The 114957-nt window shown below is 40.6% G+C and overlaps 7 protein-coding genes, 1 non-coding gene and 1 pseudogene across 15 annotated transcripts; 3 read left to right on the top strand and 6 right to left on the bottom strand.

The window, feature by feature from the left end:
* Positions 1-2121: 2121 nt before the first annotated feature.
* On the bottom strand, positions 2122-17701 carry sanbr (SANT and BTB domain regulator of CSR). Of its 6 annotated transcripts, XM_049601319.1 has the most exons (22): positions 17001-17701; positions 16790-16898; positions 15551-15702; positions 15195-15366; positions 14724-14823; positions 14231-14469; positions 13949-14007; positions 13312-13472; positions 13081-13167; positions 12617-12727; positions 12347-12470; positions 12083-12235; positions 10576-10718; positions 10351-10450; positions 10205-10237; positions 9896-9995; positions 6991-7076; positions 6134-6162; positions 5301-5374; positions 5052-5140; positions 4730-4805; positions 2122-4367 (listed from the first exon to the last, which is right to left on the bottom strand). In XM_049601319.1, the coding sequence occupies exons 3-22, from the start codon at positions 15698-15700 to the stop codon at positions 4279-4281; spliced, it is 2175 nt and encodes a 724-aa protein (XP_049457276.1). In that variant the 5' UTR covers positions 15701-15702; positions 16790-16898; positions 17001-17701; the 3' UTR covers positions 2122-4278. The 6 variants fall into 6 exon arrangements, with proteins under 6 accessions (XP_049457276.1, XP_049457274.1, XP_049457278.1 ...); XM_049601321.1 differs by lacking the exon at positions 16790-16898 and having other exon boundaries at positions 2123-4367; positions 4730-4812; positions 16943-17701; XM_049601316.1 differs by lacking the exon at positions 16790-16898 and having other exon boundaries at positions 2123-4367; positions 16943-17701.
* A 299-nt stretch (positions 17702-18000) lies between these two features.
* Positions 18001-22720, bottom strand: pex13 (peroxisomal biogenesis factor 13). The gene is made up of 4 exons (XM_049601324.1): positions 22407-22720; positions 20566-21272; positions 20314-20436; positions 18001-19020 (listed from the first exon to the last, which is right to left on the bottom strand). Exons 1-4 carry the CDS (start codon positions 22478-22480, stop codon positions 18659-18661), a joined length of 1266 nt encoding a protein of 421 aa, XP_049457281.1. The 5' UTR covers positions 22481-22720; the 3' UTR covers positions 18001-18658.
* A 6464-nt stretch (positions 22721-29184) lies between these two features.
* LOC125903894 (uncharacterized) lies at positions 29185-32825 on the bottom strand (annotated as a pseudogene).
* Positions 32826-40141: 7316 nt separating this feature from the next.
* Positions 40142-57311, bottom strand: rel (v-rel avian reticuloendotheliosis viral oncogene homolog). Its single transcript, XM_049601323.1, has 12 exons — positions 57277-57311; positions 57092-57158; positions 56631-56669; positions 54298-54437; positions 54008-54156; positions 53127-53218; positions 44994-45134; positions 44148-44252; positions 43693-43911; positions 42903-42968; positions 42703-42774; positions 40142-42576 (listed from the first exon to the last, which is right to left on the bottom strand). Exons 1-12 carry the CDS (start codon positions 57286-57288, stop codon positions 41687-41689), a joined length of 1992 nt encoding a protein of 663 aa, XP_049457280.1. The 5' UTR covers positions 57289-57311; the 3' UTR covers positions 40142-41686.
* A 2296-nt stretch (positions 57312-59607) lies between these two features.
* papolg (poly(A) polymerase gamma) lies at positions 59608-82721 on the bottom strand. Of its 2 annotated transcripts, none has more exons than XM_049599936.1 (24): positions 82490-82721; positions 81537-81695; positions 81065-81131; positions 80810-80891; positions 78409-78518; positions 77415-77468; positions 75515-75626; positions 75198-75287; positions 74788-74926; positions 74580-74652; positions 72936-73056; positions 71491-71575; positions 70611-70664; positions 70356-70475; positions 69742-69851; positions 67307-67428; positions 67036-67193; positions 66765-66844; positions 64093-64295; positions 63904-63987; positions 63751-63810; positions 63511-63614; positions 63306-63406; positions 59608-61954 (listed from the first exon to the last, which is right to left on the bottom strand). In XM_049599936.1, the coding sequence occupies exons 1-24, from the start codon at positions 82504-82506 to the stop codon at positions 61779-61781; spliced, it is 2481 nt and encodes an 826-aa protein (XP_049455893.1). In that variant the 5' UTR covers positions 82507-82721; the 3' UTR covers positions 59608-61778. The 2 variants fall into 2 exon arrangements, with proteins under 2 accessions (XP_049455893.1, XP_049455892.1); XM_049599935.1 differs by having other exon boundaries at positions 66738-66844; positions 82490-82714.
* A 138-nt stretch (positions 82722-82859) lies between these two features.
* On the top strand, positions 82860-91510 carry haao (3-hydroxyanthranilate 3,4-dioxygenase). 2 transcript variants are annotated; one of them, XM_049599938.1, is made up of 11 exons: positions 82860-82981; positions 85732-85866; positions 86787-86865; positions 87290-87373; positions 87611-87717; positions 89442-89531; positions 89641-89684; positions 89769-89914; positions 90506-90574; positions 90761-90843; positions 91067-91510. In XM_049599938.1, the coding sequence occupies exons 3-11, from the start codon at positions 86809-86811 to the stop codon at positions 91137-91139; spliced, it is 753 nt and encodes a 250-aa protein (XP_049455895.1). In that variant the 5' UTR covers positions 82860-82981; positions 85732-85866; positions 86787-86808; the 3' UTR covers positions 91140-91510. The 2 variants fall into 2 exon arrangements, with proteins under 2 accessions (XP_049455895.1, XP_049455894.1); XM_049599937.1 differs by lacking the exons at positions 82860-82981; positions 85732-85866 and adding an exon at positions 85992-86180.
* A 1845-nt stretch (positions 91511-93355) lies between these two features.
* LOC125903747 (transmembrane protein 229B-like) lies at positions 93356-96729 on the bottom strand. The gene is made up of 2 exons (XM_049600870.1): positions 96678-96729; positions 93356-93840 (listed from the first exon to the last, which is right to left on the bottom strand). The coding sequence occupies exons 1-2, from the start codon at positions 96727-96729 to the stop codon at positions 93356-93358; spliced, it is 537 nt and encodes a 178-aa protein (XP_049456827.1).
* Positions 96730-99834: 3105 nt separating this feature from the next.
* hcar1-3 (hydroxycarboxylic acid receptor 1-3) lies at positions 99835-103273 on the top strand. Its single transcript, XM_049600531.1, has 2 exons — positions 99835-99963; positions 101812-103273. Exon 2 carries the CDS (start codon positions 101872-101874, stop codon positions 102865-102867), a length of 996 nt encoding a protein of 331 aa, XP_049456488.1. The 5' UTR covers positions 99835-99963; positions 101812-101871; the 3' UTR covers positions 102868-103273.
* A 1609-nt stretch (positions 103274-104882) lies between these two features.
* trnai-uau (transfer RNA isoleucine (anticodon UAU)) lies at positions 104883-104976 on the top strand. Its single transcript has 2 exons — positions 104883-104920; positions 104941-104976. It is a non-coding gene; the product is annotated as a tRNA-Ile (tRNA).
* The last annotated feature ends 9981 nt before the right edge of the window (positions 104977-114957 follow it).

The raw sequence follows: 114957 nt of genomic DNA, 5'->3' as shown, positions 1-114957 counted from the left end.
GAAAATACGGCATTATTGACCTGAGGTATGAAAAAAATAACATTACACTTAATATTTTAGAGTTTTACCCACATCAACAGAGCAAACCTGTTGGAAGCTGTAGCTTACTGTACATTTGTATAGTTTGATACGCAGCATCCTCTAACAGACATCAGTAAAATTACTTGTTAGGAGCTGATGAAAGCATTACTACAGGCAGGCATGTCCAAAGTCTGGCACGGGAGCCAATTGTGGCCTATGGACACATTTCAAATGGCCCACGACTTGTCTTTCAAAATATACTACATGTGGCTTGCCACACAGTGTCATTTAACCAAGGAAGATCACTTAAGATTTTTAGTTTTCATAAACAGATTGTAAACAAGTAAACTAACAAAGAAAGGAGTGTTAAGTCTTATAGGGAGGGAAAGTTGAATATGTTTTCACTGAAAAGATCAAACAGTTGCATTTGTCTCATTTGTATGTGATTTTTTAAAATGACTCATGATGCAGGCAGCAGCTGGCAACAGTTTTTCACAATCTGGCTCCATTCAAAAAAGTTTGGACAGCCTCTAAAAATAATTGATGTTAAGATGTCTAAAAAATGCTAAAACATGTAAAGTAGGAGTCTATGAATTTATTTTCTCTATGACGTTGCATTAATCTTATGCAGATCAGGATAGCAGAACCAACGATACTCATATTGTCCATTGATCCACTGTCTGTCAGCTGGCTGCCACTGTGCCCTTGGTGACATTTGGAAGTGTTAATTCAATGGAAATAGGCTAACCAAGATTTCACAGCATGCACGTGAGGCTTGGTGTATTTCATGCAAAACGTTTTTAAACTCCACTGTGTTGTGTCAATGTAGTGGAATCCCACATGCAAAGTGAGAAGCACAAATGCCAACAAACAACAGATACTTCCCCGTTCTGTTCTGTTCTACCCTTGTCTCTGCAACAAGACAAATAAGTCGTGTTTCATGCTACAATTAATATCTGGCAAAATTGTCCCCAACCATAAGTATTTTATTTTGGGTCATGTGTTTTTTTTCCCTCTTAAATCTCATTCTATTTGGCATTAAAGAGTCTGAAATCTAATTTGCCTTAAGCTGTAAGAACCCTGAACCATGTGCAGAACAGTCCTGCTCCCAGTCCAGTGACAACTCTCAAACCAGGCTCACATCTGAGCTGTTCTGACCTGGGCTCAAACCCACTCCTCGTAAACACACCCATAAATCCTAAAAGGAAAGGTAGCTGATGATGATGATGACGATGGTGATGGATGTCATCTGTCATACACACAGTATTCCCGTGGCATCAGTGTTTCCGCGCAGACATCTTTGGCCAAGGTTGGTGCTGTGTAAACTGACCCCAGCACTAATCCCTGTGAACACACTGGTATTACATTAAAGGTTGTGATGACGCCCTGACACTGAAAGTTGAAACACTCGTCTGATGCAACCTGTCAGCTCTGATGCAACCAGAGAGGAAGTTGCTGGGCTCTCAATATGAGACTTAGAATTCTACACTGAATGTATAATATATAAAGTGCTCACTCTGGCTAATCTGTTGCAGGTGCGTATGTCGGCTGTGGGTTTTACAGTGTTTTATGTCAATAACTGGACGGAGGCCACTTGCTCTGGCTGCAGCCCCCTGCAGAGGAAGGCTTTTGCTCCTTTTAGTGGTACAGTTTCATGTTTGCACGCTTTTGTGGAGTCAGCAGCCCCTTGTTCTGGTAATTACTACTTCATATGTTTGCTTTGATGCTTTCATATTTGACCATCTCTCTGGGACCATAATTCAGTCCGGCTGTAACTGGACTCCCCCCCCCCACCCCCTCCCTTCCTGACCCAGATCCAGAGATCTTCAGCCATTCTCGGCATCTGCTGTCGAGGAGAAGAGGGAACAGCTGGGGTAGCCCCCGCCCACCCACCACCTACCCAAAAAGATAAAAAAAAAAAAAAAAAAGTAAGCCCAGCTCTACGCCTCCTCATGCCCAGCTCTGTGTCCACGCTGTAGGCAGGCAGGGTTATTAATACCCCTGTGAGTAAGCTGGACAGGAAGAGCCAGGTTAGTACACCCGCTGGTCGTTGCCTCTCAAACAGAGAGGGTGGCTGACCCTCTACCCAGTGGCACATACCAGCCCTCTGCCCAGGACTCTCACGCTGTTCCAACCAAGCCCTTTAGGCACGAGAAAAAGGTTGATTAAGGACTGAATTTAAATGAAACACTGACTGTACTTCGTCAACAGTTTTATTAAGTTTTACCCTCATTGAATTATTTGATGTCATCTGGCCGTAAATTGGAGCAGGAGTGACAGGTTGTGGTCAAACTGGGGCAAAGTTGATCGGTGAGAGCCCAGTAACTCCCCTGAGGTGATATACTGCCACCCAGTGGACAGTCACCAGAATACAGGGTTCCTACAGTTCAGGCAAGTTAGATTTTAAGGTCCAGTGTGTAAGATTTAGGGGGATTTAGTGGAATCCAATGGTGAGAAATGCAGATTGCAACCAGCTGAAACTTCTCCTGGTTAGAATTCCCTCAGGTGTTTTTTTTTTGTTTTGTTTTTTTTTTTTACCAGGAGCTGAATCACACACAAAGGACTCATCCTCTCCAAAACCAACAGACTCAGTGATTTAAACCAGTAAAAATGCCAAGTAAAGCAGTTTCATATAAAAAAAATCTGCGCTTTTCCAATGCTCTCATCATGGGGGAACTGCTTACTACAGTGGCCAATGCAAAAACCTGAATGACTCTATCTAGAGCCAGTGTTTGGTTTGTCCGCTCTGGGCTACTGTAGAAACATGGTGCAACACGGCGATCACTGTAGACAAGGACCTGCTCCCTACGTAGATATCAACAGCTCTTTCAAGTCAACAAAAACATAATGATTCTTATTTTCAGGTGATTATACACTAAAGAAAACATGCTTTTTATATTATTTTCTATTTCTGACAGTATATCCTCCTGAATCCTGCAGACTGGACCTTTAAGTTTTTAAAAACTTTTTTCATACTTCTCAGAATGAAATTTAAGACCACTTTTACTATAACCAAAACTGAAGGGGAAAAAGTGAACCAACATCAGTTACTTGGGAAATACCCAATGATTGTTGGCATTTTGTGTTTCTCCCTCTGCATGTGGGATTCCACTGTTATGCGTTTTATCATGACGAGTTAAGAAACTTTTTGCATAAAATACACAGAGCCTAGATCGCCTTGTACCAGTTTCAGCCATGCTGTGAAATCCTGGTCAAATGGCCAATTTGTGTTAAATTTGCACTTCCCTATGCATCGAGGGTACAGTGACAGCCAGCTAGCAGGCAGTTGATCTTCTACTCTGACCAGCCCTGCCACAAAGAAAATATAAGTTAAAAAACATGTTATCAATTATTAGAGATTTTACAATGCAACATCAGAAAAGATAAAAATATCTAGAGAAAATAAAGGCCTTATTTTCATATTAATGGATGTAATACCCTTTCAGACTATTCTAGGATCGGCAGAAACCATGAAGGTAATCCAAATAAGGCTCTGGCTGAAGTTCAGTCTCATTTATGTTTTATTGGTCCCAGTGTTGTACAGTTTAGTCACATTCCAATACAGATAGGAATGAATAGACCTATATATCTCTACCAGGACTGGGGAGGGAGACACTTGAAAGTAACTGTAGTGTCAGTCTCAGCCAGATGGCTGGGCTTCACCGCAGAAGACAGTGAATGCTAATACAGAGTTTATTTCATGTACTGATGTACTGTGATCAGCAGTTTAACCGAAACAAGATGAGCTGTTTTGAAGCAGTACCGTCTTGCCTTTGGCTTCATTTACCTCTCTCTGAAACTCTTCAGTACCATACATGTGGAGTTTACTGGATCTAAATAATTCAGATCCTCAGTGCGGATGACTGTTAATAAAGAATAAACTAGCATTTCATCCCCAACTTGTCTACCTCCAAAGATAAACCCTAAAGACACACTGAGATCAGTTCAAGTGAATTTCCTACGCTGAGCTGGATCCGGAGAACTTGTTTTTCAAGGACCGGCCGCAGCTGCACAAATAAGTAGCTAGCTGAGTGACAGAGGGTGCAGTTGATGGTGATGCATACGTAGTCACCTGAGTTAAGCACAGAGGGAGGGAACAGGACTGACAAGGGGTGAGGGTGAGGAGAGAGTCCACAGCTGGGTTATAGGTGTAGGCCGTGCTTGAGGAGCTGCCAGTAGAAACTTATTTTGTTGTACTGAGCTTTCGCAGAAGGACCTCTCCTCTTCCTCTTTGTTCTTATGACTCTTCATCAGTTTTCATACTCGTCTCTTTGATAGCTCAGCGGCCTTTTCCCCATCAGCTCCTTTATGTTGTCCGGATTTGAGCGTAGCGTATTTTAGATCTACTGTGAAAGAGGAAAAAAGTCGATTACTGAAGGGGACATGATAAGATTGTGTGTGTGTGTGTGTGTGTGTGTGTGTCTGTGTGTGTGTACTTGTACTTGCTACATAGTGAGGACTAAAACAATTTTATACCAGCAGTGAGGACATTTACGCTGATCCTCATTTCTTTAAAGGCCTGATTGAGAGTTTAGACTTGGTTTTAAGGTTCATGTTACAATTAGGTTAAGGTTAGGGTAAGGGGCTAGGGAATGCATTATGTCAATGAGGATTCAAACAAAGATAGAAGTGGCAGAATGTGTGTGTGTGTGTGTGTGTGTGTGTGTGTGTGTGAGTGTGTGTGTGTGCGCGCGCGTAGGAAGAGTACCTGGGTGTCTTTTCCGAACTCTGTCTGGTTTGAGAGGCACTCTTAAACTGCGCTTCCAGCCTGGCGTAGATTCCTCCTGTAGGCTGCAGCAACAGCAACCATACACACACACACACACGTGCACGCGCGCACGCACAAATTGTCCAGAACAAAAACAATCTGACATCAGGCAGCTGCAAAAACTAGGACAGCAGGGCTGATAACTCAACACCAATTGTGAGCACATGATGTGATATGAGACAATAAATCCTGGTAAAAGTCACATCTCCTGCATCCTGTTACTATATACATTGTTTGTGCATGAATATGAACAGTTACTTGCCTCCTTAGTGTCCTTATATTTGCTCTGTTCCTGGTCTCCAAACCTCATCTTAGTCAGGTAGCCGATGATCTCCACCATACGACGCTGGTCTGGTTCATAAACAAAACAGAACTTGATGTAACTTAGTGAAAATATGAAAATAAAAGAGTAAAGAGCATTTATAAGACTCAGTATGATTTGAATGGGTGGAACATGCTTGATGATATACCTAAAAATATATACATATTAATAAATTGAGTCCTCTGTTACCTTCTTCCCTCTGAGCATCCTGGTTGTATCGCATGGAGCGAGAACTGTCCCACTTACTTTTCTGGACACTCACTCTACAAAACACACACCACGGGCGTCAGCATTAACCAAAGCTCAGTCAAACTGAGAGGAAACACACACCTGTTCTACTGAGGTACTAGACACACTACCTTCGTCAGGATCCTGAAAATAGCCGTTTTCCCAACATTCATCTTTATTAGCTGAACTAAATGCATCAGCATTATGAGTGTGTGGCTATCCTACTTTTTTTTTTACTGCATCAGAGACATTTGTGTGTCAGGCTATATTTAAATTCATGATATTTAGAACAAAAGAAGCTCAAATCAAAGCACAAACACACTTTCATCCTCATTTGTTACTGCAGATTAGAGCTGCAACGATTAGTCAATCGATTAGTTAAGTCTATTGAAAGAAAATTAATCACAGACTATTCTGATAATTGATTAATTGTTTCAGTCATTTTTCAGGCAAGAATTACAAACATTTGATGGTTTCAGCTTCACCAAATGTGAGAATTTGCTGCTATTCTTTGACATTTATGATCGTAAATGAAGTTTCTGGGTTTGGAACTGTTGGTTGGTCTAAAGAAGCAAACTGTAGATGTCACATCAGGTTCTATGACATTGTGATGAGCATTTTTTTTGTTTTTAGAATTTTTTTTGACAATTTATAGGCAAAACAAGTAATTGATTAATGCTGAAGATAATCTGTTGACCAGTAGATAATGAAAATAGTTGTTAGTTGTAGCCTTACTGCAGAAACAGAAATACGTAAACATAAGTATGGTGATATTCTAAATGAGATAAACTCACATGAAAGGTGTGTTGTCCCTGGACTGTGACTGTGGAAAACAAAACAAGATAGAGAGAACATAAGAAAGCAGGTTTTAAAGTTACAGTTGCTACTTAAAGGTTCCCTATGCAGGATTTTCCAAATAACAATGACTCATAAGGAAGCAATCCCTCTCAACCATCACTTATGACCCACTAGTGGCATGTGGCAGTATATTTATCTGCAGAGACTCTGCCCTCTTTATGTGTTTTCTTATTATCGTGTTATTTTGCTGTGCTGGGACGTCCCTGGGCACAGCACACAGGTGGAGAGGGGACTTAAAAGGGTGGTGACCAGGTCCAGACTGTAAGCAGCATTCATCCAAGAGGAATGTAGCGACAGATAATGCCAAGTGGATGGTTTTCACTTTCCCTGGCGATATTGTTTACAAAAAGTAGCGGACAGTTCCTGCATAGCATACCTTTAGGTGTAAGTATGTACTGTACTGTGTTATTTGAGTAGGAATACAGTTAATAACAAATACACTGTTAACACAATATCTTCATAGTTAATGTAACTGTATGAAAAAAGTAAGTGCACAGCACAAAAACGAACAGACGATAGTGTTTCTGTGAAAATGTGATACAAGTTCATGGAAGCTGATTTCTGGGATAAACAATATATAAACGACTTCTAGTGTGTATAACTAAGTTTAGATGCATCACAAATAAAATACAGTCACCATACTGTGAAATAATACACCCTGCTACAGTACAACAGTTACTATGCTGCAGCTTTACACTGTATTGTACCACAGAACAAGTCTTTCAGATGCTGAAGTTGCATTCTGCAGCATTTTAGGAATTCTTATTGAATATTAATGAATTCAGTGACTCACTTTCTCTGCTTTGTCTTTGCGCTGGAAGTTTGGAGAAGACATTTGTTTTTTCAGGGGTCTGTGGGCCTTCTTGGCCTTCTTAGCAGCTGGAAACAGAAAAACAAAACAAACAACAACAAAAAAAAAAATCATGATAAATATGCTGGTGGTGTCTGACGCCATCTGCTGGCTGAAGAGAGCAACTGATTTATTTCCCATGCTTGAAAAAGGACTGAAAGAGGAAAAATGAAACTTAAAAATAAACATGATGAAAATGTAGAGTGAGGGAGGAACAGTGGTGATGTGCTATAAATAGAGAAATGTTTCATTATGCGTCCTCATTTGATTTTTATCCTTTAAACTACAACAGTGACTCAGCGTTAAAGGAAGCTGTTACCAGCAGCACGAGGGTTTAAAGGAAGTCAAATTCATATGAAAATAAACATGACATTTTTTATTAGGTCAGAGGTGATTAGTCACAGTAGATGATGACATGAAGGCCTCGTATGTTAGGTGATTTAAATCACTCTGACTGATGTAAAATGTTGTGATGTCACTTCTCATGCCACTCCAACTTTTCAGGTGACAAATAATCATTTACCACAACAGAAAATAAGCAAGAAATGTATATTCACTGTCTGATTATGAAAAAAAACCTCATCAGTGTATCTGTATGCCACTGTTATGTTTAGGAATTCGACATAAATATCTATTAGAACTGGAATCCATTAAACCCAACAGCATCAATGTGCAGTAATAACTGTTAGGACTTTTTATCGCTGTCCACTGCTCGAAACATTTTTGTGATAATACACAATTAATCACATAAACTGCAATTAAACTGTCATTACAAGATTGTTATAATAGTGAGGGCGAGAGCAGTTAGAGCCTGTAATTAAACCTCGCAACAGCATTTTAATGACATGAATATATCCATGACTTATTATTATTTCTTTCAGATAAGCAGTGCACTAAATCTGTTTTAAAAGCTTGAGTAGAAAATGCAAAGAGTTACAAACCTATCCTCATAGTTTAACCTGTTTCCTACATTTTCTCTTATTAACTGTCAAACTACCGATGAAGACAGCTGAGAGTCAAAGATGTGCTGTTTGTTATGAGCACTGAAACAACTAGTTGTCAGTTGTTTAGCAGCCAACCAGTTCTTGTTTTTTCCACTTAAGAAATACTAGTAAACTGAGATCTGTAGTTTCAGCTAATGAACTAGAGATGCTTATACATGCCTTTATCTCATCTCGCACTGACAACTGTAACACACTTTCCTCCTCATTTAACATGTCTGCTCCTGATCGTCTGTAGGCAATCCAGAATGCTGCCGCAAAGCTACTCATGAGGACTCATATTAACCCTATACTAAAATCTCTTCACTGGCTCCCTATTGAGTGTAAGATCCAGTTTAAAATTCTCATTTTATGTACAGAGCATCACACGGTCAGGCTATGTGGCTGAACTACTTCACCCCTACTTATCAGTTCGCTCTCTTAGGTCAAATATGCTAAACTTGCTGTCTGTCCCACGCACCTGCATAAAGAGCGGTGGTAATTAAGCTTTTGAGGCTGTAGCGCTTAGATTATGGCTCTGCTTGCATCCTTACAGTCCTCTGACTTTTAAAAGGCAGCTAAAGACATGCACCAGGTTTGTTTTTCTTCTATGTACTTTATATTCCTGTTATGTTCTGTGTTCTTTTTCAGTATGTGTTGTGTTTTTAGTTGGTAACTTTTAGGGATGCAGGATATTGGATTTTGATATGTAACAACTCATTTGACTGCTAACTGATACTGATATCAATATATCCACTTTTTTCCCTACTTATTTAGTAATTTAGTTTCTTCTGTAGTTGAATTATCATATTATGCATGCATAATCTTATCGTGATGGCCGACCAGCAGCTAGAGACATGATATACAATACTTTTCAATGTCACTTCATCTTTTATGGTTTCTTCTTGTGCACTGCATAATGCCCTTGTACTGCACTTTGTGACTTATGTCTGTAATAAGCGCTATACAAATACATTTTACTTACTTTTTTAGTTAATGGTCAATTAACAGAAAGTTAAATATATTTAGTGTTAGACATGATTTTGATAAAAAATCATTTTAGTTGTTTTTATTAAGTAAAATTACCAAACATTTGCAGATTAAAGCTACAAATACTCTAAGATTAGCCTGCTTGGCTGTAGTTTGTCTATCATGACATTAATGCTGTAGGGTACATTTGATTGCTAACAAGATTAATAAGAAATCTTCAAGCCACAGTTAAACATTCTGAGAAGTATGGTTAATTCTTATCTCTCCAAGAACAGATTTATATCAATCTGATGTTAGTCTCACAAAGCCACCAGACCTAACTCCACACTTTGTTTTAGCTCAGTGCCAGTGCAAGAAAAGAATCTGTATAAATCCATCATAATTCTGCACGAAGGAAACAAATGCTCTGGGTTGTTTGTATTTCATGATAGCAATCACAATTGTCTTGGTGCGGCACTAAACCCAGGATGCAGTGATGGTGCCCTTGCAAAATGATGACATGCAGATATTGGAAGGGGAGGAGAACTCTGTCTCAAATAGGCAGCTGATGGCAGGCTTACACACACAGCATACGTCATGTCAGTCAGACTTATCTCATGTAAGTGCATTATGTATTTAAGGCATTGGTATTGACATTTTTAGGTGGAACATTTTTGAAGTGACTAAAATGTGTTTTGCTGCTGACTCCCATCCAGAGCAGTGCATTGCTTAATAAAAACATCATTAGACTAGGCTGCAGGTACCAAATCTAAGGGGAAGTACTACAAACACACTAGTGTCACTTGTGAATGCCACATAGCACCAGGCATAAAAAATGAGGAACTACCAACATGAATCAGCAGTTATCTATCTCCCAAAATGCTACGAAGCCTCTTCACCTTGTTTTTTAGACAGCTCCTCTTCATCCCCCACCTCATCTTCGGTGACCTCTGACCCTGTGGTGTACTCCTCATCCTCTGACAGGAGCGACTGCTGCCTCTGTACAGTAAAGGTGACATATTGTAGACATTACTTCTCAGCTGCTTGATGACACTGACTTCAGTCAATCTTCACACTTGACTAATCTAACAAAAGATCTCAGTAAAAGCACCTGGATGTGTCTGTAAATCTGAAAACAGCTGGCTAACAAAATGATCATTACTACAATATAAGCAGATCTAATCAAAGAAATGAGGTATAGGTCCTACCAGTTGCAGACTCCAGTTTTTCAAGAGGGAAAACTGGATGAAAAAAGAAAGTAGCTGAGGTCAGAACCAGAAAATGAACACGCTGCTAGAAGACAAGCATCAGACGGAAGAGAAACACTGAGAGAGAGAGAGAGAGAAAGACTTACAGTGCTGCCGTCTGCTCTCAGAGGTCCGAGCAGTGTCGGCTCCAGGAGAACGTCACAGTCCTGCTGAACCTTCTCTGCACTGGACGGACTCTCCTCAGTACTAACACACGTACAAACACAAAATAATCCAGTTTTATTGGAACCTGTCAAAACAAGTGCCACTGTAAAAAAAAACTGTTACTCCTGTTGTCAAACAGACACGCTGCCACAAGCAGTCATGCTCACCCCTCTGCAGGCGGCGTGTGAAACAAACACACTGCGTCTCTGTGCAGCAGCAGGTCATTAAGGACTCTGGTCTGGGCTGCGGTCGCCTCGTCGCAGTTCTCTTCATCAGGTACGTTCACTATGTGGTCTCGCATCTTACAGCCCTAAACACACACACACATTTCTCCTTAAAACCTTTGAGAAGCTTCATCAAGCTTCCAAAACTAACCATTAGTTACATTCTGTAGTAAATAACACCAATGCTGCATCACAGAGAAATCACTATAAAACAGCACAGGTTAGGCCATCCATCGTATATCAGTCTCTTTGCGCAGCAGTTTAACTCTTGTTAACATCTGTGTTATCTGTGAGCTGCATTCTCTATAGCTACGGAGCAGAACAGGGGTCAGTCCCAGCATGCAGTGGAGTGATACTCTGAGCAGATTAACAGGTAGAGGATTTTAAAAAGTACAAATAATGATTAAATTAGAAAATGGCAGCCATTAGTTAATCCCCCTGCTTTTCAAGTGATTTCATAGATGCGGAAAAATTTTCAATGTCTTAATAAAGTCATGAATTTTAGCACAGTTGGTGTGCGCTCCTGTGATCTTGATTGTTTAATCTTATGTGGTCATAAAGCTTGAGCTGCCTTAAGTCAATCTTTTTCTCTTCTTGACTTTCTTATGATTTAAACATTTAAAGATTTTAGTCTTGGCTCAATGACATGAACATTGTTAACAAGCAGTAGATGTGCTCTCTCTAGCGGCAAACAAGAAGCAGCAAACTAGGTAGATAGTAAACACGGACGGGACTTTGGGGAGGTGCAAGACTATGAACAAGCCTCTGTTCTGGTGGACTGTGCAAGGAGGAGAAACTGGCTGAGTTGTGGAATGTACAACAGTCAGTGTTTAATTTGGCGTGCCAGCATTTATTTTAGTGAGAAATCTTAATTTTGTGAAATAGTTCGGCTCTCGTTCCCACAGTCTTCACCCACTAACCAACAGAGGCTGGTAGCGAGTTGAGGCAACAAAATCCAAAATGTAAAGTTTGTACGCAAATACCATTTATCTTTACAGATTATACTGATGCAGAATTGACAAGAATACTTTTGACATATGACACTTTTTTTCTTGTCTTTCTAGAGTGAAGTGTTTTTGCGCACAAGTAAGAAATTGTTAATATGTCATATTTCTTTAAGGGAGTTTGGTGTAATATTTTACACCAGGAGCAGGATAGTAAATAATCTCAAAAGGAATTTAGTTGTTGTCTTGCAAATAGTGACCCTACAAGATCCCCATTCTTTGCAAAATCTTATTGTCTGTGACTAAAATCTCACATTGTCTTAAGATGTGAGAGAGCGTCAGACTTCAGTCTTTTAAAAGTCTTTTCAAAGCCTCCTAGTGTAAGGAGGGCATTAATATTGTTAAGTTAACGTTGATCCAGCCAGATTTGTTTTTTGGTTTAGAGCAGTTGCAAAGGTTTTAGTAGAACATTAGCACATGTATAGTGTGAGTGTGAGTGTCCATACCTTGGGCATACCAGTGGGGTCAAAGCGGAGAATCCTCTGGTTGCAGCAGGGGTAGATTCCTGCACCATGCCAGCCTTTCTCAGTACCCATGCCAGGGTACAGCACACTGTCTGGGTGGTACTTGCAATGGGTCAGCTCTGCACACACAAACACCTATAAACACATACGTAGAAACTCTTTAGGTGGGGTTGAATATATTTAGTCATAGAGGTCAGGTTTATAGTATGAACGTGTATAACCTTACATGCTTACACAAACACAAACCTGTTGGCACCGGGAGCAAGTGAGGTAGTTGATTGTACCCCAGATTCTCCAATAGACCAGGACCCAGGACTTGAGCTCCTCATACAGACTGGTGATGTATTCATGTACATCCCAGCTCTTCTGTCTGCAAACACACACATGAACACACACAGACGATGATCAAGATTTTTTTAACGAGGTATTTCTCCACATATTGTTGCTGGCAGCTAAACAAATCCAGGAAATAAGAGTTCACAAATTTTACCAATGCACGGGACATTTATGTCATACTTAGTGTGTGTATAGATGATCTCTCCATGACCATCAATGTTGATTTTCCCAGGAACACAAGAAATTTTCCTCTCTGTGTCTTTGGTCAGCAGCTTAAGGCACAGACCACACCTGGAAATAAACAAATTTATGACTAATAGTGAGACTGATTCTAATAATAAGAGAACAAAAATTAAGGCAAGAGAAAAAACTGAAACATGCAAGTTAAAGTCCTTATGGAATTAAATTACATTTTCCCAGTTTTAATGCTGTGTCTGATCATTTAGCTCTTGTTATATGTCAAATAAATGTCAAAAAATCAGTTACAGAGTATTTTCCCATCAAAATCCCTGTCTTTTGTCTTTCTGTTAAACGGTTTCAAATGTTTGATGTCTTGATGAACTTCCATTTCACAGGACTTGAAGGCTGTTGCAAAGCAGTGAGGTAGGTAACTGCCTGGAGGAACTCAGAGGCTAACTGCTCACCTGTAGAGAGACGAGGCGTTTCCAGGTGAATCTCTGTTCTGGTAGTTGGCATCAAAGAGACGCTCTATTTTCTTCTGAAACAATTTGCTTTGAGGGGGGAATGAAATTTAAGTCACAAACAGAACCATCTGTTTTTTAACGTAGACTTCACTCTATCTTTATAACAGTTTACACAAGATTTATCACATCACATTCATCAGAGATACTTAACAAAAGTGTAAATCTTTTTACCTTTTGAACTTGTCTTTTTTGTCCCTGATGTCGTCAGCCTCATTGTGGTTGAAGAGTTCAGCAATGCGTGTTGCCAAGTTGCTGTTGATGCAGTTCATGTTGCAGGGTGTCGCCACGATGGCGCTCATGTGTTTGTGGCAGTATTGGATGCACTCCTCCACCTGAACATGGACAAACATATACAGCTCTTGTAAGTCCTTTCACAGCAATAGTAAACGTAATTTCAATGACACTACATAAATCAAACACTACTTAATTATTGGTATAATTTTAGGTCTTCTTACAGAGCCTTAGTAAGTACAGCAGTGGTGAGGAAATTTACTGCAAGCTGTTTAAATAACCCCTGAGGGCAAAAGAACATCTACACTTTTAACAACCATGCAACATCAACTTTACAAAGCTCTATGTATGGGCCTCTGGTTTTTCCTGGACTAGGACAGTTTACTCATTATCCACTCTGACACATTTGCAAGCTGCTGGGACTGTTTGGGCAACTCTGAGGATTCAGTGTCTTTGCTATCAGACATTCTTATGGATATGGTGTGACCAGGCCACATGTCAATTATTTTTTCACATGTGAAAAACAAAAGGCCCGAAGCACATCACCACAACTAGCGTCACATGTCACAACACTTACTAACGTATCCATCTTCAAGAACTCGGAGGAGATCAGGATTGAGATCACATTGCTGGGCTCTGTAACCGACAAACACCACATGACCAACCAAGCAAACCCCACAACCGACAAACAACACAGAACACACAGCCAGTGACCCACCAAACACACACCACGTTTAGTGACTGAGAAATCGAGCACCATCCACGGAATTACACAAACAGGTAAGTGAAAGCTTGGGCATTCCCCGTGTTTAAGAATGTGATATTGATTATTGGTTTTTACATTTTTTCAGAGATTTACCAAGACGGGGTTTGTCCTTGTTTCCCTCTCCTGCAGAATTCCTCCTGACGTAGTTCATAAGCCAATCGAAGATCTGCACGTCACAGTGAACGGAGATGTCCACCTCCTCCCACCTCTGGGGGTCCACAGACAGGTACTCAGCAAAGTAACGCATCTCTTTGACTAGAAGATCTCTGGGACACGTGAAGTCCTGCTTCAGGTTCTTGGTCTCATCACACACATGGATCACCATGTTGGGACTGTAGGAAAAAAAAGTTCAAATCCATTACTCCCCACAAAAATACACCTGGCAGTAAAATTCACTGCTAGAGATGAAAATACAGAACAGTTTATAGCTGCCTGTAAAGTCCAAATGAAGTGAGTTATTCATATTAAAAAGATTTTGATATAAAGTGGAGTATGTGTTAGGAATAAATGTGCATTTTTGGTAACTTGGCATTGCCGCTATGAGAAACAGCATTTTGTAGACTGAGAATGAGTTCTCAGCACTTACTCTCTTGGCTTCTGAGGTTTGTCATCCTCCTCGGCTGAGACTCTTCTCTCTTTCTTCTCCACAACACCAACTCTTCCTGAGGGCGTCGATTTGGAGCCTGCTGACACCAGCAGAAGTAAATATACTTTAAACCCATTTATCAAGCAGTAGCCATCAATACCACAGCTACACATTTTTTATTGTACTGGTTCCAAATACAAGCTTGTTCTGCTAGTCCATGTTTTCTACTAGCCTGAGAATATTTCTAATAACAAAATAAGCTGTGCCTGAACTGATTATATCTTGTAAAGCAAAAGGCGTCATCAAAACGTTCAAATTAACTCTTCATTTCATTTGAGAAATTTCTTATTAAAGAAAACTAAATGCATTTTAGACTGGATAAAACTAAAATGATTCCTGTGGGTGAAAAAGTGTAACAGCAGCAACAGAATTTAAAACTTGATCTGCACTACTCAGGATGACATCACTGACCTGTAACTTTGCTGCTGCTCTGGCTGCTTCCTGTCTCCATCACCTCCCCAGTGTCCAGTAGTGCGGTCAGGCCATCTGAAGGGGAGGTGCTTCCTTCTGTCAGGGCATTACATTGGTTGTCCACATGGGGAAAACCCCCAGTGCTCTTCAGCTCCTCAAATCGACGGGCACACTGAAGATTATATAAGTGCCACAGCATTACTGTTTGTCAACAAGCCAGGCTTTATGTCACTAATCCATGGAATGATTGATGAATGGGACAGGACAGGTGGAGGGGTGGATGGATGGATGGATGGATGGATGGATGGATGGATGGATGGATGGAAGCACTCATAGTTACCCAGCATTCCAGTTACCTCCTTGGGAGTGAATCCTGGAACTAGCTTGGCTACATTGTCCCAGTTTATGGGCTGGGGCACCCCCCACAGAGAGCCCAGCACCATGTCCAAAACCAGGACGTTGTTGTCATAGGGAAAATTGTTGTTGTCCGAGCAGAACCGGCTCATTTCTACAGAGGCACAGAGATGAGAAACTAAAGGTAGTAAGTCAACAGTGAATGCCTAAAATTATTAGTAGATCAACAGAAAACTAGTAGGGAACTGTTTTTATAACAGCTTAAAGGTCCAGTGTGTAGGATTTAGGGGGATTACTGGAATAAAGGGAATGTAATATTCATATCTCTGTGTTCATTAGTGTAAAATCACCTAAAAATAAGAATTGATGTGTTTTTGTAACTTTACAATGAGCCGTTTATATTGACATACAAAGCCGGTCCTCTTTCACAGGGTCCACCATGTTGTTTCTACAATAGCCCAGAACAGACAAACCAACACTGGCTCTAGATAGGGCCATTCACATTTTTGCATCGGCCACTGTAGTTCTCCTATACACTTGGGACACTGGAGAAGTTTCAATTGGATGCAGTCTGCAACCTCACCACTAGATGCCACTAAATCCCACACACTGGACCTTTAAGGCTTATTCGCATGATAGTGAACTGAATATTTTTAGGGTCTGGACTGTGGATCAGGCAAACGAAAGGGCAACTCTTTTTTCCAACCATAACCCCCGCAATAAACTGTTAAATCAAGAAAAGAATCACTACAAATGATTTTGTTATCTTAAGTGAAATAGCTGCCATACACAACGTATTAGTATTAGTACATTACCATATCTGAGGTATTACTTCAGTAGCCTACTGAATAATGAATACAGTCCAGCTTTAGTCCAAAGTGAGAATGTAGCTATTACAGGATGATCACTCTTTGACTCAGTTTAGCCAGTTTTATATAACATTAACGTTCAACTGGTAAAATTCATGTCATTTCACATTCAAATAATGCAGTCTCAATTTTAATGTGTGTATTTTTAAAGGATTTCGTTGAGTGACCTGATGGTTGCGTAACGGGATGCGTCAGTCACTAGAAATCAAGTTACTATTATTTTTCTACCACTAAATACATCAAAGGTCATAACATCCTCTGCAGAGCTTAACTCTGAGATACTATTAGCAGTCAAAGATGAGATCGAGACATTGTCCATTTTACATACGTTTACAGGCCCATAACATACAAATATATATCATGGAATACAACAGAGAAACTTGGTGGAGTAACGTTAGTGATGCGAGCGCAGGCCGAGTCCCTCTGTCCTCCTCCTGCATCGGCGTCAGATGCTTTCAGGTCAAATTTAATCAGCTGGTCTCTACACATAATTCAAACAAGAAGGATAAGATATTGTTGACATACTTATCTGGTGTCAGAAATATTCCTCCCCGTCGTCTCGTACAGTGAACAAAGCTGGTACCTGTTTTATGTCATTGTGTATGGATGATGCTGATGCTGCGGTCCTCTCCTACCGGCTAACTGCAGCTATTGCTAATGCTAGCTAACTTTGTGGGATGGATCTGCTGCCTTCAGGTACTCCTCCTTAAACTCCTAATCACAAGCCACACATGCAGCGTCACGACCACAGACTATACAGGGTCAAGACCACCAGTCAGCTGCATAGTGTTGCTCAGTTAGTGGTGGCTACTGTCGTTTGCTTTAAATAAGTCGAGTTACACCATGTTGCATTGTCAGGATAAATTGCAAAGTTATGCACCCACAGAAACAATTTGCTCAGTTTCTTCGACATGGGCAAGTTTTGTCAAGTTTGTTGAGTTAAATAGCTATACGGTCAATTCTGTGCAAGATAGAGGAAGTGGAACACGTGTATTGCATCTTATGTCAAAGTACTATTTCCTTTAAGCGCCCTAACAGCGAAGCATGTCCGATAGTCCTTGAAAGCAGCATTAGCTTCAATCAGCTAGCATATGAGCTAACCCAGCTGAACCTTTTGTAAATGTTTAAGCCCAGTAGCACGGTAAAAAAAAAAATGTCGACAGGCTGCACTCTCAAAATGCAAACTCAGCGGTCAAGTCCCAAAGTAACTTGGATAAATAAAAGCAGTTTTGTTTGATTCTGTCGATGTCTGCTGACTCGTCACTGCTGTCGCACTGCAGCAGGTTTTAGGCGTCCTGTTGCTAAGAGACAGCAGCCGTAAATCTAGTGTTTCTGGCAGAAGTCCCCCTTGGAGTTTCCGAAAAATAAATGAAGTTACGTGAACACAACACAAAACAAAACCACACACAAACAAACAAAAAACAACCATATTAATACAATAAAAAAATAAAACTAAACTAAATGAGCTGTATTGGCTATTTGGCTGGCTTTTAGTTACCTCTCTTTGCTCTTAGTTAACCTTTGTAAGAGCCACCTTTCCCCTCTTATTAACTTAATAAAGGTATATAACAATGGACACAACATGGTTTTTAAAAATATTTATTTTCAAAATAATTATATTAAATATTTACAAAATTCCTTTCTGTGACAAACAAACAGCTGAAGATGTGCAAAATGGGCCCCTACTCATTCTGAATGAATCCCATCACATTTGCTTCACAAGGAACACAAAGCAGAGAACCAAGCAGCCTACAATGAGGGCAAAAAACATATGACATTATGTTATTAAACAAAACCCACTGGCTTTGTCCTTACACTGTCAGTATACAGATGTATCAGTGAACCTCATCAACTTCAACACCTAACTGTAAATAATCTCAAGATATTACATCTTAAATCAGACATGATTAAGAACAGCTGTGTACCATACTTAGAGAATACAAAATATCCTCCTAATTTGACACACAATAAACAGAACAACCTGTGAATGAAAACCATTTTTGTCCGATAACCTTATCATAGGGTCCAGACTATGTCCGACAATCTGAATCATTATAGATGAGCCGAGGAACTACTTTGAGCAATTCTTAAGAGGTCTATGGTGCTTTCCCAAACATCTACCGTCAGCTGATTATTAGTCAGGTCTCAGCGTTTAACACTGCAATCAAGTACTGACTGAACCAACCAATGTTATGAACACACACAGACTTGCATACAGAGAGATGCATACATGCACAAACATCACAGGTCAGTCTTCTCAGGGATGTTTAGCACTGTGCTGGAGGGCATACTGGTGTGGGATGTTCCCAGACTGAAGGAAACTGGTGTTTCGCTGTAAACTGACTCTAACAGCTCCTCTGATGAAGCTGAGGTGGAAACAACGCCTGGGGTGAAGGCTTGGGCAGGATTTGTCTGTGGGTGTGCAGCAAGGGCTGTCTGGGAGGCCTGTGTGTTCTCTTGCTGGACCTGAGCGAGCCTCTCCATCTCTGCGTGCTTAAAGCCTCTCCTCTTGCCCAAGACTTTGACGTAGTTGGCTGGGACAAGTCCTGTGGTCTGACCATCCAAGCTGGCCAGCAGCCAGCCACGCACTCTGGGCTGTTGCTCTAAACACAGGTGGAGAATAAAAGGTCACTATTTGAGCTCATCAACATAGTGGAAGCAATTACAATCTCAAATGTAAAAAAAAAACAACAACAACAACAACAACAAAAATACCCACTGTTGTATTTCTTCGAAAGCAGGACATTCTCTTTCATTATTGACATTTTGTTTGAGGAGCTTCACTCAAAAGATAAACTTTTACAGTACCACATAGACAGGAAAACAAGAGCTGTAATTTCACTCGTAATGTTCATGTGGAACCCACTTCTTCCTGATATGGATTAAATCCACTATTATTGCATACGCATGTATGTAATTCTATGTTTTGACATACATATATATCGTGAAATAATACATTGTCTGGAAAATCAACTGAAAAACTAACTGTGGGTGATTTAACCAAATGAGAAACCAAATCAAGGAACTTCATGCATTGATGCAAAAATTAGTTTGCCTTTTGAAACCAGGCAATTCAATTTTGTCTCTGTGGAGGCCTTTATTTCAAGCATCGTGCATGCAGTCTAGTTGAGTACTAATGTATTGTGAAAAGCACATCCTGAGCTTTCTAGTGATGTAACACACGGGGGTGAAACAAACAGAACGCAACTTCTTTCCTTTTTGGAAATAAGCTGGGGAAACACCATAGAGCAAACACATTTTTGGGCAGTAAGGGAGATAAGTGATGATGTTTTTTTATTAATGAGTTCCTGAACTACATTAAATTAAGATTTTAAAGATGTATGTTAATTATAAGCTTTTCAAAATACACCTTTTAGCCCATGTAGTTCGTTGGGGACAGTGGGATTTGCTTGTTCTCATTTTCAACCATTTTCAATGCTTAAGATTTTCTTTTCTTTCTTTTTTTTTTTAAAGACATTTTTTAGGGCATTTTGCCTTTAATGGACAGGACAGGTAAGTTTGAAGGGGGGAGAGAGAGAGAGGGGGGATGACATGCAGCAAAGGGCCACAGGCCAGACTTGAACCCAGGCCGCTGTGGCAACAGCCTTGTACATGGGGCGCCTGCTTTACCCACTAAGCCACTGACGCCCCACTACTTCAGATTTTCTTGAAAATTATTGAAGGAGTCAGACATAGATTATTTGTCTTGTACACACAAGCAAATGCACACACACTATGTATAACCAGTTAAAAAGGGTTGCTTATGACGTCATAAAATATGACACCAAACATTCAAAGCTTCATTTGAAAACCTAAACAGAAACTTAAAATATAAACAAAAAGAGATGAATGTAAAGACAGAGTATAATGTCCAGCAGGCATCAAAGAGCTCTCACCTTTAGGAGCAAGGTTGAGCATGTCTCCAGCCCGCATAGAAATCTCCTCCTCAGACGCAGCTGAAAAGTCATACTCTGCTCTGGCCACTACATGGTCATCCTCCCCGCTGGCCCAGTTAGTAGCTGAGTAAAAAAACATAAAACAGCTTTAATTGTTAAAATTAAAAGACAGGCTACATACACCAATACAGGAACTTAAGAAGTGATGTGTATTAAAATGTGGAAGTTTAAAATCTAGAATGTAAGTCTCACCATTTTCTTCAGAGCCAGAGCTGGAGCTCAGCAGTTTCCAGATAAGATAAGGTCCCCCCAGCACTACAGCGAAAAACAGAAAGATTGGCCAGGACTTCACAGATGGACCCTCCATCCCTACGCCATCCCCTCTAGATGCACTTGTAGCCAGGGCATCACTCGCACTGTCTGCCCACAAGTCGTCGACCTCAGCATCTGACCTTCTCCCCAGCAGCCTCTGTAATCGTCGGTAGAGGTAGCGCAGGGTGCGCACCAGAGCAAAGGCTGACAAAACTCTGGTGAGGTGCGAACGCAGCCGTGTAAGGTGGTTGGCTACATCCAGCACAGCACGAAAACTGTTATACACAGCTGAGAAGGTGGCATCCAGCATCATACTGACTGAGGCAAAAGCCTGGACGATGCTCTCGATGGACTGGAAAGCACCACGACTGCTCTCCTCCGCCTGTTGCACAAACCGGCTAGGGGCAATCTCTTCTGTGTGGGAGAGGCGGCTGTACCCTCCCAAGCCGTAGCCACCACCATAGCTGTAGGGGCTGTAGCCGCCATACATGGAGCTCCCATAGGGGCTGTAAGAGGAGCTGAAAGAGCTGTAGGATGGACGGTAGGCCTGCTGGACGGGACGAGGAGGCACTGGGGGAACCATCCTGGTAAGAACAGGAGGACCTGCAGGAGTAGAGGGGCCTGTAATGGGTCCAAAGTTTGCAGATCTGTTTAAAGAGAAGATCAAGACAAGACACGGTTTAGAACGGCTTTAATGTTTTTTAAGGGCACTTTTTTCATGATACAAGGGAGTAAGATTTTAATTATCCAAGGGCCTGATGTTTATTTAAAACTACAGAAGGCATTAGTTAATGATTCTGTGTAATTACTACAACGTTTCAAGCCATGCATAGGCGTGAGATTGTCATGGTATAATAACAATCTCAGAAAATATGGTTTCACTGTATCACGATATTACAGATTTATTATCATCACTTACAAAGAATCATCAGAAATGAAAACAAAAGAGGGTTTTTTGGCTGAAGCATAATTTCATTACTATTATTGAAACTTGAAACATTTTTAAAAGAGGAAGTATATGCAAAAAAATCTTCCTCTTGCATTTTTGTCAATACTGTAAATAAGTAACTGTACACGGTATGATAACCGTCCATTTTTACATGATAGTATACCGCTGCAACACAAAGACAACCCTTTGAATTTGCTTGAACAACTTTTAACATCGATGATTTCATTTCTCGAAGGTGGTCACATAGTTATTGGTATGAGATTGCTAACTGCAAACAATCATGTGTCCTCGACTGAATAACGTTGGTGCTCAATTTCTGTTGTTGTCAACAGCAAAGTCGGCGAGAAAGAGACAGTTTTAACATAACGTCTCCCTAGTATCGTAAACTACTCAATGTAGAGAGGGGCAATTCAAAAATACTGCAGGATTTTAGTTAATGCTTTGAGTTGTTTTTACATTCACGATTAAGCTACAGCTACCTGTTGTATAGAGAGCCCAACGAGTGACACTGTAAATTACACCTGAAGGCGACACATGACAGGGCCTCATTTCGCCTAGCTAAGATAGCTGGTTAGCCTTTAGCCCAGCTTTTACTTTCTCTAAATGGCTGTAGTCGGTAAAACATCATGACAAGTGTGCGTTAGTTAATAGGTCGATGATTTATACCAACATGTCAAAGTCTCCACTGTTTGGGTCGATATCACCCCGCTTGTGCAACAATCTTAGCGTAAGCTAACGCTAGCTACCAACAACAGTGGCCCGCTGCTATCAAAAAACACAAAACAGGTCTTGCGATAACAGCTAGCTAACGCGGCTAACGTAGCTCGTTTACCTGTAATTTACAGGGGCACTCAATGCCCCTGGAATCCGCCTTTCCCATGGTTTTGGTGGAGGCTGTGGATCCATCGCAAAATGAATGTCCACAAAAAGTATAAAAAAAAATAATGCGAACTCTGCTCCGGACCCTGTCCCCCCTGACTCCTGATACCTTCACGTTCTACTCGTTATTTCCTATTTCTGTTATCGTGACTTGTGTGTAATCGACTATATTTGATGTTAAACAATATTGGATGTGTAAAGCGTATAAAACTGTCTCCTGTCCTGAGATACGATTTCCATCAATCTCCAAGCAGACATAAATGAATTTCGAGTATCCAAAGGAGTAATTGAAATATTCCCGACAACTCCTAAAGGCACCAACTGTGCTGTTATATATTTTGTGATCAGACTAAAATAACTGATAGAAGATAGATTTAGTTAATACAACGAAATATATCCAAATCTGTCTAAAGACCTGAATATTTTAGCAGTTACTATGATTTATTTCTTTATTTCTTCTTATTCGTCGCTGCTTAAATTAGCTCTAAAATCCATTAACAATCCAGGATGTTTCCCACACTCGATTAGTATATCCTGAATTTTTAAAGAATTAGATGCACTTTTCCTTTCTGTCCAGCAGGCGGTGCTGTGACTCATCAGAAAAGAAGACCTTGTTAGACGCCTATAACCCACAATGTTGCAGAGAAAAGGGGATATCCCTCCTCTGTTATAAACTCTGGTTAAACAGAAAACATTAGGTAGTATTTTACTAACATTTACAACAGTCATTTAAAATTCCTACTAAATTTGGTTCAAGACAAACATTAACACTTCTCTGTGGTTTGGAATTCATTGTGTATACCCACTCACCCTGCACTAGGAAGTTCAGATATGAAATGTGAGCAGAGTGAACATGATACAAAAGCCTGCTGTCCTCAGACGAATGCCCCTTCATGAGAAGAAAGTGCTGGTTCTTTTAACACTCGACTGTAAGTTGCTAAGAACAGTTGCTTTTTATTTTCTGAAAATCCATGTCTATAAAAGAAATATGTTATTCACGCCTATCTTACATAGATCTATTATTTCATCCCGTCAGACCTTGACATTTGATGGAGACTTGACTGCAAAGTAGAATTTTTTATAAATCTAGCAAACTGTGGTGGCATTAGTTTGTCACATTTAGCACTATCACTATTTCCTGCATCAGTATCCTCTTACTGCTGACATAGCAGCTCAGAGATTAGACTTATATGGCATGCTTGAATTTTGTTTGACGATGGATTCCCCTTTGAGCTTTCACTGGCTCTCAGCATCACACCAAGTGTTGTGCAGTTAACCCTGTAGTAAGTTTTGGGAGGAGGCGGCTTGTGACTACACTGCTGAAAGTGTGAGGAAAGCTGCTGTAGAGTGCAAGCTGTCGGTGCAGAGGTGTTTGCTGTGGTTTCTGGAGGGAGCCCTGTGATGTCAAGTGTTGTGTGGGGGGGGAGCATGTGCAGAACTGTCACAGTAGATTCACCAGGGGTAGGACGACAGTAGACGCCTGTGTCGCCACAATGTAGGTGTGTGTGTGAGGCTGCCATTTGTGACACGACCGTGATAGGATCCCGGGCGAAAGGTGGGAATCCAAAGTGTCGGCCTGTGATGTCGATGTGCGTGGGAAGATGCTTGAGCTGATGATGGTCCTGGTATTTGGGTTTTCGTGCAAAGCGCATGTGACCTTTTGTACTGTGGTGATATAGGAAGGTCAAACACAAAAACGGATTGTTACATTTAAGTCTATCTATAGGATGAGCTTTACAAACACATAACATGGTCTATGAGGACACTAAAACATAACACCCATATGCAATTGCTGGATGTAAATATGTTGCACTCTCCCCTCATCTGGTTTAAGACTTTTCCAACAGATTTTGGAACCTGGCTGCAGGAGTTTTGCTCCCATTCATGAACTATTGAAATGAAATCTGAGAAGAGTATATCACACTTCAGTTTAACTGCTCATTGCTAATAGATGCTTTGGATTGTTGGCGAGAGTTTTAAAAAGGAGACTGATCGAACTCAAACATCCCAAGCAACTAACTCCAGGGCTAAAAAATGAAGCCAACGCAGAAGAGCTAAAACTGCAGTTACTCTAACATCCACTTGAGTCTGGTTCCGGAAATGAGTCAATCCCTGTAGACCCCCATGTTAAAGTGCCCAACGTTACAGCAGTAATAAACATGTTTACTGACTGTTATGAAAAATGGCTTTGGTCTCTATAGCTAATTTCGACGTTCATGACAACTGTACAGGGCTGAATTTTTATATTACTCACCCGTTTCCATTTTAGTAAGGTTTAAAGTTATAAATATTTAAGGGTGGGGCTACTTGAGTGACAGACTGTCTGTGATACGTAGCTTTAGCCAAAATGCCAAACTCAGGCTTCAAAATAAGCCTCCAGGAACAGCGCTGAACTCTGAGACCAATTTTACAAAGTGGCCAAAAGTGGAATTAAACCATCTAAGTCCGTCAGGCGATGCCATTGGGCCCCGGAAATGCTTTTTCTCATAAGCCCCTTTTATGCACCATTAGTCCACTCCAATGTGTAATTTTAGATTGCATACCTGCATCATGGAATAAAAAGAGGCCTGACAGGCATCACGTGTAACACAACAGCGTCAGCCTCTGGTGTGACATATAACATATGCATCAGCAGTTCTTAATAAACAATAACAATGGCAAAACATTGCAATAACAATCAATTAACCGTGCCTGTTATATGGTGGCTGATATTATCCTTTGCTCCAAGGGAAAGGAGTTCCTAGACTGCATTGTTTTCCTTATTTGCGGATATTTTCAACTGTAGTTCTTTGTTGAGTTAGCTGCTAACTGATATCAGTTCATTTTCAAAATTTCCACAGTGGGTTGCAAGCATAACACATTGTCAAAAGCTCACATCTGTGTTGCCAGTGATCCCGTCCTGCCAGCTGTCCTGTTTACACAGACATCATTTCGGCTCTGTAACTGCCTCCAATGCTGGCTGTAATTGTACCTTTTATACACAATAGCAGTGAAATCCTTGCCTTTAAAAGGCAGTGCAAAAGGGGCTATAGATTTACATTGGGAAAGAGAGGTCTGTAAATCAGTGGGTACATTTTTCTCTCTATGGGCCCCATGAGTGGAAGATAAGGGTAATCTCATACCACCGAAACTGAGTGTTTTTGGCTTCGTGCCCCATTAAGCAACTTTCATGGGAATGAATGGGGCCCCCACCTCCAATGCTTCAGGTGTCTTTAAACATCCATGTTCAGAACAGGTGTAAACAAACCAATGGGTGATGTCAACTCAGCTATGTTCATTATTTTAAACAATCTAAGGCCTGTCCATTACAGCCAGGAGAGAATTAGCTTAGCTTAGCATAAAGACTGTGGATGGGGGAGAACAGCTGTGTCCACATATGCTTAACAGCCCTAATGCTCACGAATTAGCATATTATGTCTAATTTGTTTAGTCCACACACAAACTGAAGTGGAGCCAATCTTGAATCTAATTTACAAAAGGAAAGCAAATGAGCATAATTCCCAAAACGCTGAACTATTCCTGTTCCTTTAACTATTCCTTGAAACACTTGATGTGCTCCTGAAATCACAGAATCACTAAAATACTGATGCAACAAAAGAAACATAGCCTCTTTCCAGAAATACTGGAGGTCATTGTCCCAGCACTGTCTCTAAGGTATTGAAAAATATTTGCTGGGGCAGCCACAAACTTGCCCTGTATATTCCTGCTTTTATACAAGCACAATAGGCGGTAATCATAAAAGCTTGTTTGACACCATAAAACAGTTCAAAGAATCCCTTAGCTGTCCCTGATACTCTCCACCTTCTAAGTTTCTGTTCCTCAATACAGATTTAGCCGACTGGTCCAACCAGACCTATGACTTCACCCAAGCGCAGCATTCCTTTACTCGCTCTGAAATTCCAGTCTTCCTAACTGGTTATATGGTGTATTTTTGACGGGCTGCACGCTGGACTGGCCTGAAAGTGATGTGGGTACTTTTCACAAACACTGGTTCCTCCTTGCTCAGTGTGTGTGCGTGCTCTCTTTGTGCTGCATACGTGTGTATATCACAGAGTAGCTTATGCATGGCAGACGAGAAGATGGAGGCTTACACAAAAGTGGAAGTGTCGATAGAAAATTCTGGTGGAACAAACCTCAGTCGAAGCATGTGTGTGTTTCACACCTGTGTGCACTACAGTGTGTTGACATGATTGTGTGACTGTTTATGAAAAAAAGGAAATACTGTAACTGACAAGGCAAAACTGTAGTATCTGTCATTAAGAACTTAAAGGCAGTGTTATGAAGTTCTGCATTCTGTGGTGTAAAAAGGCAGACAGACATGGGTGTCAAGAATGATGCCTGGTCTTTTACTGCAAACCAAATCTGCTTATGGGTACAAATAAAGTAATCTCAATTTACCTTACCACAGAGCATATGCAGAGTTCCATAGTTCTGCCTTGTTTCTGATTGGTGCAATGTGAGATGTTACGAATGTCCTTATAAAATGTATGATGTATTAAAAAGCTCAAACCAGGTTTTGAATCTGGGTGTCTTGGCTAATACTATCAACCAAAAATAATGAAAAAGTACATTGTTTTTCAGCCAATATGGCAATATGAAGACAGGAAGTTAAATTGAAGAGCTACATTGAAGATTTTAAAAGCTTTAGAAACTGGCTCTTGGAGAGAACTGGACTGGGGTCCCCAGACTGAGAGGCAAAAGACACTGGCCTGCTGACTGACCTACTGGTCTATGCCACAAAATATATAGTAAGTAAAGTATGGGCTACATAAACATTTAAACTGAACATAAAACACAGGGTCAATTGTAACACAGCGTAATTACTGACCCCAACCAAACCACCCGTGACACAAGCTACACTGCTGGCTAGAAACAAGGTAGGTAATATTTGACAAATATATCAAATGTTCGACAAAAGAATAGTCATAAAAAATATCATATAAAATCAATTTTAAATGTGTCTTGTACACATTTAAAATTGATTCACATTAAAGGTCAAGACAGTATGAGAAAAATGCTGTAGATGAAAAAACAACTTTCATACCTCAAAAATCAGTTTGTCCTTTGGCAGGCAGAGAGGGATCATCACAGACCATGTGCATAATGACTTTCATGCGTCTCATTTCTGATTGGTGTAATTTAAGATGTTACCACTGCTCCCAGTCTCCCCTACTTTTTTCCTTATTTTGATTACATTTAGCAAATGTTACTGCTTTATATATGAGGTATAACAAACTCAATTACTGACACTGGAGCATCAAGATTTATTTTTCAATTATAGGAAACATGTTGGGGAAAAAAACGTAATGTTATGACTATAACTACTGTTCCCTGAAGGAGAGGAACGAGGTACAACACACAGTTGTACATGGGATATCTTGCTTTCATCCCCCTTGGCTGAATACACCTTTAATGACGCCTTTAGGCAGATGGTGCGTGACGACGCATGCTCTTTGCATGGCCCCGCCTGCGCATAAGAGGCCAGTCGTCAGCTCCATCCCCAGTTCGACAGCTGCATTTCACCGAGCCCGGCTGCGCCGCGGGGCAAACGTGGTGTTGTACCTCGTTCCTCTCCTTCAGGGAACAGTAGTTATAGTCATAACATTACATTCCCTTTCAGTCGATTCACTTGGTACAACACACAGTTGTATATGGGACCTATAATTGCGCCCCGCAAGCAGCTATCAGAAGCATAAAACCTCCCCCAGCGCACTAGGGCGCACAGCCGGCTGAGAGGACAGAATGAACCACTGAAGGGGCTGTCACATCCAGATGATAGAACCGAGCAAAAGTGTGTGGCGATGCCCAACTGGCAGCAGCACAAATATCACTTACAGGCACCTCCCTGAATAGGGCCCAAGACGTAGCCATACCCCTAGTGGAATGAGCTCTCACACCCTGGGGCAGCTCATGGCCTCTGCTGCTGTATGCAGGAGAAATCGCTTCCACAGTCCAATGGGAGAGACACTGTCTAGACAGAGCCTTACCCCTAACCGGATTGGCTAAACATACAAATAGCTGGTCACACTAGCGCACATCCCTGGTACGTTCCATGTACGACCGCAACGCACGCACAGGGCACAAACAATGAAACTTCCTCTGCTCCTCAGTGACAAACGGAGGAGGACAGAAAGCCATCAAGTCAAAAGCCATGGAGCAATAGTCTGCGGGGATAACCTTAGGTAAATACGCAGCGTTAGGTCGTAATGTTACCTTGGAACCATCTGGGGTGAACTGGGTGCACGAAGGGTGCACAGACAGAGCATGGAGGTCACCCACCCGCTTAGCTGAGGCTAACGCGAGGAGAAGAGCAGTCTTATATAAAAGGATCTTCATATCTATCGACTCAATAGGCTCAAACGGAGGCTCACAGAGAGCTTCCAAAACCAAAATCAGATCCCATGAAGGAACACCAGGCTTAACCACAGGCTTAAGCCGGCGCAAACCCTTCAGAAAACGCATGGCAAGGCGATGAGCCCCTGCATCAAAACCAATATGACAAGCTGAAATAGCGGCCAAATAAACGTTAATAGTGGAGAAGAACAGCCCTTTATCTGACAGTTCCTGTAGAAATGTCAATACATCCACCACAGAGCACTGGAAGGCGACCATGTTATGTTCCTGGCACCGTACCTCAAATGCACGCCACTTATAGGTGTACAAACCTCTGGTTGATGGTGCCCGGGCACTCTGGATTGTCTCCACCACACCAGGGGGCAGACCCAGAGCCATCAGGTTGGACCTTTCAACAGGTAAGCATGCAGCCGCCACAGCTCTGGGCGCGGGTGTAACACCTCTCCTCCCCCCTGGGAAAGGAGGTCCCTGCACAAGGGGAGCTGCCAGGGTCTCTCCGCCAGCAGACTGATAATCTCCACATACCACGACTTCGAGTCAAGAGTTAGGCTCTGGTGCCGTGCTCTCTCCAACACTGGCAGTATCATTTCCGCGGGGGGAAATGCATACAGAAGGGTGTTGGGCCATGGGTGAGCCAGCGCATCCACTCCCAGAGGCTCTCAGACAGAAAAACAGAGGGCAGTGAGCATTCTCTTTGGATGCAAACAGGTCCACCTCCGCTCTCCCAAAATACTCCCAAATCTGACCCACCACTTGTGGATGCAATCTCCACTCGTTCGCCAGCGGACCCCCTCTGGAGAGGAGGTCCGGTCCCAAGTTCAGGTGGCCCGGTATGTGCGTGGCCCTGAGGGACAACAAGTGAATACTGCACCATGTTAACAGAGAGTGAGCAAACTTCAGCAGGAGAAGGGACCGAGTCCCCCCCTGCCTGTTTATGTAGGAGACCACTGTTGTGTTGTCCGTCCTGATCAGAATGTGTTGGACTGTCAGGGCTGAACGAAAGTGCTTCACCGCCAAAAAGATGGCCAGCAGCTCCAGATAATTGATGTGGAGCCTGCTTTGCTCCTGTGTCCAGACCCCTCTCACTGCTGCACTGTCGCACAGAGTCCCCCACCCCCTTAGGGAGGCATCTGTGGAGACGACCTTGCAGGAAGTCACCCTCCCGATAGGCGAGCCCATGTGCAGCAGACCGGGTTCCCTCCATGGGAGGAGCGCGGTCATGCAGGCGGGAGTTACCGACACTTTCCTTTGAAGGTGATGCTCAGGGTGCAGACAAAGAGCACGAGACCAGCGCTGAAAACCCCTCATTTTCAGCAGTCCCAGTGGTACCACTGCTATCATGGAGACCATCATGCCCGCTAGTTGTAGGACTGTGTGGTAGCGCAGTTTGCGTTCCAACTGAAATTGAGCCAGACAGTGCTGAAACGCGGCCACTCTGCGTTCTGAGAGGCGCGCTCTGCCGGAGTGCATTGCATATTTCCAGCCCGAGGAAAGAGAACTGCTGGCTGGGAGTCAGCGAGCTCTTCTGAAGGTTTACTGAGAAACCCAGTGCAAGGATGTGGGAAAGAGTCATTGTTAACTGCCTCCCTAAACACTCTCTGGAGCTTGCGATCAGAGCCCAGTCGTCCAGATATGTCAATATGCGGACGCCCTTCACTCGCAGCGGAGCTAGAGCCGCCTCGACACATTTCGTGAATGTCCGAGGGGCCAGGAAAAGACCAAACGGCAGTACGAGGTATTCGTAGGCCGTCCCCTCGAAAGCATACCTCAGAAATTGTCTGTGGTCTGGATGTATAGCTACGTGATAATAAGCGTCGGTCAAGTCTATTGACGCACAAAAGTCCCCCGGATTGATAGCAGGAAGCAACTGCTTTAGTGTTAACATCTTGAACCTGTATCTCCGCAGGTACGTGTTTAACACCCTCAAATCCAAAATTGGACGACCTTTGTTTACCTCTGAAGGGGGAACCTCTCGTATTGCTTTCTTGTCCAAAAGGGATTTCACTTCCTCTCTCAGGACCGTAGCCACATCGCCATTCACCACCGTGTTTACGATCGTGCGGAACCGCGGTGGTCTGACCCGAAACTGTAGCCGGGAACCATTGGCAACGGTTTGTTGTACCCACAGGGAGGCTGCGCATGCGCGCCACTGAGGGAGATGCCCTGCCAGTCAGCCCTGGAAGCCCGTTGCGCCCTCTAGCGGGCTGGGGTGGGGTGACACTACCAGACTCGTCTGGTTTATTATATTTTGATTTATTGTTTGTGGTGTGTGTTTTATTGTTGATTCTGTGCAATGAACATTTACAACACTTGTACCATGAACAATGTGCACCTTTAATAGGGCATTGAGAACATGAACATTTGGGGAACACACAGTGTTTAACTGAACATTTTGAGCACACATAGTGGTCATACATGGGGGGGTTAAGTGCTTGGGAGACTGAGTGGCAACAGTACAGCGTCTTTTGAGGCTGGGAGACTGAGCACAAAACAACTGCGGCAAAAACCGCCTCTCCCTGCGGCATGTAGCCCTCCATCCCCCTCCCTGAGGCTATAATGGGGGATTAATCTTCCTCCGGGGTGCTGAGCCCTTCTGGCCCGGTGGTGGACCCTTACTCCAGGCTGAGGGACGAGGGGTCTGGTCTGATGTCTGTTTAGCCAGGCAGGGGCTGAAAGAGGCCGAGGAGTCTCTCCTCTTGGGGGGAGGAGGGGGGCCCATGGGCTTGCGAGCCGCAGCTGGCTGCCTGGGCCTGGCATCATGTCTGGGGATAAGATTCCCGCCGGTGATACTGGCTCGTCCAGATATGCGACCCTATCCCTGTCCGGAATATCGGAGAGAGTGAGCCACAAATGACAGTGCGCCACCACCGTGGAGGCCATGCCCCTGCCGAGGTAGAGAGCCGCAAAGCGAGCTGAGCGAAGGATGTAATCCGTCGTAATTCTTAGCTCCCTTATGGCGGGTGTCAGCGGGCTGTCGGGAGGCAGCCGGTTGTCAAGCTCCATAAGCTGGATAGCCTGCTAAGTTAGGAGCATGGACAGGGGACTGAGGACACGCGCGGCGCCCGCTTGTGCCCGGTAAATCTTGTCCAGCTGACTGGCGGAGAATCTGTAATGTTTAGACGGCAGGGTTGGGCCGGTTGAGCCGAGGTTGCGTGACGGGGCTAAATAAGCCGCTAGCGAGGGCTCCATAAGCGGGGAGTTTACCAAGCCGGCCGCCTCCGCTCCGTCCAACTCTGTGAATTTACCAGAGCCGGGTACGGTGACGTGGGTGGACAATGGACGGGACCAGCAGGAGGTTAGCTCGGCCATAAGATCCGCATGCTGGGGCAGACAATTTTTAACCGTCGTGAAATTCCGTGGGAGATAAAAATCTGGCAAATGAGGACGGCTTCTGGCTTGGAGGGGGGGAAGGCCACTCCACCTCCAGCTTAGCTGCAGCACGGCAGCACAGCGTGAAAAAAGATGTATCCTTAGGGCCAGTTGACGCGGCCGAAGCGACGCTTTGGGCTGAGGAGAAGGCGTCTTGTTTGTCGTCGGAAAATGCCTGGGCATTGAGACCGAGGTCCAGTACATCGTCCTCCGAATAAGAAGCGGACATGTTGAGCTGAAGCTCGCCAGCAGCACAGGATGAATACGCCAGTTCGCCTTCCATGGGCCCGCCGGAGAAAGCCAGGCTGTTCCACTTACTTGAGGGGGGTTCACCTGGGAGCTCCTCGGGCTCAGAGGCAGACGAAACCGCATCAGCCGTCTCAGAGAGCAGAGGGTCCTGCTTGCTAGCAGCCGCAGAGCCGAGGACCTCAAGCACGAAAGCCTCCCGCTTCCCAAGTGTTGTTCGCGGGAGAAGGCGACAGCTATCGCACTTCTCCGGCTCGACCAACGCGGTTCGCGCGTGGACAACACCTAGACAGACAGGGCAGGCATCGTGTAAGTCCTTACGGTGTAAGACATAGCCGCATCCTTGGGGGCAAGGCTGATGAGCCGACTTCTTCTTAGCCTTCTTAGGAACAGTACTTATCATGCGATATTTGATGCGATATTTCTATCTAGCATTAACTCGCTAGTGAAAGCTCAAAAATGTAGTTTTCACCTCTCTCTTGTATTCTTTGCAGATATTACATGCTTTTTTTCTGCCATAAAATTATACTCTTTTTATGGCATTAATGTATAATTTTATACAACAAAACAGAAATCAAAAATCAACTCAGTTGCAGCGAAATATGGAGCCAGTGTGTTTTGGCTTGGCGGGGCACTGTATATCAGTGCTGAATAAATGACAGCAGCAGTTTATTAGCATGCATAAACACTGAGTATGATTACTCACTTGCCTCATCTTTAAAATCTCTAAAAACAATGACAGAAATCTGTTGAACACTCTGGAACACACAGGTAGGCCTATACGCTTCTCTGGTCAAACATACGCAGTCAAAGCTTCGTGGGATTTTCCCTGCTCTGAAACATGAGTTAGGTCTTGCATGTGGAGCCTTTCTAGCTACGCATAAGGTACAATACCTATAATTAAAATGTGCTGGAGGAAGTTTGCAAATTGTAGGATCAGGGAAATTGCTCTCAGAGAATGGAAGTAATAACTGCTCTGCATTTTTCATAGAGAGGTTTTGACTCAGTGATCTTATAGGTGGAAAATATGACTATATGTGTTTATGACATTATTTGGGCATCAGTCCATGAGTTGATTCAGGAGACGACCTCTGGGAATCTGTTTTGTTCCTAAAAAGATTGAATACTGTATGCAGATTGAAATGTGATAAAGGTAAGACATCTTTTGCTGCCAAATTTAAAAACAATAATAATTTAGTAACTTCCATGTAGCAGATACAGTGTTATCCTCATTCTGGTGTATGTACAGAAACATCATAAAAAGCTTGCGGTCCCGAATCCCTCATCTGAGCACGAAGTCTGCATACAATAAGACAAAAACATGCTCGTCCTCATGTTTACATTGATAATCATATTAATATGTAGTCATATAAAATCTCAGATTGTTAGATTTGTTTTCAACTTGTTTGAATTGAATATGAAAATATCCATAAAATGGACACTAAACTTTATATAAATATGTAATGACATCAGCTAAAACACGAGTAATGTTATTATCCAAAAAAACAACAACAAGATGATGTAAATAAATACAAACAGGAAGTGGAAAATACCATTAAAATCTAACTTTATGTTATCAGCACAGGATGCACACACCTCTGTGAGTGCACCGGGTGAATACATCAATGACAAGTCTGCCCTATGGTAACGTGAGATAAAGGCGCGTTCCTTCAGGTGAAGTGTGACCGGATACCAGTGTTGTCAGCAACCATTTGCAGTGAGAGAGGGTTTGTGAGCTTCACAGGAAGGGGAGAGAGGGGGAGGAGACAGAGCAGCAGAGGAGGGGCATTACTGGAAATAGGTGGCTAAACAGGTCTAGGTTGCCTTTTCCAGGACATGGTTAGGAAATACTGAGAGAGACACACTGCACTGAGCGTCTAGTACAAACTCTCTCTCTATGTGTGCACATAAAGACAAACATGGCTCAATACATGCACGTGCATCTACACACTCAAGCAGTGTTTGCACTGTATTGTACCTAATTCTAATGCAGCTCCTTGCAGAAGTGAAATATCCTGACTGTGGAAGAATTACTTCATTTTTGTCTATTTGAGAACATTTGGTTCTTATTATTTACCAGTAAACTGGATCTGATGTTGCAATATTTTGTTTCATTACAAACCCTGTGCTAGCTGTGCACTTAATAACTCTGGATGAGAAAATGCTGGGTAAAAGGATTACCACCCAAATATTGGAGCTCAGGGTGAACATCTCCTGGATGATGTTTTAGAGATAAGCCAGATCATTGTGATTCGTTAGTTCTGGGCTAAACGTGGGGCATGCTAAATGCATGTTACAAATCTGAAAAGGGAAGCCCTGAGCCAGTAAGTGTAGTCTGAAAAGCCCTTTAATGCAAAGTGGCTGCCAAGGTCACGAGAGGCCAATGTGTCTGTTTTCATTTTCTAAATCAACACATCAGAAGCATGAAGACTTGTTGCCCCCCTTTATGTGAAAAATTAAAATGTTAACATGTTAATTTGCCCTCACTTGATTTTGAACTTGTCTGTGTTGTCTTCATTGTCACCAAACAAGCTTTATATCGTCATTGATGGTCTTCAGGTGTTATATGAAGAAGAGGAATTGTCGTTGAATAAAAGTGTAGTGACCATACATAAGTAAGTATACTTTAGACTGCTGCTCTTACAGAGAGGAAAGACTACGTGCGCTACATGTAGTTTTCCTCTGGACTCAACAACCCTTTCAGTGACATCTCAAGTGAACTCTGTCAAACGTCAAGACATTACGCCAGTCTACCTCAGATGTCAAAATATCAATGTTCTGTCAAAAGGCCAATGTAGTAACTCACGTTACAGGAACAAACATTATATGCATTACCATCATGTCAGCTACAGATTAACAAAGCAAATCATTTTATTGACCAACTGATGTTACTGGTATGTCCTCCAATTCACCCATTGTTTTCACCATGTTACGAGTCAGTTACATTACTTTGACAAGAACAAAACCTGTTTCTCCAAAAACAAGGGGAAACAATTAAAGTTGCACTACTCAGTGTTTTAAAATGAACAATAAACCCATAGAGAATTCTCACAACCAATTTTCAGTTCATTGGGTTTTACAACCTTCTACTTCACTGTTTTGATTTTGTCTCACCACTCTCATCAAGCCTGTTTCCAACCACAGTGAGCAAGCTCTATAAACTAAGCCCACAGGAAGTGTGCTGGGCTTTGAAGCCAATTTTATATAGTGGGCAAACGTGGAATTACAACTTCCGGGTGTAATTCATGATGCCATGGGGCCCAGAAGGACTTTTCCCCATAGACTTACATTGTGAAAGAAACATCTGAAAATCAGCGGATACATTTTCACCTTTCAAAAATCTAGAATAGCCAAACAATCCCATTATTTTTATTCCCTTTTAAGTGGAATTCATGCTCCACTGAGCAACTTTCATAGTAAGTAACGTTGGAAGCAGGCTATAAACCCACTGTGCTCTACCTGCCCACTTTAATTGATGTCTGACAGACAAAGTGGGTGACAAACCTGTGAACACTGTGGAGCTTTTAGCAGCTAGCAGCTAGCATCTAGCAGACCAAAAGAGAACCAGGCAGAGTGACTAGGTCTTGTGTTTGCCAGTTGTCCAAAGACACAACTTTAAATGACCACTAGGTTGCTCCATATGTGGTAAGTGATTGCTATACTTAAAAGTCATTGACTTTATTAGATATGTCAAACCTGCCATTTTTAGCTATGGAGTTATAATTAATATAACTGAAAAATACTCTAAACTTCTCCAGGTAATGAGTTTTTGCAGTACTTTAGTAATTTATTATAACCACCAACTGGGGCTAAGGTCAGTGAACTTTCAGTTCAGACTGCCTGAATCAAAATGACAAATACTGTAATACAGAGTACTTTCAAGTGAGTTCAGCAATAAACTTGCTTTCTGCGAATGAGTTGGGACCAGTGAATCAAAACAGAAAGCCTGTGAGCAGATTGTTGACAGTATCCTGTGCACTGAGGTTAAATCAAGGTTCACTGTGGTTCCTTACAATGAGACAGGAAGGAAGCTACATACAGCATTTTACCTCAGTCTCCCAATACGAGAATACAAGAGAAAACAAACATCTCCAATGCAACACATCCTGGATTCCTTGGTAATGACGCAGCAGGACCTACTGCTTGTAAAGTACCTTGTTGATATCAAATGCAGAATTTTACAAGAATTAAGATTAGAATCAACATTCATCCATCGTGATGAAAATGTGAACACTGATGTAAATATGAAACTGCACAACAATTCACAAAGTCAGTATTACATATATGAGTCAAAGACTAGTGCAATGTGATCATTGATTTTCTAACCTTTTGACATGAAGGGCCATGGGGTGAAAATAGAAAAATGGAGCCTAAATGTTGCTAGTGTGGCAATGTTGCTCTGTTGGTTCTCAACTTTGGTACAGACAGAAATATCCCAATAGTCCTGTTTACATGTGATATTAACATGCGTCTTGGGTGATGAGATCACAAGTGGACAGCTCCAAGTACAGGTGTGAATGCTAGATAAGCCAACTTTCTGTTGCTGCTGTTACACAGGTTAGACTCAGTGCTAAAGGACCGTCTACGGAGCTGCTGTCCTCCTGGCAAATGGTCATCTAATAGTCTCTTACCAGAAGTAGGTCTACTTATAGCAAACAAAATATGTAGTTTAAAAAAGTCTGTCCTTCAGTCTGTGGATGTGAGTGTTTGCCCATGTCAGCATGCGTCTGCCCTGTTGAGGTGCAACTGAGCAAGACACTCCAGCAGCTGAAGATCTTTGAAATATATTCAACAGATATTTCTCTCATTCATGCCACCACATTATTAAAACCAACGTAATGATTGGTTTCACATGTGTCAGAACAACAGGAGATGATGTAATGACTTTCCCAGCCTAGATAAAAAAGGCATGTGATAGATTATCATCTGTATTTGGTTGCAAACATGAGGAAATTTGATACAAATAATTGGGTTAATAGCTCTCAAATCACACACTTTTCATTATACTGCTACATTTAATAAGAGGGATTTGAAAGGGTAATGTGTCGAGAGCTGTTCGACCAATATCTGCAAAAGATCATATGGAGAAATACTCATCTTGAGAACTACATATGGGAGAGTATAAGAAACAGTTCTTTAGAAGTTTGCAAATAACTGTGCTGTACCTAAGTGTCTGCTCTTATTAAATACAAACACATTATATCTACAAAGAAAACAAGTATTTTCACTTGAATTTGGTTTAACAAAATATATGATTCATATGTTCTTGTTTTGTGCAGATTTTTGAATTCAGAGGGGTGAAAAGAGAACAGCACAAATTATGTTTAAAAGTGTTTGGGCCAAACACTGTATTCACTTTGTCAACTGACATTGCTCAACAGTTGTTACTGTAATTATAGTCACTGCATTTCCTTTATTGTGCAACTGGTGACTTCTAAATTTGACCATATTCTGGTCAGAAACCTGATCATTTAGAGTATTGAATACAAGTTTCTGTTTCATATGGTGTGTTTTTCAAACGCAAGCATTATCCAAGTATGCAGTTTGCTGTATGTTCAAGCTGTCACAAACACACTGAACTACGTTCCTGTGACTGCCTTTGACAAAGAGTGGGAGTATAATGAGTGTTTAGGATTTACTGAGCAAATCTGATTATGCCAAACAAATAGTTTAACGTTTTGGGGAATGTCACTTTTTTTTTTTTTTTTTTTTTTGAGAGTTAAATTAGAAGATTGATACCACTGACTTGTCTGTACAATAACTATATAGCCATAAGATGGTTAGCTTAGCTTAGCATAAAAACTGGAAGCAGGGGGAAACAGATAGCATGGCTCTGTCAGGAGGTCACAAAATCCGCCTACCTTACTTGAGCTTACTATTTAACATATAACTTACTTGTTTAATCTGTCCAAAAAAAAATGTTGAATGTGAATTTCTCAAATGTTGAACTTGTTTCTTGTTACTATAAACGACACGTTGCAGTTTGACATGGATATGCCACACTATTTCTTGGCTGGGAGCAGTTTATCTTTTTCCTGTTTTCAGTCTAAGCTAGGCTAACCTGACTGCTGGCTTTAGACTTAACAGTATATGTACTTTAGGGATATAAAACTGGTATTAATCCTGTTTAAAAGAAAGCAAACAAACATATTTCCAAAAATGTCAAACTATAGCCTCCTGATGTTAAATTTATTTTGTATTGTGCTGTGTATCAGGTGGGTGGGTACAGAATCTGAAATGTAATTCTGAAGGCAGCAGTGTTTTAAAGTCCTAAAAAACATGAAAGCAAAAGGTTTCGATTGGGCCATAAAAGCCAGGTTTCATTGCTCAGGCTTTCATTTCAGCCTTGGTCAACTTTAGGTTGGATTTTTCACATTGTTTTGTCCAACTGAGAAGAAAAGGAAGAAAATGGTTTGGCCATAATTTAAGTCATGCTGAAAAGTAAGGTCAGGACAGGCTCAGTGTAGCTCAAACTGAAAGTGCAAAGTCATGTGGTTCAATCTACTCATCACTTTGTTGTTGAGATGTGCTTTAGTCAGAGTCAGGAGGACATGCATAATAACTTCTTGGTCTATTGACTGATAATGTCATTCAGGTCACTTGACACAGCTACACTTCAAAACATACCATAGGAAATTTGGGGATTTTGGTGCACTATTGGAGGCTTTAACAAAGTTCAGCAGCATACTTTAAAAAGTCTAGTTATCTATACCATGACCATGGAAAATTCTTGTTTCTGACTGGCTGGCAGATGTCAGTTAAACCACTCTTTTTAAATCATTACTGCTTCATATGAACTTGATTGAAGTTAGCAATAAGGACAAAATGGATATTGCCATAATTATCAGAGCATTGTTTGATTACTGATGTGTTAGGATGTATATTTAGAAATCACACAGTCAAACTTGTGGTGTCTTTCTGTTACAAAATCCGATTATTTTGTCATCTAAATAAGTATAATACAAATACAGTAGCTCAAAAATATTGTGTGAATTAGCAGCTGGTTAACTCATCTTAGTTTTAAGACTAGAAACAGCTAGTGTGTTGCTTTCCAAGGGTAACCTGCTGTCCAGCACCTTCAAAGTGCCCAGATTAACACATAACACATATTTTATTTAATCTGTACAAAACCCGGTGTGGCAAATTTTGGATTTGCAGGGGTTATATGCTGGACTCTTGGCTGGAAGCAGTAACTTCTAGGACAAAACCAGGCCAGCTATTTCCCCCCTGTTCTTTATCACTTGCACAAGGGGCTGTTCACATTGTAAATTGTTGTTCATAGTTGTTAATATAGACACAAAGAAGACATGCTCAAAAGTGTGAGAACAAAGCCATCATGGAACACAAGCATTCCCAAGCATCTATTTTTTAGTTCGACTTTTGAGATATAGCAACTCGCACTGCATATCATGTAATTTGGGACAACCAATCACAGCTGACAGATATCCATCCTTTATTCTGAAGCTTCTAGTGGAATAGCAGCTCCGAACTTGGGATTTCTGTTAAGTAGGCTATGGGCTGGTTATGGTCGCATAGTAATGTCACGCCCAAACCCTTGAAAGTTAGTAGGCACAAGATGAGCACCCAACACCTGACCTTGCATTTTCCAGGCAGTTAAAGATGCACCATGTGTTCCAGCCCTATCTATTGTGTATACTTGTATATGAAGATAATGTATACAGTGTAAGAGATATAATATAAAGATGATAACAAAAGATGTGGAATAAGAGACTTGTTTATTAAGAACTGATTGTGTAGAAAAATCCAAAAATAGTAAATCTTACAAAGTAGTCATCAAAATAATTACTTTCATTTCAAACCAAAAAGCTTCTGGAATGCATACAAGTAAAACATGACATGCTAGTATGAGCTAGGCTAAAGGAGGCCCTGCAGGCTGCTGCTAGCTCACAAATTTGAAACTGACACAAGAGCCAGTGTTTGTTCATTATCAGCCATGTGTCCAGTCACAATGTCCTCAAGCAAGGCGCTCTTTGACGCTATCAGTAAAAGCCTCAGCTGAATGAATGAAACAACAATTGACATCTATAAAAACATCTATAAAAATGCTCTGAGAACTCTGGCTAACACATGTGATCACTGTTATGACATAGTCATTACAAAGGAAAGACAACACTCAATGTGCTTCCTACCACTTCCTCAATGGAAATTTTAGTACCTTGCCAGTTCTTGAGGGTTTAAGCACAGTTATTGCTTTCACTCTCAACTATGGCTAACATGTATGTACAGAGCGCATTTAACAGCAAATACTTTGCTTAAAAAAATCAGTGAAACAGTACAATATGTAAGAATTCTTTACAAAGCATTAAAAAGTAAACCCATTGTAATAAGATAATTCTTTTCCGTTGTATTTCTAATCCTAACATCCATTTACCCCTGTTTCTTTTCCAAGATCAAACACTCTAACAAAACATTGAACTATACAGTATGTTCACAGTGAATCCAACTTCACCTGAGAAAGACAAAGAAAGAAAGCAGTACATTCACTTCTGCTGAAATCTAATTTTGGCTTGGAAACCAGCAGTATGTCGTTAGTCATCTTTACAACCTAAGGCATGGTTCATCCACATACAGGTCTTAGCCTTGCAGAAGCCAGCTGAACTCATGTGAGCTCAGCTTCAGTTGACTGAGGTCCATAGGACCAGCAGCTGGAAGCCAAGTCAATCAGCGAATAAGGCCAAGTAATTTGAACGACAATGCAACTTGGCCCCTAGTGAAACATCCCAATAGTTCAGAGATTAAACGCTGGGGAAGGAACCTCAACAGAATCTCACTGTACACCAGTTGCAAACTAGGGCTTTGGACAAGGCGCCCTTGATAGAAATGTGGAAAAGTGATCTATTTCTTGTCTCAAATTTACCAAGAAGTCAAATTTGATTAACAATTTTTAGGAGAATGGTATCTTCCAGAGTAATAATGGGAAGCAAAGACCAGTAACAATTTATCAGGCGCTATAGTTGGCCACTCAGGTGTAGGAAGCATTCTTTGTGATGTCTTTGCGAAAGTAGGAACTAATCTGTAAACAGCTGTACTAACTAGAAACAATGCCTTTGTCTGGTTATAGATCCAAATGGCTGACAATAACTTTGCTCGTTTGCACACTGATGTAATAACCCAAGCAAATGTCTACTGAGCCTTCCTACGCCAGAATGGGTAAAGGAAAATTTCTGGCTTTGCATGGCTAACCAAGACCAATGTATCCTTGGAGCTGCTTCTGTTTATTTATTGATACCAAAAACACTCTTTTTAGTCGGTTTGCCGAGTTGATTTGACCCAGTCAGCCAAATTTGAAAAGTGGCCATCAGAGGCCATGCCGTTGCTTTGGTAAGAGTAATGCAGATTTTTAAGAGGCTGGGTGTTGCCACTAACGTCTTGCCTCATTGGATCCATGTTGATGCAATTGCTCACAGGACGAGGAAGCAAGTTGGTGTAAGTATTTTCTTGGCTTTCCCGTGGGGACTGCATGAAAGAAGCATGGCTTTCTTGTGCCACTGTGATCTGGGGCTCCTGCTTCAGCTGGAAGCCAGTCTGAGACCCTCCTCCCACCAGGTCCTTCAGAAAATCTTCCCCTTCCATTCCCCCTAGGAAGGAGAAAGAGCCCAGCCCCTGTGACCCCCCTCCACCTCCAGTAAAGGTGTTCTGAGCTGTACTGGTGGTACTGAAATTGGGCCACACAGTCTGCAGACCCTGGTTCTGGTTGCCTAGATGGTTCTGGGCCCGGGTCTCAGACGCAAGCTCCTCCCTTGGGTGCTGCATGTGGAAGGGTGACTGGGAATCCATCTGGCTCATTGCAGGGGCCTGGGGGGCTGTATCCAAGCACTGTAAGTCTCTCATGGAGAGCTGAGGGAGGGTGTTGTGCTCCACTTTGTTGGAGTAACCAGGTCCACGGTTTGGCTGCTGTTGGTTGCTTCTATTAGGGCGTGGCAGATTGTTCATAGCACCAGACTGGTTTATGGTGACTGTATCCATTGAGAGTGCTGGGTTGGGATTTGTCCATGATTGGCTGACTGATACATTCGTAGCTGGTGATGTCATCATTACATTGTGAGAGCCAGGTTGATAGGGCTGACTGAATACAGCAGGTTGTTGCTGCATTGAAGGTGTGGGCTGTTGCCTCAGGTACATGTTGCTGAGGTCTAGAAAACAAATAGTGACTTTTAGTGTGATAGCAGGAAGTATCGTCTTAATGTGAATGGAAGTGTAGTATTTGGCTTGACATCTGATTATTTGCTATTTTAGGGGAAACAAGTTAAACCAGTTACCTTTCCGCATGTGACTCAAGGTACTTTGTGGCACTGCCTTTGGCCTGTTCATCAGACCAACAAAAGGACCACCTAAAGAAAGGCCAGAGACCTTTGTTACAATGCATTCATGTATACTGCCATTCATAGGACATGCTCATTTATGCACATGTGGTCTAATCAGATGGATTGTACTGTATATACAATACTATATCTCTTACCTGACAATCCTGATATCTTCATCAAGTGCTCTCTTCTGCGCTTTTTCTCATTGTAGCCATATGGATCTAAACCAAACACAAAAAGTTAACATCTACCACTTGAATCCAACTGAGAACTGAATCAGTTCCTGGACACTACCATCGGACACAGAGGAATGACAAGTTTGAGTTTACCAATAAAGCCTTGTTCCCACCAAGCAGTCCGGATCAGTTCAGTTTGTTAAACATTAGAAGGGTTAGTTTTGTGTTTCCATCGTCAAAAGTTGTGGATGCTACCTATAGAACCATTTCATTCCATCCTGTTTTTTGTCACCCCTCTGTTGAGGTACCTTGCACACTAATCTGATACTGAAAGGTAGAGCCTGAAACACTGCAGTCTGTTGATTGAGTTAGAGACCCATCACTCTTGCTTGACAAGGACTCAGTGCACAAACCTATTATTTTTGAATACCCCATCAACTGCAAAACAGAGTGTAAGCACTGTTCTTTTTTTTGTTCTGAAAATGTCGGTGTATAACCCCATTCTGTGAACAATCAGCAAGATGCGCATGTTCCTCTGCATTGGTCGCGAACAGGAAGTACAGCAAGAGCTGGATGGAGCAGTGACATGGCTATTACCATCTGGTAACAACCCCGCGTACATTTAAAAGTACTGTCTGTGGTGGAAACGCTAAACAGGTCTAGGGTTTAGGTAAATGTCTGTAGGGGTTGCAAACATGTTCTAAGTGTACTATAATTAAAGTGTTTGTTGGCAATGTGGCTTAACAGAAAGAAGGTGATCCCTGCTCACCTTTGTCATCGGGCAGGTATCTGAAATCCATTGGTTCGCTGACTTCCTGATCGGAAGGTCGGCGCAACTGCATGTGCACAGTGACCGACTCTGTTATGGAGGTGTTATAGTAGGGCGGAGTCTTGAAGACGATGGCAACTTGGCGATGAACATCGGCCTGGGAGAAGGAACCTTTGGCTTCCCAGCCATCAGAGGAGAAGAATCGCACCTCGATGTCATCTGGGGGATAGGGAGATGATGGGAAGACAGGAATGGAAAACTGAATGAACATGCAAAGAGATGGACACTGTGGCTGTGAGAAGCAAAATGGATTCATAGATAAATGGATTGAATGAAGATGAATGGAGAGAAAATAGATGCAAGCTATGTGAAAACCATACAGTACTGTAAAATGTACAACAGTAAAATGCTGAATAACTGATTGCAAAGGCCTACAGAACATCTATAGTATGTACCTTTCTGTACTTTATCGCACAGTAGGAAGATCTCATCGCCTCCCTTGACACTGCCACTGTTCTTGTTGACCCGGCAGATCCTCAGCTCTGCTGTGTTTGGGGCCCCTGATGATACAGACACAAGGTGTAAACATGCATCCCAACAGATACAACAAATCTAACAAGTCAGACTTCATTCTACACGTGAGATTTATATGTCCAAGCGTGATAATGCCAGAATCTGCCTTTACTTGATCTAGTTGAATCTGTTGCAAAAAACAGCTTTAATGGCTCAGTGTAACTTGTTCTGTGTTTGCCTCAGTTTAGAAAAAGACCACATTCAGTTTACAGTTGAGGCCTGAGCAGGTTGAGTCACATGTCACATGCCTGCGATCAGAAGAGGAAGTGCTCTATGGTAACAGTGTTGTTTGAGGGTTAGCGTGTATATAGAACTTCCCCTTTCTCGATGTGTGTGAGGAACACTGAACTAGTTTGCTAAGCGCAACAGACAAAACAGTGTTGAGAGAATATCTACTGGACACATGTACACAGGTCTTGCAACAAACACTTGCGTGCTACAGGTACACTATATGTACAACAACAGCTACTTGTGTAACTCCTCAAGTCTTGTATAACTATATTACTTTATTTCAATTAGTAGTTAGTTCAATACATTTAGGAAGTTACATCATAGTCAGCTCTTGAAATCCACTATCAATTGAGCCCTAAGGTGGACACACCTAACCTCAGGCAGCCTGTATTCCCGTACAATTATATGGCAATGCTATTATGTTCTCGTCACATGTAATTGCCTAACATGACGTCAATATGAACACACTTTGATGCAGACAGAGCTCAGCCACTCACTGTTGTCGTAGATGGGGTTGGTGACGATGGGGTTGAGTGGTCTGGTGAAGTGGCCATTCTCGTCCTGCAGGAAAACCTGGATGCACAGGCGAACCACGTTCAAGTCGTACTCCTCTGTCTGCAGCAGCTGCTCACGTGGCACTGATATTATACACACACACACACACACACACACACATATACATAAACACGTGTCAGTATCACGACCAGGTGAGAGTAAAAGATGCTCGCTAGTTATTTTTACTGATAAGAGACAAACAAAGGATCACTTAAATCACCAAGCTCACACTGATAAAAAAGTAGGCTATGCATGTGTTATCAATAAAATGTACAAATGTAAAAAATAAGTATAATTAAGTAAATAGAAAGCAAATATGTTGACTTTTCATACTATTAAAGACTATATTATTTAATTATTATCAATGTATTAATATGTAAGTAGCATTTTACAGCTTAACTTGTTGAGATGGAGCTAATTTTAAAAGTGCTCTACACAAAATTCAGATTGTATGAGTTGTCTGCACATAGTTTTCAACATGGAGGTGGCTGAGCTGGTTGCTAGCAGCTAACGGTGCTAACTCAATAGAAAGCACTAAAGAATGCCAACAGTGTAGACAGAGCTAATGGGGTTAACCAGGGGGCACAGGAGAGTGGACGCTACGCTTTCACAACAATGCCCTCAAGATGTCAATGCTAACCGCCACATGGATACACAGATGCACTTACATGCATGTGCAGCCAGACCAGCTTACCACAACATACCACAAAGAAGCTCAGATAACAACTCGCACACACTGAAGTAGCATGACTTCCTTCTGTGCTAAGAATGCCATTACTCAACTATATCTTTGCATAGTAAATAGTGGCTTGCTGCTATATTAATGCTCCAAAGAAACTTTATTTATCTTATACACACTTGGGTTCTTTAATCTATGACAACGCATCATATTTCATTAACTAATATGTGTTATAAGAAGAACTCTTAATTTGTTAAGTAACTACAGCTATCAAATAAATGTTGTAGAAAAAAAGTTAAATACTGTATTTCCTTTTGAATTGTAGTGGTGTAGATTACGATTTGTACTTAGGCACGGTAACTGATTAAATGTACTTAGTTACATTCCACCTGTTGCCTATGAGATTTTCACAGCCACATCAATTAAGTGGCAGTTGATGGAATTTCGTTTGTGGTGCTAAAAGCACTGGAAAATGATATAAAAAAAATCACCAACTTCAGGAACTAGTTTCTCCCAAAACAAATTTCTAATTTTCCTCCATTGTCCACAGATCTAGGTGAAAGGTTTTAAAGATGGATATACATATCATAACTGTATGGTCACAAACCACTAACATTAAGTGGGATCATATCTCTTTTTGTAATATGAGTACAATTGCATCATAATTAATTTAAACACAAAATAATATAATAAGCTAAATGTCCAGAAAATTAATGTGTTCAACAATTAATGGCGTCAAAGCACAGACAAATTATTCTCCCTCGTTACATCCGTAGGCTGTCCCCAAAACCTCAAATTTGGATCAACATAAACACGTCACAGATAAGCATTTTCAAGCGTCCACAGCCTACACTCTCATCTGCACACACACACACACACACACACACACACAAGCACACATGCACATACATGCAAGCGTCACACATACCGCCCTCAGAGGCATCACGCAAACACACACACCTTGCAGGGAGAGCTTATACTGAGAGACACCCACACACCAACACACACACCAGGCTTTCACATCTGCCTACTTTCTCTTCCTCCATCTCTCAATTTCTATCTTTCGCGCTCATGCTGAGGCCATCCCCGCCTACAATGTGTCGACACGGTGACGCCTGGGGGACGTCACCACAGGGTGGAAAAAAGTGTGTGTGTGGCTGTTTGTGTGAGTGTCTGCACAACACAGAAGCAAGAGATGAGACTCCCTGCATGAGTGACCATGAGGTCCTGACGTGTGTGAAAGTGGTGGGACAAAAGTCAGGTCTTAAGTCTTGAACTTGTGTTTTTGTCTCCTTAATAATGTGTTTCTCATCCGTTTCAATGCTATTTCAAAATGTAAACACCAACAGCGTAACTCCAGATTTAGATTTTACTGTTCCAAACAAACTGCACTGTAATAATATGTGGATATTCCTGGAGGAAACACAACAAAAAACTGCAGTGCAGTTACACAAGAGATGTAGGGAAACTCCTCATCCTTACTGAATGTGTCACTGGACATGTTCAGTGCAAACAGCTAAGTATTTCCCCAGCTCTGTCTCTGCATGCTTGGCACCAGCAATTATTCTTCTCAGGGCTCAAATCCAAGTGAAGTCACAGGTCATCAGTGCAGTTACAAGTCTGTTTGGATTTTGCTTTGTCAGAAGTCAGCAATTTTGTGACTTGAGTCTGACTCGAGTCCACAGCTGTGCAAATAACAAGCGCAGAAAAAGGTAAAAACAACTCCATCTCCATGTGTTATAGCTTTTTCCCTCCTTGAGCATTTTTAGTGAGAAATGATACAATAAACATGTCGGCACCAGAATGACTTCAGTCTGGTGTCGACATGAAGCTTCAAGCTTTGTTAAAAAAAATCTGATATTTGATATCAGATTGAGCCAAAACATGTCAGCCTGACTCTGACTTTTATAAAAATGTTGGATGTGAAATGGTATACAGCATTCAGACGGTTGGACCTGCTTTATATCAACTGCACTTTTGTTTAGATACAGCCTGAAATATTCTGTCTGAGTTAGATGACAAGATCAATGCCACTCTCATAAATGTTTGTTAAATTCAAAGCTACAGGCAGGAGGTGGTTAGCTTAGCTTAGCATAAAGACTGGAGTGTACAGCAAGACAGAAATTGTTACTTTTGGACAGAGCTGTTGTACTGTATGTATACTTAAATCTTAATTCAACCATCCTGAATATAGAGAGTTCAATTTTATGTGTGTTTTACTGGTAAGTGTAATTTCATTACAATAAATTAATATTCTTACAAGTATCAAATCATCCACTGTCATGTTATTAATGCAGGGTGTCCACATGTATCAGACACTTACATGTTATGCTTTTTAAGGCCTTTACAAAGTGGTGCTCAGATTCTTAGGAAACATCTTTAAAAAATAATACAGAGCAGGCCTAATTTTGAATCAGTTTAGTCAGCACTGCCTCACACTAAGGAATATACTAAATGCCATGTGGTAGGTATGTATGCTCATTGAGCAAAAGAGTTTTATCATCTTGACCAACAACACCAACAACAACAGTGAGATTGTAAAAATCTACTTCTGGGGGCTGCATGGTCTCTCTGTGAGAGTAAAGTCGTGCAGCTCTGCTCTACTTCAGCTTTCTGTTTGGTCATCAGATTTGTCTGTTGTAGGTGGCAGAAAAGACACAGTGGAGAAACTGAGGGAGGGAGAAATCAACACATGCTCGTGTATGAAAGCGGAACTGTTGTATCAAATATTGATGGAACACACAATGTTGGTCTGTGTGTGTGAGTGTCTGAAGGAGGCAGATGCTGGACAGGTGCAGTAAAGTGGGTTGGAGGTAAAAGTAGCAGTGAGTGAATATGTGTGGTGGAAAAAACACCCAACTGGGCCCACAGTCACTGGGCACCCTGGATGCACAAAGCTGCAGCTGCAGGGGGACGCGGTCATTGGCTGCGGCGGTGACTGGGGACAGTGATGGTGGGGGGGGTGGGGGTGGGGGGGTGGGGGGTGGGGGGCGGTCGGTAGTTGGTGGGAGGTGGGGTGCGGGGTAAAGTGGTTAGTGTGAATATGGGAGCAGAATGTGAGAGTGAGAAAGAAGGGGAGGCAGGTGCCAAGCCTCACCACAAAAAGTGTCTCCACTGCATGACTCACAATTTCATCAAGCTTCATGACATACTTCACTCAGTTTGTGTGTCTTCCTGAGGCCAAGATAAGGACTCCACAACCATATATCACAATTACATCATACATTTATACCTTCACTGCTCTATAAAACTGCTGTGTTTACCATGTTCTACTCACGCAGGTCACTTTTCCTCTGAAATCTATGTTACTTCGTTACAGCAGCACAAATAAGGTCTGAATACAAACAATGACGAATACAGAAAAGTAAAAGGCCCGTGGAAAAAACACTTCCAACATGTTAATCCTCTTCAGTGAAGCAAAAACAACAGAGGAAGGACAAGTGGTGATATCTTCTTTGCGACAGAAAGCATTCAGGTTTATGAAATTTGGAAATTACCAAACCTCTGCCAATACTGCGCTACATTACTCTCCTTCATGATCTCATTTGTCTATACTGATCATACTGAGATAAAACAATTCATCTCTTGTTACATCTAAAGTAACAATATTATAAAAAACCTTTTTCAGTTGTGAAATTATGTTGACAGATCATTTCTGTGCTGTGTGCCTATGAAAATCTCAAGACTGAAGAGCAACAAAACTTCCTTTGTTTAAGGCATTGAAATTATTTTGGATTTGACATCATTAGATCTTACTGACCCTTATTTCAGTCTATTACTGAGTGATATGAAACAAACTAATGTATTGCCACACCTGTGACTTTAAATCACTGAATTCAACAACAAGACAGTGCCACCTGTGTGACCTGAGTAAACAATTACCAGGTGTACCACCAACATCACACGAAATGGTGAGTAATACAGAAACATATTACTACGTCACACACAGTATTCAGTTCTCTGTCATCACTAGTACAGGTGGGGTGAGCTTTCTGCTAACAGATAGTAACGGTCTCCATTCAACCACACCATTGTAGCCTGAACAATGTTTCACATGCATGACAAGAGGTGCGGTGATCGGGGGGAGTGTGTGTTGGGGTGGGGGGAGTGCAAGGGGGCTTATCTCCCCCTGACACAGGAAGCAGCTGAGTTTCACAGCAGAAGTGAGCTCAAGAGAGCGGAAGGTTTGAGCCATGAGAAAAAGACATCCAGCTGCCCATTGTACAGTCTGTAGCAATAAAGGGTGAAATAAGATTTCATATGTGTGAGGTAGTACCATCTGACCAGTTACACCAAAGATCATACAGCTCCTTTATTGATACCTGGCATTTTACCAGATATAATGAGCTGAAACTGCGCTGTTAAAGGGATACTTCAGCCACAAAATGATCATTTGTGTATCAGTTACTCACACAGTTTTACACTTAATTCCTGAAGCAATCTTTTTCTCACATGCCTCCATGGTGAACAAAGAATACGGAAATTAAGAAAATTCTTGATGAATTGAAGTAAATGGGGGCCACGTTGAACAACAGCTAAACTACATTAAAACATCTGTTTACAAACTGTCACACAACTCAAGCAGTATAATCCAAGCCTCATTTATCCAGTCATTTGCTCAGTACTTCCCAAATGCATGCATTTGCGCTGAGACATTACAATTTTAAACACTTGAATGAGTAGTGCGTTTACATTCTGTTTGTGCACTCCACTGAGCAGACTTCAAACACATGTGTTTTCCCAGGCGTGCCACTCTTTCTTGTGTAAGACAGTTTTGTAAGAGTTTGTAAACAGATGTCTTGATTTAGTTTTGCTCATATTAGATACGGACCCCTATGGCTTTAATTCATCAAGAATTTTCTCCATTTTTGGATTCTTCGTTCACTATGGAGGCATGCGAGGAAGTTATCTTCACAAATTCAACGTAACACAGAGCGAGTAATTCATATACAAATGATCATTTTGTGGGTGAAGCATTCCTTTAAACGTGCTCATTTTGGTGTTAATATTCCAACAGCAAATTGTCCATGGTTACAAATATTCACTGTGTCCTCCTAAACCACAGGAACCAAACCATAAAATACCTTGAATGGCAGCAATTAGAATATCTCCGTATGGTCTGACATCATTGCAAAAGAGACTTCTGTTTCATGTCTTCACCCTCTAAGACCTAAATTAGTTCCTCAACTGTAATACTCGCAAGCAGGTAAGAGAACAAAGATGTGGTCATATATGGTGAAGCTCAGTAGACACTTAGCATGTCACTAAAATTGTCAGCTAGGGTTAAGGGTTCATATCACATAGAAGCCATCTGTATCACAGTTTCATATTTTAGTTAAGTCACTTCAGTCTATGTGACTCAGTACGCACAGCTTGGGCTTTGCAGAATTTGAAGTGAAAGTATCAGGTATGAACTCTGTTGCAAATGCAGAAAGTAGTAAATAAAAGCATTGCAGGCAATTATAAATACGTCAGATATGTGCAGTAAGCAGATATCTGGTTTATTTAAGCTGTTTTGGTCAACACTTATTGCCACTTGCCAACATGCAAACACTAAACACAAAAACCTCAAAGCATGTATGTCTAAATCAAACCTGCTCATAAACCCTCTATGCTTTTACAGACCTGTAAAGCACCATACCCTACTTTTATCATCTTCTCTGAGTGCTGGGGAACCCCCTCGGTCCACCCTCCCCCTTTTAATGAATCCTGCATTCCCAGCTCTCACGTGGCATCCTGTACTGTGCTGAATTGAGCAACTGTGACTAAGAATGGGGAAGTAGCTCAACGCCTGTTTGTACACGAGAAGCGCTGTCTGTCTGTGCCGGAGGACCGCAGAATGAAAGCGTGTTGAGGAAATGGCATGACTGTAGACGGTGCGGTAGCAAGTGAGCGGATTTTTGACTTGATGTTAGGAAAATCATCTCCACTGCCTGAGAACTGGGTCAACCAGCATTTGAAAACAATTCTTTTGAATTGTTTTGAACCTGTGTAACAGTAATAACAGCAGGAAAAGCACCAGCAGCAGCATCAGTAACCAGCCACAGTGACAAACAGAAATGATAACAGTGACTGCACCAACAGCAGCAGAATTCAAAGTATTTCACCAAGATACAGTAACTCTCTGTCCTCTGATCCTCTGACTTTTTACCCCAAGCCCATTGGTTCCCACTGAAAATGTAGATCTTTAACATCGGATCACAGATATATAGTTATAGTTTCAAAAGTCCAGCAGGGACTGCATCTTTGAGCAAATAAAACATAGTGTAGTTAATAAATAGTGCATTTGTTGGGGGCTAATTTCTGTGGCAGATTAACACACATTTGGTGCTCCAGTGCAGTGGTGCCCCCAGCAATATTCTATAGGGGCAGCCAGATGGAAAATCTTAGGGTGGCACCGAAACCAAAAGCCGTAACTGAATATTAGGAATTCAGTTGTGCTGTTTACGTATATATTCTCATTGGAACTATGTCAATATGGAGAGGGTATTTTTTTGGTTAGTATTACTAATTATCTGATGTGCATCGATGAATGCCTGCACATTTATGTTCAATAACAATTCTGTTTTAACATGTTATGGTCTATACCTGTTAAGCAATTCATTGTTCTTCAAACAGTTTGATTGTCCTTATGATTAAAAATACAAATATAAAGGTTTGATTTGAAGGAGTTCATTGATTGTAAGAAATAAAACATTTACTGGGAACAAGTCCTCTCAAGTTTTGCAGAGACTTGTGATCAACCATAGAACACATTTTCATTCAGATATGTTGAGGTTAGAGTTAATGGGACCCCACTGAAAACAGCCATGCCAGTTGTTCCCTCACCAAAATTTAGCCTAACTTTGGAGCCTTATTTAAACCCCATCCAAACAAGCTAGCATGAAACTGATGGTACAAATGGATGCCTTGCGTTTTCAAGGCTAGATACCACCACCACAAGTTAGCGGTCAGTTATTTTTGCCAGAGGAGGCAGCGATTGTATTGAGGGCCATGACCCTCCCTGGCCACCCCCTGGGGGCAGCCCTGCTCCAGTGAGTATTTCTGGCAGCAGCAGAGTGCATGCGTGATTAGCTCAAAATAAACTACAGTGGCCATGTTGACAGTAATGAGGGAACATGTCACTTAGAGCAACGTGTGACTCACTGATGTGTTTTTAATAGTTTTTTGGAGTGGAGCTCTGTGGCACAGAGACGGAAGATATACATGCAGTACTTGTTGGTAGGACACATTCATTTGATCTTTTTTTGTGTTTTAAATTGTTTTCCCTGAAGGTGTTTGTGCCAACAACAAACACAAAGCCAATATATGATCAAGTGGGTTGACACCACCGCTGTCAGTCAGTGTGATGTAGGAGATGAAAACAGAAATTGACATTCAGAGCAGGAGGACTCACCATTGAAGGGGTTGATCCCTCTGGTCATCCTCTGTACGATCGCATCTTTCACTTCCCTCCTCCTCACACACTGGATCCCCAGATTCTGGAAACTGTGTGAACATAAATAACAGGCCACGAGGAAGTGACAGTGACTTACAGAGCTACAACAAGCTGATTAGAATAAACAAAACACACAGGGCCACACCTAAGTGAAGTATGATCTCGAATAAAGAATGTTGTTGCATATGTGAAAGGTCAAAGCAATCACGCCATCACTCTAACGTGTCTGATTTTGCTTTTAAAACAGACTGCCACAAACTACCTTTATGATCATGTTTGACCCAAATCTGTAGTAAAGTTATTTCTCTACATAGAAGTAAAGCAAAAATCCATCTGAATTTAATACACAAGTCTATGAAGGATTTACAAATTATACACACCAAAAGATACTGACTCATTTGCACTCTCACACACATTCTTGAGTACACAAACACACACATATACACACAAGCTCTGTTTTTTTTCTGACACGCAGCAAATATGGGTGATGTCACTTGGGGAATTCCCATATTGCCATCCTCATCACAGACATGGTTTGACAAATATGCTTTGTGTGTGTGTGTGTGTGTTTTGCTGTATGAGTCTGTATTCGCAAGGTCACTGATTTACACTCATTGCCTTCCGAAACCGCCATGTGAATCATGAAATAGTGTTAATAGAGAGCAAATTGATTACGTTGTGGTCTACGACAGCAAGAGTGTGTTTGTTTATTTCAATGAAGGCATGCTGATTAAGACTGAGACTGGGGCGATAATTACTCTGGTGACAACAGTGACAGTGAAGTCATTAAACGCTACTACAGAGAGCTTCTGGACGGAGGCGACTGTGGGAGAACTCACGCGATCACTCTGCGGTCTGGGCCAAACTCGGCCTCGTAGAATCCGTCTTTGCAGTCCTTCCCCACCAGGTCGTGTGGATGCGGTCGGTACGGCTCGTTCTTCGTCACCAAATATACACGTACTTTCCCTTTACCGCAGTAATTGAGGATCTATGGGGGAAAGAGGAGGCTGCTTTAACATTTAAAGGCAATGCAATGTACAGAGAGACACGTGCAGAGGTGTAAAGAAAGTGCTCCACGGGTGCTTTGAGGCACAAATAAACAAGTAAATCTTCAGTTGTGTTGACTGACCTGCAGACTGGGGTACGTCCTGTTGTTGTCAGAGCTCTTCTCGCCGGGGATGCTCCCAGCTGAGCGACCCTCACACTTGTACCTGAAACGCATTCCCCTCTGCTTGGGCTGCTCGAAGATCTGGATCGCCGGCTCAGCCACTAGAGAGCACAGATGATGGGAACAGTAAATAAAGGGGTGTGGAGAGGAAAAGATGAAGATGGATTCAGACCACCAAACCATGAATACCACCCCTAAGATATTTTAAAGATGGCAGCTAACAGATTTTGCTCAGTTCTGCTTGATTTTTGCTGGAAAATAGTTACAGGATCAAATAGTTGAGCTAAGGTAAATACGGTTATTAACCGTATTTTTGACATGTAATAAGATCAGGAGGTATTGAATTTGCAGGTCAAAAGATGTCTAGATGTTCTGGTCAAAACAAGGCAAAACGATGCCAAAATTTTGGTTCTACAAAATGTCAGAAAATGGCACTTTTTTTTTTTTTTTTTTTTTAAATTTCCTAAAGCCTGCGTTTTAGTGTTTCTTGTCTCTCTTTGTATTTTGGAGATGTGCCTAAATGCTTGTGTAAAAGTGATTTAAAATGATCACTGTCTGGTTTAATAATGGGTAAGCATGGATTTAGTGATTTACAGTTACTCCACACATCATTGCTAAAGTTAGATAAAACTTGATTGAAAAGTTGAAGCTTTTCGAGGTTTTCAGACAAGTTGCTAAACACTGCTCCATGCAACCAGGCTAAGAAAAACTACAGTAAAACTAAACTACTAGCTACTTCACAATAAAGCAGTTAAACTACATTTTAACTACTCTCAAAAAAAAAAAAATTACATCCAAACTAAATCACAGGAAGTTATCACAGTGTGAGTCTGGATCTTGGACAAGAGCTACAGTCACATCTCTGTTCAATCAAAGTAGAAATGTGCGAAGGGAGTTTACCCAGTATGGCTTTATAAATGAACAAATACCAGTGACTGAGCCCACAAAAGGTCAAAGATGGCCGCCCTGCCCTGGAATAAAGCGTACAGTAATGACTGAGGGCTTTACCATTTGTAACAAATCTCAGAGCACCAGGATATGCAGTATCTAACATGTTCAAGCAATGTTGCACTTATATAGTTACATGGAGATACAACTGAATTGACACTGAGTAAAGTGTAGGTATGTTTGATTTAAAGACTAGGGCAGGCCAGTCCTCACCTCGATGTGTTTTAAAGAGAGGATATGGGCCAATTGTTGGGGTGGAAACAGAAAGATGCTTAACTTTCTTAGTATTGGATCACAGATATCTTGGTTGCAAACCAGAGGTGATTTTAGTCAAATAGTAGGCACCTGTCATTAAATGACAAATGTTTCCAATGAGCTGTGGCATTGTGCCACTGAATGGCAAAAAAGGTCATGTGGTTTGTAATTAACTACACAAACTGCATGACCCAACACCTTAAAAGGCTACTGAGATTTTAATGTAGTTTTACTGCCACCTAACTACTGTTAATTGTAAAATTGTACTTAAACTAATTGAACTGCACATAGTTAACCACTCCCCGACACTGCATGAAACCTAGATGTCTAAAATCCCTGCAGCATCAAATTTAGCCCAATTACATGTATCAGTGTCTTTCAAACTGCAAATCATCAAATCAGCGCTTACTAAAAAGGCCAATCTCAGCCATGCTGCACTCAAAACAAAGTATGAAATGAGACTGTCAGTTCGTCTTCGACCATTGTGCAAGAAACAAAACCTGCAACACATGATGCCTGTGTGAGAGAGGAACTAAAACTGATCCGGGAAGTGTCTCTGTTTTTGGTTTATAATGTTTCCGAACAATTTAACTGCACAAAAATGGTCGTGTGGACATGACAGCCGAGCAGCAAGCACTTCAACTGAAGTGCTGCGCTCACACGCAGTTGTTACGTAGGGTCAGTATGAAACAAGTCCTGTTACATTTCTGACTTGATAAAGAAATGTACGGTTGCCAAACAAGTAGCTGGGCCGGGTCCTGCCTTCCTCATTTTGCAGCTAGTTTAGCAAAGGACGCTCCAAACACAGAAGTGAGAGATGATGTTTCTCACACGTATAGACATTTATAACACAATATATAAACTCATACCTCGCAAACTATACTCATGAGGACAACCAAAACCTCTGGTTCTCTCTCTCACACACATACACACCACAGGTCTGAGAAAAAGGCAATGCTTACCAATAAAACAAAATGAGGAAGTGAAAGACACTGCAATGCATTCACACACTGCTTGGCAGTTTAAAAGTTTTGACTTGTGGAGACAGGCAGCTAATTTTGACACAAGAAGAGGCATTAAGATATACTTACTTAGGTGTGGATCGTCCCCTAGCATGGAGGGCATAAGAACTGAGGAGGAAAATGTGACATATAGGAAGAAATTAGGAAAGTGTGTGTGCAAATTAGATATGAAACCCACCCTGACTAGTTGTGATAACATGACAAAATGATATTTGTTGTGTTTTGTAAGCTCATTCAGTCCTGCTAAAGCCATCCTGTAAATACTCACACTTACTCCAATAACACCGTCAATCATTGCAACAAGGAGGAAGTTTCAGTGTTGCTGAACACACTTTGAATAAATAGTGCCACATACTATTAACAAGCTATCGTACATTTGGGCTGAAGATGTTCTAAACTCACACTTGAGTCAGTACTACATGTTCTTTAACATTACACACATGATAATTAGACTACATTCTGCCTAATCCTCTCATTAAGGCAGTTAGCATTGTTATTAATACACAGTAAATGAAGGTATTGCTACTCACCATCCATGGCGCACACACTCACACTCTTGGTCGTATCACAGGTTATTGTCTCTTGGAGAACCTCGAGCTGAATGAGTGACAGTGGACAGGAAAAGTAATATTTGTTAGAAGAGAGCAGCGGGGGAATTCCCCTTCGACTCCACCCCTTTAGTCTGAACTGACCAATGAGAGGCTGCATGACTCACAGCACAGAGCATAAGACAGAGCTGAGAGGATCCACTCCTCCTGCACACTGCACACTACCTGTCTGCCCCTCCAAAGTGCTGCTCACAGAGGAGAGGGAGGTCCAACAATCCAAGATAGGAGACCGGCTGTAGGGAAAATATGGAGGAGAGGCACATGGCAGCAGCCGTGAGTTTGGAAAAAGCCATGAGAAAGGGTAAGAGCAAATAATAAAAGAGGTTAAACAGTCAGATGGATCAATATAGTATATTGTAAGCAGTACTAGAGATCTGCTGCATGTCACCACATGCACTGTGAGGCATCATGTATAGCCAGATGCCTGATGCTCAGTATGGAAGCCCTTTACTGCCAGTGTGATGAACAAAAAGGACCCAGAGTATTAGTAGTATTAGTAACAGTATTTAAAAGTAGTAGTATTGAAGTAATAGTTAAATAGTATTTCAAATGAATGAGATATATCATAAAATAATGACTTACTGATTTAAAAAATTAGGGACTTAGTATCACAAAATATGACTTAATAATCTTAAAATGATGACATAGTATCTCAAAATAATGGGCAACTTACTGAAAACGAGTCTCAAAATATCTCAAAATCTTTAAATAATGATTCACTTATTTAAATACATAGAGACTTAGTATTACAAAATAATAAGAAACTTTATGAAAATGAGTTAGTATCTCAAAATAACTGTCAAAATATCTTATCTCAAAAGAATCACTTTCTTACCTTAGAACAATGACTTAACATTTCAAAATAATGACAAGCTTTCTCAAATGAATGACTTGGTATCATGTCATTGTTTTTGAGATATTAAGTTAGGCCTATTATTTTGAGAAAGTCTGTCATTTTTTTTTTTTTTTTAGATACAAATTGATATATCAATAAGAATATTATTTTGAAATCGGTGCTTAGGATGAAATGAATTTGTCGGTTTTACTTTGAACCTTTTGCAAGAAAGAAAACCTGCCTCACGATGCCTGTGTGAGAGAGGAACCAAAATTGATCTGGAAAGTGTCTCTGTTTTTGGTTGAGAATGTTTCAGAATAATTTGACCACACAAAAATGGTCATGTGGACATGACAGCTGAGCACCCAGAACTTCAAAGTGCAGCGCTCACACGCAGTTGTTTCACAGGGCCACTATGAAACAAATAATGACTCTGTGTCTGAAAAATAATGACCTTATAATAATGATTTAGTATGTCCAAACAAAAAAAGACAAACCTTTTCAAAATAATAATGACAAATAATATGGAGTCATTATTTTGAGACACGATGCCATTATTTTAAGTTTATTTATTTACTTACAGGATGTTGAATTTTTCATCACACTGGTGGAACTTGGCATCCATGCTCATGATGGACACTGACAGTTATGATCATTTTGTGTATGTGAACCAGCTAGCTGGGCCTCTCATGTTTAACACTGGAGCAGCAGAGCTAACCATCTGTTATACAATACACAGTGCATATCACTACATATCAGTATACGTGATCTTTGGAAAACCTGTCATTTAAAGGAATAGTTTGACATTTTGGGACATACACCAAGGCACTGTTGCCCGCAGGCCAATGGCAGCCCTCAAAAACATTTGTGCAGCCCCTAAACATGACATGAAATACATGCATTATATTTGCATCATTTGTGGTCCATTTCAATGTTTTCACTTTCAATAACCGCTAATACACTACTACGCTGCATCAAACTACGCACCCCCAAACAAGTGTCTATCAGGTTAGGGATGGCAACTTGTCAATGTTCTGCCATCAGTGCCAGTGCTGTTAGCTAAACTGAGCAATTTTAGTGGACAACTCGTGGCTGTACTTTTCCTGTGTGGCCCTTGTCAGTCATCAAATCTTTGAACACCCCTGCACTAAGGCTTTCATGTTGAAAGATGAAAAGATGATTACATTTATACATTAAATTACAATAAAATTATTTTGTACATTTTATATCTCATTGTTAAACACAATTAGGAACAATTCTGGGGATGTGTACAAAGTGTGAAAACACCTATGAAAACATACGTGTGTATGTGGGATGAAAGTGTACGTGTAATGAGGAGTAGTAAAAGACGCAGTCTACTCAGTAGAAATGGTCTGTGGTGAGATCTGTGGAATATCCAGAGTTAGTAGCCATTGAAATCTTTAAAGGTCATTTTTCAATTCTGACTAGTGAGATATACATTGCTATTTAAGTGTACTGTAACGTTAAATGTTTTCCAGGAAATGAAAAAAGCACGTAGGTAATAAAAACTCCCATTACTGCCAGCACAGCTTCAAACAACAATGTAAATGTATAAATGTGACAAAGAACACAGACACAGACATAGTTTTTAGGGGTTTAATGGGTGTACGGACTCATTTAAAGGAAGTGATAAACACATACAAAAATACCCTTTCAATACATTTTAGAAACAAACATCTAAATGACCTGTTTTATTAAATGTTTCCGAACAGCATAACATGAGTTGTCTGAAACAGAGTGGTGCAGATTCATTCAAAAGAGACCTACCTGCTATGAATGCTATTTAAAAAAAGATCACATGGTACAAATATGCAAATATAAATAAAGTGATAAGAAAACCCCCAATAATGAAGAATATGCCTTTTGAAAAAAACTGTTCTCTGTACATTTAGCTGGGGAAACCGATGCTGGAAAAAGAACCTGCGTCCCTGCGTCTCTCTACCTGCTCTGAAGAAGAAGGCGCCTCGTCAGCATCACTTTATACTTTGTTGTATACATATATTTTCTGTGCTGAAATCAAACAGTCACCCAGTTTCAGACCGTGAAGATGGAAGGTGGGGCCTACAGCAGGAAAAGAGTTGTCTCCTGACCCCCTGCCCCCCCCATCCCACCCGTGGCCTCAGGAGATGCTTTTTAAGAACCTCCACAGGAGGTGCAGAGGGTAAACACCCAAAACGAAGGGAATTCCGTCTCTCTCTCTGACATATAAACACAACCATCTATGCATGCACGCCCACACACAGTCAACCATATGCGCATGCATACACACACACGAACCAGAACAACTCGTCAAAAAGCTTCAAACCATTTTTTCCACAAAGCACCACAAACTCTTTCATGGACACAGATGCAAAAACAACCCGGACTTTCGCTTCATCAGCTTCACTAGCAAACAGACCACGGTGAACTGGTGGGGGTGGGGGGTGGGGGGGGTCGAGCAGTATCCCGAACAAAGGACCTTTTTATGTTGTTTAACCCTCCTGATGGACTAGAGATTCATTTTAGATGTCAGACAATCACAGGTACATACACAAAACTGATATTCAAACACTTTCTTGTGACCGTCTAACCCGTCCAGCAAACACTTGTCATCCACATCAATCTGACATCGAGGGCTTAGACACAGCAGGAAACGCAAGCAGAAAATGGTCTTTTACTCCAAGACGTACAGTAGGCGTGACACTTTAACACTGAAGCTACACTGAACAGAAGGATTAGGTGTTATTGATATGGTTCTTCTGATTTTCTGTATTAATCCTTCACAGAGCCAAACAATAACCATAAAGCTTCAGATCCATTTTACCTCTTCTGAAAAATGCCTGACATTTCCTGTTGTGGTAAGGGTTATTTTCTTGCTCTTACCTGCACCTGAGAAGCCCTGATGTCACTGAGTGTCTATGATCACCTTCACACTGCAAGTCCAATACCAACCTGGAGTCCTCTTTGGGTAGTCGTGGTGGTCCAAAGAGTCACTGTTGTCATTTCCATCATATCCAAGCAAACCTTCAATAAAGCCTCCCTGCAACTGTATCCAAACCTATACAGTGTTTACAAAAAATATCCCGGGCTGGAGACCTTTTTTTTGGACAAGCAATAGAGAAAAACAAAAAAAAATTACAATTTTTTAAACTTTTTTTCTTTTTTCCTTTTTAGATAAAACTACAATAGAATGGTCAAAAGACTTAACAGTGATCTTTTGCTTTTTTTTTTTTTAAGACAAAAAGTTATGTACATCAACATTTACTGTACAGTTTTCTGTTTGGGGGAAAAGTAAAGAAAAAAAAAAAAATCAGCATACACCAGAAGTGTGTGTAGCAAGCGTCGATAAATGTTCTGGGCTGTTTTAAAACGTGTTAACTGGAAAAAAACAAACAAACAAAAAAACGGGAAATGAAAAGAACAGCTCATTTTCCATCTGTACTGTGTACATTTTAAACAATGAGGGAGAAGATGTGTAAAAAACTGTCGCTTTAGTTCTCATGTCAGATATCTCCGGGACTGTTGTGTTAAATGCCCTCTGGCTGGGAGCGTGACAGAGGGCGCTGACGACATCTGGTTTGACCAAATCACCTATCCACTGGCAAATCTGTAATCTCGGAAGATTTGAGGTGAGGTGTCCGTCCTGCTGCTTCACACTTGAGATGGACCGACCTGAACACACTCCCTGCCCCTGTGTGAAGTCATCTTCTCTGTGTTTGACTTAACTGTAAAGCCCCGACTCTGTACGTATGAATCCAGTCTGGAGTTGTGTGTTCAAGCTATGTGGATTCTGGCCTTTTCTGTTTCTTTGAGCCTCTTGGCCTGCTCCTCCATCGAAGGGGAGTGGGCTCTCTTGGAGGCCGCTCCGTTCAGTGGGTCGGCACCTCGGCTCACTAATGTGGGGATGGAGCTGCCGACGGAGGGCGCTGGGTGTTTGGATGCCACATGTTCTACAGAGAAAGAGAGAAGGACAGAACAGTTCATTTTAAACCTGTTCCTACCTGGTGTTAGCATGTGTCTTGGGTGATCCAATCATAAATACACAGCACTAAACACAGAGTAAACACAGCTGTGATTCCATCACTCAAACCACTTGCTGATGTGGTCTGGGACACATTTGACCATATATATTGTGTTTTGTAAACACTAATGCGTCCTGATGCGTCCCCAACAGAGACAAAATCATTAATGCAGGACATGGTGGTTGTTTTGGTGACAGCGTGCGAACGCTCTATGACAAGCTGGATAAAGTGTTGTGTGACCGTCCATCCTTTAGCCCTAAGGAAGGAGACATGTTTAAGTCTGCTGATATCTCCTGCTGTACTGATACAACTGCTAACATGACCAGTGAGAATACTAGAGAGTGTGTACAAAATAACTGTGAGCAGGGACCTTTGCCAATTTGGCACACGTGACAGACAGTGTGAACAAAATCTGGTCAGATGGAGACGCATGATAGACACAGGTGTGAACGGTGATGTGTCTCAGCTGCCTACTTGTGTACGGATATCCGAAATGCATGTTAAAACCTGACCTAAACAGTTTCAGTGCATATTAGTTTTACCAAAGCCACACTTAGTAATTTGACTTTTTAAACATACGTTTATTTCAGTCTGATTTGTGTTTTTTAATTATTTCACTATCTTTTCCTGTGTTGTGTGTGTGTTGTTGTGATGTTCGTGTGGCTGATTAGTCCATACATAAAATTAGCTTACATTCAAGGCTAACTTTGCTATTTCTAAAAGCTGTACCCTGTTTTCCCACGTTTGTGTCAAAGTGACAATGGGAACAACAATTTCTGAAACTGGTCCAGTACTGACTGAGAGGGTTGCAGCCAGCAGTCGCAAAACAGGCTGCAATTTAACAACCTGAGATATGTTTCCACTGCCAGTTTCAAAAATTTGTGGTTCCTATTAGTCATTTAGACACAAAAACATGAGAAAACAGAGTTCAGGTTGACAAATACTGGTAACCCTTTGAAGCCAGGTCAAGTGGTTAAACCAACAGCTGGAGAAGAGATAGTTTGGGGAGACAGACACTGGTTTAACAATCTTTACACTGTGTGTGTGATTTTGCATTAATGTTGACTTGTCCATCTTTCACATGGTTGATGGAAACTGTAATTTATTTTGTCAGTTTTTCAGTGATGGTTGCTTTAATTTAGTCTCGGGAAAAAGTTTTTTTTTTTTTTTTTGGTCATAGTTTCCTTAAAATGAACACTGGTTTAAAAAAAGAAAAAAAAAATCTATAAAAGAATAAATGGAAACTGATAACTGACTGAAAAAGAAACTGTGCACTCACTTGAGCCAATGACTGGAATGGACATGCCCTTTTCTTCACTGGCAGCAGGAGCATCTGTGGTGAGTGTGTCCTCAAACACTGGGGGCTTTGGAGGTGTGATGCTACAGTGAATTGAAAAAGACAGGCCAAAGTTACAGCATTAAAAAAATCAAACACCAACAGTTTCAATAGCTGTGATGGTGCTGGGAAAGAAGTTAAAGCTCACTTGTGGCGGTTGAGGGCCAGTTTAATGGAATTTTTCACGACACGACAACTGTTGCTGGCTGGGAGAGGTGAGGAGGCGTCTGGCAGCTCCATGCTGGGAAGTCTCTGAGGTAACAAACAGGGACATTATAATGAGCAACACTTTTGACTTTAAAGTCCACACAGAGAAAGTAATTATCCTGTGTTTATTAAAGTCAAACCATTCAAGTCCAAGCTAAATGGTTTAGAAAGAAGACGTTACCTGTGTTCTTGAGGTATCAATGGTTGGAATGGGCTTAGCCTTTGATCCAGAAAGGGGGGTCTGATGGTGAAGAGAGACAAAATGTGAAGATGTTCATTTTGTTTAACAGGCATTACACAGTTATTAGAAGCAGACAGAGTAAATGACACCTACAGTATTGTGCCCTTCTCCATGTGGGTAGGAATCAGAGGATGGTGGATATGGCTCTTTAAATGCAGAGTCATCATTGGACACCACCTGCAGAAAAAAGTGTCACAAATTCCATTAAATCTGCCACTGAGTTTAAATCCAACACCGCATGTATTCAAAACACACAGATACTGTAACTCGTGTCCTCCTTACCTCTGCGTCTTTGTGCCTCTTGGCCAGGTCCTCTTGTGTGGGTGAGTGTGGTCTCTTGACAGGAGCTCCATTAACAGAGTCCTCCAGGCCGTTGGGCTCCTCTCTGGGGCTGCTGGTGGCATTGGGCTGCACATCCCCGCTCAGCACTGGAGTGACGGAGCTGCTGGCTGGTGGGGAAGGAGGCTTTGCTTTAACCACAGGCTCTTCAGGATGAGAAAGAGACAGACCAGAAGAAATCGGATGATGTCAAAATAATGTTCTCTGGATTTGAAGAGTTTTAAATTATACTTTCATTTTCCATATAAAATTGCAGACATCTGAGCGCAAATGCATTTACCCATTGTGGCCAGTCAGTTCACACTCATTTGAGAAAGTTGGACGACATTCCACTGTCAAACGTGTCTTACCCAAGAGGAAGTAAATTAACCAGTGTTACCTATCAGGGTTCAACGCTAAGGTTTTTTTTCACTTGCCCGGTTGGGCAAGTTGGTCAGAGATCTACTTGCCTGAAGTCAGTTTTTACTTGCCCTATAAAAATTGTTTAATTTAAGCGGCTATCAAATAACAAAGACTGCAGTTATTTTTATGTTATGTAATCTTTATTCATACTGTATTTATTAATTAAAACAACATATGTCATGTATTGTAGCTTAATTCCTACACAAAAATGACAGTGTCAGGGCTTAAAGTGAAAAACTTGTCAATCGTTCTCCGTCTATAATTTTGCGCCCTACTTGAGCCATGCCCACCTCTATTTATTTTTCACCCCTCTCTCCAGTTCTGCTGTATTAACACCGGGTTTAATATATTTTGCTTCCATCTCTCTACCCTGCTCTACTGGACTTCAACGCTACTTAGCTCTCTCTCTACTCTACCAGTAGACTACCACATCCACCTGTTGCACAAAACGCACACAGCAGTGTTTCCCCTAGGATGGAGTTGTAGCAGTGGAGGTGAAGCACATGCATGAAAAATAATTTTCACATGCGTGAAACTTTTTTGTACGCTTGCTAAGCACAGCCTGCTGGGATGTTTCTATGTATCTACTGGCACCAGAAGGGCTCTTTAGGACTAAGGACATACAGTACATGTGTGCACAGTAATGAGCAGGTGAAATGTCTGTCTAGCTTACATATGAGGTGTCTCAAGATTTAGGAACATACAATTTTATTGAATATAATAAAAGTAAAAAGTCACTTGACATGCTGCTGTTTTGTGCTATGACCTATTTAAGTGTTGGAAATTGTTATTTACGTGACAACGCCTGAACGCAACACAAGCTCAGCATGAGTGCCGTGCTGAGCTGCTGTACGAGCAGTGTGTTTGTCTGTGCGTAACAGCAGTCTGTTGGTTATTTACACACTGTCCATTTCAATAACTTTGTCAGCTGACAAACTGCACCGGGCTCGGGGTCAGGTTTGGTCAGGAAAATGCGGCCCGAGCCAAACTCCACACTCTGCTCACCTGTGTGTGTGGCGGAACTCCGCCATGCGCGATACAGTGAGCAGAGGAGAATTGTTAACGCGTGACCATGTAGAGACAGAAATGACACGATGGCATAACACCATAAATAGTATATTGTTATGTTATTATATGAAGAGTCCGTCGCACAAAATAATATCAATGGGGGCTGTGGGCAGGACATTGTTACACAGCTGTGCCTGTGACTTCAGGCAGAGAGACCTCTGCATCAGAGCAGAAGAGCACGTTTTAAAATACATTTATTTTATCAATTAGTTATTAACTTTTACTATTTTTAGCAACTTGCCCGATCGGGCAAGTGAGTTGTTAGTTTGCATGCCCGACCATGAGTTTTACTTGCCCCGGGCAATTGGGCAATCCTTATTGTTGAGCCCTGCCTATACTTGTATTATTTTCCCTTAACACATTAAATTAATATTATATTATTGTTCCCTCCATATTTTAATCTTTAAGCATAATAATTTTAATTTATAATTAGAATTATAAATTACAACAAAAAATGAGTTGAAAAAATTTCAATAACGAAAGGAGCCTTAAAGGTTTCCTCATTCAGATAGTCTGCTTACTTTCCTGATTGGTTATTTATGATGCTATTTAAAGATGTTGTTGCATTTTCTTTCAAACTAATTTGGTCATAGTACTAATTGGTCTGGATTCATTTCAGTTATAAGGCACTTGTCTGGGGCAGAGCTGTTTTACAGGCTGTGACAGACAGGTGTAGAGGCAGCTCAGTGTAGCAGCTTGTGTTCAGTTGCACGCCTCACTTCTTGCCTTGCTTTCTATGACATCAAGCTTGCTCTGCTTTGCTCTCTCTCACACAGTGGTAAACATTTTGGCTGCGCTGGCTGCTCAAAACACCATGAAAGACACTCTGCATGTATGATCAGTTCATTTCTGAACAGAATAGGGGCACTAGTCTGGAAACAAGTATTTTTCCATAATGATCCTGACATTAAAATGACTAAAATTAAATTACATATTGTGTAGGACCCCTGTTGTTATTACGTATATTGGCTATGTAGTGGGACTGTCCATTATGCCTTATGACATTTTCTGAAATTGCTAAAATATTACATGGCCTATTTCAAAAAGTTTTTTTTTTTTGTTTTGTTTTTACTTAACTTTAAATAGAATCTATAATGGTCACTGGAAAGATAACTCACTCGAGCCAATAACAGGGATGGACATGCCTTGGTCTGTAACAGCTGCTGCTGCTGCTGCGCTGGGTGCTGGAGAGACCTCCACAAAAAGCTGCTTGGGAGGGCTGACGCTGCAAAATATAGAGAAGACATTTACTCAGCATCATATTGTGGATCTGACTCTGGGCACTGTAAATAATAACAGAAATAATAATACATGGCAAGAAAAATAGGATATGTATTAGAATAGAAAATCTGGGGAAAATGCATCAGGTAGAAATATACAAATAAAAAAATCAACTGCAGTAAAGGTGTATCATACCCATCATCTGTGTCAGACACAGGCTTGGAAGGTTTGATGGTCGGGGAGCTGAAGGGAGTCCCTGAGTCTGTGTCTCTGGAGCTGTCCAGATGGCTGCTGTCCAGAGAGAGCCGCTTGGAGCTCCCCCCGTTAGAGCTGCGGTTCAACTCAGCTATGCTCTGTAGTAAAGAAGAGAGAGAAGGGGAAATGAACAGAGATACAACAGACAAAGAGAAACAGGAACTACATTGTGACAAAAGCCATTAAGTGTTTGAACAGGAAGACATCTTACCCTCTTCTTCTTCTGCACCAATTCAGGAGGAAGGTACTGATGGAGCTGTTTCTTTTTCACATGTGTTGCTTCAATCTTCATCCCATCCTTCAGCATGTTGATGTTGTTGGCTTGTCGGTACACTGCAGAGAACAGGCCATGTTTAGGGTCACTTACTACTGGCATAAATGTATAAACATGTCTGACTTTCTAATTAGTACAGTCCACCTGACAGCTGGCCATGTCTTTAATTTGAAAATCTGACAATATTAACTCAGTCAAGTCGAATGATCAAGTTCCAAATAGGCCTGGGTGGTATTACGGTATACCAGGGTGTAATGTAATTGCAATGGTACAATTCTCTATACTGTCAAAAATACAGGCGCTCCTCTTTCCATTAACCTCATGTTCGTAGTGCGCAGCACATGCCACCAGAGGCCAGTCTCCCATCTCCACTGATGGAACAAGCAGCTGAGCTAAAACACACCGTGAAACCGAGAGGTGGAGAAATAATGCCCAGGCCACATAGGCTGCATAAGCAGGCATGTTTTCTGCATCTACTTTTGTAAATAAAGGCTTTATTTTGACAAAACCAGAGTTGGTGATTGTTGGAACTGGACTAACTAACTGGATGAGTAACAAGAGTAACCAAGACAGCCTTGGTGAGTTTTGTTTGTCTCAGTTAAGACTCAATAAAGTGAGTTAATGAGGCAATTAAGCCAGTGTCAGTTCTGTGACCAAGAGAAACGAGAATTCAAAAGGCATACAACTGTGCCATATACTCATACCGTCATGTACTGTATACCCCAGTGAAATTTCAGGAAGGTATGAAAATTATACTGCCTAAGCCTAGTTTCAAATATTTCTTGCAGTCTTGAAGTAAAAGAAGAGCTGCCGAACAGGGCTGAGGATTGGGCAATATTTTGATAAGAAGGTATACTTGTGCATTTTTAAACCTGGCACTGTCTGTTTTTGTCAGATTGAATTCTGCTATGAACTAAAGCTCATGTGTTAAAGGGATAGTGCACCCAAAAATGAAAATTCAGCCATTATCTACTCACCCATATGCCGACGGAGGCCCTGGTGAAGTTTTACAGTCCTCACATCCCTTGCGGAGATCGGCAGGGGGAGCGGCTAGCACACCTAATGGCAGACGGCGCCCCCGACTAACGTCCAAGAACACAAAATTGAATCCACAAAGTATCTCCATACTGCTCATCCATAGTGATCCAAGTGTGCTGCAGCCGCGACATAAAAAGTTGTTTCGAAAAACGTCATATGAACTGTTTTTAGCCTCACTGTAGCCTGTAGCTCTGACTGCTTCTCTGTGCTCTGCGTTCACGTGTGCGCGCCTGCGCGAGACCAGCGAAAGCATGAGCTTTGCGCATTTCTTTGTTAAGCCGTATTTGTTTGAGCCTGAGTATACGGACGCGGAACTCAGGCTACTGGACGAAGCAGCCGCCGCAGCTCATGAGCCTAACCCTCAGCCAGCTGCAGAATACCGGAGTTGAGCACTGGAAACCTGGTGGTGTAGTTGTTTCAAATGCAAAGCAATGCCAACAAATGAGGAAAGTCTTTGCTGCTCAGACTGGGAATTGGCGATGCCTGCACTTGAGAATCTGGACATCAGTACTGACGAGACTGCTGCTCTTCAGAGATCACAATCACCCTGAGCGCGAACACGTGAACGCGGAGCACAGAGAAGGAGTCAGAGCTACAGGCTACAGTGAGACTAAAAACAGAGTTCATAGGACGTTTTTCAAAACAACTTTTTATGTCGCGGCTGCAGCACATTTGGATCACTACGGATGAGTGGTATGGACATGCTTTGTGTCAATTTTGTGTTCTTGGACGTTAGTCTGGGGCGCCATATGCCATTAGGTGTGCTGGCCGCTCCCCCCGCCGATCTCCGCAAGGGATGTGAGGACTCTAAAACTTCACCAGGGCCTCCATCGGCATATGGGTGAGTAGATAATGGCAGAATTTTCATTTTTGGGTGCACTATCCCTTTAAGGCTATTTTATGGCATATGCTACAGCAGCTTGCCTCTGTGTAACATTTTCCTAGTGACAATTCTGTTTAAGATTCTAACATGTTAAATCTCCACTCACTTTACTCAAACAAGCTAGCAGCACATCTCAGTTTACATGTAGGGAAATGCTCTAAAAAAGTAGCTCCATCTCCCTTCTTAATAAAAGTAAAATAGGTCTTTCAAATTGGAAAAAGTCATGTGTATTTTCTCTATTACCTTTCCAGGCAAAAAGTTTGTTTACTGTAATTAGGAATACTGTGTGGAATAATTTGATTTATTCTGTGGTGGCCAAGAAAGCAAAATAGTAATAATATACTTGCTGTATACAGTATACTAAATGTCTTACGATGTACCCTATTTTATTTTAAATGTTTGATTGAGTTGTTCCTCGGCCACCAACAAAAAGTGATATTACAGGACCTACCAGTGTCTGTGAAGGACTGGATGTCGTACGTCAGGTCAATGTTCACACTCTCTGCATTCTCCACTTTCTTGAAAATGATCCCAATGAACCACATGGACACAAAGTCGTTTCTGTTGCAGAAACACACAAGGAGCAAAAATGAAAATCATGTTTATGTTGATTTCAGACTGAAGTATCGAACATGCATGTGATGATGGAGCCGTGGTTTTCAACCAGGGATTCAGGAACCTCAGAGATCCTTGAAAGAGTTTAAGGGGGTCCCCAGAAAAATGGGGAATCATTTAGTTTTCACAATATAATTCACTATAGAAGCGAACCCACCATGAATAAGAGACATAAGAGTGACTATTTTGGTCATAGGTTTCACTTTCTCCATGGTTATTTCCTCAACTGTAGTCAACAACTTCAGAATTCTGGTCTTAGTCATATCTAGCCAATAAAATATTTATAGTTAGGAGTTGCTGAAGTGAAATTGTATCAAATGACGCCCTTGACCAAGTGTATCAATTTAGGGGTCCTTGACACAAGAGTTGAGAATCACTTTTGCAAGAGCAAATGTATACACTTCCAGTACTCACAGAGCTGTTTGTACGTATGTCTAAAACTGAACTCACTCATTACGGTTCTCCTTGGACCCAGGGAAGGACTGGGGGTTGACATGAGCCAGGGTGATGTACTCATTCCTCTCCAGGTTTCCCACCAGAACACGGATCTTTGATTCCACCAGACCAATCCTGAGTAAGACACATCAAGACGTATTCATAGAGGTGCCAGTACTGCTCACAAAATTAAAACACAATGAAGGGTGAGGGTGCTTTTTGTGATTTCACCTTACAGACCTACTAGAAATCCAGTCATTACACACTCACCATTCTAAGTGGTTTTCTTCTGTGGAGGCACTGGCAGTCAGAACGATGTAATGCCTGCAGCACATAACAGAAAATCAGATGTTTAATAGCTAAACACACATCTAAAATGCTTATACAGCACCTGGCAACATTTGCTACAGACTACCCAGGTGTATTTAGGACCATGCAGCTGAATGGAAACCTCCTTCATTACAATCAGTGTGTTGTAAAACTGCTGTACAGGCATAATGATCTTGTGTCCAGCCCCTGTACATCTTAACATGTATGAATCATCCTAATTCTAGTGTACATGTGATTTTAATCATTAAATGGGGTAATTCAGCAGCATTTTGATAATCTAAACTTATGAATTCAATGTGCTACACTGTGGAAGAACCATAACGAATTACACCAGTGCTCAGGTAATGTAGCTCCTATGGTGAACAGCCCCAACAGAACATGGCATAAAACCCAGTTGTGGTATTTGTGTGTGGGAGGAACTCTCATAAACAAAATGAGTCGACCAAACTTTGCTGACCACAGTTAGGATGAGTCAAATCTGCCCAAACCCAAAAAGTGAAAACAATAAGTTGGTTGGAAAAAACAGAAGAAGAAAAAAACTTGCATCATCCGGTTTTAGTTTCAACTGCACAATACAATCTATGGTCTGCCAACCTTGTTAATGTCATACAAACGGCTCGCTTCTACATAACTTAACCCGATACGGACTTTAAAAATACATACTAACTTATATGTTAAAGAATTGAGAAATTATTTCTAAGCAAGGAAACCGATTGCCATGTATGTGAGAAACACGCACCTCTAAATGTTTTATTTATTTTGCTTTGGTTAATAAAATGTTCCATCCATCAATCCTTTATCAGACATAATGAACACTTACTTGTACTTTTGGAAAAAGTTGGGTGGCTCAAAGAGTTTGGACCATTCTGCTTTTCCCTGAAGAATCTCATCTGTGACGCTGAGGCCTGTTCCATCAAACAGTGGGACAAAGACATCAGACTCAAAAATTCAACACTCAAAGTGACCATTCCCTTTTTTAAGACTAGTCTGAGGGCTGTTAAGTAGCAAAACTATTTGCAAATGTGTGTGGAGAATTGTGTAACTTTATCTCAATGCCTGTGTACGTAAACAGATTTATAAATGTTGAAAATAATCCCTAAACGTATATTTAGATTTGTGAATGTGTACAGTAATGTGCACATTTGTATTCAGAATCCGCGTGTGCCTAATCAGATTTGTAAATGTATTAAGATTTGTAGGTGTGTAAACAAATCTGTAAATGCATACATAGATATTAATGGCTGAAAGTCTACATATTTTGCTCCAAGAGCTGTAAATACAGACAAGTCATCAGCTACAACTCAGACAGGCCTCTAAATTGGCTGTCTTTTTACAGGTGACTTTTGCTACACTTCTGCTGTGCCAGAGATCTGCAAATATGTGTGGAGCTGTGTCTTTACCCTTCTGCCCGCGTTGTGCCTCAGTAGCTATGCAGCCTTCATACCACCAGTAGGCAGTAGCACCCAGTGGCTTTAAGCATGACACTGCTGGGCTGGACAATGGTTTTGACCATAGATAGACAGTATATAATGTAAGTAGACTCTGCATTGACTGCTTCCACCGATTGACATGATACGTCAACGTTGCCGCCATATCAGACCAGAAAAGACTGGCTTGTTAACAAATACAAGTGAACAGGGGAGCTGTGTTTTTTCTGTATGAGCCTGATAACAATGACGCGTTTTCACACAAGGGTTTCTGATCTGCGTGGAACAGGATAAAAATGTGTTGTCTCTTTACTGCCTGTGTATCCGTGTGGATCAACATTAGGCTTGCATGAAACTAATTACTTAAGTGGTGGAAAACACCAATTTACAACTCTAGGAGAAAAGTACTTAAACTTTCAGGCCATTAATATCTATGTGCGCATACAGATTTGTCTACGCATTCACAGATCTATTTATGCAATTACAGATCTGTGTGCATTTATAGATTTGTCTACACATTTACAAATCTCAATACACATGCAAATCTGAAGATAGATTTTGAGATTTTCTTTCACACTTAAACAATCTGATTAAGCACACAAGGATTTCGAACACATCCGTATGCATTTAGAGATTTTTTTTTTTTTTTTTATACAAATTTACACATCTGATTATGAACACACAAATTGAGATACAGTTAAACAACACATTTGTGAATAGTTTTGCTACATTAACGGCCCAATAACTAGGCAAGATTGGATAAGAGATTTGAAGGACTGGAAAAACAGGTAATCAGATGTTACATTTTGTATTGTTTCAGTCATGCAGTCCATATTACCGTATTTAAACTCCTCGCTCATGATGGTGCGTGTTGATGTGGAGACGTTGTAGGTGGAGTTCTGCTGGGGATAGGCAGGGGTGATGATGGGCATCAGGTGGTATCTGTCAGATGGGTTCACCTAAAAACACGGCACAGGGACCAAGATTGGTTTTGCTGTGAGCCTTCACCATTACGTCAGCACACTCTACCTACCAAACTGAACGAGTGGGCAACACACCCACACACTGAAAGGCATCATAAAACCAAGGGCCCACATCCCACACACAGGGTACATCCCAATTCACTTCATGTTTCCCTCATTTGCATTTTTTCCTCAAGTGATAAAAAGGAGGACTCACAAACATTCTGAAATGAGACGTGCTTCCCTCTCTAACATCATTTGTCAGTTACTAATGAAAGATGCAAAGTTGAATCTCTTATCTGTGTGCTGAAGGAAGTGTTAGCATCATCCCTTGTAATACTTTTGTATTATTAATTGTAGACATTTCATTTTAATGTTCTCCAACTAGACAAAACATAATTTAAAATATCAAATGTGCACACTGAGCCTTATATCAACTGCTTGACGAAACATGCATAGCAAAACTGTATATTCCCTGTGTAAAGATCAGTCTAACCATAATGTAATTTGTAAGTATATAGTACATGCTTAAGTTAATGTTTTACATTGGATGCCAGCTATTCAATGACCATGTCAAGCTATGCCTCCTTACCACCCAGAGCTATTTTGAAGAGCTGCTGGACACCAACTGCATATGACTTTTAAGCCATTTCTGCCAGCAGCAAAGCCTTTACCATGCAAGTCTTTGTTTGTAATTATTCTAATAATATATATTACGATGACCATGCGTCATAATAAACAGAGAGTAATGAAAGTAGCCTAAACATTTGGGAAATTAAAAAAAAAATTATCTATGACTATGCTTTCTGCCTGATGCACGGTGACTGTTGGCCATGCTGTGACTGAATGGAAGCGACACCAATAGATAATTAAAATGTGTTTATTGCTGAAGGGACACAACAAACATGACACAGCAATTACAGCAGCTAGAATGTTTTTAATTAAGGCTTTAATTAAGGCTAGAATTAGTTTGGCATGAATAAATTTATGATATTATTATGGAAAACTATCAAAGCAAAGCTTAAGTCAAAAGAAAATTCAAATGGATAGCATACAAGAAAAGTATGTAAAGGTGTCTTGTCCTGTACACAGTACTGTTATTTATCAGTCCACAAAGGTTTGAGACTGCAGCGTTGTAATTATGGGATTTAAACAAAAATGTCACATCTGTTGTGCTATTCAATTGCTAACGTCCACGTAGGAAGTCTTCCTTGCTCCAAGCTGCTCTGGAAGCCTCCTCTGAGCAGAGTTAAGAGCATTGGAACTCATGAAAGGGGACCATATCAATTTCCGGTTCACATGAGGACAGAGGAATGATGAGACATGAAATAAGAGAAGGTAAATGTACCTATGCTATATCTGCTGAGCTTACTCTCAAACACCAAATTACTTTTAATAACTTAGCAAAGGCACTCTTGTCCTGATAAGTGTTTACTCTGTCTAAAGAGCAATACACATATACAACAGAGGCAAAATAACATTATCAACATTTGGAGGTAAAACACTGGTGTCATACTCACTCTGGGATCCCACACAGGTAGATTCAGATTGCTGTCCTCAGGCTGTTTCAATAGCACAGGGTTTGGCCACTCCCTGTGGGATAGAAATGACAAATGTAGTAAAATGTGTGAATAGTGAAATACTATGCATCGCACAAGGCTGTGAAATACTGCCATCAAGTGGAACACAACAAATATGAAGTTGTAAGTGCAGGAGCTAAATTCTCACCATTTGGAAAACACCAAGAAGAACTTGTGGACCAGCGTGGCAGCCACAGCGTTGGGGTAGAGCTGGCAGGTCCTGGCCACCAGCATGGCCCATGACACTCCACCCAGGAACCCCAGCATGTTGGAGTAGATCCCACGACCTGCAGGCAGAGAGCACATTACAGTTAAGCAAAGACATCTTAAGAATGCCGGTGTTGCCCAAAAGATGAGCAGAGCGTTTGTCATGTATACACTAAGCAGGCAAAACACCTGTGGGACATAAAAATGTGTTTACATCACTTTTTAGAGCATCTATATATTAGCTCTTCAAGTATGTCTACTACTGAAAATGAAAGAAAAACTCAATAAAAAACAGATATACAAAAAGTTAATGCTGAAGTGCATACGACAAGAACATTTGAATCCACTTACGCTTTGCCCACAGTTTGATGGCTCTCAGTGTCAGCCTGAAGTTTTCTTTGTTTGGCACCAGGTGCAAAATTTCATCGGTCACTCGACAGCCTCCAAGACAAAACATAAAAACCCTCAAGCACTGCAAGAAAACTATTGCACTCTTTAAGTTTATGCATATTCCCAGTGAGAGAAGGATATGGTTTAAGTTACAGATGAAAACCAACTTCTGTCAGATTTACGTTTATCCCTGCTGCAGCAAGCTTCTGCAAATGTGATGTACTAGGAGATTATTCTAGTCCTGTACTTATTAAAACTCATTTGGCCATGGAGTGTACCGTTAAGGCTGCGGATACACCGAATGTCCAAGTTTCTCAGGATGGAATCTCCTCTCAGGTCCAAGTTGTCTGGAATGGACTGTAAGGCCAGTCTGGCAAAAAGCAGGTCAATCTGTTTTCGACAGAAAAGAAAAGAGGAGATGAAACTGAGTAGAAATAATGTCTATGTTTGCCATTCAAGGTAGTGGCGGGGCACACATTTCTGAACTTGGTGGTTCTATGGATCTCAGAGTCGGTAGCAGTTTGGAAATTTTTCACAGGGGGTATGGACAAAACCAAGTCTATGTTTCTCTCCTTAGAACATGCCATGTGAAGTTACTTTTCCCTGGCTCTCTTATTTTTCTGACTGTTTTCTTGTCTGTGTCGCAATGCTTTTTTGAATGCATAGATTTGATTGGCTGAGTAGCATCACTAGAGATAGTTTAACACATGCAATTAGTCTGAGTATTTCCTAGTCAGCTAAACCAGTACTAAAAATACTGCCAGTTAAAACAGCAATGCTCTGTCAAAATGTGATAATTCTCAATAGTTTATTGGTTATAGGTCTGGGTCTGAACTAGGGTTGTCAAAAGTATCGATACTCTGAAAAGTATCGATACTCAAACACTGTATCCGGATACAGTACTAATTTACAAAAGTATCGATACTAACAGTGCACGCCACCTCAGCGCCAGGCGGGTGTGCACGACGGGTCTGATGGACACGCGCTGTGCAGGCAGCGTCTGGCAGGCTCTTTGGAAATATTTAGTGAAGTGAACACAGCACGCTGCAGACGGCAGGTACAGCCCCTCCCCTCACTAGCAGCTGAGCAGCTGGTGTCGCCAGCATCAAACTAAAATATAACTTCTAATGTTAATGTGGGAGCTAAGCAGAAAACTTTATCAGTCATGCCTGTCTGTAACATTAATAGACAATGTTAGTTCAACAAGACAACACAATTATGTGTGTCTGAAAAGTTACGTCAACTGTAAAGTCACAGATAGAAGCTGAAAAAACGTTTGGTTTCTCCCGTAACCCCTGGTTCTCTGATCACATAGTGAGGTAGAAACAGGAGCATCCTGAGCCTAAACTACCTACTCTATTTGATCAGCAACGAAAATATGGTGCCAATTCACCAGAAGCACAGAAAATAAATAGGGCTGTAGATAAATACATTCGTATGGACAGATCTTGTTTCTGGTTGTTATTTATTTTGGGGGGATTTTTTTTGTTGTTATCATTGATGTTACTGTTCTGATCTTCATTTAAAAAATGACATGCCTCTTAATTTTTTGCTGCTTTATCGAAAATGGTATCGAGTATTGAATATTTTCCTGGGTATCGATATCGAGTTTGAAATTTTAGTATTGTGACAACCCTAGTCTGAACAGGATGGCATTTGGATCCAGGCCCAGGAAAATTTTTGAAGAGGAACAGCAGGTTAACAATGGGGACGCACTTTGGTCACTTCCTCAAATTGCCCACTGCTCAGAGTTAAATACATGAGGGACTGAGGTTAGAAAACTAAAAAATACAAGGTGTGAATAGGCTGATGAGGGCTGCTTAACCACTTTCCCTTGTGGGAATGGCAAGCAAGTTCAAAGCAGAACAGCACAGTGATGAGCTTTTAAATGATTCTGATTTGTTTTTATGAAACTCAGCAAGGCAAAATACAAACTTTCAAATGCCAACTACGATAAGAACAGAGGTTTCACATTTAGACAGATACTAGAACAGTAGTTATGTTGATGCTTATCCCTATCATTTTATATCGTCTTTCCTGCTTTGTAGTCTGAAGTTTTCATGGACCTGTATTAAAAACTGGACCCCGAAGTTTCTGTTTTACCTGGTACCTCCTTTTAATACCCCTAAACTGTACGTAGACAACACACATCACGTGGATCTAAAAAAAGTGACTTACCTCTATTCCGTCAAATTTGAATTTTATCACAGGTACAAAGGCGTCCTCAACAGCCTTGGAAAAATCACCAAAAGAGACAATATCACCAACACATCTGAGACAAGGCCAAGTCACACAGTGACTGACAGTATCATCAACAACAATAGTAAATCAAAGTCAAGATCACAGAGCTTGTAGTAAGAGATGGAGAGTACTTCTTTCAGTATGCTACTCCTTAAAGTTATGTGTGGTGCTTTGAAAATGTTTGTAGACAGCTGTTAACAGATATCAATGAGGGTGGTTTCAAATTCAGAAAACATGAGCATAGTGTGGAATATGAGCATCACCAATGGCTGTCTTTGGAGACCAGGCCTTCAATATTATTCAACTAAATTATTATCTTCCTCTTAAAATATCCAATAAACTCTCAGTAACATTAACCCACCAGTAAAAGTGCACTCAACCGCTCCATTTAAAGTGCCACCATGCATTTTTGAATAAAATTGCCCATGCTAAGATTTTTTTTAAGTGCAAGTGAACACATCATCAAATAGCAGCTAATTTTATAACATAATAATGTCACAACAAACTACAGGGGTGTGCGATCCTTTTCATCACTTATACTGATGTTATTAAAGTCACACACCATGGGAAATTACATCACCAGCAGACCAAACAGTGCGACAGACACTGCTCTTGGGTATTGTTCATCTGCTGTGAGTTACTACAGTAAAACTCCTCTACTCATTCAGCAAAAACAAACTGAAGACTCAGCCATGAAGACGTAATTGAGCAATCTTTATCAATGTTGGGTACAGTTCTGCATTGCCAGTACAGTGAATTCAGCTTTCCTAGAGAGTGGAGCTCTCCTAGCAGCAGTGATGTAAGCAGTCTGTTGCTCTTGCATCTTTTTCCACTGAAAAACCTTTGATTGAACAGAATTACTTTTCTAGCTCAGGGATGACACAGGGACTTCCTTCACTGGAAAATGGTCAAACATGCCAAAGAAACTTACCCTCAGGTCTTTGATCTCTTCATGCAGTTTGATTTTCTCAAAGAAAGACTGGAAAAAGTCACTTCTCTCTACATGGCGTGGAGCTACACACAAGGCATCAATATCAGCTCCTGAAAGAAACAGTTACTTTTAGCAGTGTAATCTGCATTGCCCAGTAGGTGAAACGGTTGATGACTTCAAAAACAATCTGACAGGTTCACTGAACAAAGTTGCTGCATTACGGGCTCAAGAGAGTTTGTGTGGTAAAACATCATGGACATGGATACATGACAAGTAAAGCAGCTAAAGTGAAGTGCAGCAACCTTTTTTTCCTGTCCAACTGATAAAGCCTGGCTCTGCTTTGTATGGTCACAGCCTATAAAAATGTTACGAGTTTGGACATTTTTCAAAAAAACCCAACACAGAGCTGTTTTTCTAGACACTGGTGACCTCCACTGAACCCTGTAAAGAGGCATGCAAAAATGATAAGAATGTCAGGTATTTGTTTTTAGTATCAGACGTGGATGTAAATTGTTTTTATCTGCTGACCTAAACTCATCCAGGGTTCCCACATATTTATACTAATGAATTTTTAAAGCTTTTCGAAAAACCTTTCCATAATATTGTCCACTACTTTAGCTGGTTTAAAATGGGAAGACCTATAGCAAAACATCCATTAACTGTTGAACATGTATTTCCCAGGCTTTTCAAAAGCAAACTGATAGCACCTGCTAACTTAACTCACTCAGTAGACAAAGATCCTAGAGATGTCAATGCAATTTGACATACTTAGATTATAATTTTGACAAGTATATTTGCATTTAATACTTAGTAAACCTTTGTTTGTATGGCTGGATATTGATTATTGGGACACTGATACATGCTCAGGTGTCCAAATCATGATATGTAACATCAGACTAAGCACTGTCTGTAAATAACCAACCTGTTAATAGCCAACTGTTTGATTAGGCTGAGATTTAGTTCAAGATGACAGTCTAATTCTGCTTTACTGTGTGACTTTACTGCAGCAGCCTCCTACTCAAGCTAGCTCTCCATCAGTATTAACTGTCCCAACATCATTTAGCCATTTACCACACTGACGGTGAATATTCACACATCTTATGTGCCTCATCTCTCAGTGTGAAAACCTTGGTTAACCCACAACGGCTTTCTGCAATTTTCTTGTTTCTCTCCTCATGTGACAGTGTGGAACTTCCCCAAAAAGGGGATGCAGCCTTGGTGATGATGTGATGCCTGTCTGGCCTTAGTGTAACACATAATGCTGGTTACTTTTCAACAGTCACGCAGTGCAGGACTAGATTTTAAATGTGTACAAGGAACATGTTTTGCTCAGTGTAAGCCATGTTTTGGGATTTTAATTCAAACAATATATATTCAAGAATTTTCCAAACCATTTCAAGGCCTAGAAAAGAGTTTTCCCTAATTTCATTACCGTGGGAACCCTGTATATATTTTTTCTACAAATGTGAGTGCATCTTTAACATTTATTGTGAAGGATATAGTTATATTCTACAATGTAGAAGAAATGATGAAATGCTGAACAAATGTTTGGGGGTACAGAATTTGGAAATGGGATTAATTACTTTAGCACAGCAACTTTTCATGTGTTTAAATTTGTTACTTCATAAAAATGAACACAATCATGAAAATGTTCAACTGATTTAATGCAACATAATGTGGCAGTTTTTACATTTAATTTATCCAGAAGTGCATTGGGTTGCTAAAAACAAGACACTGAAAATCGATCGGGAGTTCATTTGATCGATACCAATCAATGAGCAACTAACAACAAATCACCACTAGCATCATTATCAATTTAAGAAATTAGCTTGGAACACTCTTGTTTATTAAGTTTCATGAAAAAAAAAAAAACACTGTACAGTTTGATTTAAAAAAGAAAACTGAATAACTTATATTTCTAGTAACACTGTAGCACAACAAACAGTAAAATACACAACAGAGTATATTTCTATTATGCCTATATATTTTTTAAAACCACTTTTATCTTTTATTCTCACTTTGTGTGTTTGCTGTTCAAAGCAAGGACACATTCACACAAATGCCTCCAGTCTATAGTAAGCCAATGTTTCCACAGCTTTCTGACCCCAAAACTAGCCTTTTGAAACACACTCTCAAAAGCAGACGATTATGACAATGCCAGCCTTGGGCTTTAGTGAGCTCAGGGTGAACTGAGCTTTTCAAAAACAACGTGGTATGCTTAATTAGACAGGGTCAGTGCTGGCAGCAATACTCTGATCACTCTCTCTCTTTGCACCTTCTGAATGCCAAGACAGCTAATCACACAATACAAGTGTATATATTTAAGTTTAATATTGTCAGACAACTTTCAGGCATAAAATAGGGATTTTATGGATGATACTGCTGCTATCAATAGACGTACCTTTTGTGTGCACTCCAAGGCGGTACGAACCAAATGTAAATATCTTGCCCCCAACACAGCTTATTGCTGATGGTGGGAGGTTCTGTAGAGGAGAAGAGCATATGCAATAAAATCAGTACGATGTGGTTTTTCTTTATGACAAGACAGTAGATAGCTTTAGTGACTCTGATTTAATAGTAAGCAATAATGACTCCATACTACACCATAAATCACAGATTTTACTTATAAGGAATTCAACAGGTCAACAGAACTCACCTTTAATTCACTGATCTCTGCGATCCATTCTTTAACAAAGTTATTCAACTTCCCAAGAACTGCAAGTCTGAAAGGAGATACAACTTTTAGCAGGTACTTTATCCACAATCCACCCCTTTCACTTATCATATAGTGAGGATGAAAATGATATTAGTACACCACACATTTTCACAAATTCCTAGATAGTAATATGTGCATTCAGACCTTCAAGCATATGCATCTATGTACCACAAAAACATACACACACGTAAAATGCAGTTGAACCTCAAACTTAAAAGAAATGCAAGCTTAGAAGTATCCATTTTTGTAGAAACTACCAGAGAAGTACTGGTATATTATATTACAAAAACTGATGTTTTAAGTGTGCATCTCTTGTAAGTGTAGTTCTGCCTGTGACAATGAAAGGTAAGCAGTCAATATGCCTTACTGTTGTGTCATGGTTAAAATAAAATTTTAACACTATGCTCCTTACCTATGGTTCAATTCCTCTTCATCTTCAAACACCCCAAAAGGTTTCATAGCATCACAAAGTTTCTTGGTGTACTGGTGGTCTATTTCTCGTGGAGGTGCAAGGCTAATGGCAGAGGTGATGCCATAGTGTTTCTGAGGCTGCTGCCCACCAGGCATGGTGCTGCGAGGGAACATAATATGGGAACATGGCACAATACATAAAATGACAGCTACTACCCCACACTTCACATTACTGCGTTAATTCATTTATGTCATGATTTTTAAAATCTCTTCTTAAACAATGAACAAGATTACCAATTAAATGGGAAGACATTTATGAGCCGCAGCTTATTTTTGTAAGACGTTATGCTTTGCTAATTTCTTTTCCTCTCCTCTATGTTGCTACCGCCAACCTATGTGTAAACACGCTAATATTACATTGTCTGACAACAAAGTGCTTCATGTTACATTACATTACTGAACACAGAATGCGTATTAATGACTCCGTACTCGTGTGCAATTTCAAATCTGTATATAAGTGAGTTTACCTATATAGTAGAAACGTGTTTGAAACGAGCTACTTTTCAGGCTGGCGGCGAACGAACGTTAGCCGAGTGGCTACAAACAGGTTGGAAGCGCTAACAAATTGGCTAATTTAGCAAGTTAGCAAACGTTAGCTGGCTGCTACGGAAGAATTGGTTTAACTAATGACTCGCTTTCCGGTTAGACCTAATGAAGGATCGACATTTTCTTTAACAAAAAATAAGTGAAATCCGTTCATTTTGTCGTCGGCAAATGTACACCATAGTTACCTACCAACAAACAAGCGAGCTAGCCAACAAACGGTGGCAGCAGGCCTTGTTTGGTTGTTGTGACAGTTGGCTAACGTTAGCTTTTAGCCTATTCTTTAGGACTCTCTTTTAAACGCGGACAAAAATGTTCATAAATGAAAAATGGGCTACGTGCATGACTTACCTTGACATTTCTTTCATGACACTCTAAAAAGCTTGCACTGTTTTTCTGCTGTAAACCCGTAAAAAAACTAAGAAAGTCAGCAAGTGGAAATGATAACAGCCTCGACCTGATTACAACAATGGTCACTTTCCAGAGAGCAGTTCAAACCTTCCCACTGAACCGGAATCACTACTTATAAGATAACGTATCAACTCGTAATCCTGAAAGAATATTCATATCTAATTCATTTGCAAAAAGCGCTGGATTTTTTGGATGCTAGCATCTACCACGCGTTTAATTGCTGTTTGGACTTTTTTTTTATTCAAAACTACAAATGTAACGGCATTTGTCAGGACAACGTCTGCGTGCAGCACGCTGAGCAACCATCGTCAGAAGGCACCTCCTCACCGAGGCCACAAATCACGTGACCACGAGGCCCGGCGCTGCTAAACTCAACACAACCCAGCATAGCTAGCGTTAGCTGTAACATGCTACACACACCTGTCACGCAAGGTGGGTCTGAAGTTGGAGTCGTAAGTTTGGAGATATGGCAAGACAGTAATTATTGTATACAATGAAAGTTACGTCGCATGAAAGCTAAAATAACGTTATCATACTTTGGTGAGAGGGTTCAACGGCCACATTTATGTTAGCTAATATTGTTTATGTTTGTTAGTCTGTGAAGACAGACATGTAGTGTAACGTCATAACGTTACTGGGCATATCTGTAGCATTTCAGTTTTTCGCAGCTGCACAAAAGTTTTGAGAACCAACTTGATGTTAAGGGTATCATTACAGGTGGTCATTTACGAATTAAACGTGTCTAAGTCGATGTAACATTTATATTTGTAAACGTGTTCAATAAAATAACATCATATGTGGCACAGGAACTTAGTGTATTTCGGGACTGTTTAGACAGAAAATGGATAGATTTTATTGGTGTAACGTTATAGTGCATTCTTTAATGCAAACTGTAACTTTTATATGTGACAATTAAAGTGCTGTGGGTTGTTTTGCACCGTCCACCAGAGACCACCTCCTCACAGAAAAGTAAGTCCAACGGAGGGAAAGTTAAAGGGACAGTTCAGTTTTTTTTTGAAGTGGGAGGAATTTGAAAGGAAAGCTAAGTATTATACTGCTGTGGAGGGGTCAGCAGCAAAATGTATTTAAGCCAATTAAAAAAGTCCCACCTTAAAAAACCCCAATATCAGTTTAAATGTATGCTATATTGAAGCAGGTTGACAGATTGCAGAGTTTTCTGAATAGTGGAAATGGAAAGGGTTGCCATGATATAACCAGTGTCTGGTGTCTTTTCTGTCATCCTCCTCCACCAACTCCATCATGTCTTCCTGAGTTGACCTGGAGGTCATTCTTGTCACAGCATCCAACCAATTTTCCCTCACTGACTGCCAAAAAAGTTTACCTTACTGAGACAAAAATGGGTTAATCCATTCAGTCAGTGTCATATCAATGGACACCTAAATCCCTAATGTCATTGCTGACTGAATAATCACAATTTTCTCAGTAAAATATGCAACAGTTACAGTAAAATATGCTCACATTTGTATTAAAAAGGTGGAGGAAGAACCAGCAATACTAATATTCAAATTGCCATTGTTTAAATGTCTCAAATGATAAATGTGTCCCCTGAAGTGGACCAATGAAAAGCTACACTGTGAAATCAGTGAAAGCCACACATAAACTACACTGTTGTTCTTATTAGCAATCATATGCTGTTAATCACAAGGTGCTCAAGTAAATAGAAAAATAGAGTTTTTATCAGTGTTTGCCTGAGTGTTCTTGCCAGTTTTTCACTGTTTATTGAAGTGAGATGTCACAAGTTGCACTTGCAACCAGTGTTGGGAAAGCTACTTTGAAAGCATTAGTTCTCAAAGCTAGCTAAAACTACTTCTCAGTGGAAGAAGTTGAACTACAGCAAAGCTGCCCTAGTGAGAAATCTTGTTTAATTAACTACAACTTGTAACCATGATATGAAATTATAACAGAATATAAAACAAAGAAGTCACATGTCGGCAAAAAAAGCCACTCAGTTGCATTTATTGCAAACAGTGCCCACTTGCTCACAGGTTAATAAACCAAAATGAATAAATGAATACACCACTATTCATGGGAAAGTGCAAGGAATGTCCGCCATGCTTCTGTATACAATGTCTATCAGTCAGACACCTGCTTTCCAGAGACTAGAGTCCAGGTGGGGGTATTAGCCACATGACTTCCTAAATAGCATGCATTAAGTTGTCTGAACATTTGTTAACAAATCCAAAATTGTTTGTGGTTGTTGTTTCAGTAGTTAACTACATAGAAAATGGCAAAAAAGTAATTTAACTACTTGAAAATCACTATTCAAATATGAATGTAGCTGAACTGCCAGCAAGCTACTGCAAAATGTGGTTTATTTAACATGTATTTCACTACTCGCAACTGACAAACTTTAAAATTGTTGACTCTGTATTGTTGAAAAATACAGCTTCAGTGCACCATTAATTTTGGTCCATGTGAGTCTAGATCATTTTATTTGTCAGAAAGTTGCAGCTCAGCCATCAGGTCCTTAAAAGAACTCTTATATCTCATCTCAGCAGGTTAAACAGCTCTGCCTAGTGGATGGTTCAAAATATTACACTTGGTGTAAAATGTCCTTCGATAAATGATTTCATCATTAATCTTGACTGGCTTCGGTGTGAACAGTCAAATGATTATCAGTTGGTCAAAGCTCTGCAAATGTTTGTTCTATTGACATGATATTGCACACACGATGTGGGATTGTGAAATTACACTGCACTTAATTCACCTCTTTGGAATCCCGGTTAACTTTTTTTTGTGGAGCACAGCCTTTGTAAGGAATAATATATGTATGTTAATAAATGCAGTGGACAATTTTAGTACACAAATGTTATAAATCATATTGTCAAACATGACAACAAGTATATAACTAATATGACTGTAACATATAGTTTAATGTATATAAGTAAGGGCAATGTTTCATCTTAAATATAACATTTGGTTTTCATTGGTCTGTGTATTCTTTGCTCGGTTGAAGAGCTGCAACACTTAATTAATTGGCAATTCTTTTGATAAATAATCTTTACAGTAATTTTTTAAGCACAAAAAATGCTTGTTTCATGCTTAAATGTGAGAATTTGGTGTTTTCTTTGTTATACATGATAAGCTCTATGGCTTTGGATTTTTGGACTGCTTTTTGCGCATTATTGCAGTTCTGATATTTCTATGTTCTTGTCTCACAGGGACTGCTCTGGGCGTGACACCCAAGACCACCCATACAACCCTCCGTCTAATCTTTTGGCTGTCCAGCAGAAACCCAGAGTGTATGCACAGCAGCTGTGGCCAGCTTGACTTCATGAGTGTTGCAATGGATTCCAGTAAGTCTTTAGAGTCCTATGTGTGTGTGTACGACAACATTATGTTACCTATTAGAAGAGTGCAAGCAACCTTTCAACTATCAATAAAAGGGAACTCCTCCCCCCTTCGTCTACACCCACTTCTGCATTCTGGACTTTCAGTGTCAGTCAGATTGTTTAAAGTAGTCAGACTGGCAGACTAGTCAGAGAGGCCTAATACTGCAACAAAAAGCTCAGTCAGATTGAAAAATGAGTGTCACACCTCTTGTGAATGTGGACCACTGGATTAAGGAGAACCAGAATGCTTTCCTGCCACCGGTGTGCAACAAGCTCATGTGAGTATCTTAGCCACATTGTTATATGTGGTGGGTGTGTAATCACAGTGGGTTCTTCCTTGCAACAACTTGTTACATAATGTGATGAATAATCAGTAATTTACTTCACAACTTTACAACAACTTGGATTGAAAAGCTCAATAATGTAAGGTTTAGGTGCTTAGACAATTAACAACTTAAACCAAGTTTAGACCAAAGATTGGCAATGAGATGAGTTGAAACATGCAGCTGCTTGCAATGTGCCGTTCTGCAACGTTCTAAAAACCTGCTGGTGTATCATTTCTACGCAACAACTCTCTGTACTTCTGATCTGATTTCCAGCTTTTCAGGCTTATTTTGTGGCTGAATATCATTTGTAGCTTCTTAAAATATGAATGAGGATAGTGATAGTGAGGTACTGGCTACAGTTGGATTTGTTGTAGTGATTAAATGGTGAAAAACAAACAAAACAAGTATCAGATGGACTGTATTCATAATAAATATGCCACAATAGTATAAAAGACCTGTGCCATCGTGAATCATTGGTCTGAACTGGGCTTAACAAAATTCCAGTGACTATTTGAGGTTGTGTAGTTAGACCACAATTGTCTTTAACTCTTTCTCCAGGCACTTTTCCCAGTTGAATGTCATGTTTGTTGGAGGTCCCAATACCAGGAAGGATTATCACATAGAGGAAGGGGAGGAGGTAAGAAAGAAGGGATGATTTATTATGAATAAAATTCATAGATTATTTAATGCAAATTTATAAATACTTCACTATAATTATTTCTAGCTTTTGCACATCATCGGGGGAGGAGAATAATATGAGACTAAATCCCTTTTGGTATTTTAGCTTTCAGTTAACTGCTTTACATTCAGAATTTAAGCAACAGTTATTAACTTTTATAAAAATAATTTGTAGTCTTCAGCAGCAACCGATGCTGACTCAAGTGACAGAACCTGAGGCAGCTTATCAGACATCACACAGCTCCCTCTGGAGACACAAAAGGCTCCATGCAACTTTTCTTCATGCAGTAGTACTGTCTAACACTTTCATGTGTAAAATTAGTAGTTTCCCTTTAATGTAAGGATATATCTTTTGTCTTCCACTCTTCCTTTATTTTAAACAGCTGTTCTACCAGGTGAAAGGGGACATGTGTCTGAAGGTGATAGAGAATGGGAAACACAAGGATGTACACATCAAGGAGGGAGAGGTGAGCTTCAATATGTTTTTATTGACTGGTTTTTCTTTTTTACCATAGTTTTGTATACTGCGTAGTAAGCCTATCTGACACATCATTACTACACATGGAGTCCAACTTAAGGCGGTACAATTCCCTCTGTCACTTACAATGCAACTTTATTGGTAAAATTTGTGTGATGGACTTTATCTCATTTGCTCTGTTTTTCTTTGAAAATCTGCATTTCATTCATTTCGCCACCATTTGTAGATGTTCCTGCTGCCAGCTCGGATCCCTCACTCCCCCCAAAGACAGGCCAACACTGTGGGGCTGGTGGTGGAGAGGAGACGGCTGCTGACTGAGACTGACTGTCTGAGGTTAACTACTCTATCACCTTCTCTCTCTCGTCTACAGACCAAGTAAAAAAAAAATGTGACAAATTACAGTTACAGGAAAATCTAAACTTGTTGGAGAAAATATAGGAAGTGCAGCTTTTCTCAGTTGTTTTGATGCATAGCTTGAAATAAAAGAGAAGTTGTGAGAACATGTGACACAAACAGCGACACTGTGTTTCCATTTACAAAATGGAATGGTTCTCAAAACTCTCAGTACAGTCTTCAGTATCACATACTGAAGTCTGAAAAGAAAATTCTGTGAGGAAAAGTTCCTCACTCAAGACAAGAAAAGAAAAGCAACTATCTTTAAACAGTGCACAAATGTTCCAACCTGATATTTGAGATGAAAAATGGTAAGTCAACTTTATTTTCAACACAACTTGCAGTTATACATTAACCAATAACTGCTGCCAATAGCACAACACATGTAGATATCAGGGCAATGACAGACAGTTGAATAAACAAAACAGAGTATAATTAAAAAAAAAAAGAAACCTTCTCTTGATAACATCATATCTCGTATAACACAGCTCTACTGTTGTGACAAAGACAGTGTCAGACATAAAGAGGTAACACAACATATACAGTTGCACCTTTTGATCATACCTCAACCCTGACCTTCCTTGTCACCATGGGTCTTTCTCGAAATACTACTATACATGTATCAAGTTTCTTAAATGTGCACTATAGAGTAAAAATAAAGACAAAATGTGGATACAAATTCATACCTTTTTTTGAGCCAAGTGCCTCCTTCCTAGCCTCAAACATGATGTAACATGCCCCCTTCATCCTAGCAACAGAGAGCTCCACAGATACAAATCAGAGATACAGATCTCTGTTGTCATCATTGAGTATGATTATGATTTATCATGTTTGATTATTTTCTTCTTTTTATATAAACTAAAACTCTTTTTAGAATGGAAGCTGAAGGCTCCTGAGAACAATAATTTCAAGTGTGACAGGTTTCTGCATTCACAACTTCACTTCATCATCCATGTCTGCCAAAGTCATGTTATGTTGCGAAGTGAGAATTCAGCCCTGATTTGCTACATACTGTAGCCTGATAGGTCCCACGGTAGTGCTGCACCGTATATAGCGTCATATCACCTAACCCTACCTTACATTGTCTAATATGACCTGTCCCTCCTTGGATTTTCCCTTCTTACATTCACAAGGCTTTAACCCCTGTACATCACAGATGCTTTTCCATCTCTCTTTGCATCCATATCTTACATGCAACCAACCTGCTGTGTCTGTGTACACATGACTTATATCTTTGCATACAGTGCATTCAGTGAATAAGCCAACACAACAGAAACAGATCGCTCTTCGTTTGGAGCAAGATTGAACATATCAGAGCAGAAAACACTGATCAGTGTTTACATGTAACTTTTTAGCAAACCTCATTCTCTGTGTGATAGTTGTGTGAAAAGAAAAACTGAAACTGTAAGAAGAACCAGAAATCATTGGGAGTTAAGTGACTGCATTGAAGTTGTGATCACTGTGTAAACAGAGTCAGCAGAAATGTATCAAATCAGTGGAAAAAACTGTATTATAAACTATGATGTAAAATACATAGACTGTTTTGAATCTCATAAGTACATTCTGCCCAAGTAAACTATAGGATTCAGCGAGAAGGTAACACAACAGACATATATGCAGGGGTTCAAAGCAGCATTACCATAAGCATGTATTGATTCCTACAGGTACTATGTGGACAACACCACTGACATCCTGTTTGAGAAATGGTTTTACTGTAAAGATCTCGGAACTGAACTGGTGCCAATAATCAAAGAGTAAGACATCTTCCCATCTTCTTATCTTTTTTTATCTGACAGATCTCCATCAGGTGTGGGTATTTGTTTAAATGCAGTCTGTTGTTGTTGTTTGACTTTTACCCTGCAGGTTCATGGCATCAATGGAGTGCAAAACAGGAAAACCTGATCCAAGTAAGTTAAAATGTCTTGTGTCTAACTTAAAGTCTAATCCCTGTAGATCTTTAACTGGTGCCATGGTTATTTTTGGATGAACAGATAAAGTCTTCAGAGAACCTCCATTCCAGATGAACACCATGAATGTGATGTTGCCCTTCTGCTTCAAAGACTGGCTGGACAAGCAGAGACCGTCCCTGGCTAGTGGAGGACCCATCGACATGTTTGGAGCTCAGTTTGAGACAGAGGTACTAGGGGTCATGTTTTCAAATGTGTTTTCATAGAGGTTTAGCAGTTACAACCTTTTCTTTGGTATTAAATAATGTGTGCATTAAAGACTGTGCTGACTGAACTAGCATTAATTACTTGCTCAGATTTTTAATCTTGTTTAATTGTGTCCAGCCGTGGCTAGAGGTGTTACGTTTTAAAGTTGTCTGTTGTCTGTCCATCCCAGTCTGACATTTTAAATCCAAAAAGTCAAAGGTAAACTTCATAGTGACATCATAATGTTCTGTAAAAACACTTTTCTGGTCATTATTCAACCCCATATGTTAGTAACAGAAGCTGAGCTGCTCTGTGGAGGCATACAACTGGAGGCAGTAATTCTCATTAAACCACAATCTGATATGGAAAGATGGAAAAAAAATAATCCCTGACTAATCATCAATGTTCAATATTGCATTATGGATGAACATAAGTTGTGGATTTGTAAATTTACACACAAGTTGACACTGACAGTTGACATTGAGACAACGGGAGCGGATGTGATGTGATGATGATGGTGGTGATCTAGAAGAGTTGCAAAGATGCAATGATGCTTCATCTTATGACCATGACAGGTAATGGTGTTTGGACCTGGGCAGACAAAGATGTCAGTGCGACCAAGTGAAGTGTGGATTTGGCAACTGGTATGTTCTCTGAATATACTGTTTCTCCTGTAGCTTTATCTGCCCACCCAGTCTCTCAGTGCTGTTTTGATGCTGCTCTAACTAAGTACAATGTATCTGTGTCTGATCACCATCTGTGTATTAACCAAACTCAGAATATTTTTGAATCATCTACTTTTCTCATCTCCTTCTCTCTCTGACTCTCAGGAGGGATCCTCAAGATTAGCTATGAACGGGCAAGAGTTCACTCTTTCTGCGGGAGACAGTTTACTTGTTCCTGAACAGAGCCAGTGAGTCAACATTAACAATTATTGACAAAGCGTTCCTGTCAGTGTACATATTATTAGGTAGAAAGTGTTGCAATTTTGCTACCAGAATATTCCAGTGTTTCAAAGGGGGTGATTTTGTGGTAATGACTATTTAAAGATTTTGATTTTTATCCTAAAAATTAACTATCTTCTTCTTCTGCTTATTTTTCTTCTTCGATTTCTTCTTCTTCTTCTGCTTCTGTAGATACCAGTGGCAGAGAGATGAGGGGACTGTTGCTCTGGTTGTGGTTCAAAACCCTGAGCGGAAGAGACCCTGAGCATCAACTGCCATTTCACACACACACACACACACACACACACACACACACACACACACACTTTAAATATACAGTATTCTGTATAAGTGAGCAGGGAAACTCAGTGTATTTGTTGTAATGTAAAGTAGATTGTGTATTATTGCACACACTAAGTATTGTAAAGCATGCACTCATTTAAGCTTGACACTTCTAATAATGTGTTGATGAAAGTGACCACTGACCTATTTCAGTCTTGATAAACACTAGAAACTACTGAAATTGAAACTGTAGCTGCACTTTGTCATAGTTTCAGACATTGATGTTATCTTGTGATTTCTGTTTTAACGTATGAAAGAAATCAAATAAATAAATAAATATGTGTAGAGATGAAATTTTCAGTTATGATCATTTATCTTAAAAGACATTCTCCCTAAAAGTTTTTGACTTTCACTTCTCAATTACACAATTACTCTGGAAGTGAAAAACACAAGACATAAAAAAAAATCGCTGACACTTTCATCCAACTTCCTAAAAAAAATACCCACACTACAGTCACAGTTCCAGTGTAGTAATCCTTTCCAATTATCCAAACACAGGTTTCAACAAGTTTACAAGCAATGACTGTTATGTGATATATCCATGTGATGCATGTCAAGTGCAGCTTTTCCAAAGAAATCCAGAACTGACGAAACTGTCTTCCTGTAATGGGTGCAACTATTCAATAAACATAGTGATAGAAAAATCCACTGCAAAAAACACATGGATCTCCTATCAGTGTCTGCTACTCTTATGATCATGGACAGCATGAGCAATTCTAGTGAATAAAAATTGCATTTCTTAGTGCATCAAACTGACTGCAAGCTGTCAAGCTGCAGTCCAAAAGAGTCAGATAGTATTTCAGTATTTCAGAAAAGCTGCAAATGTAGCCTGATCATTAAAGTGCTTCTGAATAAATATTGTATTAATAATAATAAGTGTTAGAGTTGATTCCCACCTTCGCCTTATATCTAGTTTTTGTGTTAAGCTAAGCTGACTGTCTGATAGCTGTAGTTTCATATTTTACAGACAGATATGAGAATGGTGTGTATCTTTGTATCAAACTCCCAGCAAGAATGGAAATTAACCTATTTCCCAAAATGCCACATGATTCCTTTAAAGCTGCTATACAATCAGTTCATTTTTTGTCTTACTTCAGTCTGTAAAAAAACAACAACCAAAAAAAAACCAACAGCCTGACTTGAAAATTGCCATTATTGGGCAAAAGTCCCTTTATTACTTACTTACTTACTTACTTAACTAAGGCTTTAGAATCTAGCAGATGACGAGAATCTTTGACCAATCACAGGTCATTTTAGTAAGAGGGCGTACATCTCTTTGGTGAAGGTCTGATTAAATGGCTTAAAATCCTACAGAGAAAGTTGCTATTCCAATATTTGCAACAACTGACTACACTGCAAAGCAACCTCAAAAATGGAAGACTGACCCATTAAAAATAGAGTCTTAAAGAGAGTCTGAAAATAAACTACATCAAACACAAGTCAATATTAGCATAGTGTTTCAAAGATTGAGAGAAAATGTTGCTAATAATTTATCCTTCTGCTAACTGGAGCCAAAGGTTCATAGCTGTGGCCTTCATGTTTTGGTCTAAATAGCTAACGTTAATTAGAACCTTGAATCATAGTGTGTCCTCCACCTCACTCCCCGGAACTACAGACATTGTTGCCGGGAGGAAAGCGGGCAGCAGCTCTGAAAAATGACCCCAAGTCAGCGGCTGCAGCAACTCAAATCCAGCCAGCACAAACCCTACTCCCTGCCAGATCAGCAAACCTTCTGTTGCTGCCGTTACACAGCTTAAACCTGGCACTGCTGCTGCTGATTACCAGCCAGCTGTGACACCCAGTGGCGAAGGGGGGAGTTGCATTGGCTGAATTTGAGCCACTACAGCTACTGACCAAATCTCTTTCTCTTCTCCCACAAAAGATAATTCAATGTATCGGGAAACTTGGTTACTGTATGAAGTGTGTGCATATGCCCATGGTCATCTGATGGCAAGGGCTTAGGATAGAGGGGACAGATCTCTGCCTACCCCAGCTTTAATGCCACAGCTCAGTAAGGTGCAGCGTGTGCACCAGCTTTTTTAACATACTCATGTCAAAAACTCCCAAAGGTGTGGTGTTGTTCCTCAAACAATGTTCAGTAGTTGCTTTTGGAAGCACAGTATTCCAGATTTAATGAGTTCAGTTGTGCAGCCTTATCCTCAGAGTGTTCCTTATCACATGCTGCTCAGCTATAAATGCTGCCACAGTCCACGGCAGTGCATACTCCAGAGTCACCAGTCCTCCCAGGTTGTACCTATGGCCAGAGTAGTCCCAGGGACAGGCCTGCAGCAGCCTCAGCCCCACCCCCCAGCTGAACTCCCATAGGTAGATAAACAGGGTGTAGGCCGTCAGACGCATTGGCAGTGGGAAATGCTGAGCCAGCAGCCGGTCTCTGAGGATCTCCATGAGGTAGATTGCGGTGGCGTACATAGGCAGCGCCCACAGGCTGCTGTGACCTGCCAGCCTCCTGTCCTGGCTGCTGCACCAGTCCCACACAGCCGTGAAGGCCACCTCACAGAGGCAGCCGTGCAGTGCGTACACATAGAGACGACCTGCAGCGGACAGGGGACGACTTGAGATGCTCTCACGTGGTGCTGCTGGGGCTTCATCTTCAACACCAGCCCCTGTCACAAAGAAACTGATTACTATGTGCTTTTGGCCGATTTGGATATTTTTTTATAAGATATCCAAAATGTGAAGGAGGTGGCATGTTTACAAAAAACAAACCTGCAATGTTCCAAATTATTTCTGAATTTTTTTTCATTATCTTGGTAGCAGTGTTTTAGATTGATCATTCTAGTATGTAACAAACAGTCATGTAGTCTTGTGTGTTCCTGAATGGAGACCTGAACATTCATGTTAACAACAAGAATGAGTTACTGAGTTTATGAATCTACCTGACAGCTTTGGATGTACTCAACATGTAAGTGAAGCCACTCATCAGCATGGCAACATTTTAGACTTAGTAATAACAACAGGGGTAAACATTGGCAATGTTTGGTATCGAAGTTGCCCATCTCTGACTATCACTCTGTGTTAATTGGTGCCAAACTAAACTCAACAAAAACTAAAGGTGAAATCATACAGCTATGGCTGCTCTGTCAATGACATGGTTAGAAATTTCAACAGTATCCTGTCATCTGCTGTTGCTCCACTAAAGGTTAAAAAGAGGATGAGTGACAGAATTTCCCCATGCTTAAACAACAACAGTGTTAAAGAGACTGAGAGAATCTGTCGAGTAGCTGAAAGAAAATGGAGGGAAACTAAGCTCACTGTTCACTGTAATATATACAAATAGAACATGACTGCCCATAACAAAGCAATACATCTGGCAAGAAAGGATTACTTTTTCCAAGATTATTACAGAGAATCCTGGAAACTCTAGAGTGTTATTCTCCACCATTGATCAGCAAATCATCACTGCCCTCACCTGTATGGAGTTCTCTGCATCGAAGTGTGAAGAACTTGCTTTGTTATTCAAAAACAAAATAACTTCAAGTAGAGTTTACATCTGTCTTGGAGATCATGTGTCTGAGAAACATGACCTCTGTTTTGGGGTTGCACAAGGGAACTGCCTTGGTCAGTTATTATTCTCATTGTACATGCTGCCACTAGGTGACATCATGAGAGAATACAATCTTTGTTTTTATAGTAACGTACTGTACACAACTGTACATGTCTGCTGAGCCAAACGATGCTGCAGCTATTAACTCCATTACTTCCTGTCTTTTGGCAATAAATAAATGGATGAGAAATAATTTCTTAAAGTTAAACGAAGACAATACTGAAATCCTGCTTGTTGCTCCTAATACAAAAAGAGAAATGCTGCTTAAGAATCTGGGAAATACAACTCCTTGGATTAAATCTAAGATTACAAGTGTTGGTGTGATCCTGGAGTCAGATCTAAGCTTCAAGTCCCACATTAACAAGGTGACCAAAACACCGTTTTCCCACCTCATAAACACAGCCAAGATACTACCATTTCTAAATGAAAAAGATGCCGAGAAATTAATTCATGCATTTCATTCAAATCGACTCGACTACTGTAATCCTTCCAAAAAACACCACTGAGAGACTTCAGCTAATTCAAAACTCTGCAGCTCGGCCATTTACCAGAACCAAGAGGAGACAGCACGTCAGGCCAGTTGAGCTGCTCTGCACGGACTTCCTGTTGCATTTACAATTGATTTTAAGGTCCTCCTTGTATACAAATCCCTAAATGGGTTAGGACCAATCTACATTGCTAACTCTCATTAACTATTTGCCTCCAAGAACACTGCGATCACCTGCTGCTGGTTTATTGGAGGTTGCCAGAAACAGCTGAAGAAGATCTGGGATGCAGCCTTTGTTAATTACACCCCAAAGCTATGAAACACACTGCCTATAGATATCAGGGAAGCTAGCTCACTAAATCTTTTTAATAGAAAGCTAAAAATGTATCTGTTCACCTTAGCCTTTAACTAGCTCTGACTTTCCTGAGACAAGTCTGCAACTCTTTCTATTTAGGCATCACACTGCTGCAACTCTTTTATAATCTTACTTGATTTTATGATTTATAGTATTACAATTCTATAATTTTATGAATCAGTCAACCTATGTTTTAAAAGTTTTTTAAATGTCCTTTTATATTGAATTGCCTTGTTTGTTGTATCTACATAAAAATTGTATCTAAGCAATTGAAAAATTTGTAAGAAACCTGTCAACCAGTTTGGGAATGACAGCAACTTTCAGTCCTGTGCTTTGAGTGTTAGTAGTTTGTTTCTGTTGGGAGTTCCTTCCATTTCTAAAACGGGAAGTTCATCAATAATTACTGCAACAATTGCAGTAATGAGATGTACATTATTATAGAAAAGTTCTGACTTTTGGATGAAGACTGTGTAGTTTCTTACACTTTACTTACTACTGACGCTGTCAGTCATGAAATTCTCCACTTTAATCAACACATCTTAAACCACTCTTCTCATACAGAAAAATGAGTTTCCTGTAATCTATCATGTGATGTAAAAAAAAAAAAAAAAAAAGTCATTCCATTTTGGAAGAGCTCATCTTTTTTTCTAGATTTTCTGCTCTACATCATAGTAGCCTACTTCAGTGTGTATACATCCTGTTTGGTCCCTCCTCCACAGGACACTCAGCCCAGTGCTCTAATGTGGATTAACAAGCTAATAGCCCAGTTAAGCAAATTAAAGGCTTGTAAAATCTTCAACAGGTTTTCACTTTGCTCTACAACAAAGTGCCATTTACCAACCAAAATCAACTGACCGATCCTGTCATCAAATTATTTCTCTAAACAGATTAGAGTAAATAATGGTCTCACATTAGTGTAGCATTCAACCCACCTCCATTACTTGGCGGACCTCAGCAGACATTAGGATGCAATGACAGCAAAAGCCTTATTATGACTCAAAGTGTGGCCCTCAACAGTTATCAAATACAATAAACAAAAAGTAATAGTTCTCACGTTGGTCATTACTACCTTGCGTTCTCCTCGCATGTAGTATTCTCGCCTCCATCCCTGGGTAGCATATGGGTTCCTGCGCCTTTGTAATCCCTCTGCTTCCCTGTGTGTATGTGTATGTGTGTGTGTGTGTGTGTGTATTTGTGTGGATCTTGGGCTAAACATTAAGCGGCTCCGTGTTATCAGAGTGAGACAGGGATGTCTCTGTCACAGGCTGAGGTTGTGAACCAAGGGAGGGACCCAGGAAGCAAACCTGGACCACCTGAGGAAAATATTTCTGAAATACCAATAGCAGTATTGATCTCACAGTGGGAGACTGTGGCCGCGTTAATAGTTTATTCTAAGCATACAGTAAGTGTGCAACTGTGTTGATATGTTTGGAGGTTATCAATAAACCACAGTAGCTGGGTGTGTCAGGGAAGCTGCCCGGAACAGAACTGACTGTGAAATTTAAAATCTACAGTGCATATACATGCTCTTTAATTCTTAAAAACAATTGTATAACAATTGATTTTAAAACAATGTGTTGTATTTTGGACATTTGCAGGGTCATATTTCAAACAAAACAATAGTTCTTCTTGAAAAAGAAAGAAGGAAGGAAGTGCTGCTTGGGTAAACAAGGCTCTGACTCGACAGTTGCTTTTCAGTGAAGTAGGTGAATTGATATTGAACAAAAAACCAAGGAAGTCTTGCTGTTTGTAAAAAAAATGCAGACAACCTGTCTTGTTGCCTTTGCTCTAATAAAAGTTACTTTATATATATTTTTACCTGAAGACAGAGTGCCTCAGTTTTTTTATTCCATGGTTGTCTGCATTTTTTTTACAAACAGCAAGACTTCCTTGGTTTTTTGTTCAAAAACAATAGTTCTACCACATAAATATTTGTATATAATATTTCTGATTTGCCCTGGATTCTGTGTTTGTCTCGTGGGAAATTTTTATTTTTTCTGGCTTTAAAATTTCTTTTGATAATTAAAAAGAAAAGGCAGACAAAGTCTAGACTAAACTATTTTAAAATATTTTTTATTGTTTTTTTTTATGAATTTATAAAAAAAACAACAAACATTATCATTTATCATTTTTGTGATGTGTTCATGTTGCAAAGTTATTGTATGTCTGCATATTGAGATATGTGCCTTTGTACAGGTACAGCACATATGCCATTTTTTCCCAATGCATTCATTTTACGTTTTGCGTAAATCGATGAGTAGATAAAAAATGCAATATTAGATTAATATTTAATTATATTTGTTTCACACTGATTTTTAGCCTCTGTAAATACTGTGTGTTCATTTTGATTATTTAAGCAGCTGAACAGGTGAACATGCAGTAAAAATATTTATGGCACCATATATAGATTATTATTAGTTATTCACCTGCAATTATAAAAATGAGTAACCAGAATTTATTCACTAAGCACTAAAAGCTGCGCCAACACATATATAGATACTATATATATATGGATGCAGAGCTCTACCAGTACAGTTTCACACATGCACAGCGTACAGTCTAACCATAAAGTGTCCCTGAGAACAGATGTCAGTCCTGACATGGTGTCACTGCTGGGCTCTGTGTGTTTGTTTTGTGTGTACTCTAATAAAATAATAAAACAGTTCGATGAATGGCAGACCTCTAGATCAGAGTCCAGTGATTCTGGCAAACACACTTTTGGGGCTGGGGAGGGGGACTGCACCGCTGTATGGGAGTCAATGACCATAAAGTTATCAAGCTGACAAAGGTTGGACTCTTCACACAGCCGTGAGCTGGGCTGACTCTGTGTGTGCTGCATTGTTGTATGCTGAATTGTCACCAAAGAAAATTTGGTTAGGGAAATTAGTATTCTCTCTCTCTCAGAGAGCACAAGTTGACTTTTCATGTCACTCAATGCTGAGTCGGTCTGGTATGGTAAACTGAATGGACCTAAATTAGATTGAAATTAACTGACATGAACAAAGATGAGATGTGATGAGAGGAGATGAGAGATGACAAGATATGAATCCCAGTGAGATCAGGGGATGACATAACATGACACAAGACTGGTTGACAATTTTAGGTGAGATAGATGAGTCAAGTGAATATGAGATGTATCAAGATTAAGTGAGATGTGAGAAGATGAGAGACGACACAGGCCTGATCATGATGGAGAAGGGGACGGTGCTGAGTCATGTGTGTCGACTCACATGACTGTGAAAGGGTCAGTGGTTAGGTTTAGGCAACAAAACTGCTTGGTTAGGGTTTGGAAAAGATTGTGATTCAAGTGACTGAAGTCTAATGAATACCTGTCTAACAACTCACGTGCCTAATGGCTTAGCAGACAAAAGAACTCTACTAACTTTAATTTTACATCGGACACGAACATCAGTCTCCTGGGGTCACTGCGTCAAATTATATTTCACAATAACACAACAGTTAGTTGATGACTTTATTCTGTGGGACCACTGCAACCCGTAGACAGTAATGTTGGCCCACTAGCGTTAGCTAAGCAGTGTTAACATAGCTGATGTTACTTGTTTCACAGTCTGCCACTGTTGGAGCAGCAGAGAACTGCACAGGTTCTTTCTGATTTTTCAAAAGTAACATAGTAAGGGTAGAAGTAGAAAATTATACATGACTGAGGACAGTTTGCATTCAAATGTGCATATGTGGGTATTGTACTGCAGGGAGATGTCACCATAGTATTGATGACTTGCTACCTCTGGTACTTCCTCAGATTTGTCTATAGATTTGTGGATTTACTGGATAATATTAACACATACTGTACAGAAGATACAGATGTATCACTGAACTTATTCAATAATTACAGTTTTTTTTTTTATGTATTTTTATATAAACATAAGTAAAAGTATGGATGTAACAACAATATATCTCTGTCAACAAATAACTACCTTGCAATTAATTACTTAATAATAATAAATAGGCTAATATGTATTTATCCATACAACATTCCCTGACAAATTGTATCCTACATAAAGGTATAAAACGCAGAATGAGATGGTGTTACAAATGAGCTGCTGTGGGGAGTTTTGATTATCTCAAAAGCCAGAACTGATTGCATCACAGATTCTTTTCTACAGAACCACCAGGAGCCTCGTGCTACAACAAGCCCTCAGAGGATGCCAGGTCTTTATACAGGGAATGTCACCAGGATCGTGAATCAGTTGGTCATATAAGCCTGAGATCTGCGACATCATATCTGCTGAATGCAGCGATAAAACACACAGTTTTGATTTCTGAGAAGGGAGGTGTTTGGGTCTTTCAGAGAGAAGTCAGGATTTCGCTGCTGACCACCGGTGAGTGCTGATATTTTAACTTTTTCCCTATTCTGTTCATTTTGAGTTTTGACCTTTAAACCCTGTTAACTCACACAACCTAGTTTTTCTATAGTAGGTGTATCTCATCACTAGCATTACAATATGAAGATGGTTAAACATACAATGTTTTGTAATACACTCAAAAAAGTTTGGACGCTGTGTAAAACATCATTAAAAATGAATGCAATGATTTGCAAATCCTTTTCTAAATTGTATACACTATAAATACAAGATATTTGATGTTCAAACTAATAAACTGTAAACTGTTTTTGTAAATATACACTCATTCTTAATTTGCTATCTGAAACACATTTCAAAAAAAGTGGTGACAGGGGCATGGTTACAACTGTGTTACATCACCTTTCCTTTTAATTTTAATTTCCTTTTACTTTTTAAAGTAAAATTCTTTCCAATTCTTGATTGATACATGACTTCAGTTGCTCAACAGTCCGAGGTCTTTGTTGTTGTATTTTGCACTTTCACATGTGCCACACATTTTCAACAGGCGACAAGTCTGGACAGCAGGCAGGTCTGGTGCTCGCACCTTTTGTTGTACGCTGTTGTAACATGTGAAGAATGTGTCTCATTGTCACTGAATAAGATGTTGTCCGATGGGATTATATGTTGCTCTAAAACCTGTACTTCCAGCATTCATGGCGCCTTCTCAGATGCGCAAGTTATATATGCTGACTTTAAACTTTGAGCTGGTAACAATCTGGATGGCCCCTTTTCCTCTTTAGCCTGGAGGACACAACGTCTGTGATTTCCAAAAACAATCTGAAATGTGGACTCATCTGACCACAGCACATTTTCTTGGGTCCAGAGAAGTAGGCGCCGTCTCTGGATATTGTTGATAAATGGCGTTCACTTTGCATGGTAAAGTCTTGATTTGTAGTGACGAATGTAGGGATATCCTTTATATAGTCATGTCAGTTTTAATGCAGCCTGAGTGGTCAAAGGTCACAGGTATTCGATGTTTTCAGCCTAGCCCCTTACATGCAGATATTTCTCCAGATTCTCTGAATCTTTTGATGATATTATAGATTGCTGATGATAAAATCCATATATTCTCTGCAACTGTGCATTGAGAAAGGTTGTTCTTGAATTGTTGGACTGTTGCCAATTATGTTTTTTTAATGAAGTGGTGAATCTTGCGCTGTCCTTGCATGTGATCAACTGAATCTTTAAGGATTCTTAATCCTTTATTGCCCCTGTCACAACTTTTTTGAAACTTGTTGCAGGCATCAAATTCAGAATGGGTGTAAATTTACATGCACACACACACACACACACACACACACACACACACACACACACACACACACACATACACACAACACACACACATTCGGTGTTGTTTATAAAAAGATAGGAAAAAGCTTAATTCTGTTATAACTGTTGCTGTTAGAATTGCATGTAGGTGGATTTTGTCACCTCTGGGCAGAGCCAGGCTAACTGTTTCCCCCTGTTTTTGGTCCTCATGCTAAGCTAAGCTAATTGGTTGCTAACTGTAGCTTCACACTAACTATATAGATACAGTAATATCTTCCCATCTTACTCTTGGCAAAAAAGCAAATAAGTGTATTACTGTAACATGTACATTTACAGCTATTCATTTGGCAGATGCTTTTGTCCAAAGTAACATACACATGAGGATCAGTCTAAACCACAGTAGATCAAGAAGAGGCCATTGATAATATATGCTGGAACACTCAGTTGCATGTTTTCCCACAATGTCAAAACTTCTGCTTTAACTAATTGATCCATGTAATATTAAGGTCTAAAACACTTTTTCTCTCTGTTTCTCTCCTCCTTGGAAATTTCCAGAAGATCTGCTGAACATAAGGACCAGTGGAAAAGAGAGATAATACTCCATTCATACTCAGAATGAATTTGGTGAATGGTACCACCGAGGAGATAAATGAAACTAACCCTTTCCTGCATTGCCAATCCACCCAAAGCCCTGCACCCGTGTTCCTGGGTATTGTCATGATCACTGACATGATTGTGGGCCTGCCAGCAAGCATAGTCGCTTTGTGGATCTTCTGTTTCCGTATGAAATGTTGGAAACCCCACACTCTGTTCCTCTTTAACCTGCTTCTAGCTGACTTCCTGCTCCTCATCAGCTTGCCCTTCCGCATCCACAGTGACCTCCTAAATACCTATTGGGTGTTTGGACAAATCTGGTGCCGTATCAACCTCTTTATGCTGGCTGTCAATCGCTCTGCCAGTATTGCATTCATGACAGTTGTGGTGCTGGATCGCTACTTTAAAGTGGTCCATCCGCATCACTGCATCAACCACATGTCTTCAGCTCAGGCAGGTTGGTTTGCAGGCCTGATATGGACTGTTGTGATCGCCCTTCGGATTCCACTGGTGACAACCAACCTCCTCTACCAGAATGGCAACATCTCTCTGTGTCGCAGCTTTAACTCCTACAATGCAGAACCCTGGCCAATAAAGGTACACTACATGACTTTCATTGCAGAGTTCTTCTTGCCCTGGTTTTTGTTGCTGTTCTGCTCAGCCCGGATTGCCTGCTCTCTGCACCAACGGCGGATGGTCAGGCAGAAGAGGGTGCGAAGGGCCATCCGAGCAGTAGGGGTGATCAGTTTGGTGTTCACCATCTGCTTCATGCCAAGTATCCTCACAGGCTTGGGTGGGATGTACATCCGCTATTTCTACCCCAAGGACTGCCCATCCTACAATCTGATTTCCCAACTCTTTGTGATCTGCATAGGCTTCACCTACCTCAACAGCGCTTTGGATCCGGTCATTTACTCTTTTTCTAGCTCTATGTTTCGTGATGCCCTCAAGAGCTCCATCAGCTGCCTGGGCTTCGTGAAGAAGAATACCAGACCAGCAAACAACAGAGGAAAATAATACAATATTATTTTTAATGGACAGACCGGTCCAGAACAAGGTTGCAGGTTCAACCCTCAGACTTTTTTATTCTATCATTGATTAAACTGACCCTTAAAATCAAGAAGGCCTTATGACCCCCTGTGAAGCTTTGGCGAGGTCGGGACCCCCAGGTTTATAACAAGTGCTGGAGGTAACCCTGAAACAAAATGGTGCCACTGTTAAATGATTTAAATTACCATATGTTAGTCTGGTTAATGCCAATAGATCGATGACAGGAATGCTGCATGGGAATGCCCTGCACAGTTCTGTGTCTGCAAGTATCGGCCATCACTGTATTTTTGGAGGAAGCTTTGTTATAACATCCGTAACGTCAGATACACAGACCAGTGGAGTTCCTGCAAATGTTCCTTGTTTATGTTCAAACTGTGTGATGTGGACATGAATGTCAATAAAAGCAGTAACATGTAATTGTGTGTGTTATACTTTTATAAATATAATAATAACCATCATAATACATTTTATTAATAGGAGCCTTTCAAAGCACTCAGGGACACATCACAAGACACAGTTTAAAACAAGCAGAAATATAGATCATAGATTATAAATTCAGACAATTCAGTAATATATGGTAATAGTACAATTGCTAGACAAAATCACAGTGTAGTTATAAAACTAGGTATAAAATCATTATTATAAAATCATTATCAGTGCAAGTCTTGATGTGTGTGTCAATCAGAACAAATATGCAGCTGGAGAAGGTGGTTTTTCAGACAGGATTTGAAGGTGGAAAGGGAATCAGTATTGTGAATGTCAAGTCAGTATACTTCAATACTTTATATTGCTTATATTTTCTACTTATATTGGTCATATTTATCTTTGAACATTTATTATCTCTTACATGCCTTATTGTATTTGTAAATGTGTGTTAAGATTTAATAGTATGACCATCTAAAGATGACACATTTGCAATTTCATTAATTTGTTGGCATTCATTGCATCTAATTTTTTCTATACATGATGTCTGGTGATGCTATTGCCAGAGGTGTGATAACAAAGGGTTGACAAACATTTTATATTAAATATAACCAAGGAAAAATACACATAAATATATATTTGGCTTCCTCAAATGTGTCCTCTCTTGTACATTGTTTCATTTTGATTAGGAAAGGTGTGTGGACATATGGAGTTGATGTTAACCATTCAGAACAGAGAAAGATGTAGTGTAGTAAAATGAGCGAATCACAGAAAAGAAATTGGACATGGAATGGCCGAATAACACCTCATTACTACTGGTGCAGGTAATAAACTCATGGCTGCCCTTTCTTAATAACTGATTATTTTTGAGCGACAGTACACTTATAACTTAAGCAAAACATCTGCACAAGACTGTGTCCTGTGTAGGAGGGTCTGCTGTTACCATGCATACTTTTACACTTGATTGATGTCTGATTACAAAACACTAACTGATAGATAGATAGATAGATGGATATTTCATCATTGAGCTGTATTAAGACAGCGGAGTTGGATGTGACATGAGTCTTTGAGATTTTACTTTTTGTGCAAGAGTGTAAGACATGTTTTACTTTGAAAATATTAGGGACAGTCTGTGTTTCCGGGTGTCTCTCAGCAGCAGCGAGCATGACATCATAGACTCAGCCTTCTCATCCAAGCCCAGCTGCACGAGCAGCAGAAAGTAACACGGAAGGACATGAAAAACTAACGTTACTGATTATTTTACCACAAGTTAAAATGTGCTATTACTATTATAACACTGTTTGCATTAATATTGGCTTGTTTTCTGCTCGCTAGCGCTGCTGATGAGTTATGAAAGCGCTTTGTGTAATAAATCAGCAGTAGTTTCACTGTTATTCAGTCCGTCATTGTCCTTCCGTATGTTGAGATCAACGTAAAGAGAAACGTTTGTATGGAGCTAGTGCGGCTGCATTAAATGAACAAAGACAAAACAAGGAATACATGTCCAATTGTCTTGGTATTCCATGTTTAAAAACCCAACTGCGGAATGAACGCAGTGAGCTCCAGTGGCGCAATCGGTTAGCGCGCGGTACTTATATGACAGTACACTGTAGAGCAATGCCGAGGTTGTGAGTTCGAGCCTCACCTGGAGCAGCTTTTTGTATGAATGTTTTAGGTGAATATAGGCTACTGCATTTTGTATTACAAATACTAGAAATCCTACTCTCAAATTCTCAAAATTTGGTGTCTCATTGTGACTAAATGATACTTTAACAATATGTACAGGTATATAGTTTGAAATATGAGGTACAAAGACGTTCTTACAAATACATGACAAAGCAATAGAAACTGAAATTAAAGAAAGACATTTTAAACATATTGGGAGGGTATGGAGTATTTTATTCATCATTATTGAAATCCACATTTGTTTAACCAAAGAGGATGTTTTACACATAGCCTAATTTCTATTCATAGTTTTTAACAAACCTGAAAACAAAAACATACAGTAGTAACATGTCATGTCAGATATGACTCCTAAAAATTAAGATGTATTTCAGCTTTACCGAAAACAGGGGGCAGTATCTCTCCATCACTGTAAACACCCAGTCTTAGGAAGTGTGGTGAAAAAACGTCACTCGCCCTAACAGTAGGTGATATGCTGACTTAGGATTTGCATCATATAATAATAATGATAATGATTAACAAATGGTTTAAAACATATAATACATTTGTAGATACTAAATCATACATTTTGCATGATGCAATTTCAGATCCATTCTCAAATAATTTAAGATGGATATCATGTCTCACAGGCTATCATTCCCCAAAATCTTATTTTTTAAGTCATAGATATTAAAATCATGATTTATTGATTTTTTTTTTGTTGTAAATTTGACATAGACAGAGTCCAGACATTGCATGCCTGCTTCTTTTTCTGGCTTCAAACTGTTTCCAGGAGTCTAAATTTATTCAGTTGAAAATACAGCAATGGTAAAATTAATTCTTTAAAAACTATGATATGGCTTAAACCTTCTGGGAATACTGCAAAATAATTCTCATGATGACAAGATAAGGAGTCAGTCTGAAAGAAAAGTGTTAATAATGTTCAACAAACTATTGACTTGACATGACACTCTGCTGTGTTACCACTAGGTGACATTGTTGTCCACTTTTTGGACGTGCTGTCTTTTTTTTTTTTTTTTTTTTTTTCTTCCCTGACACAGATGTGACTGCTTGAATGTGACTGGCTGTGTCTGCTGTTTGAATGAAAACAGTTGGTTTGCTCTTCCCTCTTCTGCACTCTGTGTATTCTGTGTGTGCTCTCGTCTCTTACACATTCGGTTACATTTTATACAAGCCAACTTTATTATCTGGCGGGAACTGCTGCGAGACGTGCACATATGGATGTCTGAATGATTTCCTTTTTAATTCATGCCGATGAAAATGTGCTTTTTGCACTGTGGCCTCTGGTTGCTCCTGCATATTTAAATGTTAAACATGCAGAACTCATTTTTCATATATTGCCATGCTACCCATTAAAATACTTGAGAACAGCGTAGGCGGAGGAGAGTTGTGGGGATATGAATGGTATTATGTATGCATGAATGGAAAGACAGATGGATATGATGTGATGCAAACCTCAATTCAACACACACATACATGCACACAAACACACACTGGTTTCAACAGTCTTAACCCCAAGGAGGATGAGTAAGATGCATGTCATTGCCTATCACATGCTGAAGAACAGGACTAATGTAGAAAACATGGTCTGCTTGGAGACTTCGACTTGCTCCATAATGATCACTTGAGGCCAGCTGCAATGTGCATGAGATCATTTCGCAAAAAAATGTGTGTGTGTGTGTGTGTGTGTGAATGTGTGTTTGTGTGAGTGTGCAGTACTCCATTACTCAATTAAGTAAGCAGTATTTATAGTTTACTTCCAGTAAGTGTGGGATGGGAAAAGCTCACTGTCAAGTCATTATGTGTCTAATCTGATCTAAAAGTCAAAGAGTAAAGTGTGAACTGTTTTAAGATAACAGCTATTAGCATATTTCTGGCTTTCTGGCGAATTACTCTGCATTAATTTATGCTTGAAATTTCTTTTTTTTTTAAGATTGTTTTTTTTGGGCTTTGCCTTTAATGGAAAGGACAGTGTATGAAATGGGGAGACAGAGAGAGAGCAGGGACTGACACGCAGCAAAGGGTTGCAGGCCGGACTCAAGCCTGCGACCACTGCAGCAAGGCAATGCCTCTGTACATGGGGCCCCGGGACTATCCGCTATCCTACCGACGCCCATGTTGGAAATTTCTTAAAAAGGTAGCGTATATAAATGACAGCTATTTAGCCTAAGTCTGTTTGTACTGGGGGTACGTGATTTGTATATGTATATATTACAGACAGGTTTTCCTCATTTACCTTTATTTCTATAGGTGTGGCCTGAGTTTATGTGTATGCTTAATTCTGAAGTATTTTGCTGCTGCATGTGATTGCCAGTGATTTGCAGCAGTTGTGGCATATCAAGTGTGTTTGTTAGATGCATTTAGTATCACAGCTATTTAGCTGGAAACCATTATAGAATACTTAACTTATGAGGGATACATGATTTGTATACTGGTATTCTCCCTTTTGTATATACCAATATTTCGTCATGTTATTTACATGTGGCCTTCATATGATATTGGCGTGTCATTTATTTTTTCTTAACTTTCTAATTATGGTATGTCACAAGACCTTAGGGGCATTATGGGTTTTTAAGATCAGAATTTAGGACCGCTGGCTTGAAATGTTACACAGCAGTAAAACCGTTCTGAGGGCTCATCCATACTCCCATTATTGAAACTTAATACAACTGTTTCAAACATAGTACAAATCACTGCCCTCATGCTTCCATGCGTCCTTTATGTTGGCGTAAATACAGGCAATAGATAGCGCTCAAGGGTGGAGTCAAAAGTTTCATGCAACACCAGATGTTCAAATAGTGGCAGTGTTGTAGATGGCAGTGGTCTATGTGGCCATTGCGTCCTTCTTGTGGATGGAGAATTCCCTGCACTGTATTACCGATTCGTACTGTTCCATCATTTTTTAAATGCTTGAACAATGCTACACTGCCACCACAGTCTCTGGTGGTACTGCTCCATGTCATCTGTATCTGTGAGCTTTAATAAAATGTGAACAAATATGGACAAAATGAACCCATGGTACAGACAGAAGGCGTTGAGAATATACCTGAGGTTGAGCATAAAAGAGCCCTTTCAGGAGCTACTTAGTGTGCAGATGTATTTGTTTCTACTTTGCTAAATGCTGAGGAGGTCATGACCCCTTCATCACCCCAAAATCTACACCCATGTATCGCTAGATTAGACTACAAATGAGGAAAAAGAGAGTGCTAATGCTAATTTGTAAGTCATTTAAAAACAACCTGTTACTCAGCATAGTGTGTACAAAAGTGTACTATGACATAGAACATGCAAACATTTAAGCATACACAGAGCCTTCTCTCTCACAACATAGTGTATGCTAAAGTGTCAGCATGAAGTCTGTTGTCTGTCAGTGTGTTTTCAAAAATGGTAGCATAGAGTTTACTGTCTCTCTGAGCACATGCTAAAGTGTTAGTGTCAATCTATTGGTATACATAACTTTTGTTTCCATCATGTCAGAACAGCCTGTGCAGAATTATTAGATCAGGGGTCAGGATCGGTTATAGAGTACAGTTTATATCAACCAACACATTCCAGTCGGGACACATTTTGTCTCTTGGTGAAGTATGTGGGTCATCATGTCTTTAGCTGTACAATAGCTTTGGCTTGTTTGAATATACAGCCTGCTGACCCATTTCATCCTGATGGAGAGGGGTAATTGGGGTTTATGTGTGTGAGTATGAGTAATAGTGCAATTAAAAGAGTGAGATTGGGATGGGACGATGGGAAGGGAAGAGTGGGAGAGTGTGTGTGACGATAAGAAAGAATTGCACACTCTACATGTGTGACGAAAGAGAGACCTGAGAATAAACAGGACCTGAAGGCATCGTAACTGCAAGTCTGTAGGTGTTGTGGCAAGGCCTGTTCTCATATCTCTGCCCTGATCTGGCCTGCAGCATTAATCACCTCCGCTCATTATCCAGCCGTGTCTGTGCACACTTCACACACTTGGATACACACACACCACTGCAAATCTTTCGTGATTAAAACATTACATTAACCACCAATGCTTTTATTTGATAAATGATAAATGCACTTGTCAGGAATGCAAACCACAAGCGGTTATAATAAAACTTTTATTTATCTGTTAAGAGTACCAACTTTAGGTTAATTGCTTCCCACTTTGTGTCAGACGGATTATGGGAGGAGATACATGCTGTGAGGTTTTCTCAAAATTTAGCAAAAACGCAGATATTGCTGACAAGCTGTAACACAGCATTTCAGTGTTTTGAAAGACCTCTTGCAACAGTACATTAAGATCTTTACATCCAAGTCCGCCCCCGACCTGTTACTAACCACACAGCTATGTGTCACAAGCTATAATTCACATCTGCCTTTGGTTTGTGTTCACTCACTATCTAGCTGTCGGACAGCTCCCAGGCCCAGCTGTTATGTATTGTGGCCCGTAGGCTCTGCTCATTACGTGTGAAGGTATAATTATTATCATTATTGTTTTTTTTCCTTCTTCCACCGTTTGCTCAAGCCCCGAGCGACTTCATTGATGAAGCGCCTGTCGGGTAGCCAAAAGGAAGTGATGTCATTTTGCTTGGACGCACACCAGCAAACTTTGAGGTCAAAGGTGTGTCTTGTCAGAAGGGGAGATGTGTGTGTGTGTGTGTGTGTGTGTGTGTGTGTGTGTGTGTGTGTGTGTGTTGAATATAAACTACAGCCAGGGAGGGTGAATGAGTTTTGGGAAACACTTGTGATAATGTTTTGTTCCTGGGAAGCCAATTATAGGACTGTTCTTCATGGGAAGTGTGTGAATTTTGGAGGTCATCTGGTGAAGTATTCCCAGATGTGCCATTTAAATTTTCTTAACGTCCACTTTCTAACCTGGGACCTGGCCTTGCAGCCAAAAAATGTTTCAAGAAAAGTAGCACTATAGCAAAAGCAGCACTGGGGATGAAAATGTGCATTTCCTAGGATAGGAACATCACCCAACCTACTCTCCCTTTTATTGGCAAGTACTCATTGCCTTTGCTTTTTTAAGATGGCAGCATTTACAGTTTTATTTATAGTAACTGAAATCCAATTAGGGCAGTTGTTTCCATTTACATAACCTAGTATTCTCATAGAACGGTTTGTATGCTATCTTACGAACAATGCATTCGCAACAGTTCCCCACGAATGACGAACGTCCTCACAGGTACGTAACGTAAAGTTCTCGAGGTTAGGTTCGGGCAAGTAAAGTTAATGTGGTTAGCTTTTGTGGAAAGTCCTGGGGAAAGGTCCAGGTTTTTGTGACCCATCCACCACCCCAATCTGCCTTCTTACAAGACTGCTTGAGACTGTTCCCTTGTTTACTCCCATGAACGCATTGGTCACGTGATTGCAGCCTTTCAAAATATGGGATATGTAGGAATTTGGGTGCATAACTTTTTGTAGGAAAACATACAAACAGTTTGTGAGAACAGTCTGAACCTGAACGCGAAAGTTTGCTGTACTAACGTAGGTTACATTTATCCCATGTTTCCCTATGGTTAGACAGAGGCATCTAAACTGAAATACAATGAAAAGCAATACTGTATGTTAGTGTTGATGCACATTCTTCCCATAAAAGAAGCCAACAGGGAAATGGTTCTTTAAAGGACTTGGTGGCAAGGGCTAGCACTATCGTGACATTAACATAAGCTAGGTAACGCAACCTTAACAGAGGGTTAGCACAGCTAACAACAAGCTAATGCTTATGGTGACATAAGCACAATACTCATGAATCACAATAAGTGTCTGGCTGATCTGCTCCCACAAAAAGGTTTTTATGTCTTTGTTGCGATAGTTTCTGACTGACAGATCACACAGCTTGGGGTAGACAGTAGCTAAAGGAGTGGCAGTAATGACAACAGTGCCTCTCTGAAAAGGTCAGAGATTTTTAACTAGAAGCACTGGGTGCAGTGAGCTTGGAAACAACTGAGAAAAGACACTAGCGCTCAGAAAAATCAGAGTTCTCAACTTTGAACCTTCTTTCAGTTCATGAATGTTGGGAGTAAAAACTGCACTCTTATTGGTAACTCCAGTCTGAGAAATATATTCATGATTTTACAGCTTATCAAACATCAAAACACTGCATGGTGGTTTATGGGAGGGGATTTTCTCAACTCTGGAAAGTTATCACAGTGACACAGATTTTATACTCCATTGGGATGATTGCGAGGTAAACAGTTCAGTGCTTTGCTGTTCACAACAAGTAATCTCTGTGGAATGTACGTTTGTGCAAATCAGATTGGCCGTTGCAGTGATGCCAGAAGATGTTTCTTTGCACTGCAGCAAAAGTTCAGCCAGGTTCAACAGTTTTGTTGGAGCCCTCGCTGCTGGGATTCTCACTGCCAACACAGTTATCTTATTGACATCAATGAGAAGGCTGTGTCTTGTGGCACAGTGCTATTCTCAGCCTGAAAATGGCCTTACTACCTCAGCCCAACAACTACTGCCAGAGTTACACTGAGCAAGACTTTTGCCTATGTCTTAAGAAGAGAAGTTCCAGGTCTGTATGTGCTTGCATGTATTATCATAAAGAAGGATATTATAAAATCTGACAATACATGATGAAATGCTATATAAGTTCAGAGGGTAAATAAAGGCCACACCAGTTTGCTTTGTCAAGCTCTACAGACACTAAAAATAAATGAAAGGTTGCTGGTGACTATAATGTGTGCTGTGTGCTCTCTCTCTCAGGAGTAATGAAAAGTGAATACAGCAGCAGGTGGCAGCTCAAAAACTTGTACACTTTCCCAAGTTTTACATGGACTGAACACTGTTCTTAGCCTGACGGGCCAGATGCACTTAAGAAGTGGAGTGTCTACAAGTGTGTGTGTGTGTGTGTGTGTGTGTGTGTGTGCGTGTGTGTCGAGGACAAGGGTGTATAAGGCCAGTTGGCTGTCTTCCCTGCTACACCTCCTTAACCTAATTAAACATCCCTCCAACAGCCTGGATCCTTTGCCAATTCCAATCACACACACATACGTACACACACACACACACACACACACACACACACACACACACACACACACACACACACATACACACACTGGCTTCCTGGAAATTACAGTGGATTTGCAGCACTTCGCTCTTCATTTACAGACTCTTGGGTCAGATACATGTATGAATCAGTGTTTGTGTAAAGGTGCATATGAATGTATTCATTCCCTTGTTGTATATCCAGGAAACTTGTACTTAAAACCTAACAACAAACTATTGGAGTGTCCCATAACTTCCAGGAAACTTGGACTTGAAACTGTTTAACTTCTGCGGCCTCCTATATCTTCCCAAGCAAGGTTTATGGCTTTCATTTTTCGTAGGAAAAAAAGCAGCACTGAGAGTATTATCATCCCAGCCAGAGATTTAGTTTTCATCCCAGCCTCCGCCCCTCTCCCCTGGCCCGGGATTCTGGCCTGGCGGGGCCTGGTGAACAACCACATCCTCTACAACACGTCTGCCCATCCAGATAGATGTCACAAATAATGGGGGGAGCGCTGGGAGTGTTTGATTTATGTGTGCGCAGAGCCCTCTGGAAGAGGAAGAGTGTGTGACCTGACGGAGGGCCAGGATCCCTAAAAGGGTCCTTCCTGAGACTCTGAGCCAAGCAGCATTCTTGGCTGGACTGACCTGAACTCATCACAGAAAGAGAGAGAGGAGAGTTTCTATGTGTCGTTCACACCAGTGTGTATTTGTCTAGCTATCACAGTTGCCCCTCTGACTGCTGCACGGTCTTTTCCCATGAACAGTTTGCATGTGCAGATAAACACAAGTTTAACATCTCTAAATTTGACCATCCTTTAAAACATCTGCTTCTGCTACAACAGACACTGACATAAACACACACACATGCGCATCCCTCTGGTCACAATGACTTGTGTATTTGCTGCTTTGTTGCCATGACAAACACCATAATCTTCATTTTGGCATGAGCCAGGTGTGTTTCATCAATGCTCCAAATACTTAATATGGACTCAATGATTTATAATGCGTCCATTGTGTCTGTTTTGCTCGCTGCGTAACGATCACAGCATGAGTCAGATATGGATGGTATAATTAACAGAACGATGACCTTTGATAGAAGAAGCGGACTGTCTGATCCTGCGCCAGTGTGATTGTGTACTCTACCTGCTGGGCCAGCTTAACGTCACCGTGGCCGGAAAAGGAGGGGAGGATGCCTGATTAGCGTGTTTGTGTATTTAGTTTGTGTGTGAGAGAATGTGTGCATGTGTATTTGCTTGTGTACGTGTGTTTGTCTAGGCAGAGATGCTCGGCGTGTCTGAGCATATTTAAACACATTTTTATGAATGAATGCTGTTTTCTCTGATGTTTATATGTATTTTTTGTGTGTTTGTGTATTTAAAAATCACAGCATAACTTTCTTTATAATGAAGCTTCTCAGTTTGTAAGTGTGAAATGTTTGAGCCAGGATTATTTGAGGGGGTCAAACGGGCCTATTAGTGCTTCTCTAGGGGGTCAGTGTGCCATCCAATTGGGAAACAAATGAACTATTCTGTGAAAACTACATCTAAATTACTGTCTATAGCCAATATTAGGCATTTAATCAGTGTTTTTGGTTGAAGCCAACTGACTGTAATAAGTAGACAACAGTATGTATCCTGCCTTTCATTTTACAGGAGACAGTTGGGTGCAGGAGGAATATTTTAAGTTTTAAAGGGACACTTCACCCCAAAATCAAAAATACATATTTTTACTCTTACCTGTAGTGCTATTCATCAGTCTAGATTGTTCTGGTGTCAGCTGCTGAGTGTTGGAGATATTGGCCACAGAGATGTCTGCCTTACCTCTAATATAATGGAACTAGATAGCACTCGGCTTGTGTTGTTCAAAGTGCCAAAAAAATGCATTTGAAACAACAATGTCTCATGTCAGACATCATGACCCAGTTACTCAAGATAATCCACATGCTTGTTGTGAGCATATGCGGTATGTAGGAACTATTTTCTTTCTACTAAGCTCAACTGTACCACTGTGCAGAAGGAAGGCGTGCATCTCCCGCTAGCTCACATAGCACCACCAAGCTAGCTTATGTCACAACTCAGCCGAGGACAACACCATTATTATTTACTACTTGGGCTGTCACAAGCATGAGCCTCTTGTCCATGAGTAGATGCACGCTTCCTTATGTAGAATGATACCGTTAGTGGGTATAGTTCCGTAGAGAAAAAGTAGTTCCTTCATGAAACTGCTCACAATAAGGCCTGTGGATTATCTTGAGTAACCAGGCCATGATTTCTGGAAAAAGACATTGCTGTTGAATTTTTCAAACTAATAATTTAACATATTCTCATATAATGGTTTGTATAATATCTAACGAATTAGTGCCCCATAAAGTAGCGCCCCGATCCATTAGGTTAGGTTAAAAGAAAAGAATCATGGTTGGGTGACGTCATGTTACGTACTTAATGTTAAGTTATGTACTTAAGAAACATAAAGTTATGTAGGTTAGGTTTAGTGACTGGCTCCATTTTATCCAAGAGAACCCAGACATCTCTGTCACAGATATCTGCCAACACTCACATCAAAACAATCTAGATTGATAAATAGCACTACAGGTAAGAGGAAAAATATGTATTTTTGATTTGGAGTGAACTGTCCCTTTAAGGAGGTCATTGCTGTAATGGTGCCCTTTGGCTCAAACCCTGTGTGTGTAACTGAAAGCACACTAAATACAAAAATACAGGCCCATATTCCTCCTCCCTCTCTATATTATGTGTTCTGCACATGCCTGTATTAGCGTCTCATGTAGGCAGACAGGGCACAGCCAAGTGTGTATGTGTGTGTGTGTGTGTGTGTGTGTGTGTGTGTGCGCATGTGTGCATTAGTCCCGGGTGTTGTGTGGATCTGTCGGCGCCCAGCCTATCGCTCCCCGTGGGCACATGAAGGGCGGTATGGTGGCTGGGGGCTGGGAGCTGCTGACATGACCGCCCAGTTCAA

The sequence above is a fragment of the Epinephelus fuscoguttatus genome, linkage group LG16 (assembly GCF_011397635.1).
Source record: "Epinephelus fuscoguttatus linkage group LG16, E.fuscoguttatus.final_Chr_v1".
Lineage (NCBI taxonomy): Eukaryota > Metazoa > Chordata > Actinopteri > Perciformes > Serranidae > Epinephelus > Epinephelus fuscoguttatus.
This window is presented reverse-complemented; position numbering and strand designations above follow the sequence as displayed.

Coding starts and splice junctions, on each gene's coding strand:
- sanbr (XM_049601319.1), bottom strand. CDS start 15,700: ATGAGCCGGTTCTGCTCGGACAACAACAATTTTCCCTATGACAACAAC. Junction 5,375..6,133: donor AGGGACAACACACCTTTCAT/GTGAGTTTATCT, acceptor TGTGTTTTGTAG/AGTGAGTGTCCAGAAAAGTA. Junction 4,368..4,729: donor AGTTCGGAAAAGACACCCAG/GTACTCTTCCTA, acceptor CCTCTTTCACAG/TAGATCTAAAATACGCTACG.
- pex13 (XM_049601324.1), bottom strand. CDS start 22,480: ATGGATCCACAGCCTCCACCAAAACCATGGGAAAGGCGGATTCCAGGG. Junction 20,437..20,565: donor CTCTGGCTCTGAAGAAAATG/GTGAGACTTACA, acceptor TTTTTTACTCAG/CTACTAACTGGGCCAGCGGG. Junction 19,021..20,313: donor GCTCAACCTTGCTCCTAAAG/GTGAGAGCTCTT, acceptor ACCTGTGTTTAG/AGCAACAGCCCAGAGTGCGT.
- rel (XM_049601323.1), bottom strand. Junction 56,670..57,091: donor GAGTGTGTGCGCCATGGATG/GTGAGTAGCAAT, acceptor TTTCCTCCTCAG/TTCTTATGCCCTCCATGCTA. Junction 42,577..42,702: donor CTTGAGTCACATGCGGAAAG/GTAACTGGTTTA, acceptor TTTGTTTTCTAG/ACCTCAGCAACATGTACCTG.
- papolg (XM_049599935.1), bottom strand. Junction 74,653..74,787: donor TTCTTGGTGTTTTCCAAATG/GTGAGAATTTAG, acceptor TCTATCCCACAG/GGAGTGGCCAAACCCTGTGC. Junction 63,988..64,092: donor AGAGGCACAAAGACGCAGAG/GTAAGGAGGACA, acceptor TTTTTTCTGCAG/GTGGTGTCCAATGATGACTC.
- haao (XM_049599937.1), top strand. CDS start 86,095: ATGAGTGTCACACCTCTTGTGAATGTGGACCACTGGATTAAGGAGAAC. Junction 89,532..89,640: donor CTGGTGCCAATAATCAAAGA/GTAAGACATCTT, acceptor TTTACCCTGCAG/GTTCATGGCATCAATGGAGT. Junction 89,685..89,768: donor AACAGGAAAACCTGATCCAA/GTAAGTTAAAAT, acceptor TTGGATGAACAG/ATAAAGTCTTCAGAGAACCT.
- LOC125903747 (XM_049600870.1), bottom strand. CDS start 96,729: ATGGAGGCGAGAATACTACATGCGAGGAGAACGCAAGGTAGTAATGAC. Junction 93,841..96,677: donor GCAAGGTAGTAATGACCAAC/GTGAGAACTATT, acceptor TCTTTGTGACAG/GGGCTGGTGTTGAAGATGAA.
- hcar1-3 (XM_049600531.1), top strand. CDS start 101,872: ATGAATTTGGTGAATGGTACCACCGAGGAGATAAATGAAACTAACCCT.